This window comes from Prunus persica, chromosome G1 (genome assembly GCF_000346465.2).
Source record: "Prunus persica cultivar Lovell chromosome G1, Prunus_persica_NCBIv2, whole genome shotgun sequence".
In the NCBI taxonomy this organism is placed as follows: Eukaryota; Viridiplantae; Streptophyta; class Magnoliopsida; order Rosales; family Rosaceae; genus Prunus; species Prunus persica.
The window spans coordinates 35257792-35397377 of record NC_034009.1 but is presented as its reverse complement, the minus strand read 5'-3'; the positions used below and the strand labels follow the sequence as shown (position 1 = coordinate 35397377).

Below are 139586 nucleotides of genomic sequence, written 5' to 3'. Positions count from 1 at the left end.
ATTACCTAAATTTTGCAGGATGTTCACATGCCCGTTATGGATGGCCTACAAACTACAAGAATAATACGTTCCTTTGAAGAAACTGGCAACTGGGATGCTGCTGAGAAAGCAGGAATTGAGCTAACCGTGCCTTCCCAAGATGCATTACAAAATGGTCATGGTTATACGCCTTCGGGAAACCGAATTCCAATCATTGCGGTGAGCATATATTGACAGAAGATTTTCTCTTAACCTACTAAATACTAAATACTAATGCATCATCATATCATGATGCAGATGACAGCAAATGCATTTTCTGAGAGCGCAGACGAGTGTTTTGCAAGTGGGATGGACTCATTTGTGCCGAAGCCCATAACATTCCAAAAAATTAAAGAGCGTCTTGAACAATACCTACCCGATTGAGATAAAACATCTGTTGTTAAATTTATGTTTGTGTACAAAGAAAATGTCAAAAAACAGCGTGCTTGTGCTAGGAAAGTTTTGTAATCAATGTATCATATTCTTCTTCCCAAAACATCAAAACATCATTAGCATCTGGTTATAAATTGTACATATACAACAACAATGCAACTCCAAGAGCACTTGTTCGAAATTAAAATCAACTGTTGTAACTATGCGAAGCTCAGGATAACATACACACTCCTCTAAAACCCAAATAGCAAGCATATTGCATTACATAATCCAGAAATAAAGATAATCATATCCTCCCCAAGAAATAGGATAGCCCAGTATCCAACCAGTACAACATGAACTAGAAGAACGACGAAAAATCACTTATCTTTGGTGGAGACGCCGTACTTCTCCTGCATTCTGGCGATTTCGTCCTCCTTCTTCTTGGCGTCAAACTTCTTGCTCATCTTGGCCTGCTGGTAGTAGAGAACGATCAGATACCGATTAGCAACGTTGAAGCCGGAGAGATGATCCACCGCCGTTTTGGCGTCGTAGATGTCTTCGTAGACGACGAAGGCGGTTCCTCTGGTGTCCTTGTTCGTGCCTATGCGAATCTGTCGTATGGCGCCGTACTTGCCGAATATGTCGTACATCTCCTCGCTGGAGATGTTGAAGGGGAGGTTGCGGACGTAGAGCACGCGGTTGACTTCCGGGGGAAGACGGGTATTGACCTTGCGGAGACTGATTGTGCTCATATTGGTTGTGGGGTGTTTGGAGGATGGGAAATTGCGAAAAAGTGAGGGAAATTTTGGGTCTTGGGTTTATGCTGTGGTGATGGAGAGAGCTGTTTTTGTTACTCCGTGGGAATGTTAGGGTTTCGTAGGGTCAAAAAGGAGTAAAGAAGAAGGTGAGATGACAAACAAATAGAAGGTGAAGCTGCGTAAATATGGGCCTATGGTTTTGAAATGGGCTGCTGCTGCTTTTGAAAATCCAAGAAACAAATATTATAATTTGGGCCTAAAGCTTGTTGTAACTTTTGTGGCCCATTCGAAAACACACTTTTTGATGCAAGCCATGTAGGAAGATGGGAGATTCAAACACAGTACTATCGGTGCAACTGTTCTTAACCAATTAAGCTACAAGTCTCTTAAAACTATTTCGGGAAATGATTCGACAGTTGTCAGTGTCTCTTGCGCTTCATAAAACAAAGAACTATCTGGGGGGAAATGTTGCTCGGTGAGGCCTTAACTGCATCTTGCGATTGACTTGTTAATTTAAAAGTACGACGGGTGAGATCTTTTTCATTGAAAGTTTTTAACATGGTCAAAATGTTTCTCCATGTAGAGGCTTCTGAATCAGCTGGGTGCATCAAGATGTGCCTATGTCTGTAAATGAAGGAAGCGATAAATATGATGAGAGCCAGTGTTGATGCCACCCCAGAAATGAGGAAGAGGACCCAAAAGCTTTCAAGGCCAAGACTGTTGCTAGAAACTTTGGGGCTATTCAAGTCTTGACAATTTCTTCCTTCCTTGAACCATTTTTTCTCGGTGTCCAATATCCTCTCTGTTCCGGTCACTTTTAGGATTGCATGTGAAACATTCGGTATAAGAAGGGAACGTTTTGGAAACACCTGCAAAGTCACTCAGAAAATTAATTAAACGTACGAATATAATGTTTTTGATTTGGCTGGTTTTTTTTTTCTTTTTTGTAAGTATAATTCTTAGAAAGAGCAAAAAACTGATTCGACTACATTGGACTAGACCTCATTGGCTTGTCTATTTCTTTTATTAAAAAGGGGAGAATAGATGTATTGTATAGAGAAGGGAGAGATCTTACAAAGCCAAAGCCATCAGTTTTAAAGATAGGTCCAATCATAGTATATTTAGAACAATATTTTGCAACAGAAAGCTTCATGTTGGGGGTTTGATCAACAACAGCAGCAACACCACCCTTTCTACTTCCTTTTGAAAGAGCTTCATCAATTTCCCACATAGTTCTAAACCCCTTAATCTTGGAATCATCAAAACCTACGTGTTTTAAGATATCATAAACATAAGAATTGTTTAAGTAGCCAATGCTTTCCTCCTTCGTTACAAGATCCTTTATATCAGTAACACTTGGCTGGAGTTGCTGAAATGTATACAGTGACGCTAGACTTGCTGTGTAGTTTATTGTCAGTATTAGCACAACAAATATTTATATGCTTATCACGAATCCAGCCAAGTTGCTAACAACTCTCTCCCCTGTACAGTGAACAAGGAAATTGTCAATTATATATTTTAGCAGCAGGAGTTAAAAAACATTGAAATTTCTTGATCAAATTGAAACTAGAAAGAGGTCATGTGGGTACTTACAGAAAATACTTGAAAGTAGGTGAATCACAGTTTTGACGTGTGTGTAGACTGGCACAACCACAAAACCCAGTAAAGATGAAGAAACAAGAAGTTGTTAGCCAAAGGTCCCATATCCAAGTCTCAAGGAAAGCCCATGCATTTTTGCTCCTGTTATCTATGACTGGCACAACCATTACTACTCCAGCTTCTGTGTATGGCATTGTAAAGTCTACATATATGAGGACCTATCTGCACTAGTTGTTGTATCCCCCACCACAGCATCAAACTTCTGTAAAGTAAACATGTATATATACTTGTTATCATCTCAGGAAAGTTTCTAGCCTTGGATGCAAAACCGCCTTGGATAAAAGAAATAGAAATGGTAAGGAATTTTACCCCAAGATATACTTGATAGCACAGATCGTCGTAAGAGCCAGCGCTGGTGCCATCAGGTTTTGCAAAAGGAATGAAGTCGAAAGGAAGAGCGAATGGTAAGAATATTTTAAAGGTATAGCCGTGCGGCTATACTTTATAAATAGAATATTTTGATGCAAGTCCACCATCATTCCAATCTCTTTTGCCTTGGTAAATAGCTTAGAGCATAGTTCGATTGTCATGTGGACAACGAAGACTCCAGTTTGCGTCGTCTGCAACTTGTAAAGCTCTGCAGTGATTTGATCAACCGTGGCAGTTGGGGAGATGACACTTTTGGTAGGGGACGCGGGCATCAACCTCTTGTAAGGCATCAGTGAAAAACGGTCCTCGCCATAGGGAGTGTCTATATAGATGGGCACAACTTCTCTCCATCCAAATTACTTGACAAGAGCACCTATGGCTTCCACTTGGGATGAGTCATTTTGTGCAAATTGGACAAAGTAGGAGCTTCGAAGTGAAGAGAAGGGCTTGTTGCAGAAAAAGATATAATGGGGACATAAGCTTGGTCTCCAAAATTAATAACAAAGGTCGTCTCCATCGATGTCACTGGCCCGATGATGGCTTGCACTTGTTCATTCTTTATCAAATCTAGAGCTGTGTCTCAAATGAAAAGAGAAAGAAAATACATTTATATGCACATATTCTAAGTAATTTAACTAGGAAATCGACAATATATTAAGGAAATTAGGTGAAATTTAATACACACTTGAAGAATATAGAAAAATCTAGAAGAAATTAGAAAACTCAAGAAAGTTCACTAACTTTGACAAAGTCAAGTTTTAAGAGAGGATTATTGTAAACTCTAGAAAAATCTTAGTAAAAATCTTGTAATAAAGTAATAATATTATAAAGTAGTGGCTAGAAGAAGAAGCCAAGTCCACCGACTTGGACAATGGCGGCAGCTTTAGTGTATAAATAGATGTTGTTGTCTCTTGTACAAAGCCAAGAGAGTAAGAACAGGCCAAATAGCGAGCAAAGAGAGTGAGAACAGGCCAAATAGCCAGCAAAAAGAGAGAGAATAGGCCAATAAGCCTAGCAAATAGTTTCTTTCTAGTTGTTGAAGGCCAATAAGCCTACTCCTCTATAAAGCCTTGTACCTATCTTTTGTTGAATAAATAAAATCACTATTTTGTTCTCTAAAAACCCAACAATAGGAACCTGCAGCAGCTGCATGTACAACATTCTTTTTGGCGTCCCTAGAGTGCAAGACCAGCCTAGTCTTATAGTGGACATGAGAAGCATAGAAGTCTTTGAGGGCCATTTTGATGCAACTCCACCATATATCTTCCCACTTACTGAATGAAGGTCATCAAGAACAACCCCCACATTCACTGGGATGATGGTTGGGATAATGGTCTTGTTTTCTGTCATGGCCAAGGAAATAGTACATGAAGAAAGGAACAAGGAAAAGATAGAAAGAACAAGATTAAGGTTGCAAGGCTTTTTCTTGATCATATTTGAGTCTTTTGAAGCTTCCTAACCTGATCCTTCAAAGAAACCAAATTATATATGGAGATGGTGATGCTAGAAGCATTTCAAAGTCCTTCTATACGGTGGCCATCCGGTTGGCATATTTTCAATAAGAAAAGAACAAACACTACCTTAGTGGCAACGTTTTAAGTATCAATGTTAACAGAAGTATTGAGTCCATAGACGCATCAGTGGTCAAGTTAAGTGAGACAGGATTTCTGGTCAAGTTAAGTGAACAAACACCACCTTCTATACGGTGGCCATCCGGTTGGCATATCAGTTGATGACTTGTGTGTTCATGATTTATGTTGGAAAATTAAGTGAGACAGGATTTCTGGATGTCCTATATGTAAGTAGTCCTTATTATCGTGCTGAGAGAAGAACACAAACATCTCCTGTTATAGAATGCTTTCTAGTCCTTAGCAACAACACAAGATAGAATTTGGAAAATTACACGAAGGAATACGATAGAGTATAAAGTAAGCATACATAGAGTATGGAACTCAGTAATCTAAATATTAGCAGAACCAGACAGCAGTCACATAAAAAAACCATCTAGATACTGTGCAATTTGCATTTCAACTCTCAAGATGTGCTTGCTTCTTACAAAGATATATAGATTGGCCATGCGGGCAGGAACAAAAGCCCTTTATTCTAGTACAATTCCTCTATACCCTCCATTTGGATGAGGAAAAATAACTTGAAATTTAGCTAAAAGTCGAGAATTTAAGAGGAGAAATTGACAATTCCCTTGTTTGGCAACTTAAGCGCGGAATTTATTAAATGACGAGCATAAAATATCGTAGAAATTAGGGCATCAAATTCCTGAGTTTAATTTCCAACAAAATATGCGTCATTTCACAATTTCCATTGTGCCATTCACAAAATTCGACATACATAAATCCAAACACTGAAATCTTCAAATTGTCGGAAATTGAAATGATGGAAATCTAAATTCGGTCATTTTAGAATTCGATGTAATTTTCAATTCCTTCATCCAAATGGAGGGCTATAAGGATGCTCCAATAAGTATTTAAGTTAAGGATTGGTTACATACTTATAATCTCGACTGTTGGATTGCATCTAAGAGATTACCAACACATTTAATGAATGCAATCCAACGGCTAAGATTAGAAGTATGTAACCAAACCTTAACATAAAATACTTATTGGAGAATCTCCTTTCCTGTATAAGCTACTTTTTTTTCTTCACAAGAGCTAGAATCCAAGGTGGAAATACAGTAAAAGTTGATACTTTGAACCCTAGGATGGAAAATAAGATTAAATTAATCCCCTTATTCTACTACAATTCCTCTGTAAGCTACATTTTTTCACAACCCCAAATTTTAATTCAAATTGAATTTCACTGAATTAAATTAACAACTAATTCAACATTAGGATTGAAATTTACATCAAACCTAATTAGCGACTGCAAAATTGGAGGCTGGAGCATAGAGAATCTCAGACCCACAATGTCTAAAATGAAGTTTTAAATAACAAGTTTTAACCTTTAGGCTTTCCATGCCATTAACGAAAGTGGAGGAGCTTTCATACGAGTTCACACCTGAATCTTGCATGCCACAAATCCTATAGAGATATTTAACCCATTCTTAGTATTAATAATATAGATAAACCCTACATTATTTAATTTCTATAAACAAACCCAAAAAATGATAGCTTACATTGATGCCATATTGAGTGTTTTGGGTATTTTTATGAGATTTTAGGGTTGTGCTTGTTTTAAGAAATTGATAGCAATTTTGTAATTTATAAGAAGTTGAAAGACTATTTGTTATGTTGTAAATGGACTTTGGGTGTGTTTCTAAAGTCCATTTCATATAAGGTTTTTTTTATATATAATTTGTACCCCTATATTGAGTATAATAGTGAATCTTCCAATCCTATAATTGAGGGACCTCGTCCCTAACACCCTTTTCCATCTAGCGCTCTATTTGACGATACGCCGTTGTTACGAAATGGTTTGGCCACGATACGCGATCCCTTGTTTGGACTTTGGGCCCAATATAGGTTCTTTTTGCCAAAGAAGCCCATATTTTTTGTTTATACGATGATTATTATTATTATGTTTTGATACAAGCAATTTGTCACATCCCAGGATCGGCTCCGCCGTAGCACGATATTGTCCGTTTTGGGCTCCCTCTCTCTGGCCCTCACGGTTTCTCCGAAGCCAGTGAACTCCCAAAAGGGAGCGTGCTAGATGGATGCGGGTGTGCACATATAAGGCACATCACCCCCTCTCCATTGGTTGATGTGGGATCTTACAATCCACCCCCCTTAAGGGCCCGACGTCCTCGTCGGCACACTCGCACCACACGGCAGAGTGGCTCTGATACCAAATTGTCACATCCCGGGATCGGCTCCGCCGTAGCACGATATTGTCCGCTTTGGGCCCCCCCTCTCTGGCCTGCACGGTTTTGTTTCTGGGAGCTCACGAGCAACTTCTCAGTGGGTCACCCATCCTGGGATTGCTCTGGCCCCCAACTCGCTTAACTTCGGAATTCCTACGACTCCGAAGTCAGTGAGCTCCCAAAAGGCCTCGTGCTAGATGGATGCGGGTGTGCACATATAAGACATATCACCCCCTCTCCATTGATTGATGTGGGATCTTACACAATAATCTAACTACAATGAGGAGGATTTCTCAAGATGCAATGGAGATTCGAACAAGAGACAATTGGTCTGCAAATCGAAACTTTTTTTTTTTTTGGTTGCATTATTTTCTTTAGTAGCAAGAGTTGGGCATAATTTTTAATCCTTTTTTATTGTTTTACACCAAAAAAAAAAAAAATCATTTTAACAAGATTGTTTTGATAAAATAATTAGGGAGACTACATTGATGCAACAAATGTGGTCTCTCTAACTTGATCTTAAACACATCAATAATAATTATCACACCATGTGACATTATCCACTACTGCATAAAAAGTGAGGGAAAGTTTGGGTCTTGGGGCTTATGCGGTGGAGATGGAGAGAGAACTGTTGTTTTCAATCTTTTAGGTCGTGTTTGATGGGATGGATTGGACTGAATATATATGATTAAAATGGACAGTGATTCAATTCGTTTGTTTTTAGTACAAGTGATAATCTAAACTATAGAGGGACGGAGTTTCTCACACTTACGCACACAATTAAGATATCATAGGAGTTCAAACATGAGACCTTTAGTATGCAAGTCAAGGCCCTTTTCTGTTGACAATTATCGTTGTGTTTTAGTTGAGAGGTATTCGAATAATTTATTTTAGATTCCCCTGTAAAAGACATTCATGCAAAATATTAGTAAAATGAGAAATTATTTGACCACGTAATTATCATTATTTAAATATTTAAGAGATCTAGATAACTGAATATAAAAAACAAAAAACAAAAAACAATAATTCCATGCAAAATACTTGTACAAAAAATTATCCAAATCGAAAATTATTCAGTTGTCTAACAATAATGAAGGTTGCTTCTTAATTGAAAACCGTGGGATCTGCCAAACTTTGTCATAAATATTGAAGCCACAGTTGAAAATGGATCTGGACCACTATTGCCAAACAATTTCCATAAATGTTCACAATCAAACCAACACAATTAATTAAGATTGAAGGAAATGGAATTATAAAAATTTGTGGATACAAATAGCCATATGCTCAATAACTTTTTATTAGCTAGGATAGGCTGGGGTGCCCAATAATCACTTGATTGCGTGCTAAAAGCTAGATAATTTGGCACTCTAATCATAATCTTCAATGCCAAACGGTATTTTGGTATGCTAAGTTGCCAACTCAAAAAAAACATTGTTAAAATACCAGCCCATAAGTGAAACACATCATTTTACTAACCCTATCTTCACCTTTTTTTGGACGAACACTATCCTCACTTATCTCTCATCTCTCTGCCTCCATACCACCCATCTCTCTCCACCTCTAGCAGCGGCTACAGAGAAAAGAAGAAAAATTCGAAGATACTTCTGACGATGTAGAGAAGAACCCGTCGCTGCCACTGGTTGGGTTGAGAAGAGTAGAGAAGCAGCCACCCGACCCGCCCATGCTCCGCCTAACTCCCTGGCGCCTACCCCTCAACGATTAGGGTGAAATCGCAAAGGGAGACTTTGGAAAAACCCAAAGGAGAGAGAAATTTTTTAAAAGAAGTCAAAATGGACAAAATTGCCCTTATTTATTTTTGGATTTCTTAATGAATCCTTTACATTTGCATGTCTTTGATTTGAAAGTCGAGAGGTTTTTCTGTCTTTTTTGAAAAAGCTTTGGCTTTTTCCAAAAGTGAAAGTTTTTTTATGGCTAAAACCTAAATTTACTAATCGCAAATCGCGGCGGTAGACCGCCTAGGCCGAATTTCAAACACTGTAATTACACCAAACCCTGTTAGCGACTACGCAATTGGATGCTGGAACCCAGAGAAATCCACAATGCAGTTTTAATTTAAGAAATTTTGTCCTGTACTCCATGCCATAAACGAAATTGGAGGAGCTTTCATATGAGTTCACAGCTGAAGATCTCGCATACCACAAGCTCTATAACTGAGGGTCCTCGTTTAACACCATTTTCCATCTACCGCTCTATTCGAAGATACGCCGTTGTTACGAACAGGTTTGGCCACAATCACAGGTCGACATTTTCCCATTCTTAAAGTTCTAGGCAGGAATCGATAAACAACACCATTAGACAAATAACTAGTTCGTTTAATCTGCTCTTCACGCATAAACAAGTGTAAAGACATTTTACCAAAAAGAAAGAGATAAACTAATTAGGCTGTCATCTATTGTTGAGATATGCAATAGTTTTTGCTTACACTGAGCTCTGAGCTCATCATGTTATTTCTAAACCAATTTACAATAATTTCCCCCCACACTATACAATTTACGGTGCTACTTGTATAAATTAATACAGAGTTACGTGTCACAAAGAAGCTGCATCAGTTGCTTCCTGGGTCAATCTCATGAGTTCTTGGTCTCTCAGTAATCTCAATGGCTGATTCCATCTCTGATCTGCTGGTTGATGCTCCAGGACTGAAACCAGCATGCTCAAGATCAGCAGAAGAAGGTGTTCCCATCTGCTCCTCAAACACATTGCGAGCTTCAGTATGGTCTGAATAGACTGATGGGCTTGGGGGGAAGTTGGTGTTAACTTCAAGTTTTCTCTTCTTAAAAGTAAACGACTTGAGGTCCTTGTTGTCGTAAATTCTTAACATGATAAGAAATCTTTTCCACAATGAGGCCTCTGGATCGAGTTGCTTGAAGATGTCCTTGTGTTCATACAAGAACATGGCAGCAAAGATGAGCAGAGCTAGTGTTGAAGCAACACCAGCAATGAGAAAGAGGCCCCAGAAGCTCTCAAGGCTGAGACTATTGGAAGAGACCAAGCTGTTGGGGTCTACACAATTTTGTTTCTTGAACCACCTATCCTCAATGACTTTCGTTTGGTTTCCCTCGTTCACATTTAAGATTCCCCTCGAAACATCGCGAGCAAGAGGAGAGCCTTTTGGGAAGACCTGCAAGTTGTAGAATCAAAGGAAACAAAACAATCCCTGATGAGAAAACATGGTGGATCAACATCAAAGAGAGACATAAAGGAGAAAACGCAGGTGAACTTACAAAAGCAAAACCATCGGCTTTAAATGTCGGATCAACCATGGTGTATTTGGAGCAATATGTTGCAAGAAACAGTTTCATGTAGGGTGTTTCATCAAATGCTGCAGAAATGCCATTTTTTCTACTCCCATTTTGAAAAAGTTGATTCAACTCTTCTGGTGTATTAAAGGTCTTAAGATTTTCATCCTGAAATCCTAGTTCTTTCAAAATCCCATGAACAAAAGAACCTGGTTGATAGGCAACATTGTCCTTATATTTGAGGAGCAAGTTTACATCAGTAACAGTTGGTTGGAGCTGTTGAACTGTTAAAAGAGAGGTCAAACTTGCAGTGTAACTTTGAGTCAGTATCAGGACAACAAAGCACCATATGATCACCACAAACCTAGCCAAGTTGCTCACAACTCGCTCCCCTGTAATTCAAAATAAGAAAGGAATGAACAATGAGTCATGGAAATCGTTTTGCCATTTGGGATTTACTTTTTTGAAGGATAATTTACAATGGAAAGTATTTGATTTGGTTGTTGGGTTGCAGAGTAAACTAAGATGAAAGAACTTACTGTGTGCAAAAACCATGGTTGAGAAGGAGAACCAAAAACTTGTCCCGATTTGGTGATGTGGAGGTCCACGAAAGTCTTCGTTTATTCGATGTTCAAGAACCCAGACTACAAAACCAATGAATATGAAAAAACAACCGCTTGTTACCCAAAGATCCCATGTCAAAGGCTTCAAGAACACCCATGCATTCTTGCTTTTGTTGTCTTTGATAGGCACAATCATGGACACCCCAGATTCTGTATATGGCAATGTAAAGTCAACATATAAGGATCTGTTTGCTCTGATGGTTATATCTCCCACTGCAGCATCATAGTTCTTTCAAGAAAAAAATGTCACAGTGTCAGTAAATAATTTGGATAGTTTTGCTTTGTTTGATTAGGGAAAACAAAGAAGTTTAGATATGAATCTTACCCCAAGAAACACTTCATTGACCAAGTCATTGTAACTGCCAGCGATCTCACCATTAGGCTTTGCATAAGGATATAAATCGTATGGAACATCATACGGTAACGATTTTATTACAGCTTCGAAGACGCTTATGCAGTATCCATCGACGATCGTTGTCTTGGTCTCGGGATTGGGTGTCACTTTCACAAATTCTGAAAATCCTTGCTTTAAAGGGACTAGAATTTTCAGCCTTTTACCACTTGTAGGAATCTGCCAACCCTTTGGAGCAGAGGTGGTATCTCCAGGCCAAATGATTGATCGCAGACTACCATTAGAAGTAGAATATGTGCTTGTGTTTGTCAAATTTAATTTTCTTTCAAACCCCTTTTCGGGTGTCCAATATCCAACCAATTTTTCCCCACTGCCAATCACATTAACTATCTGAAATGTTGATGATTGTAGTTGGCCATTAAGAAGACTGAAATCTCCTGAAAGGCCTTTGAAAATGGTACCTGATAGCGCTTGGGCAAGTTGAGGACCATTTTGAGAGACCCCAAATCTTTCTAGATCAGTACTGAAATTACCAGATGTAGTATTCATCTTTTGAAAGTCGAAGTTTTTAGCCCCAACTTTCTCAACTGCCATGGCCAGTGCCCAAGCAGCATCATAAGCCCAGTATCCAAAAACATCCAACTTAACATCATGGACAGTTGGATTGTCCTGTTGGAATTTACTTTTCCATCTAACTCCAAAACTTTCAAGCTCTTTTGTATTTGGGACAAAAGTTTTTATACCCAAAACCCCTTCCATATTTTCTCTGTCAGAGGAATTTATGTAACTAAATGAGTTGGCCATTCCATCAGTCATTATCCAAGCATACCCTTCATCCATCATTCCAATCTGTTTCGCCTTGTTGAACAGCCGAGAACCAAGATCAGCAAACATGTGCACAATGAAGACCTGAGTTTCCATTTCCTTCAACTTGTAAAGCTCAGCAACAATTTGGTCATCAGTGGCCTTTGGAGAAATGACACTCCGGTAGGCGATTCGAGCATCAACTTCTTGCAGAGCATCAGAGAGAGAAGGTATGACTCCCTCCCCAAACGCATTGTCAACATAGATGGCAACTACTTCTCTCCAGCCAAAGGCTTGGATGATGGCACTCATGGCTTTCACTTGAGATGAGTCATTTTGTGCAGCTCTGAAAAAGTATGAACTCCTGATTGAAGTGAGAGTTGGGCTTGTTGCTGAATATGAGATTATGGGAACTTGGGCTTTGTTTCCAAGGCTGATTACAAAGTTGGCCTGCATTGATGTTTCTGGACCTATGATGGCTTGCACCTGAACATTCTTTATTAGGTCTAGAGCTGTTCCAGAGGTGAAAAGGGAGAGTTAAATTGAATTCTGAATATAGTTTCCAACTTTAAATGAGTCAGTGGACACAAAAGAAATGTAGCAGATTCTAAGAAAGCCAAAATTCAATGCAAAAGGATGTTAACTTTCTAATAATTCGAGACAACATAGCACCAAAATCAACTGGTGTTGAAACTCTCATGTAAAGAAATTAAGCTCCAAAATTGAAACTCCAAAATGATTGATTAAAATAAAAGGGTGGATAGAATTTAATTCGATGGAACAAAAACAAAACATGGAAAAAGATAAGAGAGAGAGATGGAAAGAACCTGCAGAAGCTGTAACAACAACATCTGAAGTAGGGTTTCTTTTGTAAAGAACCAGCCTTGTCTTGTAGTTAGAATGAGAGGCATAGAAGTCAGAGAGAGCCATGCTGATGCAGCTCAGCCCCAACTTCCCATACCATGTATCAGAGTCAATAATCACACCCACACTCACATTAATTGGGATCGTTGTGTTTTCTGACATGGCGGAAAATTTCCCAAGCACTAAGAAAAAGAAAAACAGAGAAAAAACAGAGCTGAAGGGAGCATTCTTGGCCATTGTTGAAATTCTTCAAGGTTTGCAATTCATGACTTCCAAGTCAGATGGAGTTTTTATTTATATAGACAAAGCCACTGTACATTGAAAATGCTCAACTGGGTTATTAATCATATAGAATAATACAAGTGAAAGAAGAATCTACACTCCATTGGCTGTGCCTGTGATAGATGTAGGTGTAGCTATGTCCCAAAAATGTATTTAAGTCTGCTGTCCTTATTCAACCAGTCAATGTCGAATTGTCAACGCTCGACTGATTTATTTTGGTCCATTTAAACGGGGGAATAGATATTATTGTGCACCCTTTTCTTCCCGAGACAAATAAAAGTTGATTTTCCACATTTGTCTTATATTCTGTTGTTCAAAGTCTAGCTTTGACTAAGTCAAAGATTCATGCATATTGCTTTCAGTGTGCATCCAAATAAAGAGATATAGTACACACATTGCTAATCGGTATGCGGTGGGGGTGGTTGCTAAAATATTAAAACTATGAGAGAATATTTGTTTGTGGGAATTTTCTGTGTATTCTTCTCCTTGTAGGAGGTCATATTTATAATACAATGAAACCTGAATGGGAAGTAAATAATAAATTCCTAAATCTATTTGCAGTAGGAAATCAGGAATTAAAGTAAATCAATTACAATTATAATAGGAATTCTTGGTGTGTAAGGAAAGTAAGTCAATATCCACAAGTCACGCCAACACTCCCCCTCACGTTGGTGCATAGATGTCGCCAATGCCCAACTGATCCAGTGAATTGTGGAATGCTTTACTGAAAATCGCATTTGTCAAAATATCCGCCAATTGATCCTCGGATTTCACAAAATGCGCAATCTGGTCCATGCGTCGGGGTCGTTAGTCGAGAAGTCATAATCTGTGCAGCGGAAGATGCATAGGATACAGTTGAGTAGGAATTGGGATCGGAATATGAGCCTGAGTCGAGGCCGGAGTCAGAGTTGAAATCGGGATCAGGGTCTGAATCAGAGCCAAATTCGGGGTTGGGGTCATCATCGGAGTGGGGGTCGATGTCGTCTTCGGAGTCGGAGTCGGGGTCGGGGTCGAGGTCGTCTTCGGAGTCGGGGTCGGGGTCGTCTTCGGAGTCGGGGTCGGGGTCGTCTTCCGAGTCGGGGTCGGGGTCGTCTTCGGAGTCAGGGTCGGGGTCGTTGTCGTCATAGTCGGAGTCGGGGTCGGGGTCGTCAAAAGAAGATCCTGATTCTGGATTAGGTTCGGGGTAAAAGTCTGCATCTGTAGGAGCGGAGCCATCTGGGCACTCAACTCAACGATGGTTGGTGGAGAATGAGAGAATGAGTCGGTGGTGCTACCCCTCAAGTTGGGCAAAGATATTTCGCAGGCCCAACTTGACAACCACGAGTGAAACAAGTGACAAACTAAAAACAAAGTTCACAGCGGAAACACAAGAGCAAACCCTAAAAAATAGGGCACATAGCAAAACACAGAAACCCTGTGAGCACGGGTGTAGATAAGGCAGAACACAGAAACCCTGTGAGCACGGCAGTAGGTAACAATAAATTCTTCCATATAAACTTTAGCTAATTCACTCAGACACAACTTCTCTTCAATCTTCCTCTCCCCTTGAAGAGAAGGGGTCATCGGAGTCAAGAAATAAGCAACATCTTCATAGAAATATGTCAAGGTAATTGGGATAGGTCAATAAACATATCCCTTAAAACTATGAGAGAATATTTGTTTGTGGGAATTTTCTGTGTATTCTTCTCCTTGTAGGAGGTCATATTTATAATACAACGAAACCTGAATGGGAAGTAAATAATAAATTCCTAAATCTATTTGCAGTAGGAAATCAGGAATTAAAGTAAATCAATTACAATTATAATAGGAATTCTTGGTGTGTAAGGAAAGTAAGTCAATATCCACAAGTCACGCCAACACTCCCCCTCAGTTGGTGCATAGATGTCGCCAATGCCCAACTGATCTAGTGAATTGTGGAATGCTTTACTGGAAATCGCATTTGTCAAAATATCCGCCAATTGATCCTCGGATTTCACAAAATGCGCAATCTGGTCCATGTGTCGGGGTCGTTAGTCGAGAAGTCATAATCTGTGCAGCGGAAGATGCATAGGATACAGTTGAGTAGGAATTGGGATCGGAATATGAGCCTGAGTCGAGGCCGGAGTCAGAGTTGAAATCGGGATCAGGGTCTGAATCAGAGCCAAATTCGAGGTTGGGGTCATCATCGGAGTGGGGGTCGGGGTCGTCTACGGAGTCGGGGTCGGGGTCGGGGTCGTCTTCGGAGTCGGGGTCGGGGTCGAGGTCGTCTTCAGAGTCGGGGTCGGGGTCGGGGTCGTCGTCGTCATAGTCGGGGTCGGGGTCTGGGTGGTCGTCATCATAGTCGGGGTCGGGGTCGGGGTCGGGGTCGTCAAAAGAGGATCCTGATTCTGGATCGGGTTCGGGGTCAAAGTCTGCATCTGTAGGAGCGGAGCCATCTGGGCATTCAACTCAACGATGGTTGGTAGAGAATGAGAGAATGAGTCGGTGGTGCTACCTCCATGAGGATTGAAAAAATCATCAACCCCCATAACACTAAATAAAATAATCTCTATTACAATAGGACAAAATATAATTGGTAAGTAACCAAAATTCTAATGAAATAAGGAACCAAAATTCTAACTAAGTAAGGACTCGCCAACACTCCCCCTCAAGTTAGGCAAAGATATTTCGCACGCTCAACTTGACAAGCGAGTCACAAAACACCATACTTGAGAAGTAACAATTGTAGAGAAGATCTTTTAGTCAACCACGAGTGAAACAAGTGACAAACTAAAACAAAGTTCACAGCGGAAACACAAGAGCAAACCCTAAAAAATAGGGCACATAGCAAAACACAAAAATCCTGTGAGCACGGCTGTAGATAAGGCAGAACACAGAAACCCTGTGAGCACGGCAGTAGGTAAGGCAGAACACAGAAACTGTGTGACCATAGCAATTGATAAGGCAGAACACAGAAACCCTGTGAGCACGGCAATAGGTAAGGCAGAACACAGAAACCCCATGAGCACGACAGTGGCAACAATAAATTCTTCCATATAAACTTTAGTTAATTCACTCAGACACAACTTCTCTTCAATCTTCCTCTCCCCTTGAAGAGAAGGGGTCGTCGGAGTCAAGAAATAAGCAACATCTTCATGGAAATATGTCAAGGTAATTGGGATAGGTCAATAAACATATCCCTTTCACTCCCCCTCCCCCCCCTCTCAAGGGGGGAGAAGAGCACTTAAATTTCAAGAAGAACACAAGCACAGGTCCCTAGATCGAACCTGGCTCTGATACCATGCTAAAATATTAAAACTATGAGAGAATATTTGTTTGTGGGAATTTTCTGTGTATTCTTCTCCTTGTAGGAGGTCATATTTATAATACAACGAAACCTGAATGGGAAGTAAATAATAAATTCCTAAATCTATTTGCAGTAGGAAATCAGGAATTAAAGTAAATCAATTACAATTATAATAGGAATTCTTGGTGTGTAAGGAAAGTAAGTCAATATCCACAAGTCACGCCAACAGTGGTAACTACGATTTCTTCATCTTTCTTGTCAAAAAACATAATTGCAGGAGTTCTATTTCAATTGGTTAAGAGTATATACTTATGTATTCGAGAGCTACCGTCTTCGATTCAATCTTGCTTGATCTCGATTGAATAACAAAAAAGTTACATGTTCCAAACACATGTCACTCTTTTCTTCTTCCTTTTTGGTTTTGAATTGTTACATATTGTATGGTCTCATGCTTTATGCATTAAATCAAAGAGGAGCAAGAAGCAAGAGGACGAGTCCCACAAGAACCATAAAAGGGAAAAGATCCCAACCACAAGGCACCAAAAGCCAGCACCCAGAAAAGTACTAATTAAGAGCTAGCCTAACAGAAGCATAATTATTAAACACGACATCTAACCAACAAGAAGAGAAATTTCTAGCATACTTTATTTGAATGGAATGATAAGGGTGCCTAGAGAAACAAGCATGGTGATCAACTTGAAATTTAATTTTGTTTTTTTGTGCGTGACTAATAAACAACGGTTCACTTTCTATTTAGAAGTCGAACTGATTCTTGAAACATTGATGGAATTATATAACTAAGTAAGAAATTTCTTGTGATAAAAAAGGGGTTGAGTGGCTGGAAAAGCAAATCAAATTGTATTTACTATTCTGCCTTGTGGCCATGGTCTAGTCAAGGTCATCATCAATTTTTCACTCTATCATTGTCTAAACCAATGCCTATGAAATTTCTAATCCTTGAAAGGGACAGAGAAATTTTCTGCGCAATTACAGTTCCACTATATTAATATTGCAACACTCTCATACATCGCAGCCTCTCATTTACTATTATAGGAAGATTACAGGTGATTAACAAATGAAGTCTTCGCTGATTTTCTGCGCAATTACAGTTCCACTATATTAATATTCCAACACTCTCATACATCGCAGTCTCTCATTTACAAAAAAAAATATGCAAAGTCTAATAAGAAGAGTAGGAAATGATGACTTCATTTAGATTGAGATTCCGGAAGAGATCTGACTTCCAATTAATTAATAGATTCGAGATTCTTTAAAGGAAAAAGGCTAAATTTGTAACTCAACGCAGCGTAATTTCCAAGAAATTATTGTAGGAAGATTACATGTCAAGGCCTCCAATCACATCAACTTCTAACTAATTAAACATGTTGAAACTTGAAAATAGCGATTTAAATTGACAGAGATGAGTGCACCAACAAGATGGGAGAAAGTGGCAACAGTGCAATTTGAATCTTTATCATTTAGAATTTTAGAACCTTTTTTTTTTTTCTTTTTTCTTCTGTGAAGGAGAAATTCATTCATCAAATCACAGACGTACAAAGAGCGACATGATATAATGGCCTCGTTAAAACCTTCCTAGGACAACCTCATGAGACAAATCCCAAGGGAGGAAAAAGTACCACACATGTCATGGACTAACATGAGAGTCTAATTCAGGTCACTTTGGACTATTACAATAAAAAAACAAGTCAAAAACAAAACCTAACACAAAGACCTCCGACTAGAACCTCAACTAAAGATCAACACAGTAGACCCACATGAGAGGACCTTAGAAACCCCAAATAGTAAACCCACAGGAGAGGACAGCAGAACATTCCAATTGTCAAAAGAAGCCTTCTATGAGCAAAATCATAGTCTTTTGACACCCATACAAACTGTAAGTCATACCATAGCAGAAACCAGGAGAGAACACGGAGGACGAACACAGGAACAACAGTAAAAAGACCCATGACAAGCACTCCACTTCAACTCTAAACATGACAAAGAAAACCTCCTATGACCAAGCATAGTTCTTCGGTCGGCGTAGAGTAAAGAAGAACATCACATCCCAACCACTACCACAAGCGTCGCTGCTGCTGCCATCGTTAAAACAGAAAAAAAAAATATCAGCCACCAAGTATCACAACTCTCCCAAGGAGAGACACAATCCAGCGTCGCTACTGTCACCGTCACCGCCGCTGAGACAAAGACAACACCAGTCACCTGGAACACTGCAAAAACAACCAAACGAAACAAACAGACCTAGATCCAAACAGATCTAGACTATCTGGGGAGGGGAATGGGAGGAGAAGAGGGGATAAGAGGAAAGGAAAATATGGGAGAAAAAGAAAGGGAGATGAGGAGAAGAAGGGGAAGATGGGCGGAGGGAGTGTATTTAATTAGAATTTTACAAGATTATTTTGGAATGGAAAATGCTAGGCTTGCCACATTTTTCATATCACATTGTGTACCACCTTTTTAATAGAGGTGGAGCCCACCAATACAATAAGGCTCACCTCTATTAGAGAGGTGGTACACAATGTTGTAGAAAAATATGATATGCCCAACATTACCCTTTTGGAATTATTAATTCAATTCAAGCGAAGCATGTGTTTGAATTTGATAATATATATATTGCTATTAACCCAACAACTGGCAGAGAGCCAATGACCTTGCTGGCAAAGCTGGAGATGGAGTTTGGATTATCCATGTAATGTAAGCTTTAACAGAGAACAACACATTTGAGTTTCGCGCTTTGGACCTGTTGGGTCTTGTGGTGGTGTCGCCATAAATTTGGCAAGAGGTATAACATAGTCTATGACATGTGTTTGAATATATATTATATATTCTATGGCATGTACTGGCGGACTCATAGGGATGTAAAGAGGTGCAGCTATACTTTTCTTCATTAGAAAAAGCTTTGAAGTCGCCGAAGTTTGCCCCTCAGCTCTACTTTGGAGGTGGCCATGTCTCAGCAACAGCAACCCAGCAACCTATTCTTTTCTTTGTTGCGATGCTGAGCGCTTGTTTTGTTTTTTTAAGTACTGGCCAAACCACGTCATTTTGGCTAGGCAAAAAAAAAATTTCAATAGCAAACCCAAAGCCTTATTTCCATAGAACAGAAGAGCATGGTCTTGGAGTCCAAGTTGGAATTAAATGATTGCTGGGGGGCATGAGTTTGACTGCTGAGTTGAATCTCCAACTGGTTCAGTTCTAGTGTGGCTCTTTCAAGATTGCTGCGGCTGTTTCGCAGGGTATCTCATTTGGTTCTGTTACCGAGGTTTTGATTGATGATTGTGGGGAGCTCCTCTCCCAATTCCAGTCAGCTTCTGTGGCCCATGGGGCCTAAGTTTTGTAATCCCATTGCCAATATGCTAGCTTTGTTTGCTTCAAAATTGTTTTTGGTTTGGTGAGGCCCTGAGCTTGTTCAGGATCTCCTCATTCAAGATTGCAGCCACACTTAATCTTCTATGCAATTGATCGACTTTTCTTAACCCCCCAAAAAAAAAAAAAAAGTTGGAATTAAATGGATCAAGGAATGCCTTGCGTTGAAGTCTTGATTCTTCACGAAGCTTTGTGTGCTCTTGAGTCTTGCTGCAGATCCATCCTTCTCCTCCAAGTTTGAATGTATTTTTTTTTTATCTTCACATTTTTTTTCCTTATGTGTTTTATTTATTTATATATTTTATAATGAGTAATGCCACGAGTTTTTTTTTGAAAATATATAATTTAATTCGATGGAACGTGTCTTTTTTTTCCTTATGTGTTCTTTTCAATTAATGAATGTTGCCATGTGTATTTTATTTATTATTAATTTTCTTTTCAAAAATTCAAAAGTGACATGGCATGACACATCAATTGCCACATATAGTGGTTAGCTAAGGTGGTCAATGTTGTTTGTCTAAATAGCATAACCCTGTTATAATATGTATTTTAATATTGTTGTTTTTTTTATATATATATAGAGATATTATTTTTGTTTTATGATTTGGTTATCTTTGTATAATCCTAAACCTTAAATCCCCCTTCGAATAATTCGGGTAGTTCAAATTCTCCTTCAAATAATTTGGGTATTTCTTTTGAGCTTTTAGCCTTTTAAATGTTGCCCATTCCCAAGAAAATTCATGAATTCGTCACTGATGACATGTATTCTATATGATATATTGTGTTTGAATTAATACAGTCTATGGCATGTGTAAATAATTTGAACAAGGCATGTGCTTGAATTTGAGGAGTTCATCAAATAGAGGGAGAAAAGATATAGATGACAAAGCAGGGGAGGTAGAAGGCGTATACACAGATTAATGCAAATGATTAAGCTATTACACTGTGCAAAATAGGGAAGATGATGAATAGTTAAATCCATATGATCCTTTTAAATCTAATAAACCTTATGATATAAATTTTTCAAAATCCAAAAGTAAAAAATTTTGGTTAAAGAAATTCTTAAATAAAATTCTATAAGTCATTATATTCTCCTTATAAAGCAATATATCTTTTATGTATTAAAATTTATAAATAATTAGTATATGTACTAATTTTCCTCTGGCACATGCTCCACTTGTTTTCACTTTCATAATTTCATTTTGGTTTTAATACATTGAGAGAGATTCTAATTTATTACCAATCTAAAATTAAATCTCTACAATGTAATTAATTGTTATCAAAAGGTGTGGTAACTATTAGAAGGGGAGAGACCAAAAGTGGGGTAAAAGTGACCCAAAACAGATTTTCAGAGTTAGTATCAATGTTGGATCTCTTGGGGAGGTTATATTTGTTCAATGGAGTTAAATTTTCGATATGTTGTAGTCGACACCCATTGGAACACGTTTCATAAAGAGCTTCATCTCATCCGAGCACCGGAGCATGGTGACACTTAAGAAGTTGACCTAGTACAACTGGAATTTATATTCAATAATGCACTTTTGCTCATATTTATTCCAACCAAGATAAAATCTATAAAAACACAAAAAAAAAAGAAAAGAAAACTATAAAATGTCAAGAACTAACTCAAAACATTGGACGAATGACATGATAAATCATGTATAAAAATGAATCCAACAGTAGCTTATTTGTATTTTGTTGATTATGTCCTCCATAGTTCATATGGTTGGAGGTCAATTAATGTAAAGTTAACTTTAATTTTAAAGACATGAGAATTTTTTTTCTTGATACAAAGGATGTTGGAGGAGTAAAATAGAACCTTGAGTGTATAGATTCAAACACAGAACTTCGGATGCAGGAGATTCGAACACAGAACTTCTGGTGCAGGAGATTCGAACACAAGACTGGATATATATTTATATGAAAGTAGTTTTTTTTTTTTGGTTGGTTTTGTTTGGTTTGGTTTTATTTTTGGTTTTGTTTTTTTGTTTTGTTTTGAGAAGGTTGATTTCATTCCATTAGAAGGGAGGAACAATAGGCATGTAATGCGTGGCCTCGTTAAAACCTTCCCGGAGAAAACCACAAGGGAAAAACTCTGGAGTAGGGAAAAGTACCACAGGTGCCGATAACGTACACAATAAGGAAAATTACTTAGCATAAATGAACAAAACATTTTGTAGGAAATCTGGAGGATCAGTAACCCATTCTGCCGCACCCTGGAAGTATAGAGCATAGCGAGCCAAGCGAGTTGCAACCCAATTAGCATTCCTCTCTGTATACCTCAAATAGACACGCTCTTGTCTGGCCAAAAGTGTTTTACAATCCTCAATTAAGCAACCAAGGTGGGACACATCAGCTTGGCCCTGTTGTACTGAGTGTAAAGCGCCTTGAGAATCCCCTTCTATATGACACTCCAGATTGGACCACTTGGCAGCATAGGCTAAGTCCTCTCTTAATGCAATTAGCTTGGCATGCATGGGATTGGATACCCCATTTAGCACAACCAACTTGCATGCAAGAAAAGCACCTGTATAGTTTCGAACCACCAAACCAACCCCACCAAAACCGGATTCAACATGAAACACTCCATTCACATTTATTTTAAGGAGATTCACTATGATACCCAATATAGGAGCCCAAATTATAAAAAAAAAACCTGTATGAAATGGACTTTAGAAACACACCCAAAGTTCATTTACAACATAACAAAAAAGATTTTAACTTCTTTTAAATTACAAAACTGTCATTGATTTTTTAAAACAAACATAACCCAAAAACCTCATAAAAAAGCCCAAAACACTCAAAGGGGCATCAAAGTAATTTAATAATTAAAATTAAATTCAATAGGGCCAGCTGTCATGTTTTGAGTTTTTTTTTGGGTATGTTTATAGAAATTAAATAATATAAAGTTTATTTATAATTTTAGTGCTAAGAATGGATATTTGACTAAATATCTCTTTATTTTAATAGCTCCAGGCGGTGGCCGCAACCATTTAGCTTTGGCACGTGAAGTATGTGTCTTGGGAGGGGGTTGTAATTCTTGAAACTCCTGCAGACTCTGCATTGCTCCACTAACAATTTCTGTTGAACTCCGAGAGCATTTCTGTTTTCTTGTCACAATCAGTTAAAATCCTTATTATTATTATAAACGGTAACCATATGATCAAGACGCATTTAAATATAATGATTATGAACAGTCAGGCAAAGTGAGCTCAGCAACTGAAAAGTTCCTTACTTTTTATAACTTAATTTTTTAGTTACAATTCAAAGCACGCCAAGCTCAGCAACTGAATCTTTAATGAGTTAATTAGCACATCTGAGTCAGTTGCTACTGTTACTATCACTTGACTTCAATTCCTCTTCAAACTTCAAACGCTTGAATGAATTGACTTCAATTCCTTTCCGCTGAACCTTTCCAAGTAATATTTCTCTTCAATTTTCTCATTTTCAACACTTAAAACTAGGATTAGAAAAGAAACAAAAGAAACAAAAGATTATAATTTAGAAGATTTTGGGTGTTGAAGTTGAGGCTTCACAATCACCGAAATAACTTAGAAGCCAAGAAACTTAGAAATTAGAATATTTTCTCTCATCATGAGACACTTTCATCTTTTGCCAACTAAAATTTGGAATTTTTTTAATCAAGTGAAAATTGCATTCATAATTCGGCCACAAATGGATTTTAACCTGATTTTGTATGTGGATATAATTATCATGTTGGCTTTCATCCATATCCCAATGATTTTTTTAAGGGCTTATTAGATGCAGGTCCTATTTTGTTTAGATATAATAGATACATGACATCAATATTGGACTCCTCAATAGAAGTCCTCCAAGTCAACGTGTGTACATATAAACAAAGAGTTTGTCTTTCTTTTTAAACTTAATTACTTCCAATGCCATTAAATAGAAAAGGTAAATAGATCGACACATCCCAACTTTCATGGTTATTTCCTACAATCATGCTCATTCCATCCAAAACGCTCCAGATTTCGTCCTAGTCGTTGCAGATTTCTTGCTACAGTAATGGAGATTTTTTTGGGTATGAAAATTTTAGGAACTTGATTGTCAAAAGTAAGAAATCAGTTGTTGACAAAATAGGATTGGGTCTTCTGACATTGGGTTGTTGGAGTGCAGTTCCTCACATAGGGTTGAATAGATTCCCTTAGTGGTTGGATGCAGTCAGGGGTGCTTCTAACTTAATTGAGGAAGAACCTTCCTTTCATATTTGAACCTTCTCCTTTGAAAAAACTCATGAATTTGAATGTAGATCTTAAATTAAACGAAACAAAATATTTTTTAATCCCTAAATAATAAAAAATTATTTATAATTGTTTTTTTATTTTTTATGGAAATGATTCGTTTTCCTTAAACACCTACATGTTGTGTAGGTAGCATTAGCAAACTATGCCTATAAGAATGCGATACCTGTATTAAAGGTAACTAATTCATATTCTACCTCTACCACAAGATGGCAGTCAATGTAAACAAAGATACAACGAATACCTGTGTAATAGGTAGCTTATATCACACATTTCATAGGTTTAATTATACCCATAAATGTTAACCAGAACCCATACTAAATGACAACACGTATTACTTGGGATATATTTGATATATTTTCCTTTTCTATTCAATGACAAATGTGGTAAATGGCTTCAAATTATCACGTGAATTATTATTACTCAATTCAAGGCATAGGGGCAACATTGGAACAAAATATGAGGGTGAAAAATAAAAATAAAAATATTATATCAGAAAATATTAAAAAAGGAATGTAATCTTATGTGGCACAAAAGTCGAAGGACTTGTATCAAAGTCACTAAATCCGAGGATTAAACCCAACTTCTCAATCGGAATTTAGATCTATATCAACTTTCCTATTTTTTTAATCAACTAAAAGATACTATATTAGCTAAAAATAAAAAACACTGACCAATTGCTTAACCTTGACAAGTACTTAGGCCATTTAAATATCCCAATGCTTTCCAGAAGCTCAGGGAGACTAAGAAAACGAAAGAGATACTGTGCTGCTCATAAACCAATACTTTGACTTGGTATGAACAGCTCAGTATCTCTCTCAATATCACGTGTCAATTAGTACTTTGATTTGGTCAAGATTCAAGATTCAAGATTCTTCAGAACACATTGTTAAGACCGTCAAGTTTAGCAAGAAATTGCTATATATAATCAAATGATTAATAGTGTATTTCGTAATTAATTTTTCGTATACAATTAGTTTGAATCAGAAATTTGGATCCTAGTATTTGGTCAACCATCCTTCCATCCTATATAAGCCTCTTTGGATTGAAAAACATCATTGAAGCTTGCGAAAACAGATAGAAACATGAAGATGGGGAAAGCAACCAACCTCTTTGGTTCTTTCTTCTTCCTTGTTTGTTTAAGCATTGAATTTTCCTTGGTTGTCAGGGGACAGAACAGAACAACAATCCCAGTGAATGTTGGTGTGGTTCTTGATGACCTTGATTCAACAAACACAAAAGTTCGGTTGAGCTGCATCAACTTGGGCCTCTCAGACTTTTATACCTCTCGTGGTTCCTCTACAACTAGGCTGGCTTTAAGCATCAGAGACTCCAGAGAAGATGTTGTAGATGCTGCTGCTGCAGGTCTTTCTCTCTCCTTTGCTTTTCATTTTGAATTTTCAACAATTTGATTCTTTTTGCCATCTATATAAGTTTGACCCTTCTATTCATTTGATAAGACTATTTTTTTAAATGAAAAGATGCACAGCAATTAAGTTCTTGTCCCTTTTTTTAAACTTGTATTTTTGGTATTGATCAAACAGCTTTAGACCTGATAAAGAATGATCAAGTACAAGCAATCCTAGGACCGAAATCATCGATGCAAGCCAACTTTGTAATTGAGCTTGGAGACAAAGCCCAAGTGCCCATAATCTCATTTTCAGCAACAAGTCCTTCCCTCACTTCCATTAGGAGTTCATATTTTTTCAGAGCTGCACAAAATGACTCTTCCCAAGTCAAGGCCATAAGTGCTGTTGTCCAAGCCTTTGGATGGAGGGAAGCTGTCCCCATCTATATAGACAACGAGTATGGCCAGGGAGTCATACCCTACTTGGTAGACGCCTTGCAAGAAGTTCAAACTCGGGTCCCTTACCGAAGCGCCATACCTCCAGAGGCAACTGATGACCAACTTGTTGCAGAGCTTTACAAGCTAATGACCATGCAAACTAGAGTCTTCATCGTGCACATGTTGCCCTCTCTTGGCTCTCGCCTTTTCGCCAAGGCACAAGAGATGGATATGATGGATAGAGACTATGTTTGGATCATGGCTAGTGGAATGACCAATCATTTAACTACCATGAATGCTTCAGTCATCAGTGTTTGTGCAAATAATCTCATGGGAGAATATTCGCTTCTAGATCCTTCAACCTTCGATCTTCCTTCTCTCTCTTCCTCGATTCCTGTAAAAAAGACTGGAGTAAATAGACCACACCCGGGGGGTGTTGGCCAAAGGCCCTCTGATGCCTAAGTTAGTTCGAGTGTTTGTAGGAAAACAATAGCTAAGCAAAGGGTATGGAGTTTTATGTAGGGTGTAAACCGGGTGGCCGGAGCCGTGTGTGGTGGCCGGAGCCGTGAGGAGGAAATATGGAGAGTGGAGAGGGAGAGAGAGGGCTTCGGGTATTTTTCTCGGGTATAAGGAGTAGGTTTAGATGTACCTTGAATGATGAATGAGGTCGTCTATTTATAGGAGCCTCGGGGCTAGGGTTTCGTAGGAATGGGCCTGATAATATCTGAATTAAATAGACATTATCTCTTAAGAAGATAATATCTGATTTAAATGATATTATCTTCTCTTTATTGTGATAATATCTTAATTAATGATATTATCTCTTTAAATAAAGATAATATCATATTAATTAAGATATTTATCCCAATTAATTAATTAGCCAGATAAATTAATTTAATTAATTAATTAAAGAGATAATCTTCTTTTCCACGTGGCGTGCCCTGATTGGAAACGAAAATATATGCTCCCACAAATGCCCCCAGCTTCTGCATGGCGCTTGTGTGGCATGTAGGAGATGAAATTATTTTTTTCGGGCTCTCCAACTGTGTCTGGGCTTTATTATGTGAGTTGGACTCCTTCGCGGATTGGATTTCCAATTGGTGTAGGCTTCTGACTGTTGTTGGAGTTGGATTCCCAGTAGGAATGAGTTTGTGATTCCTTCTTGACCCGGGTTGTCCAACCTGTATAAATACAGGGCTTCTTTTCACTCTTTCTCATATCGCAAACTTAACTTCTCTACCTTCTGGCTTGAGAAAGATTTTGGAGAATTTGTACTGCTTGTTGAGGAGAGGAGTTGTCGTGCATCCCAAGTAAGTCGAGCCTGTAAAAATATATATGTACGTATATATATATTTTTATTTTTATTTTTATTTTTTGCAGCAAGGAGATGGTCCAGCATGAGTTGCAATTCGTGAGCGATAGCTGCCAAATAGCTGGGGAATTGATGCTGGGATCAGATGGAGCATGATGTGCATGCTGGTCTTGGTGCTACATGGCCTGGGCTGGAGCATATGCGTGCTGGGCCTGAAGCAAGGGCGTGGAGGAGGATGGTGGTCTGCCCCCTGCCGAGGATGTCGAGAGATGGAAGCAGAATGGTCCGGACCCTGATGATCTATCTGCTGAACAAGATGAGTGCTTTGCTGAACCCCCACCAGAAAGGAAGGCCGATGTCAAGTCTTCGAGAACTCCAGCTACTTCTTTGCGGGCGAGGAATGTGTCTCCGTTGAGGAAGAAGCCAAGGTTCCCTTCTGCTGAGAAAACCCAAGTAGGAGCTATTCCCGCGTCATCTGCCAGAGTCAAACATCTTGTTGGTGCCGATAGCAAGAAGATTGGTGGTATGCGCAACATTAGGGATGTTCCCCTTAAGCCTCTTGCTGATGAGTTTGGAGATCGTGATCTGCTCCGCGACGTAGTTCGTGCACGGTCCAGGTCACCTGTTGAGAAGCCAAGAGATGCTGATTTTCCTCTCCGAAGTTCGGGTCGTCTGCACCAGTCGAAGAGTGGAGGTCGATGTGCGAGGTCTGCTCATCCATCCAACCATCATGATCCAACTGTTGAGTCACAAGCGGTCAAGCGTGGAGTCGATTCATCTTCGTCAGTTCCTTTGGAAGTAAGGTTGGCAGAGGCTAAGAAAGCAAGAGAGTCATCTGCTCGGGGAAAAAGTTCTTCTGCGACATCAGCGGCTGATCCAAAGGTGGACAAGCCTAGCCCTACAGGGGATGCGGGCGTGTCTGATCTGCTTAAGACGCACTTTCTATCAAGTCCATCCGCTTGTGCTGAGCTGGTTGATCAAGTCCGTCAGGCTGGTGATCTCGGTACTTTTTCAAGTCTTTCCTTGGAAAAACAAAGAGAAGCGACATTTCATCTGCTTCAAAAAGGAGTGGTTTTTGCTGCGGAGACCATCCGGAACTCGTCGTCTGCTGTTGCCCCCTCTTCTGCTCAGCTTAGTGAGTTGGAGAAGAAGAATGCTGAGCTGGCTAGCAAGCTTTCTGCCGAGCAGACTCGTTATGAGAGGAAGACGTCTGATTTGCGGGCGATGATATTTGAGCTGAAGAGTTCCCTTACTGAGAAAGATTCCGAGCTGAGCTCTTCTGCTGTTGACTTGGCAAGTCGAAAAGATGCTTATTTCCGCCTTGAGCGCAAGAATGCCGACATCTCTCACAGTTATGACAAGCTTTTGGCTAGATTTCATGCCTATCATAAGTCTGCTGAAGAATCCAAGTCCGATGCTGTCATGGATGCGTACAAGCTGGGCTACTTGGACTGCACAATTGGATATGATCCCTTCTATGCCATTGGAGATGAAGACATCGAGATGCTCTATCCTGACTTGCCCCCTGTCCAAGGTGAGGAGGATAATGCTGCGAACACCGAAGGGGCTGAAGAGCGGGTGGCTGAAGAGGCAGTAGCTGAAGAAGATGGAGCAGAGGATGATGCAGCTGATGAGGCGGCGGCAGACGTCATGGATCATGCATGTGGAGCTGCCGAGAGCGTGGCTGATCAGGTGGACACTGAAGAGGCTGCAGATCAGGGGTCTCCTGCTGGCGCTTCGGAGTAGAAGAAGACTTCTTTATTTCTTTTCAGCTTTTGTAGTCTGCTTTTTGTTTAGAATAATTGGTCTTGTTTTGACCATCTTCTTTTTGTTTGAACTTGGCCGGTTGGTCGCTTTACTATGGAAATTTCAGTCGTTATTTTTTCAACTTCAATTTGCACATTGTCTTGTGAACTGCTTGAGTAACCGGTTAGTGTCCTGCTGTGTATTTCCCTTGGGATTTCGGCAAAAGCCAGGGTCCCCCTTGAGGGACTCCGGGCGTATTCTGCATTTTTCCAGAAAACGCTTTAAGACGCTTCTGGTCGTTACCCTGCGTCTCCCTTAGGACGCTGCTTATGGACAACTGTCTGACTATCCTGCCCCCCTTAGGAAACGGATAGGAACCTGGATACCTCCCTTAGGAAATTCCTGGCGCACCCTGCAACCCCCTTAGGATGCTGCTTTGTGGGCTGCGTCTCCCGAAGGACGCTTTTGGTCGTCGCCCTGCGTCTCCCTTAGGACGCTTTTTATGGACAACTTTTTTGACTATCCTGCCTCCCTTAGGAAACGGATAGGAACCTGGATATTTCCCGCAGAGAGCATGGTGACCCCCTTTTAAGAAATTCCTGGCGCACCCTGCGTCTCCCTTAGGACGCTTTTTTAGCGGGCTACGTCTCCAAACGGACGCATTTTGTCGTCACCCTGCGTCTCCCTTAGGACGCTCCTTATGGGCAACTGTGTGACTATCCTGCCTCCCTTAGTAAACGGATAGGAACCTGGATATCTCCCTTAGGAAATTCCTGGCGCACCCTGCGTCTCCCTTAGGACGCTTTTTTAGCGGGCTACGTCTCCAAACGGACGCGTTTTGTCGTCACCCTGCGTCTCCCTTAGGACGCTCCTTATGGGCAACTGTGTGACTATCCTGCCTCCCTTAGAAAACGGATAGGAACCTGGATATCTCCCTTAGGAAATTCCTGGCGCACCCTGCGTCTCCCTTAGGACGCTTTTTTAAAGGGCTACGTCTCCAAACGGACGCGTTTTGTCGTCACCCTGCGTCTCCCTTAGGACGCTCCTTATGGGCAACTGTCTTTTGTTGTGGCACATTCTGGAATTTGCAGTAGTTGCTTCTCTTTTTCAGAAATGTACAGTACTCAGTCGTTTGCTGGGGACTGAGCAGGTAGGAGGAAGCGTCATGGATAGTATCTTTGGAGATGGTAGGTGTTCCATTGTCACGGAATCTCCTTCCCTTCCATGGTGTCAAGCGTATAGCTTCCTCTGCCCCCGGACCGGCTGATTATGTAAGGGCCTTCCCAATTGGGTTTCATCTTTTTAGATCCTTGTCTTTGTGCAGTGATGAAGGCCTTTCTTAGGAGAAGGTTGCCTGGTTGAAATTGTCTGATCTTGGCTCTTTTGTCGTAGTAAGACTTCAACCGCTGTTGATAGGAGGCGACTCGGACAATGGCCTTCTCGCGCTCGCCTTCAAGTAAGTCAAGGTTGAGTCTCATCTGCTCGGAGTTCTGCTCAATACTGCCCACTTCGATGCCTATAGAAGGGACAGTGATGTGAGGAGGAATGATCGCTTCAGTTCCATAGGCGAGGGAAAACGGGGTTTCGCCAGTTGATCTCCGCTTGGTGGTGCGATAAGCCCATAGTACGCCAGGGAGCTCATCTACCCATTTTCCTTCGGCGCCTTCTAATCTCTTCTTTAGACAGTCCAATATTATTTTATTGGATGCCTCGGCCTGGCCGTTGCCTTGAGGATATCTTGAGGTAGATAAATGCTGCTTGATGCCATACTTTTTGTAGAAGGCAGTGATCTGCTTGCCGATGAATTGCGAGCCATTGTCGGTGACTAGTGATTGTGGGCAGCCAAACCGGCAGATAATATTTCTCCAGATAAATCGTTCCACATCATCTTCTTTAGTAGAGGATAGAGCTTCGGCTTCGATCCATTTAGTAAAGTAATCAGTGGCGACGATCATCATTTCTTTCTTGGCAGGTGCCGTTGGCATGGGGCCTACTAAGTCGATGGCCCATTGCATGAAAGGCCACGGACTGTTCTGCGGATGGTAGATTTCGGCAGGCAGACTAGGAACTGGTTTGTACCGTTGGCAGCGATCACATCTTTTGACATATTCAGTAGAGTCATGGCGCATAGTAGGCCAGAAATAGCCTACGTTTAGAGCCTTCTGGGCGAGTGACCTGCCCCCAGAGTGGTTGCCACACTCGCCGTCATGAATTTTGCAGAGGACCTCAAGTGTTTGAGGGTACTTTATGCAAGTGAGATGAGGGCCGGAGTATGATCTGCGAACGAGTTTGTCGCCTTGCATGTAATATCTCGCGGCTTTCTGTTGGACCTTCCTAGCTTCGGACTTATCCGTTGGCAGATTTCCATTCACCAAGTAGTCGATGATGGGGTCTTGCCAGCTGGGGTCTTCATCGATCTGCATTGAGTCGATTGGCTTTATTTCATCGATGCTTGCTCGGTCAAGGTGTTCGACTGGGATGGAGCGTCTGAACTGGGTGTCCAACGCTGATCCTAGGCTTGCCAACGCATCTGCATGAGTGTTCTCTGCCCGTGGAACTTGTTGGATGGTGAAAGTAGGAAATTCTTTCAAAAGTCCTTGGACTTTGTCGAGGTACTGAATCATTCTTGGATGTTTTGCCATGTACTCGCCTGAGGCTTGATTCGTGATCAGCTGGGAGTCTGAGTAGATGGCTAATCTCTTGATCGTCAGTTCTTTTGCTAGGCGCAGTCCTGCGAGCAATGCCTCATATTCTGCCTCGTTGTTTGACGCAGAAAAGCCTAGTGTGATGGCTTGTTCCAACAAGGTTCCGTCTGGGGTGGTTATGACGACGCCTGCCCCTGATCCTTTATGATTTGATGCTCCGTCTACATGCAATTGCCACATGTCGTTAGGTAGGTTTGAATTGGCAGGGGAGGTGTCGTCTGCTTTTTCCTTGCTTTTCGTGACCATCTTCTCTTCTTCGGCTGTCGGAGTAAACTCTACAACAAAATCTGCTAAAGCTTGGGCTTTTATAGCAGTCTTCGGCCGGTAGAGGAGGTCGTATTGACTGAGTTCGATAGCCCATTTCATGAGTCGCTGAGAAGCGTCGGGGCTGTGGAGGATCGATCTCAAAGGAAATTCTGTTATGACAATTATCCGGTGTGCTTGGTAGTAGGGCCTTAGTTTTCTCGAGGAAACTACAAGCGAAAAAATGAGCTTCTCCATTTTCGGATAGCGAGTCTCTGCATCAATGAGAGCTTTTGAAGTGTAGAATACCGGATGTTGTGCCCCCAGCTCTTCTCGGATGAGAGCTGAGCTGACAGCTGAGTCGGACACCGCCAGGTAGATGTACAAGTCTTCGCCTGGTATCGGTTTTGAGAGTAAGGGAGGTGAAGTGAGGTAGGTTTTCAAGTTTTGAAAAGCTACTTCACACTCGTCATCCCACTTGTCCCTATGTCCTTTCTTCAAGGCTTTAAAAAATGGCCTGCACTTGTCGGTAGATTTTGAGAGGAATCGGTTGAGGGCTGCCGCCCTACCCGTTAGACTTTGTATCTCCTTTGTTGTGGCAGGTGACTTCATGTTGAGTATAGCCTTGATTTGATTTGGATGTGCTTCAATTCCTCTTTGGGTGACTAAGTATCCCAGGAATCGGCCGGACGAGACTCCAAACGTGCATTTGCTCGGGTTCAACTTCATGTTGTATTTTCGGAGTAGGCTGAATGCCTCGGCAAGGTTCTTGATGTGGTCTGCTCGCTCGGGAGCTTTGACTAGCATGTCGTCTACGTAGACCTCCATAGTCTTGCCGATTTGCTCCTTGAAAATTTTGTTCACCAGCCTTTGGTAGGTTGCTCCGGCGTTCTTCAGCCCAAAGGGCATGACTTTGTAGCAGTATGTACCTCTTTCGATGATGAAAGAGGTTTTAGCCTTGTCATCTTCATGCATCATGATTTGGTTGTAGCCGGAGTAGGCGTCCATGAAGCTTAGCAGTTGGTTGCCGGAAGTTGAATCGACGAGCTGATCAATTCTAGGCAGTGGAAAGTTGTCTTTAGGGCATGCCTTGTTGAGGTCGGTGTAGTCGACGCACACTCTCCACAGACCTTTATCTTTTTTTGCCACTAGAACAATGTTCGCCAGCCATTCTGCGTAGGAGACTTCTTCGATGAAACCAGCAGCTAGAAGCTTATCGATCTCGGTTTCAATGATGGCAACCCGCTCGGGGGCGAAGTTACGTCTCTTCTGCGTTACAGGTTTGATGGCTGGGTTGACGTGTAAGCGATGGCAGATGATCTGGGGATCGATGCCAGGCATGTCGGATGGCGACCATGCAAATACGTCTTTGTTGTTCCGGAGGAAGGCTGCAAGCTCTATCTTTTCCTCATGGCTTAGGCGCGAGCCGATCCGCGCTTTTCTCTCTGGCTTGTCAGGATCAAGGGGTACTAGCTCAACGTCCTCTTCGGGCTTCCATCCTTCTTCAGGAGAGACCTCCGGACGAATTCCCTCGACTTGGTCCTGATTCTTTGATTGCTATTGGGGAGTAGCTATTCCCTTTCCTTTCTGGTCTGCTCGGCCGTCAGGAATGAGATCTGCTTTCTCCTCTGCTTGTTCTACTCCCTTTAGATCTGCCTAATTCACAGGGAGGAACTGTGTTTGCTTGCTTTTCTTCAACCCTTGAGCTGAGCATTTTCTTGACATTGCCTGATCGCTGTTGATCTGGCCGATACCGCCCCCAGGGATTGGGTAGCGAATCTTCTGATGTGTGGCAGAGGTGATGGCGTTGATCTGGCCGATCCATGGTCTGCCTAGAATGCCATTGTAGGGTGAGATTTCATCAATGACCATGAACGTTTGCGAGCTGATTACAGGTGGAGAGTAGACGTCGAGATCTATCGTGCCAACGGTAACCGTCGTTGCGCCATTGAAACCAGTCAGGGACTTGGCTGATTTATTGATCTTTGCCTCTAAGCCCATCTGTTGGACGACTGCCAATTGTAGGATGTTGGCTGCACTGCCCTCATCTGCATGGACTCGGTCGACCATGGCCTGAGCGATTTGAATGCTGATGACAAGGGCGTCGTTGTGCGGTAGATCAAGGCCGATTAAGTCTTTCTTTTGAAAGCCGATCACGGGATCGTCTTCTGCCAGTGAGAAGCTAGTTGAGACTTGGGAGATCATAGTAGCCTGTTTGATCTTCCTCTTCTTTTCTTTGTTGGTCAGTCCGGACTTCTCAGAGTCGGCTAGGATTGTGTTAATCCTTATGACCTTCTGGGGTGGCTCCTTCGCGGTATCGCGGTCTTCTATCTGCTGGATGGCCTGCTTCGCGATGAACTCCGTGCAATGTCCTTCTCTTACGAGTTCTTCGAGATGCGCTTTCCAAGCAAAGCAATTATTCGTATTGTGCCCATGTGTCGCATGGAAGGCACAATATTTTTTGGTATCCCTCTTGTCCGGATCTCCTTTCAAGGGTGGCGGTCTTTTTACCCAAGGTTTGTTCTTCACTTGGGCTAGAATTTGATGTATGGGGATAGAGAACTTGGTGTAGTTCTCTTTCGTCGTGGCCTCTCTTTGTGGGCGTGACCTGCCTTTGTCTTTGTCCCTGCTGCCAAGCCTGTCGCCTCTTTGTTCTGCCCGTTTGGCCGGTCGATCTTCCTGCTCAGTGGACTTCTTCGCGGCGATTCGATCGTCATCCCAGAGTGCGTAGCGTTCTGCGGTCGCCAAGACCTCTGCCAGAGTCTGGCTGGGAGTGATAGTCAGCTCGCGGTATAAGTCATGTTCTGCTGGAAGACCTTTCTTGAATGCAGAGGATGCGATTTGGTCATCGCACCCTACGATGTTGGCCTTTTCTGCTTTGAACCTCTTGATGTAATCTCGAAGGGATTCCTCGGGCTTCTTGCGCAGGTTAAACAGATGGTCAGGGTTCTTCTTGATCGTCCGATAAGAAGTGTATTCTTTAGTGAAGACGTAAGTAAGCTCCTTGAAGCTGTTGATCGACCCGGATGGCAGGGTATGGAACCAATCTTGAGCTGCTCCTCGCAAAGTCATTGCAAACACCTTGCACATTAGCGCGTCTTCGGTTTTGTAGAAGATCATAAGGCTCTTGAAATGCTTCAGATGACTTTCAGGGTCGGAATCGCCTTTGAAGCATGTGAAAGAGGGCGTTGAGAATCTTTGTGGGGGGGGGAGCCTGCTCGATTTTGGCGGTGAAAGGTGAGGAGTTTGCTTGGTCTACCTCAATGCGTAGTGCGTCTTCGAAATTTCCGCCAATCTTTAAGTCTCGAAGTCGGTTATTCACAAGCTTTTCAACGTCTTCTGCACGCATGGCTAGTCGGTCATGTTGATGACCTTCGCGATTTAGACGATGCTGATTGACTTCGTCATTGGCTTGCGAGGGTCGACCTTCTCGGTTGCGCTGTCTAGGCGGCGTGTTGGTGGACTGCGCTTGCGAAGGATTTCCAATAGCTTGGTGACGAGAGTTGGTTCTTCGAGAGCGAGTAGCGGAGCGCCTTTCTTCACGGTCCTCATTGTGATGATTGTCGAGTTGACCTCCCTGGGGGCCTATCCTTTCGTGAATATTTCTCTGTGAGTGAGCAGCAGAGCGCCTTTCTTCTCGATCCTCGTCTCGATGGCCGTCAAGTTGACCTCCCTGGGAGCCTAGCCTTTCATGAACGTCTTCATGCTGGCCCAGGCGAGCGTGGATGTCAGGTCTTGGGCCCAGCCTATCGCGCACGTTGGTCCCTAAATTCAATCTGGATGGGAAACTTCGTCTGCTCTGAGTGTGACTTGCGGATGCTTGCGACATGTCCGCGAGCTGATCTCGTTGTTGCGCATTTCCTTGTCTGCTTACTTCTGCTCGACCTGCTTGGTTCCCGCCGAACTGCCTATCGGCGCGTTCGTTTATCCTTCTCTCTTCGCCCTGTTGTCCAAGGCCAAGGTTTTGAGCCAAGTTTATTTGATTGAAGAATTGCCTCATCAAATTGTTTTGGTCGTCCATTCTCTGAGTTAGCTGGTCAACTCTCAGATTAAGGTCTGCTTGACTTCGTGGATCGGGAGGAGAGAAATGTGTAGAGCCTAATTGCACACGGGCTAGGTTTTCGTTGGATGTGTGCGTGGGAGCATGCGTCGAGCGTGGAGGCAATGGAGGGAATGGTTGAAGTTGCTCCAAGATTGGGCCAAAGTCGACGGTGGTAGTTAGCCCAACTGGATGTGAGGTTCCACCATGCTCAACGGTGGTGCTATGAAGGTGGCTAGGTCCGGCCATGGGGCCTTGAGACGGTACGACGGCGGCGGAGGCCGGTACGGTGGTTCCAGTCACACGGGGTGGCTGTTGAGGGTTCATGGCGGCGATAGGTGGTGGGGCCGCCATGTCGATCGCGGGATCGTGGGAGGAGTAGCTTTGGGCCGTCACGGATTGAGCCATAGCGGCGGTTTTGCTCCTCGTGCGCTTGCTTCCAACCATGGTTGTTTGGAAGGCTTCGGTGGATTGGAAAATAGGAGGAACGGATTCCTTGAGCACGCGTTGAGTATAACTCGCACTCTCAATGAAAGCACCAAATGTTTGTGCAAATAATCTCACGGGAGAATATTCGCTTCTAGATCCTTCAACCTTCGATCTTCCTTCTCTCTCTTCCTCGATTCCTGTAAAAAAGACTGGAGTAAATAGACCACACCCGGGGGGTGTTGGCCAAAGGCCCTCCGATGCCTAAGTTAGTTCGAGTGTTTGTAGGAAAACAATAGCTAAGCAAAGGGTACGGAGTTTTATGTAGGGTGTAAACCGGGTGGCCGGAGCCGTGTGTGGTGGCCGGAGCCTTGGGGAGAAAATATGGAGAGTGGAGATGGAGAGAGAGCTTCGGGTCTTTTTCTCGGGTATAAGGAGTAGGTTTAGATGTACCTTGAATGATGAATGAGGTCGTCTATTTATAGGAGCCTCGGGGCTAGGGTTTCGTAGGAATGGGCCTGATAATATCTGAATTAAATAGACATTATCTCTTAAGAAGATAATATCTGATTTAAATGATATTATCTTCTCTTTATTGTGATAATATCTTAATTAATGATATTATCTCTTTAAATAAAGATAATATCATATTAATTAAGATATTTATCCCAATTAATTAATTAGCCAGATAAATTGATTTAATTAATTAATTAAAGAGATAATCTTCTTTTCCACGTGGCGTGCCCTGATTGGAGACGAAAATATATGCTCCCACAATCAGTTCACTGCAGGGCGCATTGGGTGTGAGGACCTATGAGCCACAAACAAAAGAGCTTGTCGATTTTAGAGATCGATGGAAAAGGCAATTCCAAAAGGACAATCCAACCATAATTGATGCTGAGTTAGATGTTCCTGCACTCTGGGCTTATGATGCTGCTTTTGCATTAGCCATGGCAGTTGAAAATGTTGGGACTAAAAACTTTGGCTTCGAAAAGGCGAATGCTTCAACCAACTCATCAACTGATCTTGAATATTTTGGGGTTTCCCAAAACGGTCCAGAACTTTGCCAATCCTTGTCAAGCACTAACTTTAGAGGCCTCTCTGGGGATTTCAGCTTTGTTGATGGGCAATTACAAAATTCCATTTTTGAATTGGTTAATATGATTGGGAATGGGGCAAAAACAATTGGGTTTTGGAAACCACAGAGTGGACTTGAGAAAAAATTGAATTTGACAAACACAAATGGTCCATATTCAACCTCTAAATCTAATCTGGCACCTATTTTATGGCCAGGGGACTCTCCCTCTGTTCCCAAGGGATGGGAGATTCCCACAAACGGCAAAAGATTGAGAGTAGGAGTTCCTGTAATTGATGGTTTTGCTGAGTTTGTGAAGGTGGTGCCTGGTCCTAGCGCTAACACAACCGAAGTTTTCGGATTCTGTATCGACGTCTTCAATGCTGCAATGGCTGGATTACCATATGCTGTTACTTATGACTTCATTCCCTTTGCAAAGCCTGATGGCACAAGTGCTGGCAGCTACGATGATCTGGTCCAACAAGTTTTTCTCGGGGTATGTCGAATTAATGTGAACTTCATTTTCTTCAATGATTTCAGTCTTCATGATCACTTGAAGTACTTATAATCTGCTGAAATTGAAATTTTGGCTTGTTTATTTGTTCAACAGAATTTCTATGCACTGGCCGCAGACACAACAATTAGAGCAAACAGGTCTTTGTATGTGGACTTCACATTGCCATACACAGAATCAGGGGTTGTGATGGTGGTGCCAATGAAAGACGGCAAGAGCAATGCATGGATTTTCTTGAAGCCTTTGACATGGGACCTCTGGCTCACAAGTTTGTGCTTTTTCATCTTCATTGGTTTCGCTGTTTGGGTTCTTGAACACCGTATTAACGAAGAATTTCGTGGCCCTCCCTCCCACCAAATCGGCACAAGCTTTTGGTTCTCTTTCGCAACCATGGTTTTTGCACAGCGTAAGTACCACAACCTCATCATGTTTCATGTTTATGCTTAAAAATCCACAATTAATTGTTTTTTTCATCAATTTTTACTTGAATTAATTTACAGGGGAGAAGGTGGTTAGCAACTTGGCAAGGTTTGTGGTGATCGTGTGGGTGTTTGTAGTGCTGATACTGACTCAAAGTTACACAGCAAGTTTAACTTCACTGTTAACAGTTAAGCAACTTCAGCCAACTTTTTCCAATTTGGGCGATCTTATAAAGAACAAGGAGTATATCGGGTACTTCGAGGGATCTTTCGTCCGTGAGCTTCTGATCCAAAGGGGTGTTGATCCTAACAAGTTGAGGCCTTATAAATCTTCAGATGAATGCCATGAGCTTTTGACAAACAGGAGTGCAAACGGCGGCATTGCAGCCGCTATTGATGAAACCCCCAACATGAAGCTTTTTCTTGCAAAGTATTGCTCCAAATACACCATGATTGGCCCAATATTCAAAACTGATGGCTTTGGTTTTGTAAGCTCTCTCTCTTTACTTCTCTCACAAGTAACGCTCCATGAGCACATTCTTGTAACACATTGCACACCACATTACTAACACATGAATAACGCTATTTGTATCACATGCGTACGTGGCGTCAGTTAATGTTTCTTCTTTTGTACAAATGTACCAGGTCTTCCCCAAAGGTTCACCTTTAGTACCAGACGTTTCGAGGGCGATTCTGAACTTGACTGAGGGAGACGTCATGAAGGAAATTGAAAACAAATGGTTTGCGGGGAATGCAACATGTTCAGATACAAAACCCACCATCTCAGATTCCAACAGTCTTGGCCTTGATAGCTTCTGGGGTCTCTTCCTCATTGCCGGGGTCTCTTCATCACTATCTCTCATCATATTTGCAGCCTCCTTCTGTAATAGGCATTGGCACATGTTCATGACAACAGGAGCTTCTGCATGGAAAAGAATCAAGGTGATGCTTAGAATCTTCGACCAAAAAGACCTCAGCTCCCATACTTTTAGAAAGACTGACTCTCAAGATGGAAAATACATGTACAATGCTGGCAGTATAGCTACATGTGTCGAGGCTTCACCAAACAATAACAGCACGCGCCCACCAAGCCCAGAGTCGATTGGCCATTCAAACCCCACAAATCCACACTCACCTTTCTTCAGAGAAGGAATATTACCGGTTGTTGTTGGTCAATAATATCCAGAAATGTGAAGAAGTCATGAAGGAGCTCAAGAACACAATTAATTAGTGGAACAGAATTATTAAGTTTTCATAATTGCTGTATGATAATTAATCAAATAACATAGCTAGGCATTGTATATTATCTTTTGTGTATTTATAAACAATTAGTAACATGGATAACTTTAACCAGATGTACAAGGTAAATAACCAAATCTTCATTTTCTCCTCAACACTATAAGGAGAATATTTGTTTTGTAAGGTTTAATCAGTGGATAAAGAAGAAAGTTTGGGGCGCAAGTCAAATACACACAAGATGAACACTACTGAAACAAACTGTTAAAACTATATATAAAGAAAATATACATGACCAAAATGACTTTTCCATATACAATTATACAACACCACCAAAACTTATATCTAAGAAAAGAAAAGGTTAGATATTGCCAGTTACCTCAGCAGGAGAGAGAGAGAGAGAGAGAGAGAGAGAGAGAGAGAGAGCTGGATTGGGGTTGCAAATTTGAAACATTACAAGTTATTACATCCAGTAGTCTGGAGTGGCAATTCGAACATAAACGGATCAGATATCTAGTTAGGATAATGTCTGAAGTGTTTCACTCTTGCCCTGAAAAATTGAAAAAGGTAAAAAAGGAGAGGTATAAATAAGATGAACTCATGCATGCATGGTTAAAGTGGTATCTCATCCTAACCATCGCAGAACTATGGTATTCCCAAATTTCAACGAGCCTGTTCCAGCTGAGAATCCGGCAGGGGAGGCTCTTCGAGCATCAACTTCTTGCAGAGCATCAGAGGGAAGGTATGACTCCCTCCCCAAACTCATTGTCAACATAGATGGCAACTACTTCTCTCCAGGCAAAGGCTTGGATGATGGCACTCATGGCTTTCACTTGAGATGAGTCATTTTGTGCAGCTCTGAAGAAGTATGAACTCCTGATTGAAGTGAGAGATGGGATTGTTGCTAAATGAATATGAGATTATGGGAACGTGGGCTTTGTTGCCAAGGCTGATTACAAAGTTGGCCTGCATTGATGTTTCTGGACCTATGATGGCTTGCACCTCACCTCAACATTCTTTATTAGGTCTAGAGCTGTTCCAAAGGTGAAAATGGAGAGTTAAATTGAATTCTGATATAGTTTCCAACTTTGCTGATCGGTATGTGGTGACGATTGCAGTTACATGTTTCGAGTAGAGTTGTATTTTAATTGATTAAGAATATATACTTGTGTGTTCAAGAGTTACCATGTTTGATTCAATCTTCCATAGTGTCGATTGAATAACAAAAAAGTTTCATGTTCCAAATACATGTCAGTGTCACTCTTTTCTTCTTTCTTCTTTTTTTCTTTTTGGTTTTGAATTGTTACATATTGTATGGTCTCATGCTTTATGCATTAAAGCAAAGAGAAATTTCTAACAGAACAATAAATTAAACATCACACATAAATTAAATCTCTAGATTTAAAGCTACGTTTATGTGAATTGAAATGAGGGTACCTAGAGAAACAAGCATCGTGATCAAACTTGAAATTTAATTTTGTGTTTTTGTGCGTGACTGAACAACGGTTGACTTTCTATTTAGAATTCGAATTGACTCTTGAAACATTGATGGAAGTAAGAAATTTCTATTTATCAATCGTATAATAATATTATAGGAAGATTACAAATATTATAGGATACTGATTTCAAAATAGTGGCTGCATAGTCTCTATTGTTTAGTAGAGAAAATTAATTGTCTCAAAATCCAACTTAGGAGACAAATCAAAATCAGTATCTAGTATGAGTTTTTTTAGTAGTGTTGATGGCGATTTCAATTGACAAATATGAGTGCACCAACAAGATGGGAGAAAGTGGCAAGAGTGCAAATTGAATCTTTACAATTGAAAAAGAGAGACTTTATTAATAAATAAATTGAATTCGGTGAGGCTGTCATCATTTGTTTAAATGCACATCAATTTTTGCTTACACAGCTCACATTCTATTAGTTAACCACAATCAATACCATAACTATGGGTCAATTGATACACAATTATGTTATGTGTCACTAAGACATTGTATCAATTGCTTTCTTGCTCAGGCAATCTAATGATGTCATGGTCACTAATTAACTCAATATCCCCGGCTGGTTGACCAAGAGGTGCTCCAACGGGAGCACCTGCGGCTGGAGCATCCGCTGCAGGACCTCCAGGGGGAACTGCAGCAGGTGCTTCAATGGGTGCTTCAAGTCCATTATTCTGAAAAGTATACGACCGAAGGTCCCACTGGTCGTATATTCTTAACACGACACAAATTCTTGTCCACAATGAGGCTCCTGGAACAAGTCGTCTTAGTTGCTGCAAGATCTCCTGACGTTCCGCATGCAAGAACATGGCAGCAAATATGAGCAGAGCAAATGCTGAAGCAACCCCAGCAATAAGAAAGAGGCCCCAAAAGCTATCAAGGCTGAGACTACTTGAAGAGACCAGGCTATTGGGGTCTGCACAACTTGCTTCTTTCTCGAACCATATGCGCTCAATGTCTTTCATTTTCTCTCCCTCGCTCACATTTAAGATTGCCCTCGAAACGTCACGGGCAAGAGGCGAACCTTTTGGGAAGACCTGCAAGTTTCAAAAGATTCCCAGATGAGAAAACATGGTGGATATCAACAATTTAGAGAGAGACAAAGTGCAAGTGAACTTACAAAGCCAAAACCATCGGCTTTAAATGTTGGAGGAATCATGGTGTATTTCGAGCAATATGTTGCAAGAAATAGTTTCATGTAGGGTGTTTCATCAAAAGCTGCAGAAATACCATATTTTCTACTACCATTGTGAAAAAGTTGATTCAACTCTTCTGCAGAATTAAAGGTCTTAAGATTCTCATCCTGAAAGCCTAGTTGTTTCAAAATCCCATAAACAAAAGAGCTTCTTTGATAAGCAACATTGTTCCTATTCTTGATCAGCAAGTTTACATCAGTAACAGTTGGTTGGAGCTGTTGAACTGTTAATAGAGATGTTAAACTGGCGGTATAACTTTGGGTCAGTATGAGAACCACAAAGCACCATAGGATCACTACAAATCTAGCCAAGTTGCTCACCACTCGCTCCCCTGTTACAAAAGTTCAAAAGAACAAGTTAAAAACTACTCATTGTACTTTGGATTTTACTCTTTGAGGCATTTGAACTTACGGTGTGCGAAAACCATGGTTGAGAAGGTGAATCAAAAGATTGTGCCAACTTGGTGATCCGGAGGGCCACGAAAGTCTTTATTTATCCGATTTTCCAGAATCCAGACAACAAAACCAATGAATATGAAAGAACACCCGCTTGTTACCCAAAGTTCCCATGTCAAAGACTTCAAGAACACCCATGCTTTCTTACTTTTGTTGTCTTTGATAGGCACAACCATGAACACCCCAGATTCTGTGTATGGCAATGTAAAGTCAACATATAAGGACCTGTTTGCTCTAATGGTTATATCTCCCACTGCAGCATCATAGTTCTTTCAAGAAAACATGTCATTGTGTCAGTGAAGAAACCAGATAACTTAGCTAAATTGCTACGTTAAAATGTGACTCAGGGCACAAAAGAAAAACAAAAAAACAAAAGGAAAAAGAGCTTAGAATGAGTCTTACCCCAAGAAACACTTGATTGACCAAATCATTGTAACTGCCAGCGGTCTCACCATTAAGCTTTGCATAGGGATAGAGCTCGTAAGGAACAGCGGTAACGATTTTATTACAGCTTCGAAGACGTTTATGCAGTATCCACCATTGACAGTAGATGTATTAGTCCTAGGTCGTAAGTCACAGTCACAAATGTTGAAAAACCGTCCTGTACAGGGACTAAAATTTTCAGCCTTGTATCACTTGTAGGAATTTGCCAACCTTTAGGAGCAGAGGTGGTATCTCCAGGCCATATAATGGATCCAAGACTAACATCAGAAGTAGAATATCTGCCTGTTTTTGTTGAATTTAATTTTCTTTCTAGTCCATTTTGAGGTGTCCAATATCCAACCAATTTCTCTCCATGGCCAAACACATTAATTATCTGAAAAGTTGATGATTGTAGTTGGCCATTAAGAAGACTGAAATCTCCTGAAAGGCCTTTGAAACTTGTAGCTAATAGTGCTTGGACAAGTTGAGGACCATTTTGAGAGATCCCAAATCCTTCTAGAGCAGTAGTACTAGAATTACCAGATGTCCTATTCATCTTTTGGAGGCTGAAGTTTTTTGCCCCAACTTTCTCAACTGCCATGGCCAGTGACCAAGCAGCATCATAAGCCCAAAATCCAAAAACATCAAGTTTAACACCATGGACGGTTGGATTGTCTTGTTGGAATTTCCTTTTCCATCTAACTCTAAAACTTTCAAGCACTTTTGTATTTGGGACATAAGATTTTGTACCCAACACCCCTTGCATATTTTCTATGACAGAAGAATTTATGTAACTGAATGAGTTGGTAATTCCATCAGTCATTATCCAAGCATACCCTTCCTCCATCATGCCAATCTCATTTGCCTTGTCGAAAAGCCGAGAGCCAAGAGAAGGTAGCATGTCCACAATGAAGACCTGAGTTTGCATTCCCTTCAACTTGTAAAGCTCTGCCGCAATTTGGTCATCAGTGGCCTTTGGAGAAATGATACTCCGGTAGGGGATTCAAGCATCAACTTCTTGCAGAGCATCAGAAAGGGAAGGTATGATTTCCTCCCCAAACTCATTGTCAACATAGATGGGCACTACTTCTCTCCAACCAAAGGCTTGGATGATGGCAGTTAGGGATTTCACTTGGGATGAGTCATTTTGTGCTGCTCTGAGAAAGTATGGACTCCGAATGGAAGTGAGAGATGGGTTTGTTGCAGAATATGAAATTATGGGCACTTGGGCTTTGTCTCCAAGGCTGATTACAAAGTTGGTCTGCATGGATGATTCTGGACCTATGATTGCTTGCACTTTAACATTTTTTATTAGGTCCAGAGCTGTTCTAAAGGTGAAAATGGATAATTAAATAAAATCCTGATATATGGTTCCCAATAAAAATAAATACTAATCAACTCATAATAAAAATCAACTGAGTATTAGAAAATAAGTGGGTGGCATGGGTTAATGGATGGAAAAACAAAAAAAGGAAAAAAATATGAAAAAAGAGGAGAGTTAAGATAGAGAGAACCGCAGAAGCTGTGACAACAACATCTGAAGGGGAATTTCTTTTGTGCAGAACAAGCCTAGTGTTGTAGTAAGAATGAGAGGCATAGAAGTCAGAGAGGGACATGTTGATGCAGGTCAGACCCTTCTTCCCGAACCCGGTATCAAAGTCAAGAACCACACCAACATTAACTGGGGTGTTCTGTGCCGTGGCCAAGAAAACAGACCAAAACAGTTAAGAACAAGAAGCAAAGACAAAAAACAGGGTTGCAGCTAGCATTCTTGACCATGTTTGAAATTCTTCAAGGTTCTGCTTTGCAACTGATGGAATCGAGTAATGAGGAATCTTGTTTATAAATTATATACACACTTTAATAATGTCAAATTGTCAACGTTTGAGTTTGGTTCAATAATTTGTTCCATCTAAATTGACTTTCTATATCAATGGGACTGGGACGTTCATATTGCTTAGCTTGTACAAGGAAAAAAAAAACTACATACACTTGCTCATCAAGTGTAGCAAGTGTGTGTGTGGTGGCCAAGTACGTTGTTTTCCTCTCTTTTTTTTGGTAATAAATTGTTAGTGTATATATATATATATATATATGTTGAATTCTTGTGTAACAAGCTTTTATTTCTTTTATATTTTTGCATACCTGTTGATTTTTTCCTACCTATATTTACTTTTAGCAAATCAGAGAACTACTACCATTCAGTCTACTTAGGCTAACTTTACAGATTGTTGAGGCCTGCTAGGCCTGTTACTCTTGCTCTCTATTGGTCTAATTTAAGCGTTCATTTTACCCAGAAGAAGCAGAAGAACTTCTTAAATAAAAAAGCACATGAAATTGCTAGATTTACAGCTAGTTTAGGTGAATTGAATATTGAAGGGTGTCAGTGTCAGCGACCTGGAGAACACATGGGATGATCAACTAAACAACAGTTGACTTTATTTTTAGAATTAAAATTGGATCTTCAAACATTGATGGAATTATATAACAGTCATCTTTTAGACTTTCTGCACTCTCATTCAAAACAAATCTTGATGCCTACAGGGACATAAAAACAAATGCAAATTTTGGCATTGAAAACTTCAAGTAGAGGATAAGCAGTAATGTTCTCTTGTGCTATATTGTTAAAATGTCAATCTCAGCACTCTAAATTCAAGAGTTTTTCGCACAAATTTCCAAGTGAAGTTCGAATAAACGGACTACGTTTATTAAGGCAATTTATAAAATTATATTTGACCTTGGTAGTTGGTGAAGCACCTACTTACTAAGGCAACTAGTGCTGTGATCTCAGTTAGACGTGCCCAGAAGTAGCTGATCTAAATAACTAGACATAAAGAACTCCATATGCCTGCACTGAACAAATGGTAAACAAATGGTAAACAAATTGTTTTCGGCGGTTTACTAAATTGCCTATAATGTTTTGGGGAAAGGAAAATAAATGGCAAAGTAAAACAGGAGTAACAATTCAATTAGTAGAAGAAAGTAGGCAGTCTTATCTAAGATGACAGATTTACATATGTTGTGACGGTTTATCACCTTTCGTGACAAAATCATCATGTAAGTGGCATTCGTGAGCTTTTTTCCGCCGCTACTATATAAATCTGCAGTCCTCTATACACCTCTACGAAGAAGTTTTATTTTCTCCAAAACACAACATAGTTTTGGGAATCTCCATCCGTTTGAAAAGGAACATCAAATGGTCCTTACTTAGTAATTTTACATAAAATTTTCCACAAAAATATTGTGCAGATATATTACATGCCAAAAATAATCTGAAAGAGCACTCCTCCATCACAAAGTCATTTAGCAGCACAACTTCCCCAATGGATTGCGAGTCTGAAAACTCAACAGAAGATTCAGTCCCATGGCATTCCGCGGCCACCCTGCATCGGAAAACATTGCTGTGAGAGATGAAACTCCAGGAAAGTAAGATAATACCCAAGAGCATGTGCTATTATGAGTCCTCTCCATTTGAAAATCATAAAGATTGATGAGGCCAATGTATCCAAAGAGCTCTTGCACATCAACCACGTCCCCTTCCCTTCTGATCCAGCAAGTTTCTTGAGTGTCACTGCATGAATGAGAGTAGATACTCAATAATCACACTGGAACTTAAATCATTTGATTATTTATGTCGTAAAATTCATGATGAGAGAAGACCAAAAACACCCCCAGTGCTTTCTAGTCCTTAGCAACAATAACAAGAAGGAAAACATGAAAGCAAAAAATAAGTATACATTATGGAACTTAGTAATGTAAATATTAGCAGAAAAAGATATCAGTTACATGAAAAAACCATCTAGCTACTGGGCAATTTGCATTTCAACTTTCAAGATATGCTTCCTTCTTACAAAGATATATGGATTGAATATGTGGCTGTAATACAATGATTCTCACTCCTCACCACCTGGGGAAGAAGAAAAGAAAGAAATCTCCCAACCCTAAAAAGCCATTATTCTAATTTCTAACACAATTCCTCTATAAGCTACAATTTTTCACAAGAGCTAGAATACAAGGTTTAGGGATATACAGTGCAAAAGTTGATACTTTGGACCCTACTAGCATGGCAAATAAGATGAAATTAAGCCATTCATTTGACAGGAAAGAACAAGAAAGCATATATAAACAACAATTTTTAGAACGCCCAATTTTAATTCAACTCCACTGAATAAAATTAACAGCTAATTTAGCAATAGGATTGAAATTTACACCAAACCCAATTAGCGACACTACGCAATTGGAGGCTGGGGCCTAGAGAATTTCAGACCCACAATGTGTAAAATGAAGTTTTAAATAAAAAGTTTTTACCTTTAGCCTTTCCATGCCATTAACGTAATTGGAGGAGCTTTCATACGAGTTCACAGCTGAAGCTCTCGCATGCCACAAACCCTATAACTGAGGGACCTCATCCCCAACCCTCTTTTCCGTCTAGCGCTCTATTCGACGATACGCCGTCATTACGAGACGGTTTGGCCACAATTGCAGGTCGACATTTTCCCATTCTTCAAGCTCTGGGCAGGAATTGATCAAAAGCAAATTAAAAAAAGTTCTACAGAGGAAAGGAAAGGAAGGAGGAGAAAGAGAAATTGGGCTTTGGGTAACGAGCCGATTCCGTCATTGTTTTGTTCTATGTTTTCTTAATGAGCTATTTGTTTGGGCCTCTTGTTCTATATTTTGTTATTTGAAGTAGGGCTCGTCAATGGGCTGGGCTGGCTTAGCTCGGCCCAAATTTAATGGGCTTGGTCTAGGCCAGGTTGAGTTTTAAAGAGAAGAGAGAAAATATCTGACTGAACCGGGCCAGATTTTTTTAGAAAATTCAAAGCTCAAGCCCGACTCATGAGCCGGGCTTGAGAAAGCCCATCTGGCCGGGCCGGGCTAAGCCCAACTGACCAGGCCTAAACGGGCCCTACTTCATTAAAAAAAAATCATAAACTTAAGAGCGGTTCCACCGGGGAGACCGAGCCCAAGGCTGGGGGGGGCCAAAAAAAAATTTGTTCCAGCGGGGAGCCCAGGCCCGCGTTCGAAACCGAGGCTGATGATGTCACGGCTTGCGTCAGCGTGACGTCATCGCCCGGTATTAAATTTTTTTAAAAAAAATCGAATTTTTTAAAAAAAAAAATTCTAAAAAAGTCAGATTTTTTCTTCTATAAATACCTATAAATACCCTTCACTTTCAACACCAATCCTCATACATTTTCTTCTACTTCTACCATTATTCACTCTTTATACTCAACATTTTCCTCTCTATACCTTATTTCCATTTTCAACATTTAAGTAAATGTCTTTGTCCTTTTACTTTCATTTATTTTTATATTACTCCATTTACTTAAGTTTACAATGTAAATAAGGAAGTACCCCCCATTTGGATTCAAATAAAAATACTCGAAAATTAAATTCCCACCAAATCAAAATATGAAAAATCGGTTTTAGTGCAAAATACGATTTAGGCTAAAAATGATGGCTCATTAAGTCAATATATACTTCATATTAAAATCCCATAAAATCAAATTTTCTTATTTGATGTGTAAGGAATAAAAGCCGCTAAAAATTATCTTGAGAAAATGATTATTCCGAAAAACTATTTTTCATACTTAGCCAATATTGCACCTCCGCTAAAAAAATTATGGGTCCGCCCGTGTCTATAAATACCAACCAATACTCTTTACTTTTAACACCAAATCCTCATACTTTTTTTTTTCTATAAATACCACCCAATACAACTAATAAAATAAAATCTTATCCGATATGAATAGTATTGACACGTAGGAACCCAAAAATCTTATCCGAAAATATTATCCAAATTAATTATTTAAGTAAAAAAAAGTTGTGAAAAAACAAAAAAATGAATAGTAATTGCCCTTAGCCATGGCAATGGGTGGAAACACAAAATACTATTTGCAAGGGCAACCACTATTCATGTGAATAGTGGCTGCCCTAGCTCCCCCTTTGCCATGGCTAAGGGCAAATGGGTGGAGTTGCTCTAATCATAAAGACATTTTAGTCCAAATTTGATATTAAACTCACTTAATTCCAATATTTTCACTTCAAACCAAATTCATAAAACACCCAATAAAGTCACACAACTTATAAGATTTTCTACAAAAATAATAAAACCAAGTATTATTTTTGAGGTTATTACATAATTAGATCGTAATACGTTTTAAGAAATAATTTTAAAAAATAATAAGTATCAAAAAAATATTTTTTAAAAGATGGTATGAATAAATATGCAAATATTTGGTGATGTGTTCAAGAAAAGCATGATTATATTTGGTGGTACGATTATGTTTCGTGATATAATTATATTTGGTGATGTGATATGTTGTTCATCTTATTTATATATAATTGTTGGATTAATAATTGACACAAATTAATGTGCTAATCATCCAATTATAAACTAGGAATGAGTAAAGAAAAGTAAATGAAATGAAACAAATTATATATGTAATTTAAGTGATATAATCCTAAACCTAAACTCTTATTTATACATAATTATATATGTATGCGAGCCTAACGGGCCGGACTTTTGTGGGAGGGCCGGGGCGGGCTTTCTTGGGCTTAATCGGGCCGGACTGTAGACACCCAAGCCCAAGCCTAGCCTGGTGATTTTGGGTCTGTTTTATAGGGCTTTTATCCACCTGTCTTTTTAAGAAGTATTTTCGACAAAAATGAAAAATGAAAAAAAAAAAAAAAAACCACAAAGGGGTTTTCATTATTTTTCTATAATTTTTTTATAAATAAAAAATAAAAAATTCTTCATATAGAGGGCGTTGACATGATTAAATTTAGTTGTAATTTCTTTCTTTACAAATAGAATGGTGTTGTCTTTCTTTACAAGGATGGAACAAATATGAATTGAGGCAGCCAAGGGAAAGCCGAAACTCTCACACTTTGATTAAAAACTTGGATTAATTAACATGAGTTGATAATACAAGACTAATCTATAGCCTAGCTACTACTCATTTGGAGGTGGTAGCTGATGAATTGGGCTGGCTCCCTTTGGAGGAGGTGGTGGACTTGGTAAATGGCTCAGTTTCCTCAACTTGGCATCTGTAAAAAGCACAAACTATAAGAAATTTATAGTGAGGGCCTTATATATAACATGTCAAGAAGCTCCACTCACATACGAGAAAAACTTTCATGCAACGGGAATAACACTATTTCACTATCTCTGTTGCAATCAAGTTTTTCTCCACACACACGCATATATATTGTTAATTGATCATAATATTCAAGCTCAATAAAGGGCTCTCCATGGAAATTACCTGCACCAACTTGAGCGGTCTGCACGGCAAAGGCGATCAACGCAATTAACCCAAGAAGAAACAGTGTTTTGAACAAGGAAGAAACCATCTTCATTAATTTAGATAAACTTTGCAATAATGATAGAGTGAACGGATGTCTTGTCTTGAGATCATCTATATAGTATAGTGTCATGACAAACACCTAGAAAAAAAAACCTCTTTCGTTTTTTATTTTATTTTTAATCTTAGTCAACTAGAGGAATTATTATTAAAATTGAATCTTATTTTCAACATCTTCTTCCCCAAGCAAATAATAAAATAGAAACTATTCATATGTGATAAAGTTTGAAGTCAAACCATACTTTAAATATGGATATGTGTTAGGTGACTGAATGAAACTTCATAAATCATTCGTTATAATATAATTGTTTACCATCATTTAACAATGCAAGGCCAAACTTATTCCTTTCCCTTTTTTTTTCTTTTTAAGAAATCAAGCATATGAACCCATCTAATGCCATCATTTGCACTCACTCTCCTTCTTTCAAAGAAGTTCATCACATTCTTCCATAGATTTAAAAACCTTAGGCTTGAAGTCATCAAAACCTTGTATTTGTTCTTTTCTTTTTTTCGCCATCACTCTTTTTCCGCTTTCGGCATTGGCAGGTGACCCTCCATAGGCCAAACAGGACTCTTTTTTTTTTTTTTTTCCTTCTCTTCAAAGAAGTTATATACAATGCTACTTTTCCCAGGAAAATCTGTGTATAACAAGACCATCTGACTTAACGTATTAATACAAAATCATGGATGATATTTGTGTATACAAGTCACACCAGAAGTGGGAAAATTTATATTAACTGTATTATTAAGCTGCTTCAGCAAGTTCTTGCAATTGTGATAGCATGCTCATGGTCAATAGCTGAAACTATTTCTGGAGATACTTGACCAGTAGATGGTGTTGCTTGCTCTGCAAAGTCTGCGTGGTTCGAAATATAGCTGCGTGGACTTTCTGGCAAGTTGTTGTTTGATGAAGCAGCAGCATTAACTTCATCACTAGCACCAGCGATGCTTTCTGTATGTTGAGGGCTCTTAAACATATGAGAGCTGAGTTCTTTCTCGTTGAACATCTTGAACATGGCTCGAATCCTTCTCCATCCAGAGCCTCTTGAATCATCAGGGTGCATCAAGATGTGCCTATGCTTGTGAAGGAAGGAAGCTACACATATGATGAGAGCTAGTATTGAAGCCACCCCGGCAATGAGGAAGAGGCCCCAAAAGCTAGCAAGGCCAAGACTGTAGCTAGCCACCTTTGGGTTCGAGTTATCTACACAATTTTTTTCTACACTAAACCATTTGTTTTCAATGTTCATTATCACCTCTCCTTCGGTCACGTTTAGGACTGCCCGTGAAAGATCAGGTATAAGAGGAGAACGTTTTGGAAAGGCCTGCAGGAAGTCACCTCAGAGAATTACTACATCAAAGAATTCAAGCATGCAACTATGAGAAATAAATTAGCCAATTACTGTGTGTACTAGGAGAGAGATCTTACGAAACCAAATCCAGCGGCTTTAAAGATGGGTCCGATCATGGTATATTTGGTACAATATTTTGCAAGAAAAAGCTTCATGCTGGGGGTTTCATCAACAACAGCAGAAATACCACCATTTGCACTTCCTTTTGAAAGAAGTTCATCACACTCTTCAAAAGATTGAAACTTCTTTATCTTGGAATCATCAAAACCTACTTGTTTCAAGAGTTCGTAGATGTAAGTATTCTCTGCGTAGCCCACGTTATCCCCGTTCCTTAGAACATCCTTTATATCTGAAACAGTAGGCTGGAGTTTCTGGACAGTTAATAGTGACGCTAGACTAGCCGTGTAACTTTGAGATAGTATTAGCATCACAAATACCCATATGACCATCACAAATCTGGCCAAGTTACTAACCACTCTCTCCCCTGTAAAGTGCAGATTCGAGAAGTACAGAAAAGAAAATTGTTAAAGTTAGTATCAATATGAGTTATTGAAAAACTTTAATTTGATACTTGAAAATTTTTCTTTTAAATATGAAAGAGGTGATGGAGAATTACTATGTGAAAAAACCATGGTTGAGAAAGAGAACCAGACACTGGTGCCAACTTGATGTGATGGAGTGCCACGGAAGTCTTCATTGATTCGATGCTCCAGAACCCAAACCACAAAACCAATAAACAAGAAGAAACAAGAAGTTGTTAGCCAAAGGTCCCATGTCAAAGGCTTCAAGAAAACCCATGCATTTTGGTTTCTCATGTCTATGACTGGCACAACCATTACTACACCAGATTCTGTGTATGGCATGGTAAAGTCTGCATACAATGACCTATTTCCTCTAATTGTTGTATCTCCCACCACAGCATCAAAGTTCTGCAGTAAATTAATTTAACATAGATCATTTTCAGCATTCAAATTAAGAAATTGAATCAAAAGTTAAATCCGAAAATGACATGTGGATGAAGTCCGTAATGAAAAACAAAGAATTTTACCCCAAGATATATTTGGTAGACCAAATCATTGTAAGTGCCAGCACTGGTTCCATCAGACTTTGCAAAGGGAATGAACTCATAAGATAGAGCATACGGTAACATTTCGACTGCAGCCTTAAAAACATCTATACTGAACCCAGTCACATCTGTCATGTTAGTGCTAGGATCCTTCGTTACCTTAACCAACTCCGTAAATCCATCCTTCACTGGAACTCCTATTCTCAACTTCTTGCCGTCTGTTGGGTTCTCCCATCCCTTGGGAACAGTGAAAGATTCTCCTGGCCATATAATGGGTCCAAGTCCAAGTTTGCGCTTAGGAGTTGAAAATATGATTGAGTTTGCTGATGAACCCAATTTTTTCACCAGTCCATTCTGTGGTGTCCAAAATCCAATTCCTCTTGCTCCACCACCATTTATATTAACTATCTCATAATTTGTTGATTGAAGTTGTCCATCAACAAGGCCAAAATCTCCAGCGATCCCTTCAAATCTAGTAGTTGACAAGGCTTGGCAAAGTTCTGGACCATATTTAGAGACCTCAAAACTTTCAAGAACTGCTGAGTTGAAGGAAGCATTTGTCTTTTGGAAGCCAAAGTTTGCAGTTCCAACTTCTTCAATTGCCATGGCTAGTGCAAAAGCAGAATCATAAGCCCAAAGTCCAAAAACATCCAATGAAGCATCAATGATGGTTGGATTGTCTTGTTGGAATTGTCGTTTCCACCGTTTCATGAATTCTTCAAGCTTTACTGTTTGTGGAACATAAGTTTGTATACCCAATACACCCTGCATGGAACTGATGATAGAAGAATTTAGATACCTTAATTCATTAGGTATACCATTAGTAGTGAGCCAAACATAGCCTTCGGTCATCATTCCAATCTCTCTAGCCTTTGCAAATAACCTAGATGATAGATCCGTCCTCATGTGGACAATGAAGACTCTAGTTTGCATTGTCATTAACTTGTAAAGCTCTTCAAGAATTTGGCCGTCAGTGGCTGACGGGGAAATGGCACTCCGGTAGGGGACACGGGCATCAACCTCTTCCAAGGCATCAGTTAAAAATGGTATGACTCCCTCCCCAAACTCATTATCTATGTAGACAGGCACAACTTGCCTCCATCCAAAAGCTTTTACAATAGCGCTTAAGGCTTTCACTTGGGATGAGTCATTCTGTGCAAATTGAAAAAAGTAGGAGCTCCGAAGTGAATTAAGAGAAGGGCTTGTTGCAGAAAATGATATGATGGGCACATGAACTTGATCTCCAAGGTTAATAAGAAAGCCTGCTTGCATAGATGTCACTGGTCCTAAGATTGCTTGCACTTCTGCATTCTTTATTAGATCTACAGCTGCGCTCAATGAAAAAGAGATGATTATATTTAAAATTAGCTTGGACTGCAAAATACATACATAAAACTTAGGCTCCACCTCAATAGGAAGATTTGTCAGAGTTATTGAAAGAAAATCACATTAAAGAGAAACGGTCGAAAATGCGAAACATTGGCATTCTTTACAAGAGCAGATGCTTGCAAAAGGAGAGAGAATTACCTGCCTTAGCTGCACCCACAACATTTTGTTTGGAGTCCCTGGTGTTCAAAACCAGCCTAGTTTTGTAGTTAGCATGAGAAGCATAGAAGTCTGAGAGGGCCATTTTGATGCAACTCAACCAAATCTTCCCATTCCTTGAATTAAGGTCATCAAGAACAACCCCTACATTTACTGGGATGGTTTTGTTTTGTGCCATGGCCAAGGAAATCCATGAACAAAGAAAGAAGAAAAAGATAGACAGAAGAAGCTCAAGGTTGGGAGGGTTTTTCTTGACCATGTTTGAAAATTTTGAAGGCTGCGTAATTTGGTAATCCAGTATTCCTTCTAATTGTCCAAACAAACTTACTCTTATGTACATGGAGATGATGGTGATGGTCGAAGGCCTTGAAAGTCATAGCTAAACAATCCATCAAATACGCTACTTGGTTTCAATCATCAATGCAGTCATAATTACCAAAAGGACATAGTGTGCCCTATTTTCTTTCCTTCTAGATACTTTCCCAAGCATTTCATTTATGTATAGCAATGATCCTTTGACTAGTTAAACCACGAAAAATATTCCTTTCCCTGGCAATTACGGTGCTCTAGGTCTAGTTCTTAGTCCATCTCAAACTCACATTAAGTAGGAAGATGGTCCTTGAACCACACTTCCATCCAAAAAGATTTCATTCATAGCTCTTGGACCATGGAATCGCTTTATAAAACACACAATGCAAGTCAGCACACGTTCAAGTCTTGGTATGATGAAAACAAAACTTAATGAAATTTGAAGACTTTTAGCAACAAATTTTTTCAAAAGTACCTGTTCTAAGAATAATTCAAAGTACAAAGTCAATGAAATTTGTAGTTGTGCCTACAGCAGCCTACAGTTGGCAATTCAAGGTGAGTTATTATCACCAATTTGGACTTGACCAAAAAATAAAAAAGAAAAAAGAAAAAGTCAGTCCAATTTTGATATGACGCAAAAATCAACATGGAAATATACTCAATAGAAAGGTGTTTCTTGTTTCTGGGTTTAGGCTGGTCATGTGCAGTAAATGCAAGGGTAAATGGGTCATTTTGCGTCGTCAATCCTTCAGATACGAAATCAATTTAGGGATTTATAACTATCAGGAAAAATTAGGGATTTGGTGTTCAGAGTTTTAGGGCAGCAGATTAGAAGAGGTCTTACAGTCTAGCGAGATGAGATCCAAGATATTGGTGACAGCAATAGGAAAAGGCCCAAACTTGAGACTGAATAAAACCTCTCTGCAAATTCGCAAATAAAGAACCAATTTTTATTATCGAAAATTTAAATACTCTCGGCAATGAAATCGAATCGAATGGAAGGATGAAGAAAAAATGGCTTACAGCTCAGTGAAGACTCGGTCAATGCAAAACGCAGAGCGCCATTTTCATAGCTTGAGCGACTCCCTCCTTCAGGCTACACTAAACGCGCGGAAAGGGAACGCTGCGTTTTGGTGCGTTGGTGACCGTTGGGTCACGCCAAATTCAAATGACACAAACACGTCACGCGACTATTCTGTATGCTTATTTAGCGGGACAGTGATTAAATGGTAGACAAGGCAACCAATAATAGGGACAACATTAATGTTGAATCGTTGACAAAGACTCGATCCATCAATTTTTTATAACCATAAAGATATTTGTATTACGTTACTAATTCATCTATTATAATATCAGTAGAAGACGAGTTAATATTTAAATAGAATATTAATAAATAAACATCTGTTATAATATTTGTGTATTGGAACACTACGTGACATGACAATATAAATATATTATCCAAAATCAAAGTTATCTATTTCTCAGTTCCCATTACTACAACAGAAGATAATGCTTGAATACATGATACTGGTTAAGAACTTAAGAGCTAGTTTAAGCCAAACTCTTTTCTTTTTTTTTTTCCTTATTAATTCTCTACATATACATATTAATTGTTATCTTGAGCTGTTGCAGGAGTTGTATGCATTTCTGCAATAATGATAGCAGGATCAGTAGTACTTGGAACTAGTTCCAGAGATGCTTGACCAGGAGATTGTGTTTGTTGCCCTCCAAAGAATTCAAAATTTGCATCTGTGTGGTTGGAACTAAAGCTGGATGTACTCTCTGGCCAGTTGTTATTTGGTGAATTAGCATCACCTGCAATATTATCTGGATTACCGGCAATACCATCTCTCTGTTGACTGCTCTTAAACATACGAGAGTTGAAGTCTCTTTCGTCGAAAATTTCGAACATGGATCGAATCTTACTCCATGTTAAGGGTTTTGAATCCGGTGGGTGTTTCAAGATGTGCTTGTGCCTGTAAAGGAATGAAGCTACAAATATGATGAGAGAAAGTATTGAAGCCACCCCAGAAATGAGGAATAGCCCCCAAAAGCTATCAAGGCCAAGACTGTTGTTGGAAAGTTTTTGGGTGGGGTTATCTTCACAATTGTCCCCTTTCTTGAACCATTTGTTTTCAATGTTCAGAATCGCCTCTCCCTCGGTCACGTTTAGCACTGCCTGTGAAACATCCGGCAGAAGAGGGGAACGTTTTGGAAACACCTACAAAGTCATGACCTCGATCAGCAAGTTAACAAAGAAATCTTGTAGGATATATAAATTTTCTTAAATGAACATGTAAGAGGAGAGAGATCTCACAAAGGCAAACCCAGCAGTTTCAAAGATAGGCCCTATCATAGTATACTTGGAGCAAAACTTTGCAACAAAAAGCTTCATGTTGGGGGTTTCATCAACAACAGCAGCAATACCACCATTTGCACTTCCTTTTGAAAGAGCTTCATCAATTTCTTCCATTGTTTTGAAACCCTTAAGCTTGGTATCATCAAAACCAACTTGTTTCAAGATATCGTAAACATAAGCATCCGTTAAGTAGCCGACGTTTTCCCCCTTTCTCAATAGATCCTTTATATCTGTAACAGTTGGCTGAAGTTGTTGAACAGTTAACAGTGATGTCAGACTGGCTGTGTAACTTTGTGTCAATATTAGAACAACAAATACCCATATAATCATCACAAATCTAGCCAAGTTGCTAACCACTCTTTCTCCTGTACAAGTGCACAAGGACATTGTTAATTAACAATTTATAGTGCAGGTTATCTTATGAAATATTGATTTGAAATGAGAGAAGGGTCATGGAGAATTACTTTGTGCAAAAACCATGGTTGAGAAGGAGAACCAGATGCTGGTGCCAACTTGGTGTGAGGGAGTGCCACGAAAGTCTTCGTTAATCCGATGTTCAAGAACCCACATCACAAAACCAATAAGGACGAAGACACAAGAAGTAGTCAGCCATAGCTCCCATGTCAAAGGCTTCAAGAAAACCCAAGCATTTTTGCTCCTGACGTCTATGATTGGCACAGCCATTGCTACACCGCATTCCGTGTATGGCATTGTGAAGTCTACATACAAGGACCTATCTGCTCTAATTGTTGTATCTCCCACCACAGCATCATAGTTCTGCAGTCAAGTAAAGATATTTGTCAAAATCTCAACAAAGAAATTGAATGGTTTCTTTCTTTTCAATCGGAAGTTGAATCAGAAAACTCACATTCAAATTTAACAATATAAAAGATAAGGAAATTTACCCCAAGATATACTTGATAGCACAAATCACTATAAGTGCCAGCGCTTGTACCATCAGGCTTTGCAAAGGGAATGAACTCATAAGGAAGAGGGTATGGCAAAACTTTCACTGCAGCCTTAAAGACGTCTATAGTGAAGCCAGTGACGTTGATTGCGTTAGTGCTTGGATCTTTCGTGATCTTAACAAACTCTGTAAAACCAACCTTGACAGGAACTCCTATTCTCAACTTCTTGCCATTTGCTGGGATCTGCCATCCCTTTGGAGCAGTGAGAGAATCTCCTGGCCACAGAATAGGGGCAAGATTGCCCTTGTTGGAAGTTGAAGAAAAGCTTGTGTTTGTTGAATTCAATGTGTTCATCAGTCCATTTTCTGGTGTCCAAAATCCAACCACTCTTGTTCCACCACCATTGACATTAACTATCTGAAAAGTTGATGACTGAAGTTGCCCATCAACAAGGCTGAAATCTCCAGCAATGCCTTTAAATCTCATACTAGATAAGGCATGGGAAAGTTTTCGACCGTATTGAGACACCTCAAAGCTTGGAGTCCCAACTTCTTCAACTGCCATGGCTAGTGCAAAAGCAGAATCATAAGCCCAAAGTCCAAAAACTTGCAATTGAGCACCAATTATGGTTGGATTGTCTTGTTGGAATTGTCGTTTCCACCTAGGCATGAATTCTTCAAGCTTTACTGTTTGTGGAACATAAGTTTGTATACCCAACACACCTTGCATGGAACTGATGACTGAAGAATTTAGAGACCTTAATTCATTAGGTATCCCATTAGTAGTGAGCCAAACGTAGCCTTCGGTCATCATTCCAATCTCTCTGGCCTTTGCAAATAACCTAGAGGATAGATCCGTCCTCATGTGGACAATGAAGACTCTAGTTTGCATTGTCATTAACTTGTAAAGCTCTTCAAGAATTTGGCCGTCAGTGGCTGACAGGGAAATGGCACTCCGGTAGGGGACACGGGCATCAACCTCTTGCAGGGCATCAGTTAAAAATGGTATGACACCCTCCCCAAACTCATTGTCGACGTAGACAGGCACAACTTGTCTCCATCCAAAAGCTTTTACAATAGAACTTATGGCTTTCACTTGGGATGAGTCATTTTGTGCAAATTGAAAAAAGTAGGAGCTATGGACTGAATTAAGAGAAGGGCTTGTTGCAGAAAATGATATAATGGGCACATGAACTTGGTCTCCAAGGTTAATAAGAAAGCCTGCTTGCATAGAAGTCCCTGGTCCTAGGATTGCTTTCACTTTCACTTTCTCTATTAGATCTACAGCTGCGCTCAATGAAAAACAAAAGAACAATAACTATTTATTAAGAAAGAAAAAAAAAAAAAAAAAACTGTTGAAGTAAGAAGGTCTATCATTTGCTTAAGTGAAAAGTCTAGGGTTACCTGCAGCAGCTGCATCTACAACACTTTTTTTGGAGTCCCTAGTATTCAAGACCAGCCTAGTTTTGTAGTTTGCATGAGAAGCATAGAAATCTGAGAGGGCCATTTTGATGCAGCTCAACCAAATCTTCCCATCCCCTGAATCAAGGTCATCAAGAACAAGCCCAACATTCACTGGAATGGTTTTGTTTTGTGCCAAGGCCAAGGAAATCCATGAACAAAGAAAAAAGAAAAAGATAGAAAAAACAAGCTTATGGTTCAAAGGCCTTTTCTTGATCATATTTGAAGCTTTTGAAGCCTGCTTAATCTGATTGCATTCTGTCTAATTAAGTGTCCAAATAAACTTTTATATATATATATATATATATATATGCAGATCAATCGTGACAGCCGAAGAATTCGAAAGTCCTAGCTAAACAATCCGTCAGATACGCTACTTGGTTCAATCAACATCAATGCTATTATAATTATAGAAAAATAAATGATCTATCTTATTATCTTTTTATTTTTCATGTGAATGGAGTGAAAAAATAAATAAAACTTGTAGTTGGCTGTAGTCTTCTAGAAGCATTTCATCTCCTCTACTAGTGTGATTTAGAAGACTAGCGGGTTCTGGTCTTCTTCTTAGCACAAGTTCAAAGTCTTTGATGAAATTGAAGGGAAAACTATCTGCAAATAGTGCCTGCAGTTAGACATTCAAAGCAAATTAATTTTGACCAAAATTTATTTGATATAAAAATAAAGTGAGACAAGGTGTTCCTTGTCTTTTGGGTTGTGTTGAAAAACGTCACTCTCCTTAAGTCTTTGCATTAATATTTGACCCAGGAAAGTCTTATATTAATTATTCTGCTGAGAACTGACCAACAAGTTTCTAAGTGTTGCCCTACTTAAGAAGAAATGCAGAGACAGCCATGGCCCCATCAATGAAAGCAAATAAACTCACGATGCTGAATTTACACAAGAATAGCTGGCTAGCTCTTGGTCTTCTTTGAAAACTTTTTTTTTTTTTTTGGTCGAAACTTTGAAAACTTTTGATTCGTTTTTAACTCTCAGTAAATCCAGGGAACGGGGGTAAAGTTGGCATTTATGGAATTCTTTATGAGCGCTGGGTCAATTATGGATTTACAGATTCAAGTTGCTCTGTTTCTATGCTCTGTTTCTGATTTTCATAATAACTTGACACACTAAAAATATTAAACCTTATACACAAGATTATTTCTAGGCCCTTTTCTCTTTCTCCGAACATTTTAATCGTTTTCTTGAGATATTACAGCACTTCTATGCATTTCTTGGATAGCGACGGGCAAGCTCAGTTGTTGGAACTATATCCGGAGACGCATGGCTAGTAGTGGATGGTGTTTCTTGCCCATCAAGGAATACAAAGTCCTTATCTGTGTGGTTCGAATAGCTGAATGGACTTTCAGGCCAATTGCTATTAGGTGAGGTTTTCACTTCAACTTGATCACCAGCACTGCCATTTCGTTGTGGACTACTTTTGAAAGCATGGGAGTTGAGGTCTTTTTCGTTGAAAATTTCGAACATGGCTCGAACCCCAGCATGCTTCAAGATATGCCTCTGCTTGTAAAGGAAGGAAGCTACAAAGATAATGAGAGCTAGAATTGAAGCCACCCCAGCAATGAGGAATAGGCCCCAAAAGCTTTCAAGCCCAAGAATATTGCTTGAAACCCTTGGACCAGAGTTATCTTGACATTTACCTCCTCGACTGAACCAATTGTTTTCGATGTTCATTGTCTTCTCTCTTTCGGTCACGTTTAGGATTGCCTGTGAAATATCTGGTACAAGAGGGGAGCGTTTTGGAAACACCTGCAAAGTCGTCCCAAAGAAGTCATATGAGAAAAAATGAACCCACATTCGCTTGCATGTGTTATCTGTCTATAGGAGAGAATATCTTACAAAGGCAAAGCCATCAGTTTTGAAGATTGGACCAATCATGGTATATTTGGAACAATATTTTGCAAGAAAAAGCTTTATGTTGGGGGTTTCATTAACAAAAGCAGTAATACCACCCTTTTCACTCCCTTTGGAAAGAGCTTGGTCACAGTCTTCCATGGAAGTCATAGCCTTAAGCTTGGATTCATCAAAACCAATTTGTTTCAAGAGTTCATGAACAAAAGAATTCTTCATGTAGCCGACACTATCCCCACTCCTTATAAGATCCTTTATATCGGTGACAGTTGGCCGGAGTCGTTCAGCTGTTAATAGTGATGCTAGATTAGCTGTGTAACTTTGTGACAGTACTAGCACAACAAATACCCATATTATCATCAAGAATCTGCCCAAGTTGCTAACCACTCTTTCCTCTGTAAAATTGAATTCAAAAAGTGTGCAAAAAGTAAGTGTCAATAGGCGCATAGGCTGAGGGAAGGAAAACGAAGCTGTTGAGAATTCTTAATTTGATAGAGAGGATGCATATACTTACTATGTGAAAACACCATGGTTGAGAAAGAGAACCAGAAACTTGTGCCAACTTGATGTGAGGGAGGGCCACGGAAATCTTCATTAATTCGATGTTCAAGCACCCAAATGACGAAACCAATGTAGACGAAGAAACAAAAAGTTGTAATCCATAAGTCCCAAGTCAAAGGTTTCAAGAAAACCCATGCATTTTTGCTCCCGGTGTCTACGATTGGCACAACCATTACCACACCAGATTCTGTGTATGGCATTGTGAAGTCTACATACAAGGATCTATTTGCTGTAATTGTTATATCTCCCACCACAGCATCAAATTCCTGTCAAGCACACATGTTAAATCAGAAGAAGGTACGTGATGCAAGTCATTGGCATTTATATTAGAGACAAAGAATTTTACCTCAAGATATACTTGATAGACCAAATCATTGTAAGTTCCAGCGCTGGTTCCATCAGGCTTTGCAAAGGGAATGAAGTCAAAAGGAAGATCGTATGGTAATACTTCAAGTGCAGCCTTAAAGACATCGATACTAAACCCCGTGACGTCGGTTGTGTTAGTGCTATGATTCTTGGCTACCTTAACAAACTCAGTAAAAGCAACCTTCATAGGAACACCAATTTTCAACCTCTGGCCATTTGTTGGGATCTCCCATCCCTTAGGAACAGATTGCGAACCTCCAGGCCATATAATCGGTATAAGATCACACTTCTCAGAAGTTGAAAGTATACTAATGTTTGTTGAATTCAATGTTTTCACCATGCCATTTTCCGGTGTCCAAAATGCAATTGAACTTACTCCAGTCCCATTTACATTAACTATCTTAAATGTTGATGGTTGAAGTTGCCCATCCTTAAGACTGAACTCTCCAGCTAGGCCTTTGAATGTAGTGTTAGATAAGGCCTGGACAAGCTTTGGACCATATTGAGAGGCCTTGAAAATATCAAGATCTGTTGAGTTGAATGAAGGATTCCTCTTTTGGAAATCAAAGCTTGCATTCCCAACTTGTTCAACTGCCAAGGCTAGTGCGAAAGCGGCATCATAAGCTCGAAGTCCAAACACGTCACAATCAAAATCAATGATGGCTGGATTGTCTTGTTGGAATTGCCTCTTCCACTTCATTCTGAAGTTTGTAAGCTCCATTGTTATTGGAACCTCTGTTTCCACACCCAATACTCCTTGCATTGAATTTAGGGCAACCGAACGTGTTGACCATAAGCGATTTCCTACCCCATTAGTCAAGATCCAAACATAGCCTTTGCTCATCATTCCAATCTCTTTTGCCTTGGCAAATAGACTGTTGGAGAGCTTGGGCGTCATGTGCACAATGAACACTCTTGTTGGCATAGCCATTAACTTGGAAAGCTCTTTACCAACTTGATCATCAGTGGCAGATGGAGGGATGACACTCCGATAGGGGACATGAGCATCAACGTCTTGCAAGGCATCAATTAAAAAGGGTATGACTCCCTCTCCATACGTATTGTCGACGTATATCGGCACAACTTGTCTCCATCCAAAATGTTTAACAATGGCACTTATGGCTTTCACTTGGTATGAGTCAGTTTGTGTAAGTCGAAAAAAGTAGGAGCTTCGGAGAGACGTAAGAGAGGGGCTTGTTGCAGAAAATGATAAAATGGGGACATGAGCTTGGTCTCCAAGGTTAATAACGAAGCATGCCTGCATTGATGTCGCTGGCCCCAGGATTGCTTGCACTGGTACATTCTTTATCAGATCCAGAGCTGTGTCCCATTGACAAAAAAGTGACAATTGTGATGGATTAATTTGATAATATTAGGAAATGTTATGCTTATTATAACAGTTAAATCGTTATCAATGATAGTTAATTATGAACAGATAACATAGCAAACGATTATTGGTATGCGCTACAAAATTAGGGTTGACCATTGAAGAATTTTCAAAGTTCGACGGGGCCTCGCATGGTTTGAAGGCGACCTTCTGACGAATCTGATCCCTTTTCTTTCTTTCTTATGAGTTTTGGGACATGTAATGAAATGAACCTTACCTTTAGCTTGGCAAGTGATAAAACTAAAAGAATTACTCTGTGCAAAGGACCCACTAGTGTAGTGGTATGAAGTATTTACTCCCTTAGACAAAGTCCTAGGTTCAAGTCCTAGCATCCGTGTAGTGTGTGTGAATTTAGTAGGCTATCGCCCCTCTCAATAGGAAAAGTCCTCAAAAAAAGCAAAAAAATAAAAATAAAAATAAAAACTCTGTTTTCAACTTCTCAAAGCCCTATTACATTCTGACCCAAAAAATAAAAGCCCCACTACAGTTGCATATAGGGGTGGGTACACTTGCATATAGGGGTGGGCATGGGTTGGGTTGGGTCGATTTTGATCTCAATCTGTAATCCAACTCGATATATAGCGGTTTATGATTTCTTGGACTTGAGACTTGCTTATTATTAGGCCAACCCTACTCTTTTGTGATCCGGTTGGGTGATTCGGTCGGGTTAAATCAAAATTAAGTCCACCTTTAAGTTTTGATTCCAACCCGTGCATTGAGATTTATGATTTATTGAACCTAAGGCCCTCTAATTATCGAGTTGGGTAGTTTAGTCAAGTTAACCCGAAATTGTGCCCACCCCTATTTGCATATAGAGTTGGACATCAATCCAATTGAACCGACTACATCGGCTAATTTGAAAAGTGGTGATCAGTTTAGTTCAATTTTGACTAAAAAGGTCAAATAATTCAAAATCAAAAAGGACCATAATTGTTCGATTTAGTTATGGTTTTGAGTTTTTGTAAATGGATCTAATCCAATTGGACTAACAAAGTTGAAAAATTGGAAAGAAAAAAGAATTAGACTTATGTGCAACCCTCCCAAAGCAAGCCAACCCAAACCGTCCAACATTGGTTTAGCTAGGTTCGGTTTCCTTAGTGATTTTTGTTGATGGGGACAAAAACACGGTACACCCTCCTTTTTGAACTTCCAAACAAATTCATACCACACTGGTATATAATATAATTCTCTTCTTGATTTTGGCATTAATTGGTTTTTAGACTGGAAAGAAATGATGGAGATGCATAAAGGGTATATGATTCATTATTAGAACAGGAGATAAGTATACAAAATCTCAATTAGAACATATATATATATATATATGCATGGTTTAGAGAGAGAACCTGCAGAAGCTGCACCAACAACAGTGTTTTTGGAGTTCCTGGTGTGCAAAACCAGCCTGGTCTTGAAGTGAGCATGAGATGCATAAAAGTCCTCGAGAGCCATTTTGATGCAACTCAAAAAAATCTTCCCACCCAGAATCTGTGCATCAAGATCAACAACAACGCCCACATTCACCAGGATCGTTTTGTTTTCCGCAGCCGCAGCCACAGCCATACTGAAACTCCGTGAGAAGAAGAGAAAGCACAAAAACATTGGGTTCTTTGTTATGGTCATCATATTATAATGTGAATATTTGATCACAAGGTCACTCGTATATATTCTGAAGCAAATGAAGGGTGACTGGTACTTAAATATTTTTATGTGGATGTCATGGCATCTAATCTTATATGCGGTAGGTGGATATGAAAAGTCCATTGAAAAAGAATCGGTCGGTCAGCGCTAGGACCCCAATCCATACGGACAGAACAAAATTAATCAACCCTTTCTTTGCTTAATGTAACCATTAACAATTTAAAAACTCAAAGTTAGAATGAATTAACAAAACATCTATAAGACTGTAATTATTTATAGATATGGGAAACTAATATTTATTGACTTGCTGACAGTCACTCTGTGGACAAGGATAACGGAGTCTGAGTCTGGGGTCTTTCTACGATTTTAATTGACCTATATATATATATATATATATATATATATATTGTCTCTCCTAGTCATTCATGTTGTCTTTTTGTGGTAATTAATTCATGCATAAATAAATGGTAATTATGTATAATGGAATTTGACAGATGAAACAACTCTCCCATTTCATCTCTGTGTAGCTTGTGCTGCAATTGACTCATTAAACAACTAATTAGGTTTATATAACTAGAAAAGACCTACCAAAACCTTGTCATGTATAGTCGGGAGTATTGAAGATGCGTCGCAAATGATGCCAAAACCAAGTCGTCTAGACTTTAGATCCCACCACTTGATTCAAAGTTGTCTTGAGTTGAAGCATTTTAATACATGTCAATTTAACTATTGTTTTCTAGAGATTCTTGACAAACCGCAACAGGTGAGTGTGGAGCTGATCTATATGTTGTTTGAATGTTCTGCTTGGTGGGCAGGTGAAATAAACTCACAATGCTGAATTCATACTGGAATCAATAATTGATTTCTGTTTATATTAGTACCATTGTAATTTTTTTTTAATGCAAGATTACTTCTAAGCCAAACGATCTGTTACAGGAGTTGTATGCATTTCTTGAACAGTGATAATATCATGCTCAATTTTTGGAACTATCTCCGGAGACGCATGACTAGTAGTAGATGGCGTTTGTTGCCCTTCAAACAATACAAAGTCCATGTCTGTGTGGTCCAAATAGCTGAATGGACTTTCAGGCCAGTTGCTATTTGGTGAGGCTTTCACTTCATCTCCAACACCACCAATTCCATCTCTTTGTTGACTGCTTTTGAAAGTATGGGAGCTGATGTCTTTGTCGTTGAAAATTTCAAACATGGCTCGAACCCGTCTCCATTTAGAAGCTCTTGAATCAGATTGCTTCAAGACATGCCTATGCTTGTACAGGAAGGAAGCTAAAAAGATAATGAGAGCTAGAATTGAAGCCATCCCAGCAATGAGGAAGAGGCCCCAAAAGCTTTCAAGTCCAAGACTATTGCTTGAGACCCTTGGAGTAGTGGACTTATCTTCACACTTGCTTTCTTGACTGAACCATTTGTTCTCAATGTTCATGATCTTCTCTCCTCCAGTCACATTTAGGACCGCCTGTGAAAGATCAGGTACTAGAGGGGAATGTTTCGGAAACACCTGCAAATTAAGTCAAGTCATCTTTTTTGGTTCCATGTGTTGTACAGGTAACATTTATGTATAGCAGGAAAAAAAGAGATCTTACAAAGGCAAAGCCATCAGTTTTGAAGATTGGACCAATCATGGTATACTTGGAACAATATTTTGCAACAAGAAGCTTCATGTTTGGAATTTCATCAACAACAGCAGCAATACCACCCTTTGCACTCCCTTTCGAAAGAGCTACATCACATTCTTCCATGGTTTTGATGGGCTTAAGCTTGGAGTTGTCAAAACCGAGTTGTTTCAAGATTTCACAAACATAAGTGTTCTCTATATAGCCGACATTATCCCCGTTCCTCAGAAGATCCTTTATATCAGTGACAGTTGGTTGGAGCTGTTCCACTGTTAATAGTGATGCTAGATTAGCTGTGTAACTTTGTGTCAATACTAGCACAACAAACACCCATATAATCATCAAAAATCTAGCCAAATTGCTAACCACTCTCTCCCCTGTAAAATTTAATTCAAAAAGTGTCAGTATAGGCATAGGTGGAGAGAAGAAAATATTAGGAATTCTTAACTTGAACTTAGGGAGACGTGATATGGATGTACTTACTATGTGAAAAGACCATGGTTGAGAAAGAGAACCAGAAACTTGTGCCAACTTGATGTGAGGGAGGGCCACGAAAATCTTCGTTAATTCGATGTTCCAGCACCCAAACAACAAAACCAATGAAGATGAAGAAACAAAAAGTTGTAAGCCAGAGGTCCCAAGTCAAAGGTTTCAAGAAAACCCATGCACATTTTCTTCTGGTGTCTCTTATTGGCACAACCATTACTACACCAGATTCTGTGTATGGCATTGTGAAGTCTACATACAATGATCTATTTGCTCTAATTGTTGTGTCTCCCACCACAGCATCATACTTCTGTCAAGTAAACATGTTAAATCAGAGCACAATTCCAATCAGTTATTTGTATGTATAATAGACACAGAATTTTACCTCAAGATAGACTTGATAGACCAAATCATTGTAAGTGCCAGCGCTAGTGCCGTCAGGATTTTCAAAGGGAATGAACTCAAAAGGAAGAGCGTATGGTAATACTTCCACTGCAGCATTAAAGACATCGATACTGAACCCCGTAACATCTGTTGTGTTTGTGCTAGGAATCTTGGTTACCTTAACAAACTCAGTAAAACCAACCTTCACAGGAACTCCTATTTTCAACTTCTTGCCACTTGTTGGGATCTCCCATCCTTTAGGAACAGACAGAGAATCTCCAGGCCATATGATGGTTCCAAAATCGCACTTCTCGGAAGTTGAAAGTATACTGGTGTTTGTTGAACTCAATGTTTTCACCATACCATTTTCCGGTGTCCAGAATGCAATTGTTCTTACTCCGTCACCATTTACATTGAGTATCTGAAATCTTGATGATTGAAGTTGCCCACAGTCAAGACTAAAGTCTCCAGCTATGCCTTTGAATCTAGTATTTGATAAGGCCTGGGCAAGCTTTGGACCATATTGAGAGACCTTAAAAGTATCAAGATCTGTTGAGCTGAAGGAACCATTTCTCTCTTGGAAACTAAAGCTTGTATCCCCAACTTGTTCAGCTGCCAAGGCTAGTGCAAAAGCAGCATCATAAGCCCGAAGGCCAATCACGTCCACATAGACATCAATGATGGCCGGATTGTCTTGTTGGAATTGCCTTTTCCACCGCATTTTGAATTCTGTAAGCTCCATTGTTGTTGGAACCTCTGTTTCCACACCTAGAACCCCTTGCATGGAACTCAAGACGACCGGTCCCAATGACCTCAAACGATTACCAGCCCCATTCGTCGTGATCCAAACATAGCCTTCACTCATCATTCCAATCTTATTTGCCATGGCAAATAGTTTAGAACAAAGATGGGGCATCATATGCACAATGAAGACTCTAGTTTGCATGGTCATCAACTTGTAAAGCTCTTTCTCGATTTGTTCATCAGTGGCTGATGGGGGGATGACACTCCGATAGGGGACATGAGCATCAACTTTTTGCAATGCATCAACTAAAAAGGGTATGACTCCCTCCCCAAACGTATTGTCCACGTAAATCGGCACAACATGTCTCCATCCAAAATTTTTAACAATGGAACTTATGGCCTTCACTTGGTATGAGTCAGTCTGTGTAACTCGGAAGAAGTAGGGGCTCCGAAGCGAAGCAAGAGAGGGACTTGATGCAGAAAATGATACAATGGGCACATGAGCTTCGTCTCCAAGATTGACAACGAAGCTGGCCTGCATCGATGTCTCTGGTCCCAGGATTGCTTGCACTTCTACATTCTTTATCAGATCCAAAGCTGTGTTTCGTTGAAAAAAAATAATAGTAAAAATTGTGATTGCTTAATTTGATCAGATTAAAAATCATTGTGCTTATTAAAATGGTCATGGCCATGATATAGGAATCCACCAGGCACGGTACCTAAAATACACAAATCCACCATATAGAGAACATTAATTAGGTAGGCCATTGAAGAATTTACAAAGCTTGAAGGAGGCTCACACGGTTTGGAGGCTACCTTATTTGACTTGTTTTCTTTCTCATGAGACGTGTAAATTAATGAGATGAAATTATCGATCCTTATCTTATAGCTTACCAAAAGACAAAACATAACAAACATACCCTTCTTAAACTTTTTTTTTTGTCACAAGCCCCTGTCTTACTAGCGTGGGAGATATTTTAGTAGTCTAAAGTATGCAAAAACCCCAAGTACACTTGCAGACACACCCTTACATTTTGTTCAAATTTACAAGGAAGGAAACATGATGAATGTATATAAATTATATGATTAATGAATCCATAAATAAAAAGCATAAAAGCACATGTAATAATTATATACATCTTCCAGAATTTGACGTTAAATTATGATTCATTATTATAGAACAGGAGATACAAAATGATGATCAATTAGAATACATGCATGGTTCAGAGAGAGAGAGAGAGAGAGAGAGAGAGAGAGAGAGAACCTGCAGCAGCTGCACCAACAACAGTTTGGTTGGAGTTCCTGGTGTGCAAAACCAGCCTGGTGTTGAAGTGAGCATGAGATGCATAAAAGTCCGGGAGGGCCATTTTGATGCAACTCAGATAAGTCTTCCCACTGGGAGCATCTAGGTCAACAACAACACCCACATTCACCGGAATCTTTGTGTTTTCCACAGCCGCTGCAGCCGCAGCTATATTAAAAATCCATGAGAAGAAGAAGAGAAAGCGCAAAAGGATAAAAGGAGCAAGAATAATGGTTGGGTTCTTTTTTATTTTCATATTCAAGTGAATTCTTGAAAGCTCTCTCTCTCTCTCTCTCTCTCTCTCTCTCTCTCTCTCTCTCTAGTAACAAGCAGATGAAGGAAGGTTGGCACTTATAAGCAGACTGCAGTAGGCAGATATGAAAAGTCCCTGGAAAAAAAGATGCAAAAGAATCAGTCAGTCACCGCTAGGATTCAATCTATACGGACAAGACCAAATTAATTAAGCACATTCTGTGGACAAGCCGTGTAACAGGACTCTGTGAGTCTCGGGTCTTTCTACGATTTTAATTGACATGTATATTTTTCTAATTATATGATTGAAAAACAATATGTTGTCCCTCTCCAACTCATTCATATTGTCCTTTTGTGGTAATGAATTAATGTTTAAATGAATATTTTTGACTGAAAAAAGAGACAAATCAAACTCTGGGCCAACTACGCTAAGTTCAAAGCACCCGATTAGATGCTGATTTAATTAACAATGTACGTGCTTAGTTATTGTGATCATTAAAAATAAATTAAGTTAGTGTCACGAATAACATTATCAAACTCAGGTCTACCAATTTGATTATACAATAATGCAAAACTTTAATTGAATTATTTTTTAATGTTTTGGTAACGGAGATATATATACAATACAATGCCTGGCTATTCTTCATCAACTAAAGGCCCAAACATGACAACCAAGGAAAATTCAATGCTTAAACAGACAAGGAAGAAGAAATTCTTCCCCAACTCATTAGGAAAGTGGGTACGAAATCTGCTCAAATAAATAGCAGCAAGAGAACTTTCCAGAAGACAATTACTAAACTAATTACCGAGTAGCCAATCATTTTCTCCAAGCAGCACATGTGGCACTCAAATAATCAGATTGTGTGGAAACCCAGGGGAGGTTCTCATGCAGCCTCATTTTCGTAACTTATAAACCATAGTCGATGAAAATTAGCACATATACTAATTGTTTATAAATTATAATACACAAAAGATATATATATATATATAATGTTTTAAGGTGAATATATACAATGCCTAGCTATATTATTTGATTAATTATCATACACCAATTATGAAAACTTAATAATTCTGTTACTAATTAATTGTGTTCTTGAGCTCCTTCATGACTTCTTTACATTTCTGGATATTCTTGACCAACAACAACCTGTAATATTCTTTCTTCTCTGAAGAAAGGTGAGTGTGGATTTGTGTGGTTTGAATGGCCAATCGACTCAGGGCTTGATGGGCTTGGTGGGCGCGTGCTGTTATTGTTTGGTGAAGCTTCGACAGATGTAGCTATATTGCCAGCATTGTACATGTATTTTCCATCTTGAGAGCCAGTCTTTCTAAAAGTATGGGAGCTGAGGTCTTTTTGGTCGTAGATTCTAAGCATCACCTTGATTCTTTTCCATGCAGAAGCTCCTGTTGTCATGAACATGTGCCAATGCCTATAACAGAAGGAGGCTGCAAATATGATGAGAGATAGTGACGAAGAGACCCCGGCAATGAGGAAGAGACCCCTGAAGCTATCAAGGCCAAGACTGTTGGAATCTGAGATGGTGGGTTTTGTATCTGAACATGTTGCATCCCCCGCAAACCATTTGTTTTCAATTTCCTTCATGGCGTCTCCCTCAGTCACGTTCAGAATCGCCCTCGAAACGTCTGGTACTAGAGGTGAACCTTTGGGGAAGACCTGGTACATTTGTACAAAAGAAGAAACATTAACTGACGTACGTAGCCATGTGTACAAATTCCATTATTCATGTGTTAGAAATGTAGTGTGCAATGTGTTACAAGAATGTGCTCATGGAGCATTACTTGTGAGAGAAGTAAAGAGAGAGAGAGAGCTTACAAAACCAAAGCCATCAGTTTTGAATATTGGGCCAATCATGGTGTATTTGGAGCAATACTTTGCAAGAAAAAGCTTCATGTTGGGGGTTTCATCAATAGCGGCAGCAATGCCGCCATTTGCACTCCCGTTTGTCAAAAACTCATGGCATTCATCTGAAGATTTATAAGGCCTCAACTTGTTAGGATCAACACCCCTTTGGATCAGAAGATCACGGACGAAAGAACCCTCGATGTACCCGATATACTCCTTGTTCTTTTTAAGATCGCTCAAATTGGAAAAAGTTGGCTGAAGTTGTTGAACTGTTAACAGCGAAGTTAAACTTGCTGTGTAACTTTGAGTCAGTATAAGCACTACGAACACCCACACGATCACCACAAACCTTGCCAAGTTGCTAACCACCTTCTCCCCTGTAAATTAATTCAAGTAAAAATTGATGAAAAAAACAATTAATTGTGGAATTATAAGCATGAACATGAAACATGATGAGGTTGTGGTACTTACGCTGTGCAAAGACCATGGTTGAGAAGGAGAACCAAAAGCTTGTGCCGATTTGGTGGGAGGGAGGGCCACGAAATTCTTCATTAATACGGTGTTCAAGGACCCAAACAACGAAACCAATGAAGACAAAAAAGCACAAACTTGTGAGCCAGAGGTCCCATGTCAAAGGCTTCAAGAAAATCCATGCACTTTTGTTCTTGCCGTCTTTCATTGGCACCACCATCACAACCCCTGATTCTGTGTATGGCAATGTGAAGTCCACATACAAAGACCTGTTTGCTCTAATTGTTGTGTCCGCGGCCAATGCATCGAAATTCTGTCAAACAAATAAACAAGCCAAAATTTCAATTTCAGCAGATTATAAGTACTTCAAGTGATCATGAAAACTGAAATCATTGAAGAAAATGAAGTTCACATTAATTCGACATACCCCGAGAAAAACTTGTTGGACCAGATCATCGTAGCTGCCAGCACTTGTGCCATCAGGCTTTGCAAAGGGAATGAAGTCATAAGTAACAGCATATGGTAATCCAGCCATTGCAGCATTGAAGACGTCGATACAGAACCCGGAAACTTCGGTTGTGTTAGCTCTAGGACCAGGCACCACCTTCACAAACTCAGCAAAACCATCAATTACAGGAACTCCTACTCTCAATCTTTTGCCGTTTGTGGGGATCTCCCATCCCTTGGGAACAGAGGGAGAGTCCCCTGGCCATAAAATAGGTGCCAGATTAGATTTAGAGGTTGAATATGGACCGTTTGTGTTTGTCAAATTCAATTTTTTCTCAAGTCCACTCTGTGGTTTCCAAAACCCAATTGTTTTTGCTGCATTCCCAATCACATTCACCAATTCAAAAATGGAATTTTGTAATTGCCCATCAACAAAGCTGAAATCACCAGAGAGGCCTCTAAAGTTAGTACTTGACAAGGATTGGCAAAGTTCTGGACCGTTTTGGGAAACCCCAAAATATTCAAGATCAGTTGATGAGTTGGTTGAAGCATTCGCCTTTTCGAAACCAAAGTTTTCAGTCCCAACATTTTCAACTGCCATGGCCAATGCAAAAGCAGCATCATAAGCCCATAGTGCAGGAACATCTAACTCAGCATCAATTATGGTTGGATTGTCCTCTTGGAATTGCCTTTTCCATCGAGCTCTAAAATCAACGAGCTCTTTTGTTTGTGGCACATAGGTCCTCACACCCAATGCGCCTTGCAGTGAATTGATGACTGAAGCATTCATGGTAGTTAAATGATTGGTCATTCCACTAGCCATGATCCAAACACAGTCTCCATCCATCATATCCATCTCTTGTGCTTTGGCGAAAAGGCGAGAGCCAAGAGAGGGCAACATGTGCACGATGAAGACTCTAGTTTGCATGGTCATTAGCTTGTAAAGCTCTGCAGCAAGTTGGTCATCAGTTGCCTCTGGAGGTATGGCGCTTCGGTAAGGGACCTGAGCTTGAACTTCTTGCAAGGCATCTACCAAGTAAGGTATGACTCCCTGGCCATACTCGTTGTCTATATAGATGGGGACAGCTTCCCTCCATCCAAAGGCTTGGACAACAGCACTTATGGCCTTGACTTGGGAAGAGTCATTTTGTGCAGCTCTGAAAAAATATGGACTCCTAATGGAAGTGAGGGAAGGACTTGTTGCTGAAAATGAGATTATGGGCACTTGAGCTTTGTCTCCAAGCTCAATTACAAAGTTGGCTTGCATCGATGATTTCGGTCCTAGGATTGCTTGTACTTTATCATTCTTTATCAGGTCTAAAGCTATTTGATCAATACCAAAAATACAAGTTAAAAAAAGGGACAAGAACTTAATTACTATGCTTCTTTTCATTTAAAAATAGTCTTATCAAATGAACAGAAGGGTCAACTTATATAGATGGCAAGAAGAAACAAATTGTTGAAAATTCAAAATGAAAAGCAAAGAAGAGAGAGAGAGAAAGAGAGAGAGAGAGACCTGCAGCAGCAGCATCTACAACATCTTCTCTGGAGTCTCCGATGCTTAAAGCCAGCCTAGTTGTAGAGGAACCATGCGAGGTATAAAAGTCTGAGAGGCCCAAGTTGATGCAGGTCAACCAAACTTTTGTGTTTGGTGAATCAAGGTCATCAAGAACCACACCAACATTCACTGGGATTGTTGTTCTGTTCTGTCCCCTGACAACCAAGGAAAATTCAATGCTTAAACAAACAAGGAAGAAGAAAGAACCAAAGAGGTTGGTTGCTCCCATCTTCATGTTTTTGCAAGCTTTAATGATGTTTTTCAAACCAAAGAGGCTTATACATACATATATTTATATAGGATGGAAGGATGGTTGACCAAATACTAGGGTCCAAATTTGTGATTCAAATTAAGTAATTGTATACGAAATACACGATTAATCATTTGATAATATATAGCAATTTCTTGCTAAACTTGACGGTCTTAACAGTGTGTTCTCAAGAATCTTGAATCTTGACCAAATCAAAGTACTCACACGTGATATTGAAAGAGATACTGTGCTGTTCATACCAAGTCAAAGTATTGGTGTATGGAGTACTTGAAGGATATCAAAATACAATTTAGAATAATTATTTCAATTTGTTTTCTTAATCTCCATGAGCTTCTGGAAAGCATTGGGATATTTAAATGGCCTAAGTACTTGTCAAGGTTAAGCAAATAGTATCTTTTGAGGAAATGTACAACTGTGAGAGAGACTTGATCGGAATGTACATCATAAATGATTTTATATGCTGCCGTTGACCTGTAGACAATGACTACATGCTGCCCTGTTCCAACTCCGTTTCTTTCAATCTTTTTCAAGGGCCTGCTGATACTCAATCTAAATGAAATTTCGTATGAATGGGTATATAGGTTCAACAAACTTACTTGGTAAAAAGAATCTCAACTTAAGACTATCTGCTTAATGTTAATATCTACATGGTTTTAGCCTCATCACTAATCACTACTACTCACACCTATCGACGCATGAAACCTGGCATGATAAACGTATCGGCATACAAAATTAGGTTAAAATCCATTTGTGGCCGAATTAAGAATGTAATTTTCACTTGATTAAAAAAAAAATTCAAGTTTTAGCTGGCAAAGGATGAAAGTGTTTCATGATGAGAGAAAATATTCTAAATTCTAAGTTTCTCGGTTTCTAAGTTATTTCCATGATTGTGAAGCCTTTCTAAATTCTAGTTTTGAGTGTTGAAAGAGAAATATTACTTTGAAAGGTTCAGCTGAAAAGAATTGAAGTTAATTCATTCAAGAGTTTGAAGTTTGAAGAGGAATTGAAGTCTAGTCATAGTAATAGTAGCAAGTGACTCAGATGTGCTAATTAACTCATTAAGGATTCATTATAAAATGAAGGTCGAAATCGAGGAAGGTGGCAAAGGCGTGCTTTGACTTGTAACTAGAAAATTAAGTTACAAAAAGTGAGGAACTTTTCAGTTGCTGAGCTCACTTTGCCTGACTGTTTATAATCATTATATTTAAAGGATCCGGATCCTTTGCTTGGATTCTCTCTCCTATGATCTGCTTGACTTTTATTTTAAACACGTCAACCATTTAAATATCATCCAATGACTATGAAAATAACACCAAATAAAAAAACATTAGAAGTAAAGCCAAATCTTCTCTTCCCCGAATCAGTTCTTCATCCTCGTTACAACTCTTTAAATATATTTCCACATTGCACCAACAATAAAAATATAGATTCCTCTATAGGCTTATCTTTTTAGGTGCCCTTTGTGAAAATCTCACATCGAAAATCCACACTCCTATAAAGGTGTTTATAAATAGAACATTATGATGATTTGGTAAGTGTGGTTAACATTGGAGAGTTGGGCTAATAGGCTTGGCTATAGGCTCGGTTTTGATTAATAATAATTATATTAATCAAAGACCAAGGCCTTGGGGCTCTTGGGATCTGGGGAAATTTAATTAAGACACCCAGACGAAAATAAGTAATTTATTGGGATCCTTTTTTTCTTTTAAATATTTTTCCCCGATTTTTCTTTTATCGATAAGAGTAGTAGTATCAAAATATTATATAGTGACTTTTAAGTTGTAAAGAGGTCCTCTATATATATTTTTTTCAAAACAGTATAGCCAGGCAGCTGTAATCGTTGTTCTGATTGTATAGCCGAACGGCTGTACTCGGTTTTTTGAAAATTTTTTTTTCTATAAATAGTATAGCCGCACGGCTATACTCCATTTTTATATGGAAATAGTACAGCCCTTTTTCTTTTTTGTAAAAATAGCATAGCCGGGCCGCTATACTTATTTTGACACGTGGCGCATAATCGCAAGGGGGTCCCGCTTTTTTACGTGTGCAAACCGTATAGCCGCACGGCTATACTCTGTTTTTCAGATTTTTTTTTATTATAAATAATATAGCCATACGGCTGTACTCATATTTTCCATATACCCTAAACACTTTTCCCGACGAAATATTGTCGGCAGAGGTCTGTGCTGATAAAATTTTGCGGAAAAACACTATCCTCGATTTTTCGCCGGCATAGTAATTAAATATGATCTTTGGCTTATTTTAATTATTATTTCTTTAGTGAATAATTTGTATTAAATATTTTAATTAACTTCATGAATTATATTATATAGTGACCTAACTTTTAAGTTGTAAAAAGATCATCTATATGTTTTTCAAAAAACTATAGCCGGGCGACTGTATTCGTTGTTATGATTTTTATTTTTATTTTTTGTAAAAATAGTATAGCCAATCGGCTGTACTCGGGTTTTTGAATTGTTTTTCTATAAATAGTATAGCCGCACGGCTATACAATGTTTTTTTTTTCTTTTTTTGTAAAAATAGCATAACTAGGTGGCCGCACTCGGTTTTTTTTCAATAAATAGTATAGCCGGGCGGCTATACTCGTTTTTTATTCCTTTTTTTTTATAAACACGTGGGCGCATAATCGCAAAGGGGTCCCCCTTTTTTTACTTGTAAAAAAAGTATAGCCGCACGGCTATACTCGCGTTTTCAGATTTTTTATATATAAATAATATAGCTGGGCGGCTGTACTCATTTTTTCTGATATTCTTTAAAATAAGAAAAAACCTCTGTAGACGGAATATCGTCGTCAGAGGTCTATGCTGACAAACTTTTGCCGGATTACACATCTCCCGACGAAAGCAACCTCTGCCAACGAAATTTCATCTGGAAAAGACTATCCTCTATTTTTCGCCAGCATAGACATGTGCCGACGAAATTTGTCGGAAGGAATTTTCATTATAAATAAATAAATAAGTATAAACTTAGTATGTTTAGGTTAATTAATTTTATTTTTACTAGTTAAATATGATCTTTGGCTTATTTTAATTATTATTTCTTTATTGAATAATTAGTATTAAATATTGTAATTAACTTCATGAATTATATTACTCAATCAATAGTAATTAAGAAACCCAAACGAAAATAAGTAATTTACTGAGGTCCTTTTTTTTTTATAAATATTTTTCCCCAATTTTTCATTCATCGATAAGAGTAGTATCAAAATATTATATAGTGACCTAACTTTTAAGTTGTAAAGAGGTCCTCTATATGTTTTTTTTTAATAGTATAGCCGGGCGGCTGTACTCCGTTTTTTTATTTTTTTTCCTTTAAATAGTATAGCCGCACGGCTATACCCCTTTTTACTTGTATAAAGAGTACAGCCGCAAGGCTATACACCATTTTTTTTGGTATAAATAGTATAGCCGGGCGGCGGTACTAGGTTTTTTGTTTTTTTTTTTTTTTTGTTTTCCATAAATAGTATAGGCGGGCAGCTGTACTCGCTTTTACTAATTTTTTTTAATAAATAGTATAGCCGGTCGGCTATACGTATTTTGACACATGGATGCCTAATCACAAATGGGCCCCCTTTTTTACGTGTATAAACCTTATAGCCGCACGGCCATACTCGGTTCCAGATTTTTTTTAAAAAAAAAAAATATAGCCGGCCGGCCGTACTCATTTTTTTGGTTATTTTTTAAAATAAGAAAAAACATCTCCCAACGAAATATTGTCGACAAAGGTCTATGACGGCAAACTTTTGTCATATTACACATCTCCCGATGAAAGTAACCTCTATGCTTTCAAAGTTGTCTCATATTACCACATATTCTTTGAAACGTCTCAAAATACCACCTCCACTTTTAATATATTTCTCACGTTACTTATTTCGTCAGTATTAAGAGACGTTCCGTTACGTGATGGGTTTATTGAGTAATTTGGGGTCTATGTTAGTGGTGAGTGGATATTTTTGGGAGAGAAATCTTCTGGAGGCTGTTGTGATGAGTGGGTGAGGCTTGGTTGTGGGTTCAAAGGTTGAGAGGATGAAGAGGAGGAGGGTGACGAAGACCAAAAGAGCACAGATGGAAATTGTGGATTGACCTGTAGATAGAAGGAGATTATTGGAATTTGTTCGTCTGAAAATTGTGCATGTTTTTTATGAAGAAGAAGAAGAAAAAGAAGAAGAAGAAGAAGAAGAGGAATAAGATGGGGAAAGGACGATGAAGAAGAGAAAAGCTTGTTACTTTTTTCAACAATAGCTGTGTCTTTGTCTTCTGAAAAGAAGACTAGAAGCAAACTCATACCCCAAGAAGTGGGGGCCACATCACATAACGGAACGTCTCTTAATACTGACGGAATAGGTAACGTGAGACAGTTATTAAAAGTGTATGTGATATTTTGAGACGTTTCAAAGAATATGTGGTAATTTGAGACAACTTTGAAAGCACGAGGGGCATATACATAAATGAGCCTTTTTCAAATAAGAAAAAACCTCTCCCGACGAAATATCATTGGCAGAGGTCTATGCCGGCAAACTTTTGCCGGATTACACACCTCCTGACAAAAGTAACCTCTGCCGACGAAATTTCTTCCGAAAAAGACTATCCTCTATTTTTCGCCGGTATAGACATGTGCCGACGAAATTTCATCGGAACAGATTTTATAAAAAAAATACTAATAACAAATATAAACTTAGTATGTTTAGGTTAATTAATTTTTTAAAATTGTATTTTTAGTAAATAAATATGATCTTTATCTTATTTTAATTATTATTTCTTTAGTGAATAATTAGTATTAAATATTTTAATTAACTTCATGAATTATATTATTCAATCAATAGTAATTAAGACACCCAAACGAAAATAAGTAATTTATTGGGATCCTTTTTTTCTTTTAAATACTTTTTCCCGATTTTTCATTTATCGATAAGAGTAGTATCAAAATATTATATAGTGACCTAACTTTTAAGTTGTAAAGAGGTCCTCTGTATTTTTTATATAAAAAAATAGTATAGTCGTGCGGCTGTAATCGTTGTTCTGATTTTTTATGTAAAAATCTTATAGCCGGGTGGCTGTACTTGGTTTGTTAAATTTTTTTCTATAAATAGTATAGCCAAACGGCTATACACCTTTTTTTTTTTTTGTGTAAAAGTCGTATAGCTAGTCGGCTGTACTCGGTTTTTGTTTTGTTTTGTTTTTTTTTTCTATAAATAGTATAGCTGGGCGGATGTACTCATGTTTTCCTGATATTTTTTAAAATAAGAAAAAACCTATCCCAACGAAATATCGTCTGCTGAGGTCCAGCAAACTTTTGTCGGGCGGCTATACTCGCTTTTCACTAATTTTTTTATAAATAGTATAGTCAGGCGATTATACTTATTTTGACGCGTAGGTGCCTTACGTGTATAAAAAGTATAGCCGCCCGGCTATACTCGGTTTTTTTGATTTTTTTATATAAATAATTTAGTAGGGCAGCTGTACTAATTTTTTCCTGATATTTTTTAAAATAAGAAAAGATATTTCGTTGGCATATGTATATGCCGACAAACTTTTGCCGGATTACACATCTCCCGACGAAAGTAACCTCTACCGACGAAATTTCGTCGAAACATATATATATATATATATATTTTAATAATAATAAATATAAACTTAGTATGTTTAGTTTCATTAATTTTTTAAAATTTTATTTTTAGTAATTAAATATAATCTTTGGCTTATTTTAATTATTATTTCTTTAGTGAATAATTAGTATTAAATATTTTAATTAACTTCATGAGCTTATCTTTTGAGGTGCCCTTTGTGAAAATCCCACATTGAAAATTCACACTCATATAAAGGTGTTTATAAACAAAGCACTATGATGGTTTGGTAAGTGTGGTTAACATTGGAGAGTTGGGCTAATGGGCTTGGCTATAGGCTCGGCTTTGATTAATAATAATTATATTAATCAAAGACTAGTGTAAGATCCCACATCAACCAACGGAGAGGGGGTGATGTATCTTATATGTGCACACCCGCATCCATCTAGCATGAGGCCTTTTGGGAGCTCACTGGCTTCGGAGTCGTAGGAACTCCGAAGTTAAGCGAGTTGGGGGCTAGAGCAATCCCAGGATGGGTGACCCATTGGGAAGTTGCTCGTGAGCTCCCAGAAACAAAACCGTGAGGGCAGAGAGGGGGACCCAAAGCGGACAATATCGTGCTACGGCGGAGTTGATCCCAGGATGTGACAACTAGGGCCTTGGGTTGGGCCTTGGGATTTAGGGAAATTTAATTAAGACACCCAAACGAAAATAAATAATTTACTGGGATCCTTTTTTGAAAAAAATCTTTTTCCCCGATTTTTCGTTTATCGATAAGAGTAGTTTAAGACACTTAGAGTAATTACCCGTATAAAGAATTTAGCACTTTCACGTTTAATTGTATACATGTATGTACGTATTTTTCATGTTTAATACATGCATTTTTAACAAAAGTTTCAATAAGACACAAATTTAACGTATTATACAAATAATTCTCACATATTATTGAATAAAAATATTATATACTGACCTTACTTTTAAGTTGTAAAGAGGTCCTGTATAAATATATATTTATATTTTTTAAAGTATAGGCAGGCTGCTGTAATCGATTTTTTTGATTTTTTTTTTTTCTATCAAAATAGTAGTCGGGCTGCTGTACTCGATTTTTTGAATTTTTTTAGCCGCACGGCTATACTCGCCTTTTACTTTTTTTTTATTACAAATAGTATAGCCAGGCGGCTATTCTTATTTTGACACGTGGCGCCTAATCGCAAGGGGTCCTTTTTTACGTGTAAAAACGTATAGCCGCACGGCTGTACTCTGTTTTTTGATTTTATTTTTAAAAATAATATAGCCGGCCGGCTATACTTTTTTTTTTCCTTATATTTTTTTAAATAAGAAAAAAACTTTCGCCGACGGCATATCGTATAGTCGCGCAGCTATACTCTTTAAATATATTTCCACACTGCACCAATAATAAAAATATGAATTTCTCTGTAGGATTATCTTTTGAGGTGCCCTTTGTGAAAATCACACATCGAAAATCCACACTCCTTTGAAAGTGTTTATAAACAACGCACTATAATAGTTTGGCAAGTGTGGTTAACATTAGAGGGTTGGGCTAATGGACTTGGCTATAGGCTCGACTTTGATTAATAATAATTATATTAATCAAACAACAGGGCCTTGGGCTTGGGGCTCTTAGAATCTAGGGAAATTTAATTAAGAAACTGATACGGATTCGGATTGCTGCAGGTACACGTGTCGGCCCCTAGCCCCAAATTGACAGAAAACCCAGCAATCCCTCTACGAGGCCCATCCACATTTAGCTTAAGAACCCCAATATCAGGAGTCGTCCAGGCTAACATAATCTGAACCTTACCAATTCTAGTATGAATATTAGTAGTAGCCTTTACGCAATGTTTAGCCGCATACATGATCAATTCACGAGAGTTCAAAGGCAAGGCTACTTCATCATTAAAGATAAAATCTTTCCCCCACTTCCAAATGTACAGAGGAAGAGTAAGAGGGGGACAGAGAGAGGTTTGGTGGGCTGTTTATTTTATTTTATTTTATTTTTTGTTGTTGTTGTTGTTGTTGTCAAAAGTCTTATTTACTCCCACAAATGTAGCATGTGCTGCTCACATGATTAAATTTAACAAAAAATGTAACGATATGACCAATTCGTCAATTAATAAAGAGTTGGTGGATCATTTGAACGAATAATCTAGTTAAGGGACCAAAATGCAACTCAAGTATAAATTTAAGGACCATTTGAGTAAATAACTCTAACAATAACGATTTTAACTAATTGTATCAATCTCCAGTCTTGTGTTCGAATCTCCTGCACCTGAAATTCTATGTTCGAATCCCTACACTGACCCTCCATTTGGATAAGGAAAATACTCAGAATTTAGCTAAAAGTTGAGAATGTAAAAGGAGAAATTGACAATTTCGTTGTTTGGCAACTTAAGCATTGAATTTATTAAATGACGCGAGGAAAAAATCTTGGAAATTGGGGCATTAAATTCTTGAATTTAATTTCCACCAAAATATGGGTCATTTCACAATTTTCATAGTGCCATTTACAAAATTCGACATACATAAATCCAAACACTGAAATCTTCAATTGCCGGAAATTGAAATTATGGAAATCTAAATTCCGTCATTTTAAAATTTTATGTAATTTTCAATTCCTGTTGTTACTTGTGAGAGAATCGCTTGTATCAAGGGAAAAAAAAACTCGTCTTTAAAATTAAAGTCAACTCCAACTTACATTAATTTACCTCCAACCATATAAACTATGGAGGACATAATCAACAAAATACAGATAAGCTACCTAAAATCATGGATGACTATATCATACTTATCATACATACAAATTACAATTAAAATTTTGATTATTATATATTAATGGTTTCTTGAGCTCCTAGCCTTGATCAGGAGTTGTAGGTATTTCTGGGTTCTGGTAAACAGCAACAGAAACAGGTGTTCCTTGTTCACTGAAGAAAGGTGATGCTGGACCTGTGTGGTTTGAGAGGCTAAAGGGACTTGGTTGGCCAATGCTGGAGGAGACTGGTGAGGCCTCCACAACATGACCCGAATTCTTGTTTCTAAAAGTGTGGGAGGAGAGGTCTCTTTGGAGAAAGATGCTAAGCATGACACCAATTCTTTTCCATACAGAGGTGCCTCTTGTCATTAGGATGTGTCTGTGCATAAAAAGGAAAGTGGCTACAGATATCATAAGAGCTGAGGATGAAGCCACCCTAGCAATGAGTAAGAGGCCCCAGAAGCTATTCAGGCCAAGACTTTTGGAATCAGAGAATGGTGATTTTGTATATTCACAAGTGGCTTGTTTTCCAAACCATTTGTTTTCAATCTCCTTCATCTCGTCTCCATCGGTCAGGTTCAGAATTGCCCTTGAAACATCAGGTACAAGAGCCGAACCTTTGGGCAAGACCTATATATACACACAGAAGATGTTCTTATGTTGTCAGACCGTGAATCAATATGATTGATTAAGTGCTAAAAATGTGTGCTTTTGATTTATAGACTCGTGATTGTGGTTGTGGTTGTGTGTGTGAGAAAGAGAGGTAGCTCTTACAAAGGCAAAGCCATTAGTCTTAAATATTGGTCCAATGATGGTGTATTTGGAGCAATACTTTGCAATAAAAAGCCTCAAGTTTGGGGTTTCATCAACAGCAGCAGCAATGCCACCTTTTGCACTCCCTTTTGTCAAAAGGTCATCACATTCTTCTGGAGATTGATAAGCCTTAATCTTCAAATCATCAAAACCTTGTTTCAACAAAAGTTGGTAGACGAAAGAGCCCTTCGGGTAGCCCACACTCTCCTTGTTCTTTAGAAGCTGGTTTAAATCGGTAAAAGTTGGCTGGAGCTCTTGGATTGTTAAGAGTGAAGTCAGACTAGCTGTGTAACTTTGAGTGAGTATGAGCACAACAAATACCCATACTATCACCACAAATCTAGCCAAGTTGCTAACCACTGCCTCCCCTGTAAATTAATTGAAGTAAAAAAAAAATGATGAATGATAAAACAAACAATTGGTAATTCAACATGTGCTTCTTAATAAGGGTACTATACTATTACTTACTGTGTGCAAAAACCATGGTTGAGAAGGAGAACCACAAGCCTGTTCCGACTTGATTCGAGAGAGGGCCACGAAAATCTTCATTGATGCGATGTTCAAGAACCCAAATCACAAAACCAATGAAGATGAAAAAGCAAGAACTTGTAAGCCAGAGGTCCCATGTCAAAGGCTTCAAGAAAACCCATGCATTCTGGCTCTTGCTATCTTTTGTTGGAACTACCATTACTACCCCTGATTCCGTGTATGGCAAGGTAAAGTCCACATACAAGGACCTGTTCTCTCTGATTGTTGTGGCTGCGGCCAAAGCATCAAAGTTCTGTCAACAAATATTAAAGATGTCAACATTTCAATTTTGATCAGAAAATTAGGAATCGAACCGGGTTGTTTTCATTTCGAATTTCAATCTTGAAAAAATTAAATGAGGCTGAAATGATTTTACCCCAAGATAAACTTGATCCACCAACTGATTGTAAGTGCCAGCACTTGTACCATCAGGCTTTGCAAAGGGAATGAAGTCATAAGTTACAGCATATGGTAATTTTTCCATGACAGCATTGAAGATGTCAATGCAGTAGCCAGAAACAAGTGTTTTGTTGGTACTAGGATCACGTACCACCTTAACAAACTCAGGAGAGCCAATCTTCACAGGAACTCCCACTCTCAACTTTTTTTCGTTTGTAGGGATCTCCCATCCCTTGGGAACTGAGGTGGAATCTCCTGGCCATATGATGGGTCCCATGTTGGATTGTGAAGTTGAATATGTTCTGTTCGTGTTTGTTGAGTTCATGGAATTTTTCAAAAGTCCACTCTCTGGTGTCCAGAACCCAATTTCTCTTGCCCCATTGCCATTCACATTGACTATTTCGAAGACTGGAGATTGTAGTTGCCCATTGACAAAACTAAAGTCTCCTGCAAGGCCTTTAAACTTGGTGTTTGATAAGGATTGGAAAAGTTTCGGGCCGTTTTCAGATACCCCGAAAGTCAGAAGATCAGTTGATGAGTTGATGGAAGCATTTGTGTTTTGGAAGCTAGAGATTCTGCCAGTCCCAGTCCCATCATTCTCAAGTGCCATGGCTAATGCAAAAGCAGCATCATAAGCCCAGAGAGCAAAAACATCCAATTCTACATCAATGATGGTTGGATTTTGCTGTTGGAATTGCGTTTTCCATCGAACTCTAAAATCGATAAGCTCTTCTGTTTTCGGCACACTAGTCCTTACACCCAATACACCTTGCATTGACTTGATGACTGAAGCATCAGTCGAACTTACAAGATTGGTTAATCCATTGGTCATGATCCAAACATAGCCTTCTTTCATCATTCCAATCTCTTGTGCCTTGGCAAAAAGCCTAGCCCCAAGAGACTGCGACATGTGCACAATGAAGACCCTAGTTTGCATAGTCATTAACTTGTAAAGCGCTGCTGTAAGTTGGTCGTCAGTGGCCATTGGAGGTATGGCACAACGGTAGGGAACACGAGCTTGAACGTCATGCAAAGCATCGACCAAGGATGGTAAAACTCCCTCACCAAACTCGTTGTCTACATAGATGGGCACAGCTCTTCTCCACCCAAAGGCTTGAACAATAGCACTTATGGCTTTGACTTGAGAGGAATCATTCTGTGCAGCTCGGAAAAAGTATGAACTCCGAATAGAAGTGAGGGAAGGACTCGTTGCAGAAAATGAGATTATGGGAACCTTGGCTTTGTCTCCAAGATCAATTACAAAGTTGGCTTGCATTGATGATGTAGGTCCTATGATTGCTTGCACTTGAACATTCTTGATCAGGTCTAAAGCTGTGTTTCAATAGAAAACAGAAACAAAAGGCAGAGGAAATTATTAGAATCACCTCTTTCTCAGTAGAAAACAGAAGAAAAGGCAGAGAAAGATCAAAGGAAACCCAAAAGGAGAAAAAGAGAGAGACACCTGCAGCAGCTGCATCTACAACATCTTCTCTAGGGTCCCTGATGCTCAAGGCAAGCCTAGTTGTGGAGGAACCATGGGAGGCATAGAAATCTGAGAGGGCCATTTTGAGGCAGCTCAACCAAACTTTTCCGGTTAGTGAATCGAGGTCATCAAGAACCACGCCAACATTCACTGGGATTACTGTTCTGTTCTGTCCCATGACCAAGGAAAACTTAATGCTTAAAGAAAGAAGGAAGAAGAAAGAACCAAAGAGGTTGGTTGGTTTTCTCTTCTTCATGTTTGTACCTGTTTTGCAAGCTTCGATAATGTCATCCATTTGGAAGAAATTTTTATATGGTATGGTAGGATGGGTGACCGGATTCCTTGCTCGAAATCTCTGATTCTAACAGACGCAAAATCTTGGTATAAATATTTACATGATTGATTGTTTCAAACATTTTCTTATTATTCTCGATGCTCAAAAAGTTATAGTTTGTCAAGTTTGTCAACAGGCTAAACGAACTCAATCCTCTGCATGTTCTGTTTACCTTGACCCAATCAAAGTACAAATTGAAATACAATACCCAAGTCAGAGAGATGTGGTATAAAATACTCCATTCAAGCATCTAGTAGCATCAAACTGAAGCTGACATATCGCTTAAACTATGAAGCCAGTTGGCCTGGCTCCTCTTATAACATGAAGATCCCCTATACCCCATATTTTTTGGGTCAAGAACCAAGTGGGAGGGTATATGATGATGTTAACTTAGGCTTCAATCAAGTATTTGCCGTAACGGTCACAATTGTTTTTCTTTCTTTTTTTCGACTAACGGTCACAATTGTTTTCCTTTCTTTTTTTCGACCAACCAATCCCGAAACTTGTCCAATTTTTTTAATTTGGGTCAATGTTTTATAGTAAACTGCTTTATTGTTCTATTCTGTAAGTTTTCTTTCCAACTTTCTAGCTTTGTTCCGTGGTCTTCACAGTTTGAGAGACAGCGAATCAAAATTTTTTTTTTTTTAATGCAAGCATTATTTTGCATATTTGGAGTAAGTCTTCCCCAACTAATCAGGAACGTGGGTACAAAATCTGGTCAAATTAATTGCCGAGTGTTCCCCAGCAAGAGAACTTTCTAGAAGACAATTACTAAACTAATCACCAAGTAGCCATTCAGTTTCTTCAAGTAGCACATGTGACAATCAAATAATCAGATATGCAGTCTTTTTACTGTATAATTCGATCGATGTACAACTTAACTACTTCATATCAAGAAATATACCTTCAGTCTGAAAAAATTGAGAGTGCATACATAAAAGCAGAAGAAAGAGTGATTGAGCATCACCTAGTCATCTAGCATCATTGCTATTAGTTATAACCCCACACAAGCTGAAAATGGAATAACAGAAATACAATTCAAATCATTCTTCTCTTGATGCAGGATCCAACCCGGTTGAAGGGCTGTCAGCGAAATATTCTTGGTGCTTCACATTAACACCATACTGCTCAATTAAGAATAACAAGAGGAGCATATTAATTCAGCGAAAGTTAACATAAGAAGAATAAGTAAAAACAAAACCAGCTTGACATTGCACACAAATTACAGGTGGATTCCAGAGAATCTCAATTACAGACCAGGCCATTCAGAAAACATTTGGTTAGTCCAAAACTGACCAGAACCTTTATCAATATTAGATAATTCCATTGATTCCAGACTTATGCAAACATACGACTCAAATAACTAAAATCTTGGTTACCTCACGTAACGCCCTTGAAAGGTCTTCCATCGTCAATATTAGGCGCTTATCCTGTTTCGAAATCAAAGTTAAGTTAAGACTAGCCATAATTAGGCAGAATATAAAACACATCTCACCGGGAAAACTATTAGAGTACCTTTTGTTGTTTGTCCCTTTTGTCTTTGACTACAGAAGCTTGTCTTGCTTTGCATTGCCTGTTAAGAGGCATGAGCATGTAAATATCTCTTCCACTAGTAATAGCTTAGACACTGGCTAACTACAAGTGCAACAACCAAGTTGTGTAGCTAAATAATTTTGGACCAACAACAGAACCTATGAGTGTAGTTACATATTTCTCGTCTAGCATTTGAGAGATCAAAAATTTAATAGTCTTCAATTATATATCCTAACTCGGAAAAAAAAAAATTGGTCTTTACACATGTGCCTCCCTGTGAACTTGTGTCATGAGCCAAGAGGAGAAGAATTTAGTGGCTTACTGAAGAGCATCAGTTGCAACCTCAGAAACAAACTTTTGCGTGGCAACAGCGACCAGCCTAATTCTGCGAATAGAGTTTTTAAATAAATAAAAAAATCAATTCAACATACTTATATGCAGAAAAATACATCCAATTCATATTTCAAAAATATAAATAAATTTAGTAGCATTTTGCCACTGTCGGCTCAAAAGAAAGTTACACCAAAAGCTCCTCTACATCAATGATTGTAATCTAAGTCAAAAGGCTTAAAATTTTAAGCATCAAACAGAAAACAGTAACTTCTTCTTAACATCCATTTAGCACAAATCTGAAACAGCTAATGGGAATGAAAGCCAGAAAGCAAAAGAGAAGATAGATATCCAAAATGAAAGAAGGAAAAGATCCCAGATAATAATTTTAAAAAAAGAGCAAGTACTACCATACGCATAACAGACTCTGCCTACGCCTAAATGCCTGCCCTTCACAAGCCCATACAACTTTACCCAGACTAGTCAAACCTTGATTAGCAAGTTTCGTGTACTTGAACAATCAATAAACAAAAGCATATTCAATTTTCTATTTCACTGCCACAGCACTAACTTAACCAACAAATAGTGAGAAATTTCAAGCTCTAGGTATACGCTCGCTCCGAAAAATGGTTGAAGAAGAATTGATATAAACTAAACAAATCAAAAGGCAAGCCCTTCTCTGCAGCAGGAAAATAAGTAAAATCTTGGCTAAGCCTAACCCTAACAGATACTGATGGCTCAGCTTATCTCATCGTAAAATCTTCCCCAAAAATTGGAAATTAAAAACAAAATTAACTTAACAGAAAAAAAGAAGAAGTACCTACAATCGAACGTCGGGGCATTGAAAGCCGCTTTTGGCCAAGTAGTGCTCCACAAGCTCGTCGGGTATCTGAAAAAAAGAAAAATCACGATTTAGATTTGATTTGATATGATCGGAATTTGAATGAAATGAAATTGATGGAATTAAGTATTACAGTGGGGGTATAGTCCATTAAGGAAGCAAGAAATTCGGTGAGGGCGGCGTCGTCATCGTGCCTGCTGCCTTCGCTCGATTGCTGGTTCTGGTTCTGGTTTTGGTTATGGTTCATCTTCTCTCTCAGAAATACGATATTGGTTTGAGACTCGCACTGTGCTTTACAAATTTATCGACTTAATTTTTGCCCTTGAAGTATTTTTATTTATTTTCATCCGGGTCGGGTTATATTTTTTCCGAATCCATTTAGGCCCATTATTGTTTTGGGCCTACAACCCATGGCCCAAATAGCGATTAAGCACTAAAACCTGCAAGCAACTCTTTGGAAAGAACACAACTGCCATTTTAATCCTAGGTTGCAAGGGACCAAGATATACATTGAAACATCAAGTGATGAAAAAGTCAGTGTCATCCTCTTCCAGTCAAACTTTTAACAGAACAACTTGGGAAGAATTATTGAACTATAGTGAATCTGTAGTTTTAACAAATTTATTAATGATTGCATAAGAAAGGTGGGGGAAAAGAACGGATACAATGTTCATGAGAAAGAAACTTTGACAGCTTTACATCACACTCTCTGTTGAAAGAACAAAACAAAAAACGGAAGGGATTTAACGCGTCTACTTCGACTTCTGGTTGTAACGCTGAATTCCATAGACATCTACAATCCCAGGAGGGAAGACGGGATCAGTAGCTGCTCTAACAGCAACGTTTGCCACTGCTGTAACATTCACTGGAGGAGTAAAGAGAGGCCCAACAAGTGGCAGCTGGTTCAGAGGTCTTGTGTGTTGGAACAACTGCCAGTAAATTCAACATGAATTAGTTGATATAACTTTTCACTCTCAAAAAGAAATGAATGTGAAATAGTTTATAACATGAGGTTTCTTAACCTGAGAGTATCTCTGTTCAAGAAAAAAAGGGACAAAAAACCCTTGTTTGGGACTAGTAGAAATCGGCTGAGAGAGATGATTACGATAAGTTTCTGGATATTTTATATCAAGTTCCCCTTTTTGTTAAAATCTTGCTAACTCAGGTTTCAGGCGAATTATAAGTGAGGAACTACATGTGGAATATATGAAGAACTAGCACTTTACCATCTCCAGTGGAGAACCGATAACTCCGAGAGGTAACTTTACGCTCCCAACGCTTCGAGTCCCATAAATAAATCCAGGCCTCAAAATCACTCCTGAAAAACGCAAGTAAAATTTCATGTAATAGAAGATTCCATTATTATACAAAACATAAACGGTCCCTATAACTAATACTCTAGTCACCCGTTATTGGTTTCAAGAAACATAGTAAATTAATGTTTTTAAGAAGATATTGATTAAAATTAAAGGGACAAGATATGTAACAAATTGTTAAATTTCCAGGCAAGTTTATTAATCTCTCAGATCTTAGCCATTTATCTGATAAATGAACAGCTAGGTATAAGATGTTCATCTGACAGAGTAAGAAAACTCACCTCCATAAGGGAATTTGGTTAGTAGCTCTGTTTCTGCAGCTCTCTAGATTGAACAAGATGCAGGCAAAGGAATTTGTGTCAGATAACATTAAAAACATTAAAAATTGTTCCCAGCAAAAATACTAGAGCATGGTGAAATGGGTACGAGTAAAAGACAAACATTTATTAAGAAAAGAGTCCCAGCATTAAAATGTCTCGTACAAGTAAACTTAAACAAAGCAAATAGGTTGCTATCATTCAGTATGGTACCTTCCCCTCATAATATCCTCGCAGTAAGTAATTTACCACACCAAAATCAGCAGCAGAGACATACACAAATCGTTTCACACCTGCAGGATCAACGGCAATAGTTTAATAGAGATACTAAGGAAGTTGCCAAAAGAAAAATGATATTTGAAACATATATGAATATATACCTTGTTCAGAAGCAGCTCTAATTGCATTTATATTAGCAGTCCCATTAATCTTATACATGTAAGAATTGGAGCCAAACCCACCAACACAGGATATCTAGGACAAGAAAACTCATTAGGAAGACAAATCAAACATATCACCCAGGAAAGAAAGCTAAGTGGCAGGATAAGTAAGAGAGAGTTTCATTCTATAATCTATGCAATAAGCACATTTTGAACTACAAATGGAAGGGGGGAAACAATACATTACATGGATAGAGAAAGTGTCAGTGTGTGCATGTGTCTTTGCTACGTATTGGCTAATGACAGACAAGTAAAACAGAGCATGAAGAGAATGCATACAACAGACGTGACACCATCGAGAGCATCCTTCAATGACTCAGGTGATAGAAGGTTTCCTGGAAAAGGAAATTTTTTTTAAGAAACTGCTACCCGAAAAAGAGTGAGGTCATCAAGAAAAGACTACGCAAGAAAGCAAACCTTTATGCCAGGTCACATTGCTGGCCCATGGATCATGTAATGATGACCTACCAGACCTGAGAAGGAAAATAAGAAAGCATTAGGAATAAGATGGTAATCAATCAAACAGAATAATCAAATATATGGAGATGGAAGTGTAGTATTTTCCTCTTAGTAAATAGGCAGCTACAGAATTATTATTCCCTTCTGATATAGAAAGCATTCATATCGGCTACAAGCCTAAACTGATCAACGCTGATGAATAATTCCTAAGCATCAATAGGTGAAGCAACTTAACAATTATATAGAGAAAAGTCATACCTGCTAAGGCTGGCAACAGACAATCCACGATCCAATGCCTCTCTACAAACATGTGAGCCAACAAATCCATTTCCACCCAACACAAGCAACTGAATTAAGAATCATACAAGTTAAAGAAAATATAATGGCTCAGAGATGGATAAAACGAAAATATAGACGGAATAACAGTTCGATAGTCTTCACAACAAGATAGTACCTTCTCTGTTGGAGGAGGGGGAATGTTTACAGTCTCTGCTTCCTCAACTTTGAAGGGTTCATCCACCTTACTAGAGTCTGTTGAGAGATACCTCCCATTCCTGAGTGCATCCATTATATTGAATTTACAGAAATGACATATTTGAAAATCACAATACAGGAAATAATCATTGTTAGAATCCTACTAGATTCTGGAAACAAAAACATTCCAGAGAAAAATAAACATTAAAAAATATCAAGGAATAATTAGCTTGTCAATTTCCACCCCACAAATTCAACAATGCAGGAGAACCCGTGGCAGTAAATAATACGAAAACAGTAAAGCGTATCCATGCCCAGATAATTGTCAAACAAACCCAAAAACTGAATTTAAAAATGAAACTTAATACTCTAATATCCCAATCAATCTGTTTAGGGTTTTCCATTATCTTCCCACTCTCTCTCGACAGCCAAACATGGCATTACTATTCGCGAAACAAAACATCAATACCCAAAAGAATCGCATTTCAAAGACCAAAATAGAATACAGAAGAAACTGAGTATGGATTCAAAGCAAAAAGAAATAGAAATCAAAACATACAAGAGCCTGGGAAGTGATGATCTTGAATGGATCAACCGCGACACGACCGTCCTCATTTTGAAATTCGTTTTCCAGAGTCTCTCTCGCTTTTTCTAGGGTTTCTTCAAGTTCAGTTTCTGGGAGAATGCCTGGAGCACAAGTAATCGGAGAGTCTAGCTCCTTGCAGAGGACGGGTTTGGTTTAGAGAGAGTGAGAGCTTAAGAGAAACAGAACACATGGCGCGTAATGGTGGAGACAAGTGGTTCGTTGAAGGCCTAGGGAAATTGTAAAGGGACAAGTCTAGCGTGTTGATCAAGCACACCGCAAACGCTGTGTTTCACGTTTCATAAATGATGTGGCACTTTTTTATTTGACAAAATTACACTAGTTCTTTGGTGTCTTGCATTCTCGATCCTCATTTTCGTACATTTGAGTAATTTAAAATGGGCTTATTTCCCTAAAATTATGATCAAGTCTTACTTTGCCCTCTAGAAGTTAAAGTGAACCACTTTGACACCAAAGTTTAATGTCTCATGTGCCTCATATTGTCAATTTCATCAAGAAATTTGTTAATTTTGATGGCGTGATAAAAGTATATTTAAAATTTCATAACATGTGGATCATTTATCCACCAATATGAGTGACACAGCAAAGAAAATATCGTTTTTTTCCTTCTTCTAATTTGTGAAATTGTACTGTAATTTTGATTTTCAAGTTTAATATACTCATTGTTGAAATTTAAGGAACTTTAACTCCATTAAAATTTTCGACCAAATTAGGAGATGTGAAGTGTCTTCAACATATGTCCCTTACATGCTAATTTCGTCAAATAATTGAATAAATCTACAACTAATGAACTAAGTTGGTCTATGCTTGAGTTATAGGAACGAAATTTGACCCGCCTTCTTTGCTCTCTTGTATGGGTAAATTGTGGAAACATATTTTGGTAACCTATTATGAGGCGCCAAGTGGAAAATGGGAATATTACTTAGGTCAACAATTGTACTCCATTTAATTGGTCAATTGTTTAAACTTAAAATAGGGATATTGCCATAAATTAGGAATTTGATCTTTGTTAAATCTCTCTGATTGATCCAATCTCCCCATTTAAGGGAGAGAATAATTCCCTTCCATATGGGAATTATTCTCTGAAAAACTTTAGAAGGCAAGAACACTACAAATAGATGGCTACATCACACATACAAAGTAATCTGATTTTTACTCGAGGAATTCACTCTCTCTCGCTCCATTCTCTCCCATATCCTTCACGACTCCGGTCACCCTCACACACAGCTTCGGCCACCTGGCTCTCCCCATGAGAGAAGACCTTCATCCTTTCTTTTACTTTGTCGTATCTTTCTCAAGATCCAATTAACTGACTTAGACATCGAAGTGCTTTTGGCCAACACCACCCAAGTGTGGTCTATTTACTCATGTCTTTTTCACAGGAATCGAGGAAGATGAGAGAAAAAGAAGCTCGAATGGTGTAGATTCAACTCGCGAAACAAACCTAATCATCAATGGTCAATATTGCCCCAAAAAAAAACATATTTGAGTGTATCTATCTATGAGTCATTCTATAGTGAGGGCCATTAATCTAATGACTATCTAATTTGATCCAACAGTTAAAAAGTAGGACCACCGCCACTGGCGGACCCAGAATTTTTTTAGCGAAGGTGCAATATTGACTAAGTATGAAAAATGGTTTTTCGAAATAATCATTTTCTCAAGATAATTTTTGGAGGCTTTTATTCCTTATACATCAAATAAGAAAACTTGATTTTATGGGATTTTAGTATGAAGTATATATTGACTTAATGAGCCATCATTTTTAGCCTAAATCGTATTTTGCACTAAAACCGAATTTTCATATTTTGATTTGGTGGGAATTTGATTTTCTAGTATTTTTATTTGAATCCAAATGGGGGGTACTTCCTTATTTACATTGTAAACTTAAGTAAATGGAGTAATATAAAAATAAATAAAAGTAAAAGGACAAATATTGAAAATGGAAATAAGGTGATCTGTATACCAGTTGAACAAAGGAGCAATCTGAATCACCTACAATGATTTTTCTGGCGAAGGGAGGTGCAGCTGCACCTCCTTGAGCCTTAATAGGTCCGCCCCTGACCACCGCACCTAAGAGCCATATATAAGTACCTCACTATAAAATTTTTGATCTATCTATCTAGTATAATCTGATCTATCTAATATAAGCTTCAATGCTTGCATGGCCCAAAATATAGCTGAAAATAGATGGGATCTAAAAGGTCCAAAGCTCCTTCCCTTCTCTAGATGGGTCAAGTATAAGTTCTTGTTAAGCCTGGACAATGAAATTTCATGGCCCAAAATCCTGGTTAAATTTGGATTATGCTCAAGCAAATATGGGCTAAACATTAGGCCCAATCTTTCTTTCAAAGTGATCAAGAGTAACAAAGCAGCCTAATTTTTTTCTTTTTTTAACAAATCAAATATTTTGAGATTACTTTACTGTGAAGGAGGGAGATGGAACTCCGGTTAAGGGGCAGACACACACGCCTTGGCCAACTAGAGATGTCAAAAATCTTGTATAGGAGCCGACAGATTCATTAGGCATGATCTGATAAAATTTAGTCTAAATCATGAAGATCTTATTAGCTCAGAGAGAAGGAAACTAGATTTGCTATATATATTCCTCAATCTGTTGTAAATCCAATTGTTCAACTGGCAATGGCATACATGGATCCAGAAAAGTGGATTTAATGTTTGATACTCCAAGTGAATCTGTGTGTGCCTAATTAACTTTGTCCAATTTCCAGAAGGAATATTTGAAGGCCTCTCTCTCAGTGGCCTCCTCCATTTTCCATTATGGATGATGACTCTTGTGTGAGAATAATTTTTTTCTTTAAAACACCCTCTAACTGTAACAACTGATCTTTTGTGAATTCCAAAGGCCAACACAAAGTGGGTTGGATTCCAAGTTGAAATCAGATCAGAATAATTAAGAAAAAACAGAATTTTGGATTTGCATTTGAATTTGAATTTGAATCGCAGCAGCTTGGATATGGGGGCAGATTTTTCCATCATGTAGTTTTCATACCAATTTGCATCTATATATATAGCATGTAAGATTTGGTGAAAGGAAAGAGACTTTATCCGAATATAAACCGAAGGGTCCCTTGGAAATGTTCTGGTTTTATATACGCATATATATGAGAAAACGACTTAAGTTTGTCCCATTAGTCTTTACATTGAAGCAATCACTCTCCATTTGGCTCGTTGTCTAATAAGTTTCCTTAACCCTAATAAAACTAGCAATTTATATGAGAAAAGTACGAGAACATATGCAGCACTTGGGCATTTTAGGACTCACTGCTCCAATTTAAGATTTGGTACGCATCTAACGTCTACGTCAGACAAATATTTATATTGTCATATTGTGAATTTAAACCGCGTAACTTGATCAGCTATGCATATTTACAGTCTAACGATATAAGTATATTATCGCACATTTTGACAAAGAAAAGAAAACCTTAGCACTGAAAGTAATATATGTGTTTGGTTTGGTGCATTGCAATACGATGGCTGATGTGTATGAACTAGTACTAGTGCTGGCTCCCTTATCTAAATCAAAAGAAGAAGCATATATTAAAAGGGTCTACAAAAACGTCACGCAAAAAAAGACCACTCAAGTAGTGGGAACAAAGTGCCCCTCTTTCTCCTTATTTTCTATGTTGCGGCAGAAGATTCTAACACTAACCCTCACAATGGTTTCTTTTCTTCTTCTTTTTTTCCGTTAATTAGATTAGTATGGACGCTAACCTTTAATTAAAATAAATAAATTCTGGGTTAAGTTTTATCTCCTACTTAGTACAAGTACCCTGTCCTATAATATGATAATATTATTTCACATATCATTCTAGCAATCCCTTCATATGTACTTAATTAAATCGATAGGATATGATTCTCCTCTTTTAGCTATGTGGAGTTTAATTCATTGTTAAAACTAATCATCACTTATTATTATTAAATAAATTTATGGAGAAACACTAATTGGTGCTGCACCCAAAATAGAAGTTGATGATGTCAATCTTAAAGGGGTCGTTTGGTACACAGGCTTGGCTTGGACTGGATTGGACTAAATTTAGTACCATGTTTGTTTCATTTAATTCTAGTCTTAGATGGGATTGCTAATACCGGGCCCACCAAAAATACCTCACTATGAGGGGACTACTAAACCCATGTAGAAAGGGAGGATTAGCTAGTCATATGTTCACCAATATATAAGATGCATATATTATATTGTAATACTAATAACATATATTATTATTATTATTATTATTATTATTATTATTATTATTATTATTATTATTATTACATACACATATACTATAATGTACATATATACATGTATATACACATATACATGTATATATATAAATACATAAATACATAAATAATATATATATAAATACATATAGATATATACACATATATTATTATTATAATATACTCATATACACATACATATTAATATTATAATAATACATACATGTATACATGTATATATGTAATATATATTATATTATATATTAATGTACATATATACACGTATATACATATATATATAAACACATATATACATATATAATATATAAATACATATAGATATATACACGTATATTATTATTATAATATACTCATATACACATACATATTAATATTATAATAATAGCATACATGTATATATGTAATATATATATAAGTATATATACATATATGTGTATATATATTATACCCATGTATGTATTATAATATACATATACACACGTATATACACATATACATTATATATTTATACTATATGTATATATATTATAATATACATATATACATGTATATTATTATTATAACATACCCATATATATTATCTATTATAATATACATATATATGTATATGTATTATACCCATGTATATATTATAATATATAGATACACCTATATACACATATATTATATACATGTATATACGTATATATATGTATATTATAATATATATTATATATACATATATTATATATACATATGTATTTTATAATATATATAATGTATATGTATATATAAATACATATATAATATACATATATACACGTATATACATGTATATTATTATTATTATTATAACATACCCATATCTATTATATATTATATTATAGCATACATATATATAAATATATGTGATATGTATTGATACCGCATGTATATTGTGAGTATTACATAGATGACGACCTATATATGCATGTCTTTGGTTTGAAAGTTGAGAGGTTATTCTGTCTTTTTTCAATATATATACATATGTATTTTATTAATATATATAATGTATATGTATATATAAATACATATATAATATACATATATACACGTATATACATGTATATTATTATTTATTATTATAACATACCCATATCTATTATATATTATATTATACATACATATATATAAATATATGTATATGTATTATACCCATGTATATTATAATATACATAGATACACCTATATACACTTATATATATGTATGTACGTTTATATTATTTAAAATATATAATATTATTATAATATACTTATATACATGTATATATATATTATATGTATGTATATATACATATATATTATAAAATACATATATACATATATATAGATATTTTTGAAAAAATAAAAAAAATTCTAGTCCTAGTCCAAGCATACACCAAACGCAGGATAAGTGTTATCCAACTTAGACCAAGTCAAGCCAAGCCAAACCAGTCCCTAAACATAGTCCATGCCAAGACAGTCATGTGTACCAAACGAGCCCAAATAGTTTTACTGTAAGGGTTTTTTTTTTTCTTCGTAAAAGCATATGCAAATCTGTCGGGTCCGGTAATAATTTCCAAAGGTACAAATTAATTTTTTTTTTATAAAAAAAAACTAATTAAGTGGTTAATAATGATTAACTTAATTGGAAAAGCAAGATTAAGTACAAAAGTTTGAATGGATCTGATCAATGTTGTGTGACACTACTAGTACTGAACTCAAAAGAATCCCCAAGTTAACTGTGGAGAGGAGAATTTCAACTCCAAATGGCGTTGGGTGACAGAAAGAGAATATCTATTGATTGACGTGTTGAAGTAAAACAGAAGCATCAAAGTGGATTCAAATCGTGTATGAATGCATTAGGGTTAGTTACTTACTAATGGCTTTTGATTTTAGGCCTTTATTCATGAAACTAATCTACAGTGAAGAATATGGAATCCGTACCATATCATATTGAAATGAGAAAGAATAATGTTAATACAGTACTTAAAAGCATTGATTAAGGTTAACATGGAAAATAAGCAACCTGCAGCAAACGTAAAGCATGTCGGTAGGGTAGGCTCCGTGATTAAGTTAAAGTAAATTTAGGTTTTACCCATAAAAAAACTTTCACTTTTGGAAAAAGCCAAAGCTTTTTCAAAAAAGACAGAATTAGGGTTTGGTAACCGGACGTAGCTAGGGTTTTAAGATGAAACACAATTGGTGCTATTATTAGTCTAGCGTACAAAAAATAAATGTGATAAAAGAGGGATTTTTGAACTTGAGACCTCTTAGGATATTGATACACATAAATAGAATGGTGCAGGAGGCAGAGATAGTGATAGATGGGAAAACGAAGGGGCAAATGCCGGAGGCAATGGGACCTGCTGGGCAAAGAGGGTGGGAAAGCAAAGCATAAAGTGGTGGCAAGCAAAGCATAAAGAGGTGGCTGCGATCATAGCTGATGCTGACAGAGGTGGGGATCTATTATAATGGCGAAGCACCAAAAAAGTCATACTCTTCCCCCTCCCCCCCCCGAAAAAACAATTTCCCCCAATGTTCCCTGGCCCCATTTGCCCCTATAGTCACAATCTTTATCTACCTCAGCTGCTTGCCCGTCTAATTCTGTACTTGAACGCATAATTTGATCCAATTATGTCTGATTCCATGCAAATTGACCAAATTAAGTCAATCCAAATCTCCAATTAACACTTGCATAATCCTACTATCAGTAAAAGCTATTAATTAGTTGATGTATTTCTTCAGTTCATACATACATACAGCTTTTGGAAAATGAAGTTTCAGCTTTTCTTTTCCCACACACAACCATAAGACAGCTCACAAATATCTGCCAAACCTATCCATTTATTTTAATGCTGGTCTGGCATTATTTGCTTATCATTAAATGATACTGGTATAGCCCAAACTAAATATGAATATGACCTTAGCCACCAAATTGCGCTTCAAAATCTCTTTTTTAAAGTGGATTAGAAGCAGAAAAGTGGCATGTTATGGTACGCTTTGTCATATTCAAGGTAAGCGAGGCTATTCAAGGCTTTGATGCTACAGATGAAACATGATTATCAATCGGATTACTAATTAAGCAAGTGATGCAATGCAAAGGAAGAAGAGAAAGGCCACAATTAGTTTTGCTGCCACTTTACCCACCAATTGCAATGCCCATTCTTTGCATCCTTATCCAATGATTGTTGTCCTCTTTGGATACACAAATCTCCCCTCACACCAATTAAGCTCAGTGCATTTTTACTGTGCCTTCAGCTTCAGATATGGACCCAAAGCAAAAGAAGCAACATTAGTTGGACTTTGCCTTCAATTTTTTTTAAAATAAAAATCCAAACAGTGAAAATTGCTTAATTACATCACCCCACCCAAAACATTCCCTTCTAGATCCAATTAGTGGAGGCTCATAGAATAACATTATATATTCTTTATCCCACGACACAACAGAAAAATAATAATAATAATAATAATAAATAAAGCAAAGAGTACAATTTTCACTGTTGCTAATTATGTTCTTCCAAGTACCCCACTTTTAAGCATGTCTTAACCCATCCTGTAAAATGACAATTTAAATCATTGCCCAACAAGCTCATTGGCCAAGAGAGTTTGATTACTTCAGCAATAGGCACCACCTGTATAAAATACACCTTACCTTATGATATTCTTTCTTGTAGTACATGGCATTGGCAGCACCACTAGATGTTGTCTGGGTCTAATCAATAAAATCAAATGTTGAAATGGTTATTATTAGACTTATGTCACGGAACGAATACTTATGTTTTATGTTATTACAAGAGTCATTTTGATAAATGGTTCGGATTCATTGTTTGACAACATAAGAGACCGAAGAAAACTTTGATGAGTTCATACTTGCCACTGGTCCGAATATTTTTGAGGCCCATTCACACATAATGATCCAACTGCAGGATCCGGGTGTGAAACAGTGCACCTTGTTGTTTACAACAAAGAAAAAACAGGGCCAAATCCGTGACCCCAATAAAGAAAGGGTAACAGAGAGACAAATACTTTTCCCCTGCTATAAATACAATAGCCTACCACCTCCATTTTCACAAGCTCAAATTCCTCACCTTCTTTTCATCTACTCAAAACCTTCCTCTCACCCTCAACCTCAAGAAACCCCAAAAGGAAAAAAAATTTAAAAAATGAGAACCTTAACTGCCATCTCTGCAACAACAGCAACAAAATCTTCATTGGAATCATTGCCGCCAACACCAGCCATGGCTGTTCAGCAGCAGCGCTCGCCATGGCACTCTCCGGTGCCATACCTCTTCGGAGGCCTGGCAGCGATGCTGGGTCTTATTGCGTTTGCTCTGTTGATCCTGGCCTGCTCTTACTGGAAGCTTTCGAGCCGATTGGAAGACAGAGAAGGAGGCGAAAGGGACTTGGAGAGTGGCGGTGGTGATGAGAAAGATCAAGGCGATGAGTCTAGCAAGACAGTGAAGGTTTCTGAAGAGAAGATTTTGGTGATAATGGCTGGAAATGAGAACGCAACTTTTTTGGCGACGCCTGTTTCATTGTGCTCTAAAGTTGCTTCCTTTGGTGCTGATAAGCACGTTGTTGATGAACAGGGAGAGAGTAAAGATGGAGATAAAGAAGAGAGTTCTTCTGAGAAAATGAAAGAGGAATTGGGAGCCCAGCATCTTGATGAAGCTGTGAGTAGTATTCAAAACAGCAATACAGAAACCCAACAGGGGCAATTAGAAGAAGAAGAAGAAGCCCACCACCATCAAAACCAGTGAGGTCACTGAGCCTGCTCTGTTTCAGTTTTCGCATATCTTCAGAGAGACAGAGTGTTCTGTTTTTTTTTGTTTCCTCTGGTTCTACTTTTTTTAAAAATATTTTTCTGGTGGGTTTTTTGGGTTTATTTTTATTTTTATACGGGAAATGTAAATTTTGATGAGATTGGAAATTAAAAGGAATTAAATTTTGTTTATGACATAGTTTTCATTCTTTCTTCCAGTTGATTACAATCGGTATACAGACTTTTGTGTTTCCTTAACTTTTTCCCCAAGCATTGTTTTGTTACAGACTTTTGCTTTGCTTAAATGACATTATGAACCAAAAACAGATTAGCTGCCCATTGGTCCCTTAAAATTATTTTAAATTTTCTCTTTGAATATTACAAACACCCACATTAAGGGGAAAAATTGATATAAAAAAACGTTGTGCCGCGGAATAATGTTTTCTTGGTGACATTGTTTTAAGTCACTTTCCAAGGAAGGGAAAGAATCAAGCAAGGGCTGGTGCTGGGCAGGTGACAATTTGGAGGGGCGGGTTAATTGGGGCACGAGAAGGCTGAGGTAAGACTTGCCATTTTCTTGGGATGCAAGAGAAGATAGCTTTCTCATTGATGCCGTCGTTTCTTGCTTAAAAAGCTACGTGTAAACTTGAGCACCTGAGTTGTCTCATCCGCGAAGCCACGCGAAGCCGCGTCCCCCTCCTCATTTCATCCTCACCTTTTATGATCTTAATGTATGTAATTGCAGTATATAGGTGAAAAGGGTTGGCTATCAATTAAATTGTACAAGAACCAAACCCAAGGGTTATTGTACACTGTCGATTAGGCCCAACCCCAAACGGGCCAAACCTAACCACTTTGTTTGGATTAGTTTCGGGCCAGTTTATTTTCTCAGTCGGAATTACAATAAAAGTGATTAACTAACTAGTAATCTATTGTGATTTATATTTAATTCGAGTTCTCCTCTTATTATTAATATATAAAATACGATCAACAAACATTTTCAATTAAGAAATATATAACATGGAACATTCCGCTTTATTAGATGATATTAATTTTCTAAATTATTATCACTATATAAACTCTTTAACCCAATTTAATTAATAAAATTCCCTTTTACATTTTTAGGTAGTTATATGACGAATGTGCCAATTTTGAGTGATTTGTTTTAGTGAAGTGGCATAGAGAAAAGAAGGTAAGGAGATCCTAGCTGAGGATCCGAATCCCAACCATATGGTAATCCCTTTAATGGGCAACCATAAATGGCAGTCATACGAATCCAAAGATTGCAAAATACAAAATGATACAGGTCACATTCAAATCTCCCTTTAGGGATGCAAATCATGACCAATGTATATGTATCATTAATTGAGAATCTAGGAGATTAGAAGAGTTTGACTGACAGTGTGTGGAAGGGATGACTATTAGCCTTAAGATTGTTATAAACGAAGACATAGAGATCGAGGAGAGCTTGCAGGTTATTAGCACTGTGACCGCTGAGTACATATGTTTCATACTTGTTCTCAGAGACAGAGATGAAGGGCCAGTCAGCTTTTTTCCCCCTGCTTATTTTGCTCCTCTTGGTTTTCTCTCTTGGTATATGCATGTCCTTCTTTATATATAATAAATATATTAGGCTTTTTGGTTCACAATCTGAATTCATGCTCGGTTTATGGCTTCACATGTCTTAACCTTTTTTTTTTTTTTTTGGGGTGGATATTTAGGTAAAATGCAAGGAGAGGCACAAACATGCTCCTTCCCTACTATTCCAATTATGAACTGCTCAAAGCAATCCTGTATCTTAACCTGCATTCAACAATATGGCGGAAACATCAATGGCGGATGCATCGACAACGATACATGTTGTTGCAATAATTGAAGGAGTCCCAAAAGTTAATGGTGAATCTGATATCAATAGTTAACAATAAACCAAGCTCATAAGCTTGAACTCAAATGACATTTCGTTCTTAGCCGGAAGTCTTGTGTCCGATTCCTTCTTTCTCAATATCATTTGTATCGGATAAAAAATAATGATTTTGACAATAAATATTTGGCTTGGTAGCCTGATTTAGTGATTGCAAATCTTTTTGCTCTTTACTTTCTGTGATGTTAGACTTATCCACAACCAAATCCTACGTTAAAACTAGTTCAAAAATATCACAATCCAGAAATGGCTGCATCTATTTTAACCAGCGGCCTAGTGCCAATGATGATAAATCCAAAACATTCACAAATAAAGGTCTTATTAGAGGTTACATAAGAAATGCAGTAAGGAAACTCCACAAAGGGAGCGTAGCATCTTATTGATCTTCAAGATTCAAAGAATGATATACATCACTTCTGAGGAGAGATTTCACTTGGGGTTTTGGTTGTCATCTAATCAGGGACGGACCCAGAATTTCAAAATGGCGTGGGCTAAATTTACCTTATATACAAACCTATTGAAAACTCAACGGTATGAGTAAATTTCATTGATAACAAAAAAATACGTGGGAGACATAATGAGTCTTACCCCTCAAATAACACTTATAGAAGTTGCACCATTCAAGTCTTCATAGCATTGAAATCACTAATTATTGATTCATTATCTATATTATCAGCAAATTCTCTTTCGATATGATGTAGCATACAATTAGCAAGAAACTCATCACCTATCTAATTCCGAAGTCGATTTTGAATAAGTCTCGTACATGAAAACGCTCATTCTGTTGTTATTGTAGACACATGAAGAGTTAGCACTAAACGAATCAATCTATCAATCAAGTAGTATGTTTTTGTAAATTTTATTCTTTTTATTTATTTGTTGGTCAGCCTAGTCCTAATAGGATTAGTTAATAATATTTTATTTAAGTGGTTAGCCTAGTCCTAATGGGATTAATTAATAATATTTTATTTAGGTGACATAGGCTAGAATATTAATTTAGTCTATTAAAAAACAAGCTGTCTGGGCTTTAGCCCAGGTTAGCATGTTAGTAGGTACGTGTCTGCATCTAATCAACCGCATGCACTGTGGTTTTGTACACCATCCTCTGCCTAAACTTTTAGAAAATTTGTCAAGATCTTCACAAAGAGCTTCAGGAAGCTTAGCCGTCTGCATAGTATATAGAGGCATAGAAGAAGCAACAGATTGGATTAAAGTGATTCTTCCAGCCATAGAAAGCAGTTGACTTTTCCAAGCAGAAGGTTTAGCCTGAACTTTAACCAGAACCCTCCTATACGTATGTAACACCCCGACTCTAAATTTAATTCCTATTTTAAATTTTTTAAGCAAATTTATGAATTTACCCTTAGGGTAGGGGTAAATTGATCATTTTCTTGCTCGGAAAGTGTTTGGGGCAGTAACTGGTATTTCTGAGTCCGTGGTATTGAGACGAATTCGTAGACATGCGGTAGGCTTGAATCGGAGTTGTAACGAAAAAGTTACGGGCAAAACATCGACAATGGCAAAACCGTAAATATTTTGAAGTCTGGGTTTAAAATATCTGACTTCTCTCTCTCTCTCTCTCTCTCTCTCTCTCTCTCTCTCTCTCTCTCTCTCTCTCTCGCGAACAGCCCCTCCCCTTCCCCTTTTTTTCTGCACAGCCGGTGGCTCCAAGAGCCACCACGGCCGCCATCGGCCACCGTTTGGAGTGGTACCGGTCCCAAAAGGACCGCCAGCTCCTCCTCCTTCCATCCCGCTCCATCCCCGACCTCGGCAGCCGCTGGTGTCGCCGGAATCTGCAGAAAAACGAGCCGGTTTTCACATATTTTCAAACCGCTCGTTCTCTCTCATTTCTTCTCCAAATTTGACGAGTAAGGTATGGATTTCTACGTATTTTCCATGCTCTAGCTGATGGTTGGATAGGATTTCATTAATTTTGAGCATAGGATAGCTGATCTTCGATTTGAAATTCTGCCGATTTTGGGAGTTTGTTTTCGGCCACTTCCAGTCACTTTTTGGGGTAGGCCCAAGAACAAAAGTGACTCCAAATAGGGTGTTGTACCAAGGATAGGAATCTTGAGCCGAGATGTTGAGTTTTTCCGACGAAGCTTTATCGCTTTGGACACCCGCTCGCTGCCCGCGCGTGTGGCGGCGTGTGAGCACTGTAGCAGAGGGGCATATGTGTCCCAATGCGATCTCCTGGTTGTCACGAGCACGTAGGATTTCGCGGATCTCAATTCGGACATCGTTTGACTGTCGAACGGATTTTCGCATATTGTGCGTTATCCGGGTTCGATAGGTTCCGACCGTTAGATCCTTTCCGAATTAAAATATGTTGTTCTAGGTATTCCTAGGATTGTATAGGAATTCGCGGATTGTGAATCGGAACCCCGGATGTTCCGGTTCAATAACTTAAAGTTTGCGTTTTATAATAACCGGCCGATCGTCCGATTGTAAGCGATCTAACTGTCCGTTTCGGACCAAACTTGCGAGACGGGTATCTTAGACCTTGTGAAACCTTTAGGAACTTTTGGGTTGTAAAACGGAGGTCGTGGGTCCCGTGGGCCCGGTTGACCCAAATTGGGAAGTTTGACCGCTGGTTGACCGAGTGTCTCCCGAAATTGTTCCATCGTCCAAATTGGGTAGTTGGACCTTAGAACGTCTCATTCCTAGTACACTTACTAGAAACCTGGAAAATTAGGATATTTAATTTAAAGTACTCGTTCGAAACGTTTCGTATTAATCTCGTATACGTATTCTGAATTAGGTAATCCGACCACGCATACACAGCAGGCAGGACCCTCTCAGGGTCAAGCAGCGTGGGACTACTTGTGAGTAGACTTTGTTTTCAAATCTTATGCATGGTTTTATTGATGAAAGATTTATGCATAATGTTTTAAATGATTTAACGAATATATTATATTCATGAGTTGAATTTGATGTTTGTATAGTGCTTTGGCATAGTTGGGTATTGAAAGTATATTTTATATATGGATTTTGGGAAATATTAGGCACGATGTTTTAAATGGCATTTTGGATATATTATTTATGAAATTGTTGAAAGTGATATTTTTATGAGGCATTGAAAATATATTTTGGGTTTTGACGTATTTGAGTATCTTGAGTATGAATATATGGATTTTGGGGATTTCTATATATATATTTGGCTATGTGTGAGGTACTTGGGTTGTTGAGAGGAGATTGTGGAAAGTGGTGAGTATAGAATGTCAGTTTGGTGTGCTGTAAGCACTACCCTATGTACCTCTCCGGATGTGGAACTTGGATACGGAGACTTGAGATACTTGGAATTGTCGGGACCCGCGGCATCCTTGACGGGATGTTGCTATAGACCCTTAATTGGGTAGTCTGCACGCGTAGGACTGATCACAGATGTACGGGTTTTGAGGTTATCGACGGTACGTTCTGGCTGAGAGTTGGTCCCCCAGTTGGACGACTCGTTCCCTAGTCACATGGTGGATTAAGGACTCATCACGAGGACTCTGCCAGGGTGACTAGTCAAACAATCCCCCGGTTAGATTGTTTCCCCGGTACAACAAGGTGATGGTTATATTTATACTATATATATATCTCTTATATTATATATTTATATCTATTCATTCATTCTTGTTTCTCGGTGTGGATACTTCCTTGCCGGTTGTGCCAGTGGGTACGCTTTTGAGAGTTTGGTTGTGGGATTTATAAGTTTTTGGATGGTAGGTTTTGTAAAGTATTCTTTATGGATTTCGGACTTGGCATCTGGTATTGATTTGTCTTGATATATATATATATATATATATTATATATATATATATATATATATACACTTGAGTATGACGGTTTTGAGATGCATGGGATTTCTTGCATGGTTTTCTAAACGGTGGGGTTATATTACGTTGGTTTACACTAAACTGAATTTATTTTTGTCCACTCACAATTTTCTGTTTTGCGCCCCCCCAGCCAGTAGTTGACTGAGCTCCGCAGCAGAGCCGGATCGTGCGCTTCCGAGCCTTGAGTCATCGTAGGACTCTTTCTTCATGTTATTTCCTTTGTACTCTATTTTGTTGTAATTGAAGTCCTTAGACATGCTCTGTTATCGCCCCTGTTAGGGTTGAATTGTGAGGCCGGAGGCTATTTTGTTGTAAACTGTTTATTCGCTTCAAAGCATGCTGCTGGTTAGGATTATTCTGTATTTTTATGCATGCTAAATTTAATTGGTTTGTTCAATTCACAGGGGAGACTCTGCCAAAATTTTGGTAGAGAGTCTCGGTTTCTAGTAGGTGGGCCCGGCATCGGGAAGATGTCGGAATAAAGATGGGCTTCGCCCCGGTTTTGGGGAAATCTCGAGGCGGGTCCTGTCAACGTAGCCTTATCAGGTCTCCGTTTTTTAACAACAACATACTGCCCTGCTACTACCCAAGGACCCTCAGTTAACACATACAACAAATCCTCCTCAAGAACAAAATGAACAATGAAGAACCCATTGTCTAAAGCAACTAATTGCATCAGTCCCTTAAGTCTCCAGCGTTGCTTCAGACGTGAAAAGATGAAATTATAGGTATGAGTCTTCCTTACAAATTGGATAATCACAGAATTTCTCCAAGGTCTATAGATCTTATTCTTAACATGTTCAGAAAAAAGAATTGAATGACCATATGGAGAATCCTCAACTTCATAATCACCATATTCAATGGAGAAACCATCCTTCTCCATTCCTTCAGTATATTTAAACAAGAAGAGCTTAGTAACTTATCTTTGAAATTGACCTCTAGCATGGAAGGGATCTGATCGGACTGATCCATGCCACCATCATCGCCTTCAGGAGGCGCAAAATCCTCAGAACAGAATCGTTTGGACGAACCATCCTTCATGACAACAGGACTCTCGGTAGGCCGGTGAGCGAAAACGTGAAACCAGGAGACGCAGTCGCCCTCGAGCTAATTGGATCTGAAAGAGTTGGGCAAGAGAACGCAGAAGGAAAGGGAGCGCGTGAAGCGCATTCCAACGCACTCATAGTGACCCGATTAAATTCCTCATTCATGATATTTTGTTGATAATAGAGTTTTCGTTCATTCTTCCAGCTAATTACAACCGGTATGTATGCTGCACAAATGAAGAACAATCATTTGTCTTTCCTTAACTTTTTCCCCAAGCATTGTTTTGTTACAGACTTTTGCTTTGCTTAAATGACATTATGAACCAAAAACATATTAGTTGCCCATTGGTCCCTTAAAGTTATTTTAAATTTTCTCTTTGAATATTACTAACATCCACATTAAGGGGAAAAATTGATACAAAAAAGGTTGTGCGGTGAATAATGTTTTCTTGGTGACATTGTTTTAAGTCATTTTCCAAGGAAGGGAAAGAATCAAGCAAAGGAAATGGAATGACGACATATATCTAAAAAAATTAGGCATTTCTTAAAAATCCCAACTGGGCCTGCCGGAAATATTAGGCAGGCTGGTGCAAGGCAGGTGACAACTTGAAGGGGCGGGTTAATTTGGGCACGGGAAAGCTGAGGTAAGACTTGCCATTTTCTTGGGATGCAAGAGAAGATAGCTTTCTCATTGGTGTCGTCGTTTCTTGCTTAAAAACCGACGTGTAAACTCGAGCACTTGAGTTGTCTCATTCTTTTATGATCGTAATGTATGTATTGCAGTATATAGGTGAAAAGGGCCGGTTATCAATTAAATTGTACAAGAACTAAACCCAAGGGTTATTGTAAACTGTCGATTAGGCCCAACCCCAAACAGGCCAAACCTAACCGCTTTGTTAGGATTAGTTTCGGGCCAGTTTATTTCGTCGGTCGGAAATACGATAAAAGTGACTTATTAACTAATGGTCTAGTGTGATTTATATTTAATTCGAGTTCTCCTCCGATTATTAATATATAAAAATACGATCAACAAACATTTTCAATTAAGAAATATATAACATGGAACATTCCGCTTTACTAGATGATATTATTTTTCTAAATTATTATCACTATATAAACTCTTTAACCCAATTTAATTAATAAATCCCCTCTTACATTTTTAGGTAGTTATATAACGAATGTGTCAATTTTGAGTGATTTGTTTTAGTGAAGTGGCATAGAGAAAAGAAGGTAAGGAGATCCTAGCTGAGGATCCGAATCCCAACCATATGGTAATCCCTTAATGGGCAACCATATATGGCAGTCATACGAATCCAAAGATTGCAAAATACAAAATGTTACGGGTCACATTCAAATCTCCCTTTAGGGATGCAAATCAAGACCAATGTATATGTATCATTAATTGAGAATCTAGGAGATTAGAATAGTTTGACCGACAGTGTGTGGAAGGGATGATTATTAGCCTTAAGATTGTTATAAAAGAAGACATAGAGATCGAGGAGAGCTTGCAGGTTATTAGCACTGTGACCGCTGAGTACATATTTTTCATACTTGTTCTCAAAGACAGAGATGAAGGGCCAGTCAGCTTTTTTCCCTATGCTTATTTTGCTTCTCTTGGTTTTCTCTCTTGGTATATGCATGTCCTTTTTTTATATATAATAAATATATTAGGCTTTTTGGTTCACAATCTGAATTCATGCTTGGTTTATGGCTTCACATGTCTTAACCTTTTTTTTGTTTTGTTTTGGGGGTGGATATTTAGGTAAAATGCAAGGAGAGGCACAAACATGCTCCTTCCCTACTATTCCAATGATTAACTGCTCAAAGCAATCCTGTATCTTAACCTGCATTCAACAATATGGCGGAAACATCAATGGCGGATGCATCGACAACGATACGTGTTGTTGCAAGAATTGAAGGAGCCCCAAAAGTTAATGGTGAATCTGATATCAATAGTTAAGAATAAACCAAGCTCATAAGCTTGAACTCAAATGACATTTCGCTCTTAGCCGGAAGTCTTGTGTCCGATTCCTTCTTCTCAATATCGTTTGTATCGGGTAAAAAATAATGATATTGACAATAAATATTTGGCTTGGTAGCCTGATTTAGTGATTGCGAATCTTTTTGCTCTTTACTTTCTGTGATTTTAGACTTATCCACAACCAAATCCTACGTTAAAACTAGTTCAAAAATATCACAATCCAGAAATGGCTGCACCTATTTTAACCCGCGGCCTAGTGCCAATGATGATAAATCCAAAACATTCACAAATAAAGGTCTTATTAGAGGTTACATAAGAAATGCAGTAAGGAAACTCCACAAAGGGAGCGTAGCATCTTATTGATCTTCAAGATTCAAAGAATGATATATATCACTTCACTTCTGAGGAGAAACTTCACTTGGGGTTTTGGTAGTCATCTAATCAACTGCATGCACTGTGGTTTTGTACACCATCCTCTGCCTAAACTTTTAGAAGATTTGTCAAGATCTTCACAAAGAGCTTGAGGTAGCTTAGCCGTTTGCATGGTATATAGAGGCATAGAAGAAGCAACAGATTGGATTAAAGTGATTCTTCTAGCCATAGAAAGCTGTTGACTTTTCCAAGCAGAAGGTTTAGCTTGAACTTTAACCAGAACCCCCCTATACGTAGCCTTGTCAGGTCTCCGTTTTTTAACAGCAACATACTGCCATGCTACTACCCAAGGACCCCCAGTTAACACATACAACAAATCCTCCTCAAGAACAAAACGAACAATGAATAACCCATTGTCTAAAGCAACTAATTGCATTGGTCCCTTAAGTCTCCAACGCTGCTTCAGACGTGCAAAGACAAAATTATAGGTATGAGTCTTCCTTACAAATTGGATAATCACAGAATTTCTCCAAGGTCTATAGATCTAATTCTTAACATGTTCAGAAAAACGAATTGAATGACCATATGGAGAATCCTCAACTTTATAATCACCAGATTCAATGGAGAAACCATCCTTCTCCATTCCTTCAGTATATTCAAAACAAGAAGAGATTAGTAACTTATCTTTGAAATTGACCTCTAGCATGGAAGGGATCTGATTGGACTAATCCATGCCACCATCATCGCCTTCATGAGGCGCAAAATCCTTATAACGGAATCGTTTGGACGAACCATCCTTCATGACTCTCGGTAGGCCGGTGAGCCGAAAACGTGAAACCAGGAGATGCAGTCGCCTTCGAGCCGATTGGATCTGAAAGAGTTTGGCAAGAGAACGCAGAATGAAATGGAGCGCATGAAGTGCATTCTAACGCACTCATAGCGACTCGATTGAATTCCTCATTCATGATATTAACAAGAAGAGCTTAGTAACTTATCTTTGAAATTGACCTCTAGCATGGAAGGGATCGGTTCGGACTAATCCATGCCACCATCATCGCCTTCAGGAGGCGCAAAATCCTCAGAACGGAATCGTTTGGACGAACCATCCTTCATGACTCTCAGTAGGCCGGTGAGCCGAAAACGTGAAACCAGGAGATGCAGTCGCCTTCGAGCCGATTGGATCTGAAAGAGCTTGGCAAGAGAACGCAGAAGGAAATGGAGCGCGTGAAGCGCATTCCAACGCACTCATAGCGACCCGATTGAATTCCTCATTCATGATATTTGTTGATGATAGAGTGTTCATTCATTCTTCCTGCTAATTACAACCGGTATGTATGCTGCACAAATGAAGAACAATCATTTGTCTTTCCTTAACTTTTTCCCTAAGCATTGTTTTGTTACAGACTTTTGCTTTGCTTAAATGACATTATGAACCAAAAACATATTAGCTACTCATTGGTCCCTTAAAATTATTTTAAATTTTCTCTTTCAATATTACTAACACCCACATTAAGGGGAAAATTTGACATAAAAAAAAGGTTGTGCGGTGGAATAATGTTTTCTTGGTGACATTGTTTTAAGTCACTTTCCAAGGAAGGGAAAGAATCAAGCAAAGGAAATGGAATGACGACATATATCTAGAAAAATTAGACATTTCTTAAAATCCCAACTGGGCCTGCCGGAAATATTAGGTAGGCTGGTGCAAGGCAGGTGACAATTTGGAGGGGTGGGTTAATTAGGCACGAGAAAACTGAGGTAAGACTTGTCATTTTCTTGGGATGCAAGATAAGATAGCTTTCTCATTGGTGTCGTCGTTTCTTGCTTAAAAAGCTACGTGTAAACTCGAGCACCTGAGTTGTCTCATCCTTTTATGATCGTAATGTATGTACTGCAGTATATAGGTGAAAAGGGCCGGTTATCAATTAAATTGTACAAGAACTAAACCCAAGGGTTATTGTAAACTGTCGATTAGGCCCAATCCCAAACGGGCCAAACCTAACCGCTTTGTTAGGATTAGTTTCGGGCCAGTTTATTTCGTCGGTGGGAAATACGATAAAAGTGACTTATTAACTAATGGTCTAGTGTGATTTATATTTAATTCGAGTTCTCCTCCGATTATTAATATATAAAAATACGATCAACAAAGATTGCAAAATACAAAATGATACAGGTCACATTCAAATCTCCCTTTAGGGATGCAAATCATGACCAATGTATATGTATCATTAATTGAGAATCTAGGAGATTAGAAGAGTTTGACTGACAGTGTGTGGAAGGGATGACTATTAGCCTTAAGATTGTTATAAACGAAGACATAGAGATCGAGGAGAGCTTGCAGGTTATTAGCACTGTGACCGCTGAGTACATATTTTTCATACTTGTTCTCAGAGACAGAGATGAAGGGCCAGTCAGCTTTTTTCCCTCTGCTTATTTTGCTTCTCTTGGTTTTCTCTCTTGGTATATGCATGTCCTTCTTTATATATAATAAATATATTAGGCTTTTTGGTTCACAATCTGAATTCATGCTCGGTTTATGGCTTCACATGTCTTAGCCTTTTTTTTTTTTTTTTTTTGGAGTGGATATTTAGGTAAAATGCAAGGAGAGGCACAAACATGCTCCTTCCCTACTATTCCAATTATGAACTGCTCAAAGCAATCCTGTATCTTAACCTGCATTCAACAATATGGCGGAAACATCAATGGTGGATGCATCGACAACGATACGTGTTGTTGCAAGAATTAGAGGAGCCCCACAAGTTAATGGTGAATCTGATATCAATAGTTAACAATAAACCAAGCTCATAAGCTTGAACTCAAATGACATTTCGTTCTTAGCCAGAAGTCTTGTGTCCATTTCCTTCTTTCTCAATATCGTTTGTATCGGGTAAAAAATAATGATATTGACAATAAATATTTGCCTTGGTAGCCTGATTAAGTGATTGGAAATCTTTTTGCTCTTTACTTTCTGTCATGTTAGACTTATCCACAACCAAATCCTACGTTAAAACTAGTTCAAAATATCACAATCCATAAATGGCTGCACCTATTTTAACCCGCGGCCTAGCGCCAATGATGATAAATCCAAAACATTCACAAATAAAGGTCTTATTAGAGGTTACATAAGAAATGCAGTAAAGAAACTCCACAAAGGGAGCGTAGCATGTTATTGATCTTCAAGATTCAAATAATGATATATATCATTTCTGAGGAGAAACTTCACTTGGGGTTTTGGTAGTCATCTGATCAACTGCATGCACTGTGGTTTGAAGTTCCTCCCATATGGCTTTGTACACCATCCGCTGCCTATTTACAGCCGATTGTCCCTCAAAGGATGAAGAGATAACATCAATGCTCACATGCCGACCATCCCCGCTAGCATCTTTTACACTAACCGATTCAGCATTTAGCTGTTCCTTGATTTTGTTCTCCATGGATTGCATGAGGGGGGAGTCGAAAGTGCCAGCATTGTTGAAGTTTGTGGCTCGAGCAGTGAATCTCCTCAAACCACCATATTGCTCCAATCTCAGATTGTTCCTACGTTCATTGCTGCTTGTTCTGCTATTCACCAATCTGATGCTTTGAGTCTCAAATACCAACTGTTTTTTCCTCAGTCCAGCAAATAAATATGGCAGAGCACGACTTAGTGCTGAGGCTGATAACACGTAAGGACGCACCATCATTGTCTTGGCTGCCATTCTTCCCTTTCTCTACCTCTACCTCCACCCTAGTCGTTGCTCTAAGCTATACTTTTAATCCCACTATTTTCTTACTTAAGGACTCTAAAAGTAATGGGGGCACCTGCAAGAATATGATGGTGCAAATCAAAATTGGAAGGGATAAATCATACGCTAAACTGCAAGTTTGCTAAACCAAATTCATTTGAACTAAGTCCACTGTAAGTTTAAACAACATCCAATGTTAGAATAGAAGCACTTTGATTCCAGCACAGACATCTGCACCTACTCACTTCTTCCAAAACATATGGTATGATTTCAATAACAATTGTCCTACCGACCAATTTAAGTAAAAGTTAGTGCCATATCCCAATTACAAAATCTGATATGAGGAGCTACAAAACCCTCTTAAGCTCCAAAATGATGCAAAAGTACGCAATTTTCCTCATTACCAATACCAAAATAAATTTTCTTTCCGTTTCTCCTTTGTTCCTGAATCCCTCAGCTATAATCACACTGCTCCTCAAAACTCAATATCCCAATTAGAGTGATAAGCCTAGCAACTATATTGAATCAAATCTTAAGAACCCATTAACAGAAATAAGCTACAGAAGACGTGACAAACAGTAAGTTCAGAAGAAAACCCCATAAAAGAGTTGAAGAATTTTTTTTTATATTGAATCTGTATCAGAATGATATAAGCTCCTGTATTTATGAGTGATGCAAAAATGAGAAAAATAACACTTCATAGGTTTTAATTTTAGAGGCAGAGGCAACGATATAGATAACAAGGGAAAGAGGAAGATAAATTTACTTACTTTGCGGTTCAGCTATGCCGCGATGCCGAGAGATAAAGAGGCGCCGGAGAGAAGTTGAAAGCGTAACAGAGAGGCTGACCAAACAAGAGAACGAAAAGGAGCAATCGTTTCCTTAGGGATTTTCAAGGGTAATTCTGTAATTGCAATGCAGAATAATAAAATATTTGATTATTTTCTTCTATTATTTTCCTCTTCTTTTGATCTAAGACCATCTCCAACCTATGAGGCTAAATCCAAAATATCCGAAATTATAGCCCAAAAACTCTCACAACTCAAGAAAATGAAGGGGCCAAAATTTGGGAAAACCCAAACTTTGACCAAAATAGCAGTCCAAGTATTGTCTGGACCCAAAACTATTCGTGGAGCCCACCTGCATCTGAAGTTGCCCTCATGTGCAAAGAATCTGATGTGGGCCCCGGCTCCTGCTTTGCTACTACTTTGTGGCAACTTGTCGGGCCACATGTCACGCTCATGTGAAGTTGTCGTTGGAATCTAACGGCAACAATTCAATTCGTTTATTATTATATTTTTTTTATTCTAAATGTAACTTAAATCAATGATCTATATTAAATCTAAGCTATTTTAATAGTATATAAAAAATATTCAATGGCTGAAATTTAAATCTAACAGTTAAAATAATATTTTAAATTAATCTAGATCAGATCCAACCCCAAAACTCACTCCAAACTCTATAAATACCCATCCATTTCCCAAATAATCAACCAAAAATATTTTATATATTTCTCAATTTGTTTTTCCTTTATCAATCTCATCAATCTCCTTTCATTCTTGTTGAAGATGTCCCCAAAATCTCAAAGATATGTGAATTGGAGGCCCAAAGAAGATGAGGCATTGTGCAAAGGGTGGGTTTCTATCAGTGAAGATGGGCCTATTGGCACCAATCAAGCAAACGACACATTTTGGAAGCGTGTATATCAAAAGTTTCTGAAAAATGATCCGGGCATTAGTGGACCCGAGCAACGAACATATCAAGCCATTGCTTTTTGATTCAAGACTATCAACCAACAGCATTCTCTTTGGAAGACATGATTGACTAAGGCCAATACGAACCCACAAAGTGACTCAAATCTACATGATGTGGTAAGTAACCATTCTTATTAAAGCTTTAAATTTATATTTGTAATTTTATTCAACTCCAAACTTAAATTTATTTTTTCATACATAGGACGTGTATGCGAAAACGATATTTCTTATGATAACAAGCCTCCAAATAGGCCTTTCAAGTTGTACCATGCTTGAAAAATCTTAAAAGATTGCCCAAAGTGGAACAATATAAATGAGCCTCTCACACAACGTTCTTCTAGAGCTAGTGCAAGTATGGTGAATTTGGATAACGATGCAAACGATATCACCATGCCTAGTACAAGGCCTGAGAGGCAAGATAAACAAAAGGCTGCAAAAAAAAAAAAGGAAGATGGCTGACCCTTCTCAACAAACAAGGGATAAGTACTTGGAATCATTGGTTGAGCAAAGTATTGTTTTCAAGGAGGATAGGAGACGAAAGCTCATCATATTGGACAAGTTTGTCCAAGATCAAGCTGATGCTTATGCGTATCAGAAGCAACAAGATACGGAAGCCCAAGAACAAAAAATAATGTCCATGGACGTGTCCAAATTTACTCCAAGAAAGAAGAAGTATTGGGGGGGATAAACAAGATGAAATTATGCAAGAACATGCACAAGGTCAACAGTCTACCGTTAATTCTGAACATAACTCAAGGGACTATTATCCAAGCCCCCACGATGGTGGTTATTAGTTTATTCCTATTGGATTTCATGTATGGTGAATTTGAAGTATTGTGTTTTCTTTTAAAATTATGTTGTGTGTTTTCTTTTGGAATAAAATTATATTTGTGGAATTTCAATTTTTTTAGGTCAAACTGTTCAAAAAATGTAATTATGAGGTTATTTAAAAAGATTGAATGAAGAAAAGTTATCCATTAAAAAAAAATTAGACTTAAACCATTCTTAAACAATTTAATAAAATTGAGGATTTAAAATTTGAGTCCAGAGGGTTGGGAGAAAAAACGATTTGAGTCCAGGCAAAACCCAAATAGTTACTTTTTGGAGGGAAAAAATTTGGGTTTAGCCCCAAATGGGTTGAAGAAGCCCTAAGCTGTTTAATTTCATGCCAACAGGGCTTAACTTGTATACCAGTGGTCTCACAATGGAACCTCCATTACACTTTGGTAGTGTGCGTGTGAAAAACACTCATCCTCTTAGATTATCGCTTGTATTTAAAAATAAAAATTGTTTAATTTTATCAACTACAAATACAATGGAAATAACCACATCAACTCATAATAGCAACAAAAAAAATCCGTTTAAAGAATCGTCGATGGATTGTTTTTAAAGAATTTAGATGGTTAAGATTGGAGAGGAGAAACATGGAGACAAACAATTGCAAGGAAGTTTTCTTGTGAAGTAGAAAGCAAGCGTCACAAGGTATGTCGACATAGTAACAAATCCATCAAAATTAGATTTTTTGGGTCAAATTGTTCAAAAAATTAAATTATAAAGTTATTTAAAAAGATTAAATGAAGAAAAGTTAGTCATAAAAAATATTAAAAAAATTAGACTTAAACCATTCTTAAACAATTTAATAAAGTTGTGAACTTAATATTTGAGTGTGGAGGGTTGGAGGACAAATGGTTTGAATCCGGGCAAATCCCAAATAGTTATTTTTTGGATGGAGGAAATTTCAGTTTAGGCCCCAATGGGTTAGAGAAGGCTTAACATCTAAACATAATATGTTGTATTAAAGTGCACATGTATCATAATTTTAGAGCTTATTAACTGTTTCACCCCCCTGGAACTGACACTCGGTCTCACTAAACTAAATTTTCTCATTTAACCCCTTGAATCTCTGAAAATTGCTAAAATTTTCTCATTTTACCACCTTCGTCAATTTCAATCCACAAAACTGTTAAATGTGAGGCGTGACATTGACATTCTAGTAATTTTAGCTCCTTATTGTCTTATCTCTTCTCACTCTCTCTCCCTCTGCCTCTCTCTTTTCTCCCTTTCCAAACCCAACCTCCATTGCACCCCACCCCCACCCCTCTTCCCCCTCATCTATTCTCTCTTCTCTCTGCCTTTTTTTTTTTGCTCTACCTCTCTCTTCTCTCCCCTCCTCTCGCCAAACCTAATCCCCACCCTAAACCTAAGCCTCCATGGAATTACTCAACACACCCAAACCACCACCACCACTCAAAATTTAAAAACAATCTCCTCGACAGCCACTCCCCATATTCTCTATTGAGAGAGAGAGAGAGAGAGAGAGAGAGAGAGAGAGAGAGAGAGAGAGAGAGAGAAGAGCTAAGATAGATAGATAAAATTACTAGAATGTCTATGTCACGTCAGCACTCTTAAAGATTTTGTGGACGGAAGTGGTAAACTGAGAAAATTTCATCAATTTTTAGGGATTCTGGGCGTTAAGTGAGAAAATTTTAATTTAAATGAATAAAGTGAGAACGAGTATCCGTTTTAAGGAATAAAATAGTAAATAAGCCTAATTTTAGTAAAATTTTCACACTACAATGACATGATCTATACTAACGTTATTATTAATACACCAATAAAATTTTCATCGTTCAACCTAAGAGCTGGTGGGTCCCTAACCCTAATCACTTATAAGTTAATGTACCTCGCCTCTCTCAATCACTCACTCTCTTTGGCATACAATTATTACCAAGAGCAAGTCTTCAAGACAAGCCAGATGTGACCTCAAATTTTTCCTACCCACATACACACATTCTAGCTCCCTCCATATCCACCTAAGGCAAAATATTTATTTATCCCTATTTACTGTCCATCTTTCTCTATCTTTCTCGTTGCATTATTAATAGCGTTGATAGAGAAAACAAAAAGGGGAGCATAAAAGTTCCCATCCAACAACTTGGAGTAAATTTTTGGTTTAATTTGCACCACATAATCTTATCAATTCACTTATATTATAATAAATATTTATTTATTTATTTATTTTATCAGAATTTTAATATATTTATTGTTGTTTCATTTGTAAATATTTGACATTGTAACTACTTTGTATTTTTTTCTGTATTATAAATAAAATTACTATCATTTTTAATTCAAAAAAAAATAATTAACACAACGTAATTTTTGACACCAAAAAAAAAACAGTGTAAGTTGTAACAGTTGCATAACACCAATTTGTTACGAAATTGAAAGGTCGATCAGAGCGTCGTGTAAGGTCCCCACCCACCATTATTGTGGGCCCCACATACACATGCTTCTTACCACGACAGTGCGAAAAAAGCCAAGGCAAGTAAACCTATAAGCAAACGACGACCATTGCCCGTGGGCTCCACCTAAAATTGACAATTGACAGCACACAAACTTTAACTCGGCAATCCTACCTTTTGGCTAAGCTTCATCCACGTATCGCTTCCTCATTGGCCAATCCGTAGATATCCCCAGGCCCACCGGATAGACACACACTTGATCAGAACACACAAAAGAGAGAGAGAGAAAGAGTTTCTGTGTGTGTTTTTTATCAGACTTATTACACCACAGCATCGTTGGGTTATGGCGTCGAAGCTCTGTGACTCGTGCAAATCGGCGACGGCGACTCTGTTCTGCCGAGCTGACTCAGCCTTCCTCTGCGTCAACTGTGACTCCAAGATCCACGCCGCCAACAAGCTCGCTTCCCGCCACGCCCGAGTCTGGCTCTGCGAGGTCTGCGAGCAAGCCCCCGCTCACGTAACGTGCAAGGCCGACGACGCCGCTCTCTGCGTCACGTGTGATCGAGACATCCACTCGGCCAACCCTCTTAGTCGCCGCCACGAGCGAGTCCCCGTGACGCCCTTCTACGACTCGGGTAACTCGGCCGCCAACTCAGCCCCCGTCGTCAAATCTGTTGTCAACTTCCTCGACGACCGTTACTTCTCCGACGTGGACGGTCAAGACGCAGAGACTGAGGTGAGCAGGGAAGAGGCCGAGGCTGCTTCGTGGCTGCTCCCAAATCCGAAGGCAATGGAGAATCCGGATCTGAACTCGGGCGAGTACTTTCTCCCGGAAATGGATCCGTATTTGGATCTGGACTACGGGCATGTGGATCCGAAGCTTGAAGATGCTCAGGAGCAGAACAGTTGCGGTACAGACGGCGTCGTGCCGGTTCAGAGCAAAAGCGTTCAGCCTCAGCTCGTCAATGACCACAGCTTCGAAATTGACTTCTCCGCCGCGTCCAAGCCATACGTCTATGGCTTCCACGCTCAGTGTCTGAGCCAGAGTGTAAGTACTTTATTTTCTCACTAACCAAACAGAAGCTAAATAAATTATTATTGATTTTCAATCGGAGTCTCTGATCTTGTGTTTTGCGGCTCAGGTATCATCGTCGTCTATGGACGTTAGCGTTGTGCCAGATGGCAACACGACGATGACGGACGTGTGCGATCCTTACACCAAGTCAATGAGCGCGGCGGTGGAGTCAACACATCAGGCGGTTCAGATTTCATCGGCTGATCGCGAAGCGAGGGTGTTGAGGTACAGAGAGAAGCGAAAGAACCGAAAGTTCGAGAAGACGATACGTTACGCTTCGAGGAAAGCGTATGCGGAGACGAGACCGCGAATCAAAGGCAGGTTCGCTAAGCGCACAGAAGTGGAAATCGAAGCGGAACGTCTGTGCCGGTACGGCGTCGTTCCGTCGTTCTAGTTTTCATCGTAGTAACTTTGTAACCAGAACCAGTAAGCTTTGTATTGTTCGTTTTCGTTTCCACAAATTCTGATCCTAGTTATGTAAATATGGTAAGAGTAAGAGATGATGTATTTTGAACGATCCATGGAAATCTTGACCGTCGATTTTGTACAAGTTTTTAAATATATATGCAGTAATGAGTTTTGTATTAAGCGTATCAGAATCTGAGTTGCTATTGGTTTTTGTGATTCTGAATTCTGATTAGGATTAATTTAATATAATTAGCGAATCAATTAACTATTAATTGGATAAGGTTTGGGCAAGCTAAAGCCTGTGACTCAGACCCGTGACGTTTGTTAGGTGGGAGATGGTGTGTACAAGTTGGTTTCTAAAGATTACCTCCCTAACTTTTTCCTTTGCTAATAATTTTTTAATTAGTTGATCATACTCGAGGAGTCTAGAACAATCAACAAGAATGAAAATTGGAATACGTAAAGAAATAAATGGTCCAAGGCTTTGGGTTATCTTCTAATTCACTTGCAATTATTGTCTATCATGTCATTGTCCTATGAAGGTGAAGTGTAAGACTTTCGTAAGTTCAAGTGATTAAGAGTAGTTATCTCGCACTTGAGGTCTTATTTTGGGTTGGTCCCGAAGAGCTGCTGCCGATGTTGATTGTGATGGTCGAAGAGAAACGCCGACGTTTTGAGGGGTGGGCATGCATCAGCCTACATAGCCCCCATCTTGGCTTTATCTACATCTATGCTAGAAGAAGCAGTTAGAGGAGGATGAAAAATGGTGATAGTTATTGCAGATAAAAAGAGAGTTGTTTTATTTAATCTAAGAAATTTGTAAACCGGGTACTAAAATATTTGTTTCCACATTTAGAAACTCATCTGAAGCACAAGCACGTTTTGTTTTAGAGGGAGCAATCATACTTACTTTATTATTAATTATTAATGCTTACATCCACTTTTCTTTTCATTGTATAAACAAAATATTCACTATTGTTGTGAAATGGATGGTATATGTGAGAATATTGTGCTGCACGTAAAGTAAATCAGACATGATATTTAACGAGGTTCGGCCATGCCCACGTCCTTGAAGAGCAACAACAATAACTTTTTCACTATGTAAAATAATATGACTACAACTTTAGTGTTTACAATCTCACTAGCTCATTAATTTTTCTCTCTTAGAGAATTTCTCTCCGCTCTCTTCTCTCCCCCTCACTCTCTTCTTTCCTTCCTCTCTGCCCTATTCTCTTTATTCTCTCAGTTGGTGTGCTTCACTTCTTCTCGACTTATAACAGTGAAGATATGAAGCCTTTATATAAGCTAAAGGACCTGTGATTAGGGTTTGTTATTGAGTCGTCCTAGACCGGTCTGAAATTTTTGGGCTCTGGGCGAGCCTTGTCTGGATTTTTCTTTTTTTGAGTTGGGCCGGGCTGAGATTTCAAAAGCTTTGGCTTGAGCTTGTCTGTTAGGCTGAGCCTTGGCTGGCTTTCCGAATCGGGCCTCCGATGGGCCTAGAAAGGCCGATCCTTTTATTTTATTTTTTAATACTTTTTTTTAAAGTTTGTTTTATATATCTTTTTATTACAAATTTTTAGACAACGATAAAAAATTTTAACTTATTAATTTATAACAATTAAAGATAACAAATTTTTAAAACTATATATTTAAAATATAACAATAAATTTATTAATTCATAAAATATATTATATTATTTTGATTAAGTTTTAAAAAAAAATTTATTGAGTGCATCACTGTAAAATTTGTACATTATTTCTTTTTGTTTATTACAATGGGCTTGTTTCTTTGAATATTTGTATGTCTATAATAATTCTATACTATTATTAGTATTTATTATTTATTTATTTATGGTGGGTGGAGTCGGGCCTAGGCGGGCTCTTGGGCCAAGAATTTCAATGCTAAGCTCAAATTCTATTCAATTTTAGAATGGGCTGGATCGAATAGGCTCAATTATCAAATTTGGCCAGATGTTAACCAGTCAAACCTCAGATTACCCACTTCGAGCCACATGCTGTGGGCCAAATGATGACCCCTACCTGTTATGTTTGGTCGGCTGCAAAGGAAGATGACAGACAAACTTCATTATTTTTTATTCTTTTATTTATATAAAAGACACCAGCCTTGTTAAGCAAGGCACACGATAATGTCAATGCGGGCATCTCCACCCCATTTTTTTAGATAAAATAAGTTGAACAAAGACACCACCCCCATTATATAAAGCCCCCAACCCTTTGTTGTTATTGCAATATGGAGAGAGAGAGAGAGAGAGAGAGAGAGAGAGAGAGAGAGAGAGAGAGAGAGAGAGAGAGAGAGAGAGAGAGAGAGTTCTTTGCTGCTTGCTTGTGTAACTAATAAATAGCTAGCGAGGTTTCTCATTGTTCCTTATTTTCTCTTCTTTTTTCTGTTTTCGGTTTCGATTTTAGATTTTTTGTTTTTTGTTTTTGTTGTTGTTGCCCAGTTCAGTTTCTTTTTTAGTGTAGAAAGAAAGGAGGACGATGAGGATAACAATTTGGTTCGCTCGTCGTGCGTAATGGCAAAATTGCCTTGCCGATACCATTCAATATTTCTGAGTCCTCCTCTTTCTCTCTCTACTCTACAGAAATGTAATTTTACTTTTGTTCTCAAACTTTCTTCTTCTTTTTTCTCCTTCTGTAAATTGTTACCACTCACTGAGTCACTATCTACTATTATCAGAGTTGAAATGTGGAGAAAGGTCAGAGAGAGAGAAACAAAGCGTCATGGGTATATATGTAATTTCAATTTATTTGTTTTCCAGTTAGCTTTCATTGTACCATATCAGAGTTCAGTTGGCTAGTAGGTTTTCTGACTCATTATATGCAAACACTAAAATATTTATGAAGGAAATACCTGGTCTTGATAACAAAGCTCGAACTTGAGAAATACTTGGTTTTATTTTTAGTACCAAAAAGTCTTTGAACACGAGGATAAAATAAGAATTACCAAAGAAATACGAAGGAGTTCTAATTTTCCTCGTTTATTCTTCATCGCATAATTTGCCATGAAAGGTAATAAAAGAAGTGAAAAAACACTTGAATTAACGCTTCGATTTACAGAGAGCAAACAAAATGAGAAAACACTTTACAAATACATTGACATTTCTGCTACACTTACCGTCAAAGTACAAGATCTAAGTTCACATACACAAGTCTATGCTATTATATAGGCTGAAGACATGTAATACACATTTGCAGCCATGTAAGTTTTGATCATGTCTCTCTATTCTTTTTAAAGTACAACGCTACCACAGATGTTCTAAAACTATTAACCACTGATTTTTATTGCACCTGACCTACCACCAATCTGGTAGGATTCCAAGCCCCTTGCTCTGAGCATGAGCAGGTGCTTACCCGGAACTGCTACGAGAGGTGCCCCCTTGGTTAGCCAAGAAACGAACCACGACACAAGTAATATTGTCTGCACTTCCTCTCTGATATGCTTCCTGCATTAGCCTCTCTGCTGCCTGCTTTGGGTCCTGAATTGGTTTGATCATTGCGACGGCCTCCTATAGAAATAAGGTCAAGAACCAGTCAGGGTCATACCAAGTCATCTAATTGGTTTGCTAATTGTAAAAACACCGTATAATCGCAGCAAAATAGGGATAAAGGACAAACATCCCAACTATTTACTCAGAAGGATTGATTACTGTTTGATTAGTCAAGTAGTCAAATACAGAACAAAAAGTTTTAGGCTCTAAAGGCATGCTGTCATTTCACCCTCCATCATATCAACCGTATGGCAGAACAGTAAAAAGAAAAAGGGAAAATCACGGCAAACCTCATTGGTGACAACATCCCACAGTCCATCACTAGCAAGGATAAGGAACTCAAGAGAGTTGTCAATCTTTTCCTCCTGCCAAAATAAAGCAAGTTAATAAAATATGCCGAGAAGCTAGGGATGGAAGCAGGCAGTGGAAACCACAAGGCAATACCAATCAACAAATTCTTCAAATCACATAGGACTGGTATTGATAATAAAGAACTCAAAATGCAGTTAATCAGACAAATATTCTCAGTGTCTGAGATTAACACCAATCATGAAAATTTTAAAGTTTCTATGAGAATCGTGTTTTCCTCAAAAGACTATACATCCTTGATCACCCATATGTTTGTGTGTATTGACTATCAAGTATCAGCAAAACGAATCAAACCTGGATTTCTGGATCAGCAACGACATACTGCTTCAACAGCCTATCACCAAATGCACGAGAAACAGCGAGAACACCTCCGACTCTCCAAGTTCCTGTTGATACAATCTCCGTCATCAAGAACGCAATCATCTACAAATTCATGAAAAATGTTCAAAACAATGATAAACCTTACCAGCCCACATTACAAATCCTCCTGCGTCCTCAATCCGTTGCCGCTCATCAGTCTGGTCTGGCTTGTGATCCCTTGAAACAGCTATAGCTGCAAGATATGACAAGATAATATTACAGAACCATGAAACATGTGAACATTTTATAGCACAATACTGTCATTCAACAAAATTCTCTACAAGAATGAAATTCCAGTATCCATATACTTTCAGCTCGAATAATGTGCTACCATTAAAGAGCTAAAGATATCATCAGCTCTCTCTCTCTCTCTCTCTCTCTCTCTCTCTCTCTCTCTTGCCGGTTATACCATCTAGCAAAACATAAGACACAGGACACAAAAGTCCCTTCAACCCTCGAACTTGTAGTCTTTGATACAATTATTATGCTAAAATCACAACTGACGAGGGGACAATCTTCAAAGTCTTACCGTTACCACCCCTGCATATCACAGCTCTGGAATCCCCAACATTCGCGACAAGTAAACGGTCACCAACTAGGATCGCAGTGGAAGCAGTTGACCCAGCATCTCTATTCTGATTATTTTCTGATTTCAGAAATTCAGAGTCTGTATGGCTGTATGCATCAGCTGCAGGAACAGGAAATTAAATGCTGTAATTTATTTTTTCGAAAGTAGAAAACCGAAAAGGATTAATTAGAAAGCAACCAAAAAATTGCAGGCTACAGGTAAGAAGTGACAAACCTATAGCAGATTTGGTGTCAGAGATAAATTTTGGATGCCTGATCAAATTACTAAAAAGATTTTGCTTGACATATTCAGCAGCACGTGCACCCCCATGACCTGATTCAATATAACGCAGAATTTTTCAGTGTCACCTATCTTCTTGCTTTCAAAAAGTTTGAAAGTATATATGTACAAACACAATATGAGTAACAGCGTTCTCTGTGTATGCCTATGTACAAATGCTCCATATGAATAGCGCATGAACTATGACTGGAAGAATGCTAACTAATTAATTAAGACTTACTAAGAAACTAATCCAACAAGAGAAGAACAGAAAGAATGATTACATATACAGTCAAACCAGATGGAAATACAAAAGAGCTGCTGCTCCATGAAATACTAGTCAAATCCGATTAGCGAGTTAATGTGAATTAAGCATGTAGAGCTTGAAGTATCAGAATAGAGCCCCCAGAGGTTCATCTGGTCAGAAGATCACCACCAGAGTGTGGCAAAGACCAAGATTTCCATTATCCAGCTAGAATAGCTCGACCCCATGCGTAAACTGACAAGTTGATCAAGGGTGAGATCTCAACTTTGACGCAAACCGAAACCCACTCAAAAATTAAAATCACATACTATCATACTAACAACAATATTATTGAGTGAGCAAACAATAAACCAAAGAAAAGATATGAAGATTATATCCACAATAGAAGGATGAAAATTGGCAAAGATTTAATACATATCCACACCTCACAGCCAACTGCATAATTGTGTATCTAAATGATGCTAAGCATGATATATTCACACCTATCCCTGTGTGTGCATGGGCATACGTGTGCGTGTGCGTGTGTGTGTCTGAGAGAGAGATATATACCGTCAAAAACTCCAAAGAGACCAACTATTTCTCCCTCAACACCATCAATTCTTGTCTCATAAAAGTCTTCCATAGAAGATCTTTTCCCCGGAGAGCTTGCATATCCATAACTGAACTTTCCATTCTGACTGTTAACGCATTTAACATCACACATGGTGAGACTAGTCCGAACCATTGTAAAAAATGACATGTAACAGAAACAGTAAAGAATTAAAAGGTGAATATCCATATCCAATTCCAATAGCATTTAAGAACCAAATTTCAGGGGTCAATGCAGGAAGGGAAATAACCATAACTTTTTAGCAAAATCCAAAAGGTACATGTTTCCAAAATGAGTTCCACGCTCACGCACGTGGAGATTAAAAACAAATACATATTTTGTCACACAATCATAATGCCAATGAAAAGCTTTTTCAGCGTGTCCACAAACGCAAAATTCCAGACAGCATCATTTGGAAGATCCAGCAAACAAGCAAAACAAAAATAATACTTTGCACAATCCTTATGTTTGGCGGTGCCGAACACGACAAACAGTAATTAAAGGCAGATGTAGCAACACGGGTGCAGCCCGGACATGACAAAGCATAAATACAGTCTGTGATCATGCACGTTATTTTCCTCTCTTGTTTTTGTATAATACTTGTAAATGATGATGGACCTAAATTCTATCACCCTTACCCAACCCATCCAAATTAAATTGAGATATATAACATTGCTCAGGACTAGTGCAATAGCCAAATCAACGAAAATCTTCCCTTAAAAAATAAATATCACCAGGACCAGAATTCATAGGTCATCTCTAAGGTATATAATACAATAAAAGCATCATACAATCCAAATTACACAGCAAAATTTCCTCAAAACTTAGACTTATGCATGAGATCAGACAAAAACCCAAATTCAGAATTGCTTCCTGAAGAGCTTCACAAAATAAATGTACCCAATAAATCACAAGTCAAAATAATAAATGAAATAAAACATAAACATAGGTTCCCATAAAAGAAAATGCTACAAAAGGAATATATGACAATCCATAAAAAAATATACCAATTGGAGAGACTCCAGATCCAAACCAGAAAAACAGAAATTGATAATTGGGAGAGTTCAATAACCTGAGCCCCCCGCCGCTTACAGGTGGGTCGTCAGCATGAACCTGGGTTGAAGGTGTCAAAACGGAATTGAGATAACCCATCTTCTTCTCGTTGCTTGAATTTTCAAATTGCTCGCTTCTTGTTTCTTTGACCGAAATTAGATATTGAAGAAAAACAGCTACAGTGATTGCTATATATAGAGAACCAATGATATGAATGACACGACCTATTGTTGCACGCCAATATAGCTCAAATCACTCTAGGAATATCATATCCGAATCATAAATTGCTGAGTTTAACCTGCATATCACGCGAAATCAAAATTAAAAACACAAATTCTACACTATATTATATAATCATTGAAAAAAAAAAAGAATAAAAAAAGTTAAGACGCAATATACGGATCTTGATGTTCATCAACATAACAAGAAACACCTTGGAGATGAGAAATTGGAAGAGAAAATTAGGCGGTAATTAAGATGAAATGTGAAATAGAGAGGGAGGGGAGAGAGAAAGTACCTGAAGAAAGGAAATGCCATAGAGAGAAGTGACAGAGAGATAGAGAGAGAAATTAAAAGGTCGTCGAAGGTAAGAAAAGGACGACGAGAGTGAAAGAAGCCAAAGCGGATTCTCTTCTATTTTTGGTTTCAGTTTTTGCAAACGCAAGCAGCGGAAGGAAGCAATCAATAATTACTAAACTTTTTTAATGGAATAAAAAAATTCACAAGATAATTTCAGAATTAAAAACTGTAATTTTAATTTAATTTAATTGGGGGTTAGTTAGTTTGTTTGTTGGGTTGTAAAACTGGTGGCGGGGAGCGAGTCACACGCGTCACCCCAGCATGAAGCGAGACCGAGTCAAATCCCCAAAACACAATAAATAGCAATCCAATTATGCAAGCAAGCAATGGGAGGTTTTTTTTAAACTTGAGGTCAATTATAGTTCAGTCAATCAGCATTTTGGGCGTGAAGATTAGATCAATGGACGGACGGTGGAATTATTACAAGAAAATTCTAGAGCTCTCGCTTTCTCTCTCTAAAACTCCAGACTCAGACATCAGAGTCAAACCCTAATAACACGAGCAACATTAATTAAACTTGTATTTATGCTTTGAAATCTCAAAATTAATAAGCCAACTTTCCTTTGACCAGTGATCAGTCCTCCGATTAACTTATTCTAACATAACAAATTAATAGGATCAAATAGCATTCAACTAATTTGGAGTAAAATACGATAATTTTTTAATACAAACGATGTTGAGAGAAGGAAAATTTGAACACCAAACACTTGAAGTTACAGCCCGTTACGGAGTTATATGAGATATTAAAATATAGAAATGTGCATTACACTGTAGTTGCATGGATCACAACTTATGTATATTTTAGGTTTCAATATTTTTCTAAACGTCAACAACAACTGTGGTTTGCAAAGGCCACCGATGTAGTTATTTTAAGCAAAACCCCACATTTTATCTTCTCCCACTAAACTTTCAAAACACCATCAATGATGTGCATGTTAGTAACAAAAATTGTATAAAAATGTCAAACACATACCATTTCATAATCACTTTACTTAAAAAAGAAAACAAAAAAACAAAAGGGTAGATCCCTTTCTAACCCTCTGGTCTATCCATCCACAAATACAAAACAATCCGAAATGAACAAGGACAAAAAATATGATGCCACAGAGCATCATTCAACTCACAAATATCCACCGACAAAAACTAATGAGTTGCATATTCATCAATACATACAAGAACTTTCTCTTGAAGAGGAGTTGTCTCCATTTCTCATACTTGTCGACGTTTTGCTAATGCAAATTATCTTTCACATTCCTTCACCATCACGAATATAAATTGCCTTGAGACTAACGAGGGGTCAATTTCAACAAATGAGAGCTTTAAGATTCTCTAATTTTCTCTGGTTCACCTTAATTCCCTTGCGATAAGGTCACCAGGCATAGGCCGGTGGCCTGGTGAGAGGCATAGGCCGGTGGCCTGGTGAGAGGCATAGGCCGGTGGCCCGGTGAGTGCCCCATGGCCATGGTCGAAGGAGTTCTTGAAAGAGCGAGCCTCTACTAAATTTTGAGGGTCAAAACTAAAGAGAATCAAATGGACAAGAAGCAAGATATGAATGGTTGAGGATAAGCAATCAACTCTTTGAACTCGCACAGTGGGTTTCAAGCAAACCCTCAACTTCACCACAAAGTTATTGCTCGGCAAGTATTCCCCTTTTCATTTTGAGTGCGAAGTACTCCTTACGGTACAATTATGGAAACACATTGCAAACGGGTAGAAAAGGGTTGCAATAAAACTTGAATCAAAATATACTATAATTTCAAAATTCAGAAGAGCTGCGGTTTTTTGCCATCTTGTGCATTAGTCTAGATATACAAACCCAAGTAGTTTCTGGGATTTTGCCTTTCAAATGAATGATCAGCGATGAAAGAATGTCTAATGTAAATCTATGAACCTCGGATGTGAGTGCCATGCGTACAAGCATTTCTGTCCACACCTCTGGGGCCAACTTTACAGCTTGACGGAGATACCGAAACCCAATTACGACCCTTTTGAGCGTGTCGTGTCCCTGCGACAAGAAGAAAATAACGGATAATCAACCTCACCATACAAGATAGTACTGCATGTTTCCTAATCCACTTGCTTATCAAATTATCTATTATGGAGGAGTAGAAACACAATTTATAGAACCTCAGACTCAGGTGAGCCTCTGGCTTCAGGCTTCTCGTCGAACATGCAACCGACAACTTCATCCTGAATAAAAGCATCAGCTGCATGAATTATATCCCGAACAAGGAATACACGCACCCTCTGACCCTTCTCAGAGAGAATGAAGCGTAAAAGATCTTCAGTGGCGGCAACAACAGCATGCATGTCAAATGATTTACTTCTCAACGGATTTGGAGAACTCTCCCCAGAATTAGGGTGCTCCTCAGCAGATTCAGAAGCCTGTTCAGATATTGCTGCAATCTGGAACAAAAAATAGATGCCTGGTAAAAACATTGAAAGTGGATAGAAATTCAAGTATTTGACTAATTCATATTATAGTAAAAGTCAATTATCAAAAAGAACTTTTTACGAGTAATATCTTCAAAATATAAGGGATGATATGCAGTAAACTGGCCTGGGGGATCCCATGTGTGAACAATACTCCACTTCACTGACATGTATACAAGGTTATAATGTATTAACCAGGTCAGTATTACAAAAAATTTAAGTGTGTAAGACAATTTGCAGATTCATTTAAGATTAGAGTCCTCATGAAGCAGAAACAACTATGTGAACTTTAATCGTTTAAAGGACCTTTTAAAACTATGCTCATGAAAATACATACATATCTGTCTAGTTATGTGCAAATACACGATTCTATTTATGCATCAACTATGCTAGATTATGGGAAACAAAGAGATTAGGCAACCTACCAGGCGTTCTAGCCTATTCCACCTTATGGATCCATCATTACGTATGAGAAGCTGTCTTAAAATTCTTCTCATGTCAGGATTTGGGTCAGCCAGAAGTCTTCCAATCACAAAAGGATATGAACTCTCAATGACTTTGAAAGCAGGATCGAGGACTTTGGCAGTGCCTTCTAGTGATCCCAGGGCCCTTATCACCAGGGCATAGTCCGGAGGAAGAGAGAAGTTAAATTCATACATAATATCGTAGAGTTGGTCCATTATTCCCTGTAATCCATTGCAAGAATTAAATCGAAGGACATACTTTTACTGAGTGGAGAAGTGCCCAACAAGGAGAGAAGCAAAACAAGAGGATGTCAATTTCATCAAAAAGTCAACTAGCAGAAACTAGCATACGTATGTTCATTTAACTAGAATCCAAGCATCATGTCCAAACTAACATATAGATTCAAAGTAATCTACAGAATATTATACGTAGTTCATTATTGAAAAGAAAAAAATAATTTGATATGCTGATGCATTCTCTTAAATGTGACTACATACAAGTAGAAAAGAACTAAGAAGTGTGCATATATTGCACAGATTTCTCAGTTGAACATCTAATTATAAGCATTTGAGCCTTAGTCCGACTAAGAAAATTCCCATTAGAGGTCCTAGTCACACCATCTCAATTTAAGTAAGGTCATATGCTGTTAAGATTCAGAATGAACAAATTGGATACCCCTAAATGCTATATGCATATGAATGAATTTCCAAATTCTTAGAGCACAGGAATAGAAAAGTTGGCTGCCAACTTCCCTATACATCTCTTGAGCCAGGAAGGACATTCCTTTAGCCCATCCTGACAATGTGCTGCAAAATGCAAGAAAGATGGCTGAGTGAAAAATGGAAAAAACAAGCAAAAAATTGTGAGAAGCCCTGCATAGATTAACTTAAGTGACGGCATAACTTGTAACGTCCTAATATCCCTATGTTGAATTCCTTATCTAAAACAACTATTGAAGTGAACAGCCAGATACAAGCGTGTTCTACATGGATATACAAAACGGGTAGAGGCAAAAACCTGGAAATCTTGAGACTGTCTAGTCCGGTCACTAAAGGATGCTTGCAAGGCATCGGCAACTGATTGTACATCAACCCCTTCAGGTATAAATCCCAAAGAAAGAAAGTCATTTGCCAAACCCAGGGAGTCACGATTAACAAAGTGCACAAGCTGAAAGAAACAGAAACTTATCAACTAACACAACCATAAGTCAATATACAGAAAAAGCTAGCAACACCATATATACAAGAATAAGAATGCACAAACTGCATAACAGAACGAGATACAAATGATTTAAAACAACACCACAATCATGAGGAAACCAAATACAAACTTTTTTCTTTCAGGTGTCCATATATATAAACTCCCCTAGCCAAGAGGCCAAGAATATGAAATTTTACGTACACATACAAGTGATTTAAAAAAATATCAAAGGGGGTTCAATCCTCCTACCTTTTCCCAAACCTCCAATACAATTGAACAGTTAGGTTCTCATTTCTAAAAAGGATATCATTTGAAGCAGGCATACCCTTACACTGACAAAATGCCATATATGCATATTTAAAAACTCTTTTTGAAGAACATCTTTAGCTTGACAATAATTTGATCTTGTGCCCTGAGTTAAAAATAATTCAACAGCTCTTACCACTTGAATAAGTCCAACACGATAATGTCGAGGAATTTCACCCATCATTCCAAAATCAAAATACACAAGAGCACCACTATTAGTGGCAACTAGGTTACCAGGATGCGGGTCGGCATGAAAAAATCCCACCTCAAGCAATTGTCTCAAAGAGCAGTATAATCCCTAGAAGAAAAGGCAAAACAGGATCAGAATTTTGATAATAACACAGAAAATCATGTGCAGTATTACTACCTAAGATATAACTGAAACTCGTGTTCCACGCAAGTTGTTGCAGGAGCGTCTAAGGAGACCTAGCTAGCCCAATAAGCCTTTGGACCAGTCCACTAGTCACCATTTCTCTAGTTCTTTATCTGAACATTATGAGTGACATTTATTTTGTTTCATGTTATGTTATTACGATAGAATACAGACCTGTCCATTCCAAGTCATTTAAAAAGTCAGTGTAACGAACATGTGACTTTCTATTGAGTATGCATGACTTTGGTATAAACATGTGTAAGGACAGGGCTATGGTATTCAAGTTTTGCTATAGGCCTAGTACAAGATGTCTTACAAGTCATTTTAGTTAATTTTTCCCAAGTATTAAATCCAATCAGATCTGGACCTTTCTAGGTTTTTTAAACCAAGAAAACTTATAATTTAACTGTTCACAATTAAATTATTTAACTCTCTTTGTGTAATCTACTGCCTAATACTTTATTTCCTATTTCTACAGCGGCACAAGTGGAAAAAAAGATCATGGAAAACTGCCACTGCACATATATGTGGAACTATTCACGCCAAGTACCTGGTCAATTAGTTTTTTTCTGTTCAGGCCAGCCATCTTTAGGCCAACGTCATCAGTAAGCTTAATTCCATCAATCCACTCCATTGTAAGCACACCCTTACAGGTAAGGTCCCAATATATTTTTGGAACTTTTATAGTGTTTGCCTCTTTATGTTTAAGAGTTCTCCTAGCTGTAGGCTTTGAATCACCTTTTTGCCCATCACCTGTCCATCATAAAGAAGTTCTACTGATATAACAGCTCCATTTGTAGACATTACACATAAAACAGAAGATGACAAATTGTTCTCTAAAACCAATCTTACACAAGAATTGCCATTTGGCATAGCACAGTAATTATCATGGAATGCGTACTAGCTCTTTCAAAATGAGCTAAAGCACCAACTTATATAATAAATTAATTCCTACAAGTTAAAGTATAAATCATGTTATCTAATAATTTGCTCAATTTGTATTCTTCTGAACAAGAATCCATAGCAAAACAAGCAATTTATTAGCCCTCAAATATTACAGATACAGAAAATTGCAATTCAAACAGGCCGAACATGGATGTGACCAGTAAAGATGTTTTAGGCACATTCCGGACAGAAATTCACTACAGAATGTTCCTACAAGAGAAGATGCCCCAAGAAGCAGGCAATCCTGTAAACACTGGTGAGAGTATTATATATTATTGAGTATAGTATTCACATGAAGAACACATTGCACTTATTACACATTCAAGAAAACTTACTTGGGCGTGAAGCATAGAGAGAAGCAAAACGGTCAGCATTTTTTGCCTCTTGGATGTAATCGATTTCATCAAACATATGCCTCACCTGTTCATTCAATAGGGACCATAAAACACCGAACATCAGTACATTGTCAATGTTATAAGAAACAAAATGAAGGTGAACAAAGAAATGGGAAAACAGGAGGAAACTCTACTGTGGGGGAACAATGATAGCATATGTTAGAGAAAAGTTTGGAAAACAAGAGGAAACTACACTGTAGGGGAACAATGATAGCATATGTTAGAAAAAGTTCTCCATTTTTATGACAATCACTGACTTGGAGAACACATCAATAGGTGTGCACACATGTATACTTGTAAATGCTAGAAAAAGAACCCAAAGTCTACATTCTCAGACATAATGGAGATTTAGAGAAATGATAGAAGTCACTCTACATGAGATGAAATCCAGAACGCTCACCATCTCATTCACTGCTACAAGTAGATCTTTGCGGGCCTTAGCAAATCGCTTTAATTGGCCCCCGATCATATGGAATAATAAGGCATCAAGGGTCAATGCAAGTGACATACCAGGCCTTTGTACTTTAACGGCTACCAGCTCCCCAGAGTGCAGGTGAGCTGCAAAACTTGAAACAACAAAATAAACCATTCAGCTTGAGAAGTGTATACATCTTTTTCTTGAACATCACAGTAGAAAATTCAAGACACATGCCAGCAAAAAGTTTTGAATGGGATGCTGCATATGAGCATATACATCCACGGAATTTTTTTTTTCTCCCATTAAGAAAAAACAGCTCTCTAACCTTTATAGACCTGCCCTAAGGATGCTGCTGCAACAGGCTCTGGGCTGATGTCAGCAAAAAGTTGTGAAATGGGACCACCCAGCTGAGATTCAATAGATTTAATTGCAAAACGCGTTGGAAATGGGGGTATTTGATCCTGTTATATAAGAAAATGGTTTGATTAAAATGAAGAAGTAAAGAGATCTATGATAGTGGAAGCTATAACATTTCATCACATAACCCACTATCACAGGGGCTCATGGGAGGAAGAAGCTAGTAACCTGTAACTTAACAAGCTCTTGGCAGTATACGGTTGGTAATATATCCGGCCTAGTGCTCAAAGCCTGCCCGAGCTGTAAATTCAAACATAATTGGGTAAACTAGGTACATCTTGCCATCACGAAATAAGATATTGAATGATATAAGATTGCATTCATTAGATGTTATTGCTCATTCAGGGAAAAGGGTGTCTTGAAAATTTCATAACAAAGAAAGTGGCTTGCCTTGATGTAGAAAGGTCCCAAGTGGATAAGAGTTTGCCGAAACTGCAATAGATCACATTAAATTTCAGAAGGTTGCGTGTTTTAAATCATGAAAAAAGGATTTCTCATTTCCCCATAGGAGGAAGAAATGAGGGAACTATGTATATGCTAACTTTTTTATGAGAGTCAAAATGTGCCAAACAAATAAAATGGAACTACAACTATTAGTCTACGGATATCCAAAGAGGTAATTTGAAGTATAGGATTTGGGTAATGCTTCCAGATCATAGTGCTTGCACATCAGCTACAAGACACAGACACATCATCACTAAAGCAACGCAAAACTAAAAGCATATGCAACACAATGGCATGTAAAATAAATAAAGTATCTGTCAATTACCTTGACGGCGCGTTTTTTTATGTCATGGACAAAGCATTGCCAGATTGTCAGCTTCAACACATAAAATGAAACAATTGCTGCTCTATACAAAGCCAAAAATGGACTTTTGGAGCCGTAAGCTCCAAGAGCATGCCTAAATTGAGTTTCTAGTGATTCCTTCCTCAACTTTGCATACTCTGCAGTTGGCCTTTCACCATGCACGCTGGTGGAAATACTGCATCAAAAAGAATGAAGAAAATGAAGCATTTCGTGCAAGAGAAACAAGTGCCTTGAATTCCCATCACTGAAGATACTCAAGATAGTCATGAACTGACCAATGTCGTTGTAACAACTGATATGGAAACCAATGATATGGAAACCAATTATCTTGTTTCCATCTAATTTCAACATACTTATGGCATCTCAATGGTATGCATTTTGGTATAATGGTCTCCATATTTCTGTCATGGCGTAAAGCTGCACCCAAAAAAAACCCAATACGTCACTAATAAGTGAAGACTATAGAGACAATTACTGGTATCATAATCCACGAGTGTAAATATCACAATGAATTTAATGAGGCAATTAGGCGATCCATGTGGTAAACTAGTCAAAATAATTAAGCAACAAATCGACAAATTAGCGAATAAGCAATTGAATTTTACGAACGCAATTTTATTCCCACATTTTCTCATCAACCAAATAGAGAACAAGTAAAATCCCAAAGCAAATGCGAGGTAAAGCAGAAGGTTAAGAGCGGTACTTTGGGATAGCAGAGTGACATGGCGGTGACGCTTGAGCGTAGCAAAGACATTCCTCATCGGCGGAAAAATTATAGAGGAAAGCAGAGCTCAGGAACCCATCACAGGTATATAGATTTGCAGCGAAACCGTTTGTAGTAATGCTCCAGTAATCACAGAGAGAGGAGAGAGATTAGTTAGAGACCGAGAAAGCTGCCACGTTTACCACCGTACCTCATACGGACACCACACCAGTGAACCGCCTATGGGGGTTTTAGTTTTATTTTCTTTTAATTATTTTTTGTTGTTGTTGGATTTGGATTGGATAAGACCGTGGGCCGTGAGCCCATGAGGCTGAATATTCATTGGGCTCAAATTCGGGTCAAGCTGACCCAACTCTCGCTCCGTTCCCATTTGCCTGTGTCACGTTCCGCTCGTCTCTAGTAAACTTCATCAGTACAGTAAACCAGCGAAATTGTTAACCCTGATTGATTGCTGTGCTCAACTCACCATCTCTCTCTTCTAAACCCTCTGATTTCGATCGAATGGCGAATCCGCAGCAGATATCTCTTCGGCCATGGATCCTCGAAGCAGTCCCGTTCATCGTCGTTCTCCTAATAGTAGCTCATGTCCTCGCTTTGGTACTCTCAAAACTTTTCCATTTCTTTATTTTCTTCTCTTTTTGGTTTCAGCTCCTAGGGTTGGGATTCAATTAGACTCTGATATCTGATTTTCTCTCGTTTTGCATCATGTTAGGTGTATTGGATATACAGACTAGCTACTGAGAAAGAGAGGCAGCCCCAGAGGAGAAAAGCACACTAAGGAACAGGTTGATTTGTGAAAAATAAAATGAATATGAAAACCCTAATTTGTTGATTTCTTGTGTATGAATGTTAATTGAGTTAGCAAGTCATTGCAGTTACTGGTCAGTGTACTAATTAATAGGTTATGGATTGCTGGGAATTGATGAATTACACGGTTTAAGAATTGGCAGAGACCCTTTTGAATCTGATTGTTGTTAAAATTTATGTCTTTTTTAGTATTTATTTTCAGTTCTGGTTCAGAGTGTTTTTTCGTTCTTTTGAGTATAGGCTGTGCAGTTCTCTATTATAGATTGTTTGTGCAAGTTATAAGTTCAATGAGTTTTACAAATAGCTTCATTTTGGTTTCTTAGGAAATCCAAGCAAGAGGAACGAACATTCTGTTTGATTTTTGTGTTATTTCTCATCTGTATCTTTCACATGCGTTTGATTCCGTTGCTGAGTAATTCGAGGAAGAAACTAAAAATTAATGCATTGTGACAGTGTTTAGTTGTTTGTACTTTATCCTGTGTTTGAGAAAGGATTTCCAGTAAGTATTGACCTCCCTAGAACAGTACACAAGTCGGGACAAATAGAATGTAATTCATCAAACTTACAGAAACAAGTTGAAGATGGTGTCATGGCTCTTGATCTGTGTTACCAATGCCACACTTCCTGTCTCATATTGAACATGGAGCACATTTCACATTGCAAGAATGTTGTGATTAATGGTCTAGGCTTAGCCTCATGTCCGGATGATCTGTCCTTACACGGGCATGCTAAACTGGCTTCTCATTCATTCTTAGACTTTGTTAACTTTGGTATTGTGTTTCGCCTGCTAATTCAGTGCTACGGAGATTAATGTTTTGTACGTGCTGTTTGGTTGAACTGTAATGTTATACATGATTGATTTCATATTATGGATGGTACCTGTGTGGTTCTTTTAGTTGGAAACTAGGTTACCCTAAAGCCCAAGGGGTTGCCGTGTCGTAGTGGATGGTATCCGGCACCCTATCTTCCGGCATATTAGTAGGTGTATCAAAGCTTCTTAATATGAATCAGAACTTTGTGTGTTTAGTTGCTGAAGTTGCCATTACCAATTAGATTTGTTGATGAATTGTTATGGTTATGTTTTGAATCAGAAAGCTTTGTTACATAATGACATGATATTTTGCTGCTTTGAATCCACCTTCATTTTCTTCTACTGCTGTGATTTGAAACCATATTGCATGATACAAAATGTTTTCTGTAGATGACATGAACCTTTGCACCTATCGACCAAAAAAAAAATTAAAATTAAACCCCCTTTGAACCTGGATGTTTAAATGTTATCTTACAAAGCCAACATCATGAAATGCCTGCTGACCCTCGTCTCATTTGGAGTATGGGAAGCCAGAGACTTTTCTTTCAAATGGCCTTGAAATTATT

At 38.4% G+C, this 139586-nt stretch overlaps 17 protein-coding genes, 4 long non-coding RNA genes and 2 pseudogenes across 24 annotated transcripts in view; 6 read left to right on the top strand and 17 right to left on the bottom strand.

Annotated features, from left to right (window-relative positions):
• The window catches only part of LOC18789858 (histidine kinase 5), a 4485-nt gene extending 3887 nt beyond the window's left edge, over positions 1-598 (top strand). Inside the window, exons 9-10 of the mRNA XM_007224181.2 lie at positions 19-198; positions 277-598. Coding sequence (XP_007224243.1) covers positions 19-198; positions 277-402 — 306 coding nt within the window. The 3' untranslated portion in view covers positions 403-598. The remainder of the gene's footprint in view (positions 1-18; positions 199-276) is intronic.
• On the bottom strand, positions 485-1278 carry LOC18790619 (splicing factor 3B subunit 6-like protein). Its single transcript, XM_007223359.2, has one exon. The coding sequence runs from the start codon at positions 1143-1145 to the stop codon at positions 771-773; it is 375 nt and encodes a 124-aa protein (XP_007223421.1). The 5' UTR covers positions 1146-1278; the 3' UTR covers positions 485-770.
• On the bottom strand, positions 1395-4419 carry LOC18792484 (annotated as a pseudogene).
• LOC18790971 (glutamate receptor 2.8) lies at positions 9371-13183 on the bottom strand. Its single transcript, XM_007226074.2, has 5 exons — positions 12863-13183; positions 11205-12547; positions 10796-11108; positions 10242-10648; positions 9371-10138 (listed from the first exon to the last, which is right to left on the bottom strand). Exons 1-5 carry the CDS (start codon positions 13134-13136, stop codon positions 9563-9565), a joined length of 2913 nt encoding a protein of 970 aa, XP_007226136.1. The 5' UTR covers positions 13137-13183; the 3' UTR covers positions 9371-9562.
• LOC18793293 (glutamate receptor 2.7) lies at positions 25181-39533 on the top strand. Its single transcript, XM_007224473.2, has 7 exons — positions 25181-25454; positions 25634-26185; positions 28319-28322; positions 37128-37917; positions 38032-38341; positions 38436-38842; positions 39000-39533. Exons 1-7 carry the CDS (start codon positions 25181-25183, stop codon positions 39531-39533), a joined length of 2871 nt encoding a protein of 956 aa, XP_007224535.2.
• LOC18791440 lies at positions 41588-44943 on the bottom strand (annotated as a pseudogene).
• LOC109946490 lies at positions 46104-47795 on the bottom strand. The gene is made up of 2 exons (XR_002269631.1): positions 47473-47795; positions 46104-46735 (listed from the first exon to the last, which is right to left on the bottom strand). It is a non-coding gene; the product is annotated as an uncharacterized LOC109946490 (long non-coding RNA).
• On the bottom strand, positions 49935-50561 carry LOC109946759. The gene is made up of 2 exons (XR_002269823.1): positions 50430-50561; positions 49935-50214 (listed from the first exon to the last, which is right to left on the bottom strand). It is a non-coding gene; the product is annotated as an uncharacterized LOC109946759 (long non-coding RNA).
• LOC18790719 (glutamate receptor 2.8) lies at positions 51074-55962 on the bottom strand. 2 transcript variants are annotated; one of them, XM_020555956.1, is made up of 7 exons: positions 55824-55962; positions 55645-55721; positions 54474-55546; positions 52929-54274; positions 52497-52809; positions 51958-52364; positions 51074-51853 (listed from the first exon to the last, which is right to left on the bottom strand). In XM_020555956.1, the coding sequence occupies exons 3-7, from the start codon at positions 54829-54831 to the stop codon at positions 51284-51286; spliced, it is 2994 nt and encodes a 997-aa protein (XP_020411545.1). In that variant the 5' UTR covers positions 54832-55546; positions 55645-55721; positions 55824-55962; the 3' UTR covers positions 51074-51283. The 2 variants fall into 2 exon arrangements, with proteins under 2 accessions (XP_020411545.1, XP_020411544.1); XM_020555955.1 differs by having other exon boundaries at positions 54474-55721.
• On the bottom strand, positions 56227-59773 carry LOC18791283 (glutamate receptor 2.7). The gene is made up of 5 exons (XM_020561097.1): positions 59471-59773; positions 58065-59353; positions 57624-57936; positions 57118-57524; positions 56227-57021 (listed from the first exon to the last, which is right to left on the bottom strand). The coding sequence occupies exons 1-5, from the start codon at positions 59745-59747 to the stop codon at positions 56407-56409; spliced, it is 2901 nt and encodes a 966-aa protein (XP_020416686.1). The 5' UTR covers positions 59748-59773; the 3' UTR covers positions 56227-56406.
• On the bottom strand, positions 60637-65342 carry LOC18791764 (glutamate receptor 2.7). Its single transcript, XM_007224816.2, has 5 exons — positions 65051-65342; positions 62301-63640; positions 61908-62220; positions 61382-61788; positions 60637-61291 (listed from the first exon to the last, which is right to left on the bottom strand). The coding sequence occupies exons 1-5, from the start codon at positions 65325-65327 to the stop codon at positions 60746-60748; spliced, it is 2883 nt and encodes a 960-aa protein (XP_007224878.2). The 5' UTR covers positions 65328-65342; the 3' UTR covers positions 60637-60745.
• LOC18793144 (glutamate receptor 2.8) lies at positions 66164-70404 on the bottom strand. Of its 2 annotated transcripts, none has more exons than XM_007225309.2 (5): positions 69852-70404; positions 67845-69184; positions 67457-67769; positions 66944-67350; positions 66164-66858 (listed from the first exon to the last, which is right to left on the bottom strand). In XM_007225309.2, exons 1-5 carry the CDS (start codon positions 70144-70146, stop codon positions 66256-66258), a joined length of 2958 nt encoding a protein of 985 aa, XP_007225371.1. In that variant the 5' UTR covers positions 70147-70404; the 3' UTR covers positions 66164-66255. The 2 variants fall into 2 exon arrangements, with proteins under 2 accessions (XP_007225371.1, XP_020417329.1); XM_020561740.1 differs by having other exon boundaries at positions 67457-67766.
• On the bottom strand, positions 71060-74489 carry LOC18791493 (glutamate receptor 2.8). Its single transcript, XM_020554815.1, has 4 exons — positions 72905-74489; positions 72478-72790; positions 71977-72383; positions 71060-71817 (listed from the first exon to the last, which is right to left on the bottom strand). Exons 1-4 carry the CDS (start codon positions 74315-74317, stop codon positions 71257-71259), a joined length of 2694 nt encoding a protein of 897 aa, XP_020410404.1. The 5' UTR covers positions 74318-74489; the 3' UTR covers positions 71060-71256.
• On the bottom strand, positions 83050-86862 carry LOC18790131 (glutamate receptor 2.8). Its single transcript, XM_020555971.1, has 5 exons — positions 86310-86862; positions 84825-86179; positions 84389-84701; positions 83882-84288; positions 83050-83737 (listed from the first exon to the last, which is right to left on the bottom strand). The coding sequence occupies exons 1-5, from the start codon at positions 86623-86625 to the stop codon at positions 83207-83209; spliced, it is 2922 nt and encodes a 973-aa protein (XP_020411560.1). The 5' UTR covers positions 86626-86862; the 3' UTR covers positions 83050-83206.
• Positions 87464-89680, bottom strand: LOC18788712 (transcription initiation factor TFIID subunit 10). The gene is made up of 6 exons (XM_007223650.2): positions 89502-89680; positions 89352-89416; positions 88520-88582; positions 88180-88237; positions 88044-88094; positions 87464-87788 (listed from the first exon to the last, which is right to left on the bottom strand). Exons 1-6 carry the CDS (start codon positions 89613-89615, stop codon positions 87708-87710), a joined length of 432 nt encoding a protein of 143 aa, XP_007223712.1. The 5' UTR covers positions 89616-89680; the 3' UTR covers positions 87464-87707.
• LOC18792673 (uncharacterized protein At1g32220, chloroplastic) lies at positions 89892-93161 on the bottom strand. Of its 2 annotated transcripts, none has more exons than XM_020555688.1 (10): positions 92934-93161; positions 92355-92472; positions 92159-92247; positions 91859-91914; positions 91721-91776; positions 91382-91475; positions 91215-91294; positions 90966-91008; positions 90595-90686; positions 89892-90297 (listed from the first exon to the last, which is right to left on the bottom strand). In XM_020555688.1, exons 1-10 carry the CDS (start codon positions 92987-92989, stop codon positions 90121-90123), a joined length of 861 nt encoding a protein of 286 aa, XP_020411277.1. In that variant the 5' UTR covers positions 92990-93161; the 3' UTR covers positions 89892-90120. The 2 variants fall into 2 exon arrangements, with proteins under 2 accessions (XP_020411277.1, XP_007222202.1); XM_007222140.2 differs by having other exon boundaries at positions 92355-92454.
• Positions 101086-102210, top strand: LOC18793970 (protein GLUTAMINE DUMPER 3). The gene has a single exon (XM_007226263.2). It carries the CDS (start codon positions 101405-101407, stop codon positions 101999-102001), a length of 597 nt encoding a protein of 198 aa, XP_007226325.1. The 5' UTR covers positions 101086-101404; the 3' UTR covers positions 102002-102210.
• On the top strand, positions 105523-108118 carry LOC109946850. The gene is made up of 3 exons (XR_002269936.1): positions 105523-105797; positions 106689-106752; positions 107879-108118. It is a non-coding gene; the product is annotated as an uncharacterized LOC109946850 (long non-coding RNA).
• On the bottom strand, positions 114079-115721 carry LOC18792158 (protein BOLA4, chloroplastic/mitochondrial). The gene is made up of 2 exons (XM_007223544.2): positions 115640-115721; positions 114079-114945 (listed from the first exon to the last, which is right to left on the bottom strand). The coding sequence occupies exon 2, from the start codon at positions 114840-114842 to the stop codon at positions 114345-114347; it is 498 nt and encodes a 165-aa protein (XP_007223606.1). The 5' UTR covers positions 114843-114945; positions 115640-115721; the 3' UTR covers positions 114079-114344.
• Positions 119805-121533, top strand: LOC18789515 (zinc finger protein CONSTANS-LIKE 4). Its single transcript, XM_007222342.2, has 2 exons — positions 119805-120913; positions 121008-121533. The coding sequence occupies exons 1-2, from the start codon at positions 120209-120211 to the stop codon at positions 121332-121334; spliced, it is 1032 nt and encodes a 343-aa protein (XP_007222404.1). The 5' UTR covers positions 119805-120208; the 3' UTR covers positions 121335-121533.
• On the bottom strand, positions 124329-129009 carry LOC18791585 (probable protein phosphatase 2C 59). The gene is made up of 9 exons (XM_020569234.1): positions 128857-129009; positions 128359-128637; positions 127247-127374; positions 126388-126486; positions 126115-126273; positions 125692-125778; positions 125520-125611; positions 125147-125221; positions 124329-124874 (listed from the first exon to the last, which is right to left on the bottom strand). The coding sequence occupies exons 2-9, from the start codon at positions 128436-128438 to the stop codon at positions 124716-124718; spliced, it is 879 nt and encodes a 292-aa protein (XP_020424823.1). The 5' UTR covers positions 128439-128637; positions 128857-129009; the 3' UTR covers positions 124329-124715.
• On the bottom strand, positions 130640-137670 carry LOC18789619 (uncharacterized protein slr1919). The gene is made up of 14 exons (XM_020554543.1): positions 137382-137670; positions 136954-137095; positions 136640-136853; positions 136261-136302; positions 136039-136110; positions 135779-135914; positions 135436-135593; positions 134976-135060; positions 134246-134448; positions 133459-133620; positions 132834-132983; positions 131777-132037; positions 131046-131324; positions 130640-130923 (listed from the first exon to the last, which is right to left on the bottom strand). The coding sequence occupies exons 1-14, from the start codon at positions 137437-137439 to the stop codon at positions 130675-130677; spliced, it is 2211 nt and encodes a 736-aa protein (XP_020410132.1). The 5' UTR covers positions 137440-137670; the 3' UTR covers positions 130640-130674.
• Positions 137764-138468, top strand: LOC109946496. The gene is made up of 2 exons (XR_002269635.1): positions 137764-137999; positions 138115-138468. It is a non-coding gene; the product is annotated as an uncharacterized LOC109946496 (long non-coding RNA).

Bases quoted from the DNA above. Each gene is read 5' to 3' on its own strand.
- LOC18790619 (XM_007223359.2), bottom strand. From the start codon at position 1,145: ATGAGCACAATCAGTCTCCGCAAGGTCAATACCCGTCTTCCCCCGGAA.
- LOC18790971 (XM_007226074.2), bottom strand. From the start codon at position 13,136: ATGGCCAAGAATGCTCCCTTCAGCTCTGTTTTTTCTCTGTTTTTCTTT. The intron at 12,548-12,862 runs GTTCTTTCCATC...CCTCTGGAACAG, and splicing joins TGTTGTTACAGCTTCTGCAG to CTCTAGACCTAATAAAGAAT. The intron at 10,139-10,241 runs GTAAGTTCACCT...TACAACTTGCAG, and splicing joins AAGCCGATGGTTTTGCTTTT to GTCTTCCCAAAAGGCTCTCC.
- LOC18793293 (XM_007224473.2), top strand. From the start codon at position 25,181: ATGGGGAAAGCAACCAACCTCTTTGGTTCTTTCTTCTTCCTTGTTTGT. The intron at 25,455-25,633 runs GTCTTTCTCTCT...TTGATCAAACAG, and splicing joins TGTAGATGCTGCTGCTGCAG to CTTTAGACCTGATAAAGAAT. The intron at 38,342-38,435 runs GTAAGTACCACA...ATTAATTTACAG, and splicing joins AACCATGGTTTTTGCACAGC to GGGAGAAGGTGGTTAGCAAC.
- LOC18790719 (XM_020555955.1), bottom strand. From the start codon at position 54,831: ATGTACATAAGAGTAAGTTTGTTTGGACAATTAGAAGGAATACTGGAT. The intron at 54,275-54,473 runs GTAATTCTCTCT...CATTGAGCGCAG, and splicing joins TGTGGGTGCAGCTAAGGCAG to CTGTAGATCTAATAAAGAAT. The intron at 51,854-51,957 runs GTAAGATCTCTC...GACTTCCTGCAG, and splicing joins AAGCCGCTGGATTTGGTTTC to GCCTTTCCAAAACGTTCTCC.
- LOC18791283 (XM_020561097.1), bottom strand. From the start codon at position 59,747: ATGATCAAGAAAAGGCCTTTGAACCATAAGCTTGTTTTTTCTATCTTT. The intron at 57,525-57,623 runs GTAATTCTCCAT...GCACTTGTACAG, and splicing joins AACCATGGTTTTTGCACAAA to GAGAAAGAGTGGTTAGCAAC. The intron at 57,022-57,117 runs GTGAGATCTCTC...ATGACTTTGTAG, and splicing joins AAACTGCTGGGTTTGCCTTT to GTGTTTCCAAAACGTTCCCC.
- LOC18791764 (XM_007224816.2), bottom strand. From the start codon at position 65,327: ATGATGACCATAACAAAGAACCCAATGTTTTTGTGCTTTCTCTTCTTC. The intron at 62,221-62,300 runs GTAAAATTCTTT...TGTGCTTGACAG, and splicing joins TCTATCAAGTATATCTTGAG to GAATTTGATGCTGTGGTGGG. The intron at 61,292-61,381 runs GTAAGATATTCT...ACGACTTTGCAG, and splicing joins AAACTGATGGCTTTGCCTTT to GTGTTTCCAAAACGCTCCCC.
- LOC18793144 (XM_007225309.2), bottom strand. From the start codon at position 70,146: ATGAAAATAAAAAAGAACCCAACCATTATTCTTGCTCCTTTTATCCTT. The intron at 67,770-67,844 runs GTAAAATTCTGT...TTTACTTGACAG, and splicing joins TCTATCAAGTCTATCTTGAG to AAGTATGATGCTGTGGTGGG. The intron at 66,859-66,943 runs GTAAGATCTCTT...CTTAATTTGCAG, and splicing joins AAACTGATGGCTTTGCCTTT to GTGTTTCCGAAACATTCCCC.
- LOC18791493 (XM_020554815.1), bottom strand. From the start codon at position 74,317: ATGAAAAGAAGCATAGTAATTAAGTTCTTGTCCCTTTTTTTAACTTGT. The intron at 72,791-72,904 runs GTATGTCGAATT...TTTGTTTGACAG, and splicing joins TCCAACAAGTTTTTCTCGGG to AATTTCGATGCATTGGCCGC. The intron at 71,818-71,976 runs GTAAGCTCTCTC...CAAATGTACCAG, and splicing joins AAACTGATGGCTTTGGTTTT to GTCTTCCCCAAAGGTTCACC.
- LOC18790131 (XM_020555971.1), bottom strand. From the start codon at position 86,625: ATGGATGACATTATCGAAGCTTGCAAAACAGGTACAAACATGAAGAAG. The intron at 84,702-84,824 runs GTAAAATCATTT...ATTTGTTGACAG, and splicing joins TGGATCAAGTTTATCTTGGG to AACTTTGATGCTTTGGCCGC. The intron at 84,289-84,388 runs GTAAGTAATAGT...ATTAATTTACAG, and splicing joins AACCATGGTTTTTGCACACA to GGGAGGCAGTGGTTAGCAAC.
- LOC18788712 (XM_007223650.2), bottom strand. From the start codon at position 89,615: ATGAACCATAACCAAAACCAGAACCAGAACCAGCAATCGAGCGAAGGC. The intron at 89,417-89,501 runs GTAATACTTAAT...TCTTTTTTTCAG, and splicing joins TAATGGACTATACCCCCACT to ATACCCGACGAGCTTGTGGA. The intron at 88,238-88,519 runs GTAAGCCACTAA...GCCTCTTAACAG, and splicing joins GTTGCAACTGATGCTCTTCA to GCAATGCAAAGCAAGACAAG.
- LOC18792673 (XM_020555688.1), bottom strand. From the start codon at position 92,989: ATGAGGACGGTCGTGTCGCGGTTGATCCATTCAAGATCATCACTTCCC. The intron at 91,777-91,858 runs GTTTGCTTTCTT...TTCCTTTTCCAG, and splicing joins CAATGTGACCTGGCATAAAG to GAAACCTTCTATCACCTGAG. The intron at 90,687-90,965 runs GTGAGTTTTCTT...TGCGTTTTTCAG, and splicing joins AACCAAATTCCCTTATGGAG to GAGTGATTTTGAGGCCTGGA.
- LOC18793970 (XM_007226263.2), top strand. From the start codon at position 101,405: ATGAGAACCTTAACTGCCATCTCTGCAACAACAGCAACAAAATCTTCA.
- LOC18792158 (XM_007223544.2), bottom strand. From the start codon at position 114,842: ATGGCAGCCAAGACAATGATGGTGCGTCCTTACGTGTTATCAGCCTCA.
- LOC18789515 (XM_007222342.2), top strand. From the start codon at position 120,209: ATGGCGTCGAAGCTCTGTGACTCGTGCAAATCGGCGACGGCGACTCTG. The intron at 120,914-121,007 runs GTAAGTACTTTA...TTTGCGGCTCAG, and splicing joins CTCAGTGTCTGAGCCAGAGT to GTATCATCGTCGTCTATGGA.
- LOC18791585 (XM_020569234.1), bottom strand. From the start codon at position 128,438: ATGGGTTATCTCAATTCCGTTTTGACACCTTCAACCCAGGTTCATGCT. The intron at 126,487-127,246 runs GTATATATCTCT...ATATTGAATCAG, and splicing joins TCTCTTTGGAGTTTTTGACG to GTCATGGGGGTGCACGTGCT. The intron at 124,875-125,146 runs GTTTGCCGTGAT...TTATTTCTATAG, and splicing joins GGGATGTTGTCACCAATGAG to GAGGCCGTCGCAATGATCAA.
- LOC18789619 (XM_020554543.1), bottom strand. From the start codon at position 137,439: ATGAGGAATGTCTTTGCTACGCTCAAGCGTCACCGCCATGTCACTCTG. The intron at 135,915-136,038 runs GTTACTAGCTTC...CTTATATAACAG, and splicing joins AAGAGCTTGTTAAGTTACAG to GATCAAATACCCCCATTTCC. The intron at 131,325-131,776 runs GTAGGTTGCCTA...TTTTTGTTCCAG, and splicing joins GGAATAGGCTAGAACGCCTG to ATTGCAGCAATATCTGAACA.